This window comes from Hyla sarda, chromosome 4 (assembly GCF_029499605.1).
Source record: "Hyla sarda isolate aHylSar1 chromosome 4, aHylSar1.hap1, whole genome shotgun sequence".
In the NCBI taxonomy this organism is placed as follows: domain Eukaryota; kingdom Metazoa; phylum Chordata; class Amphibia; order Anura; family Hylidae; genus Hyla; species Hyla sarda.
Window position 1 is genome coordinate 283,981,372 of NC_079192.1, and position 144,179 is coordinate 284,125,550.

Consider the following 144,179-nt stretch of genomic DNA (forward strand, 5'->3'; position numbering starts at 1 on the left):
TTTTTGCGTGCACGCCATTGAACGTGCGATTTAATTAACTATATATTTTTATAGTTTGGACATTTTCACACGCGGTGATACCACATATGTTTATTTTTATTTACACAGTTTTTTTTTTATGGCAAAAGGGGGGTGACTGAGCTGCTGGGAAGTGTTTACTTTTGTTTTCAGACACGGCGGTCAACTTTGATCGCCGCGTCTGAAGCGTTAACAGCGCACGGCACAATGATCGATTCCGTACGCTGTTAGCCCAGGGTCCTGGCTTTGATTAGCAGCCGGGACCGACGCAGCAGAAACGGTCCGGGCACACGGCAACAGTGATGGAGGGCGACATCCAGGGCAGCGGTGAGCGGCGGGGACAGGTGAGTACTGTATAACCTCCTATACCAGTGGTCTTCAACCTGCGGACCTCCAGATGTTGCAAAACTACAACTCCAAGCATGCCCAGACAGTCGTTGTTGTCCTGCCATGCTGGGAGTTGTAGTTTTGCAACAGCTGGAGGTCTGCAGGTTGGAGACCACTGTCCTTTACTTTACATTGCACGGATCCCTTATCATACGATGGTTTCGAAACGATCGTTCATTTTGAACGAATTACCATGGTATGTTGACGGACCACTGTATATTGTGCAAAGTCATTGACTACAAGTTAATAAATTAAAACAAGACGATAACTGATTATTCCAAAAATGTTATTACATTACAAAACTTACCCAACCAACCACCCAACCTGCCCACCCACCTTTAAATTACCCCAATCACCCAACCACCCACCTAATATTTACAACCTCCCCCCTCAAAAAATAAAAAAATAAAAAAATAACTAACTTTTAAAGTATTTACATTTTCAGGGCTCTACAGTGGCTGATAAAAGGGCTGGGAGTCATACTGATGTTGTTCCCTGGGAGATGGCAGAGGGGGATTGGTTGGAGGGACATATTGTTGTTGGGGATAGAAACCAGATGTAGGGGTAAAGGGGCGGGATGAAGTAGTAGTGAAATGGTGTGGGTTTGTTTGTGTACTGACATTTATGCCACGGGGAGATGGAGAGCGCTGACCAGCGGTGATTTTGACTTGTTTAATCAAGTCCTTTACTGGAGGAAGAGGATCTCCCGAGGCATAGACTGCTGATGCCACTAGGCAGAATGCCATAAAATCAGGGCGAGAGGCATTTGGTATTTCCCTACAACGTGCAGCTAGGGTGTAGGAAAAATAATCACATTCGTCGTTCCTGTCGACCCTCCGGATAAGAGACAAAGCTTTGGCCTCTACCTCCAATTGTTTGTTTGATATCCGGAGGGTACGACGGGAACGACGATGTGATGGCTGGGAGGAAGGGGGGCGTGTGTCCTGAGATGGAGTTTGAGATGTACCTGGAGCCTCTTCAACCGGAGTCCTTTCAGTGGACTCTGTGGGAGCTTCAACTGCTTGTGATTCTGCTATTGCAGACACTGGAGTTTCTTCGACATGTACATCCATAGCAGACTGTTCACCTTGGTCTGCAGGCTGATAATTCCCACTTGTCCTGTTTGAAAAAAAATTTTTTTATTTCAACGATAAAAAAATAAATAAAAAAAAATTGGAAAAAAAAAAAAAATTACTGTCGAAGTTGTCTGGTTGGCACGAGGAAGCGCAGCTGGTCCTCATATGGAGTTTTTGGCCTTTTTGAAGGCAATGCTCCATTTACTCTTGGCTTTTATTATAGGATTAAATAAAGTAATCCCTTGTGGATTTCCTGCGGGTTCTCAAGTCTTTTACTGTAAGATTAAAGTGAACAAATAAATAAAAAATAACATGCATGACATGAGCACCTCTCTGAAATAGTGTATGGACAGGACAAAAATATATGTCCTGGTGCATTAGTTAAAACCGTACAATGACATGCATTTTCATCATATGGGATTAAGGTAACAATGGGATTACAGTAACCCCGCGACATGCGATGGCCCCAACATATGAGAAAATCGACATACGATGGCCTCTCAGAGGCCATCGCATGTCAATGTCAGCATCGACATACGATGCTTTTATATGTCGGGGCCATCGCATTAACTGCTATCCGACAGCGCAAAATGCTTAAGCTGCTGTCGGATAGCAGTTTAAGCATCCCGGGCAGGTTCGCTTACCTATTCCCGCTCCGGGTCCACTTTGCCATCCTCCGGCGTCTTCTGCATCTTCTCCGGGGTCCGGGCCTCGCTTTCTGGCATCGTTATTACGTCACTACGCACGCAGTGCCGGCACAGCAGCGTAATAACGTCACCAAAAAGCGAGGCCCGGACCCTGCGGAAGAAGCCGGAGGATCGTGAAGAAGACAGCGGAGCAGCGGGACAGCATCAGGAGCCCCTGGAACAGCATCGGGAGCGGTGAGGACCTGGTACAGAGCGGCGGGGACAGGTGAGTACAGCTTCCTATACTTTACATTGCACAGATCCCTCAACATACGATGGATTCGACAAACGATGAGTCGTTTGGAACGAATTACCATTGTATGTTGAGGGACCACTGTATATCACCGTGTGAAATCACGTGTGTGTGTGTGTTTGTTATGTAGATCTTCTACATAACTACAATTGTAAAATTTTCAGGCCTAAATTCTGCAAAAAAAAAAAAGTATATATATTATATATATAACTCACATATGTCTTCTTGTAAGTGCTCTGACATTTCGATGAAATTGTCATACATGGCCTCTGCTATCGACTTCCAAATGTAAATGCACATACGGTTGCAATGGTTGGGGTCTTTTGGATCCCACAATAGTGGTCGTGACTGAACCTGTGCAAAAAAAAAAAAAAAAAGTAAAAGAAGAACGGAAAAAATAAGGATATACACTGCTCAATCTACTATTGCCACGAAGGGGTACTTGGCTCCTATGTGCCGGAAGTCCACTCCCCCGCGTCCATAAATTTAATGTTAACAAACACAGTGTGCGGGCTTCCGTAGGTCTGCCCCACGTGAGTGCATGCCCGCCACCTCAATGAAAGTATATGTGAAGGGGGCATGACGGCCTTTGACTTTTCTTGAAGGGGAGGGAGTGACATCACAAGGGGGCGGACATGAACACCAAAGTCCACACACTGCGTTCGGAACATTAAAGTTATGGACGCAGGGGAGTGGAGTACCACTTTAAAAACAATACAATGCTAAGGGATTTTTTGGCATTTTTAACAACTGGGTGAATTTTTTTTTTCACATGTGCTAAAACAAATATAATATTGCACAAGTTTGCAACCCCACAGATTTAGTAAAGTTTCCCATTATCAATCAATCAATCAATCAGATCAATGCTTTCAGGGTGCAAAGTACTAAATAACAGTGTTTCCCAAACAGGGTGCCTGCAGCTGTTGCAAAACTACAAGTACCAGCATGTCACGAAAGCCCACGGCTGTCCGGGCATGCTGGGAGCAACAGTTGTAGACACCAAACTAAGAAATCAGGTTGGTTGGTATGGGCAAATGGGTTGAACTTGGTAATATGCACATGAGCACATGGCTACTTAAAAAGTATAGGATAGGCTCTAAAAACAAAATTAAACATACCTCTATGATCAGTTCGTCCAGATCAACTTGGAATTTCTTAGAAGACTTCTTTTTGGACATTTTGGGTCTTATATATCACTTGCAGCAAACTCATAGGTGTATGCTCTAAATCATAAAATGGCCAATTTAGCACTCCCACAAACCCCCCCCTTCCTTCTTCCCCATTTCCGTGCAGAATTCCGCGCGCAAATTCCGAGCGAAACTATATTTCATTTTTTCAGACGTATTTTTTTCAGCGTGAATTCCTCTCGAATTACTACGTGTGAACGCACCCTAATGCTTCTTCACTGTCAACCTGTTTTAGTAGTTTAAATGCTGTATTTTTATCATTCATTGCCCCCTGAACGTTTTTATTCATCCATATCATTTTCTTTTATTTCTGACCCTTTTATTCCCGTAAGGTATATACATCTTATAGTGAGAATTTAAGATATCTTTAAATGTCTCCCATTTAGTGTCAGTATTCATGTTTTTGAGGACATTATCTCATTTTATATTGTTATGGGCTTCTCTGAGTTGATCGAACTTTGCCTTCCTAAAGTTCATTGTTTTTGTGGCCCCTCGAGAGATTCCCTTATGATCACTATTTCCTAGGTGTCCTTCTACTTTAGTTACTCTGTCCGGTCTGTTGGTTAATATTAAGTCTAGTCGGGCACCCCCTCTGGTCGGGCCCTGCACCATTTGGGACAGCTAATTGTCTTCAGCTATAGTCAGAAACCTGTTTCCTTTATGATATCAGGAAAGTTAAAGTCCCCCATTATTATCACCTCATTCTGATTTGCTGCCTTGTTTATTTGTCTCAATAATTGCTCTTCTGGCTCTTCGATTATGTTTGTTGGCTTATAGCAAACCCCTATCAGAATTTTTTTTTATCTCCATATATTTCTACCCATAGTGATTCCACATTATGGTTTCCTTCCCATATATCCTCCCGCAGTGCGGCCTTCAGACTGGACTTTACATAAAGACAAACTCCTCCCCCTTTCCGTTTTGTCTGATCCTCCCTGAGTAGACTATAACCCTGTATGTTGACTGCCCAGTCACAGCTATCGTCCAACCAAGTCTCTGTTATACCAATTGTGTCATAATCCTCCTCAGACATTTTCAACTCCAGTTCGTCAGTTTTATTGGACAGACTTGATGTCTATCCCTATTAACTATTCTAACCCCTCCCTCCGCTCCACCCCCAGGTACAGTAATAAGTCCCCCCTCTCTATCTACACTATCTTCCCCCTCTATGTTGCATGTTCCCTCCCCCCCAATCCCTAGTTTAAACACTCCTCCACCCTTCTAGCCATCTTCTAGCAATGTTCTTTTATTTTCTGATGTCTTCATTTTAATAACTCTAGTTTGGTATACGCCTTACAGTCCAAAAATATTGTATATTTATTTACTATTTAGCACAAAAAGCGTTGCATCTATTTTTACCCACAACTTCAATCTTCAGCATTTTAGTTCCCACAGTACATTTCTCACTTAATTGGAAATAGTTCCTATTGATCATTTCATTTCCAGGAATCAATGAAATAGATCCCTTTCACATGACTGGAAACAGTTGACAGCGTACAATCCCTGCAACTTATCAGCCAATGTAAACCACAAAGGACCATGTGTTGAAGGTCAGACAATGGTTATTCACGATATAGTTCCTAGTATATGAAGGACGCAGAGTCCATGACATCTTGAAACTTAAGAAAAAGTAAGAAGTTGACTAATGCCTTTTTGAGGTATATAGACAGATATGTAGAGTCTAGCAGTATGAAAATCCCAAAGGAATTTTAAGCCAGGCACCAATTAAACCAGACTGACGCTGCTTAGGGATTTAGATAAGAGTATTAAATATGTGAACTCACATGCATTCAATGCATTAGTAGACAATGCCAGAGGGGCCTACTGTACATGTTTCAGGGCCTTTTGAAGAAAAAAGGTTAATAGTCGAGTACATTTAAATACTTAAAAGATGATTTATATCTTTTTTTTGTAGTGTTAGAACATGAATAATCTGCTCTTAAATACAAGTTTCTATACTGACGTATTAAAGCTTCTTTAGTGTAACATAAAAGCCTGATATATTAATACTTACAAATACACTATTTTAGAAATCATCACACATATTATACTTTATCACACATCATTACATGTGAAAAGAAAACTGAAGGATCAGCAGCCTACATGTGTTCATCCAAGTGAATCTAAACAAACCTAAAACCGCAAAAGGAGGAGAGAGCACACCATACAGCTAAACATGCAAATATACGATACCGCTTGTAATCACTGGCAGCGTCCGGACCCGATGTATTGTATATGCAGCACCTGTGGGGTGCACACACTAGATAAAGTATCAAACAATACAATAAGGAAAGGTAGACTGCTGCAAGCCCGAGGTCCGGGATCACTACGGCATGGACGGAGACGGTAAGGGGCACTCAGAGGCTACGACGGCAGTTTCGGACGTAGGAACGTCCTTCTTCCGGCCTCAAGAAGAAGGACGTTCCTACATCCGAAACTGCCGGCTTGCCTCTGAGCGCCCCTTACCGTCTCCGTCCATGCCGTAGTGATCCCGGACCTCGGGCTTGCAGCAGTCTACCCGCGGTGAGTGCACGCTACCTTTTCTTATTGTACTAAATAATAGACTTGTGCACTAGAAAAATTTTCGTTTAATTTCGTTTCGTTTTGGAAAAAATTTTCGGTTCGGCAATATTTTCGGTTTAGATTTTTCGGATACATTCGGTATTCGGGTATTCGTGTTGTTTTTTTTTCGGATACATTCGGTATTCGGGTACATTCGGTAAATCTTTTTAGTCTTTTTTTGGACTTTAGCGATCCTAATAAATAGTGGAGATACCTTTTTTATTAAAATTTCGCAGGGTATCATAAAAAAATCATAATAAAAAAGATACAGTGGTGATGGAAAAAATTGTATCTAACGAAATGTATCTTTTTTATTATGAAATGTTTATTCATTTTTAAACAGGGATCAATTTATGTGAGCGGGTAAAGCACAAAAAATGGAGCCGACAATAATAAAAATGTAGTGTGTGCGTGTTTTTCACTTTTTTTAAAAACATTTTTTAGGTAGTACTACTACTCCCAGCATGGAACACACTCTTCCATGATGGGAGTAGTAGTTACCTGTACTAATTGACAGATCGCAGGGGTCCCTTGCGATCCTCTTGTATAATGTATAGATGCGGCGGCTGCTCTTCTATGGTCCCCTGCACTCACGTATATATACACATATTCATATTTCCCGCAGAGCTGTGATTGGCCAGATGGTTCCAGCCAATCACAGCTCTCTGTGAGAAATAGGAATATGTGTATATATACGGCCGTGCAGGGGTCCATAGGAGAGCGGCCGACGCATTCATACATTATACTGGAAGATCGCAGCGGGTGTCAGGAGTGATACCCGCAGTGATCTTTCCTTTACTACAAGTACTACCACTCCCAACATGGAGTACACTCTGCTCCATGCTGGGAGCTGTAGTACCTGCATTAATAGACAGATCGCAGCGGGTGTCAGAAGTTACACTCGCTGCGATCTGTCTCTATTAATGCAGGTACTACAGCTCCCAGCATGGAGCAGAGTGTACTCCATGTTGGGAGTTTTAGTACCTGCAGTAAGGGACAGATCCCAAGGATGTCACTTCTCCTGACACCGCTGCGATCCTCCTGATGTGAATGTCGGGATCAGCTGTTCTCAGGGCTACAGAGCCGGGAGAACAGCTGACGCTGAGCCGTAGGTATACATCGTATATCTACTGCCCAGCAAGAACTTACAGTGAGCCTGCAATGTGTATATACAGTATACACATTGCTGGCTCACTTAACCCCTTGCTGAGCTGTGCGCTATGCGCAAGCCCAGCAAGGGAAGAGTTAACTTACACTGCTGGACAGTGTAGGTTAACCCTTTGGGCGGTATACACTTTATACAGCTATCTATAGATAGCTGTATACAGTGTATACAGAAGACGAAGTCCAGCTTACTTCCCTCGAGTCCCGGGCTGGGTTCGTGTGGCTCCGCCCCTAGTGATGACGTCATTAGGGGCGGAGCTACAGAAGGGAACAAGGCTAGTTAATCTGAAGCTCTGTTCACATTGTACGTTTTGTATAATGTGAACAGACCCTTCTGGCAGTGTCTACCCAGACAGGGAGACTCCAGCTGTTGCTAAACTACAACTCCCAGCATGCCCAGACAGCCAAAGGCTGTCTGGGAATGCTGGGAGTTGTAGTTTTGCACCAATTGGTTGCTCCCTGTTTGGGTAGACATTGCATCATGGGTGCTCTCCCCAGCGGACAGCGCCAAAAATGTCATAACCAATTTTTTGTGTTTTTTTTCTTCTCTTTTCAGATCCGTGTATGCAGAGGATTACTGCGGATTCGATGGATTACGGCGGATTATTTATTTTTTCCTTTAATAAAATGGTTAACGAGGGCTGTGGGGGAGTGTTTTTTTTTATAAAATAATTTTTCCAATGTGTTGTGTTTTTTTTTTTTTTTTTATTGAATTTTCAGGGTTAGTAGCGGAAGCTGTCTTATTGACGGAATCCATTACTAGGCCAGGGCTTAGTGCTAGCCCCAAAAACAGCTAGCGCTAACCCCCAATTATTACCCCGGTACCCACCGCCACAGGGGTGCCGGGAAGAGCCGGTACCAACAGGCCCGGAGCGTCAAAAATGGCGCTCCTGGACCTAGGCGGTAACAGGCTGGTGTTATTTAGGCTGGGGAGGGCCAGTAACAATGGTCCTCGCCCACCCTGGTAACGTCAGGCTGTTGCTGTTTGGTTGGTATTGTGCTGAGAATGAAAATACGGGGAACCCTATGCGTTTTTTTTTTATTTAAATAAAAAAATTTAAAAAAAAAACGCATAGGGTTCCCCGTATTTTCATTCTCAGCACAATACCAACCAAACAGCAACAGCCTGACGTTACCAGGGTGGGCGAGGACCATTGTTACTGGCCCTCCCCAGCCTAAATAACGCCAGCCTGTTACCGCCTAGGCCCAGGAGCGCCATTTTGACGCTCCGGGCCTGTTGGTACCGGCTCTTCCCGGCACCCCTGTGGCGGTGGGTACCGGGGTAATAATTGGGGGTTAGCGCTAGCTGTTTTGGGGGCTAGCACTAAGCCCTGGCCTAGTAATGGATTCCGTCAATAAGACAGCTTCCACTACTAACCCTGAAAATTCAATAAAAAAAAAAAAAACACAACACATTGGAAAAATTTTTTTATTTAAAAAAACACTCCCCCACAGCCCTCGTTAACCATTTTATTAAAGGAAAAAATAAATAATCCGCCGTAATCCATCGAATCCGCAGTAATCCTCTGCATACACGGATCTGAAACGAGAAGAAAAAAACACAAAAAATTGGTTATGACATTTTTGGCGCAGTCCGCTGGGGAGAGCACCCATGATGCAATGTCTACCCAAACAGGGAGCCACCAATTGGTGCAAAACTACAACTCCCAGCATGCCCAGACAGCCTTTGGCTGTCTGGGCATGCTGGAAATTGTAGTTTAGCAACAGCTGGAGTCTCCCTGTCTGGGTAGACACTGCCAGAAGGGTCTGTTCACATTATACAAAACGTACAATGTGAACAGAGCTTCAGATTAACTAGCCTTGTTCCCTTCTGTAGCTCCGCCCCTAATGACGTCATCACTAGGGGGGCGGAGCTACATGAACCCGGCCCGAGACTCAGGGAAGTAAGCTGGACTTCATCTTCTGTATACACTGTATACAGCTATCTATAGATAGCTGTATATTGTGTATACCGCCCAAAGGGTTAACTTACACTGTCCAGCAGTGTAAGTTAACTCTTCCCTTGCTGGGCTTGCGCATAGCGCACAGCTCAGCAAGGGGTTAAGTGAGCCAGCAATGTGTATACTGTATATACACATTGCAGGCTCACTGTAAGTTCTTGCTGGGCAGTAGATATACGATGTATACCTAAGGCTCAGCGTCAGCTGTTCTCCTGGCTCTGTAGCCCTGAGAACAGCTGATCCCGACATTCACATAAGGACGATCGCAGCGGTGTCAGGAGGAGTGACATCCCTGGGATCTGTCCCTTACTGCAGGTACTAATACTCCCAACATGGAGCACACTCTGCTCCATGCTGGGAGCTGTAGTACCTGCATTAATAGACATATGGCAGCGAGTGTAACTTCTGACACCCGCTGCGATCTGTCTATTAATACAGGTACTACAGTTCCCAGCATGGAGCAGAGTGTACTCCATGTTGGGAGTGGTAGTACTTGTAGTAAAGGAAAGATCACTGCGGGTATCACTCCTGACGCCCGCTGCGATCCTCCAGTATAATGTATGAATGCGGCGGCCGCTCTCCTATGGACCCCTGCACGGCCGTATATATACACATATTCCTATTTCTCAAAGAGAGCTGTGATTGGCTGGAACCATCTGGCCAATCACAGCTCTGCGGGAAATATGAATATGTGTATATATACGTGAGTGCAGGGGACCAGAGAAGAGCGGCCGCCGCATCTGTACATTATACAAGAGGATCGCAAAGGACCCCTGCGATCTGTCAATTAGTACAGGTAACTACTACTCCCATCATGGAAGAGTGTGTTCCATGCTGGAAGTAGTAGTACTACCTAAAAAATGTTTTAAAAAAAAAAGTGAAAAACACGCACACACTACATTTTTACTATTGTCGGCTCCATTTTTAGTGCTTTACCCGCTCATATAAATTGATCCCTGTTTAAAAATGAATAAACATTTCATAATAAAAATCATACATTTCATTAGATACAATTTTTTCCATCACCACTGTATCTTTTTTATTATGATTTTTTATGATACCCTACGAAATTTTAATAAAAAAGGTATCTCCATAACTTTTTAGGATCGCTAAAGTCCAAAAAAAGAATAAAAAGATTTACCGAATGTACCCGAATACCGAATGTATCCGAAAAATATAACTATCTGTATCCTTTTCATTAACTTTGTTATCAGAATTAATTCTTCACGCCGTTTACGGATAACGAATGCATTCGTTATTTACAGGTCGGGAACTAACGAATGTATTCGTTACTTTGCTATTCGTATTGTGGCTATATATATATATATATATATGTGGCTATATATATATATATACTGTATATATGGTAAGATTTTCTAGTATTTTTTTTGCATTTTCCATTGATTTTGTTTGCTTTCTATACTGGAAAAAAAAAATCATGAACTCTTGCAGTTTTTACTGTGGCCACTAAGCTTCACAACAGGCTAACACTTCATGTTCTGTAGAAATCATTTTAACATACAGGTTACTATGAAAGGTAAAGTTGGCCATACAGCTGAGAGCTATTCCTTCTAATCTCCCCTGTACATGCACATTCAGCTCAGACAAGCATGCATGTCCTATGAATGAAGAGAGGGGGAAAAGCGGAAGGTGGACAGTTCTGATGGTGGCTTTACTTTTAGATTAATTTACCAAGAATCTTGTGTGAATAGTATCCAATGTTGTGCAATCCCATTAAAGTTAAAGATCCCAAGCTTCAGTATGTTTGTGATATGGTAAATTGATGATGGTTTTTGGGAACTCATAAAGCTAAATCACAGTGGTGCAGGCTGCATCATTTATTTGGCACATCTTTTTATGTTGACTAGTTTTTTCTTTCTTCATACCATCTCTTTGTTAGGTTACTTTTACACCAAAGTTATGGTACACACAATCAATATGGTGCATTTTGTGACTCCACATAGCCACACCCCCTGTTATAGACATCCTCTAAACCTACATTTGGTGCATTTTAAAGGCGTTATCCAGGAAAAAAAACGTTATATATATATCAACTTGCTCAAGAAAGTTAAACAGATTTGTAAATTACTTCTATTAAAAAATCTTAATCCTTTCAGTACTTATGAGCTGCTGAAGTTGAGTGGTTCTTTTCTGTCTAAGTGCTCTCTGATGACATCTGTCTCAGGAACTGTCCAGAGTAGACGGAAATCCTCATAGCAAACCTCTTCTACTCTGTGCAGTTCCCGAGACAAGCAGGGATGACAGCAGAGAGCACTATTGCCAGACAGAAAAGAACAACTCAACTTCAGCAGGTTTTAATTATTGGAAGGATTAAGATTTTTTAATAGAAGTAAATTACAAATCTGTTTAACTTTCTGGAGCCACTTGATATATATATATATATATATATATATATATATATATATATATATATATAAACGTTTTTTCCTGGAATTTCCCTTTAAGTTAAAATTCTGGCACCCTTTGCTTCACTTCACTTCACTGTTGTACACTGTGAATAAGCTATGAAACTGTATAAATGGCTGGGTATTTATGGCTGGGTAAACATAGAGTATGTCTGGCACCCGAGTCAGTGTATTAGTAATTGTACTATTTTATAATGTTTCACATTGTTTGCACTGTATGCATGTGTATGCATTATACCAGGCAGTTCTGAAAGCTCTAAGAGTTAATGCATGCACACCCAAACCTCCCAGAAAGGAGGGAGCAACTTTCTCTATTTCCACTTCTCTACTGAGAAGAAGGGGACATTCAGTGTAGGGTGGAGTAAGGTGCAGAGAGTAGTGCAGTGCGCCTTCCCCTCTTGAAATGTTCTTAACTTGCTGCGTTTCAATGGCGACCTCCTCTGCATGTCTTCTGTGGTGCTAATGGTGACACATTGCAGCATTCGCAACCTGATGACTACTAATCTATCAGGAGGCTGGTAGGCCAGGACAGTTTGGTTTCCTGAACCACTACACATTTAAACAGGCATTCTGCTGAGCACAGGCACCTGTGAGTGGTTTTCTCTTGGACCTTACATGAGTTTTTACTGTATTGGACTATTGGCTCTCTGACCTCCTGCCTGATATTGACCTCATTTTTAACTACTGACATTTCCTCATGGTTTGACTTGCTTGTAAATAGACTTTTCATAGTTACTAATGTCCTGATGTTACCATCTGGATCGGATCCTGACTCAAGTACTGACTAATCTTTAAGTCTGACTCTGTCCATTACATGCCTATCTGGTTCTGATCCTTTAGGCTAGGCCTCTGCAATTGGATTGTCTATGTAGGTAGGGGTGGATTGTCTATGTAGGTAGGGACAGTGGTATAGGTGAAGTTTGGGGCTGCACTGCTTGCCCCCCAAATCCCCCTACCCCACCAACACCACATTACACTCTTCAACTGAAAAGTTCTAAGTGAGCAAAAATAATCATCTCTTGCTAAGTATCTAGCCAAGTACTAGTCTTAACCTAGTCCTAATTTGAAAGAAGTAAAGGAGAGAAGGTAGGAGAATTACAGCCTTCAGGGATAAGCTAAGCAAGTGTTCCATAGTCACATACTAGGATTGAAGTTAGCTTACAACCAGGCCAAGTGCAGAGTGTTTCAAGTCACAAACCTATAAGATCTGCAGTAATGGTGAGATAAGGGAATGTGTTTTCCCACCTGTGAGCTCTTTGTGATGAAGTTCTTATTATAGAATTGGCAAGTCAAGCAGCCTGCCTAAAAGAGAGAGCATTAAGAACAGTGACAAGGGCTAGAGTTCAAAAGGAGCAGCTACAGATACTCTAGAAAGACACCCCAAAATTGGGTAATCATAGGCCTTCATCTTGGATGATTTTGCAACACTTCAGTACACTGAACTGTGTACTGTTTTAAGTTACAGCTGCGTCTGTCTTTCTTTATTGCACGTGGCCAACTGCCAGGACAAAAACACATTGAGTGCTTCAGGGGAAATGCAAATATAATTACCTCCAGTGCAATACACCCTTCAGCTGTGCTATCACCTGTGCCAGTGTGGGACCTCCTGTAAAAACCCTCTGCCCACTGTCACCTTAACCTGTTGAGGACACAGGACGTACCTGTATGCCCTTACCTCCTTGTACTTGGCACACCAGGATGTACATGTACATCCTGAGTCCAGTTCCGGCTATGCACTCGCTTCATAGACTGCAGGTTTTGCGGGTAATGGAGGATATCAGCGATTATGCTGATACCCACCATTTCCCTTCAGATACCTGTAATGTCCATTTAATAGTTTTTGTATTTTTCGATTTAGGTGTGTATTCACACACTAGTATGTTCAGAGCAGTTTTTTATTCTCCCAGGATAGGGAATAGTTAATGCTCCAAACGAATGAGAACTCGGGTGGGGTTATTTAACCAGAGTTCTCCTGCATTCTGGTGCTGGTTATTGTGCAATACACTTCCAAGTCTGCTTTAGCATGCACCATGTGTTTATCCTGTGATATCTCTTAGTTTTAGCCATGGTTTAACCTGTTAAGGACCCAGGATGTACCGGTACGTCCTGAGTCAGCTCCTGTTCTATAACGTGGGGCCAAGCCATTGCCTCCTCATCATAGCGGGTTGGGCCCGGCCTCTAACAACGGCCGGGACCCGTGGCTAATAGCGTGCAGCACTGATCGCGGTGCCGCGCGCTATTAACCCTTTAGACGCGGCGTTCAAAGTTGAACACCGCATCTAAAGTGAAAGTAAAACCATGCTGGTTAGCTCAGGGAGCTGTTTGGGATCGCCGAACAGCTTACATGACAGCCGGAGGATCCCTACCTGCCTCCATGCGGTCTGATCGCAGAAGCCTGAGATCCAGGCATGAGCAGTCAAGCGGCAGAATCACCGATCAGTGGTTTCCTATGGGAGCTATAACATTGCAAAAGAAAGTGGGAAAAAAGTGAATAAAGATCATTTAACACCCTCCCTAATAAAAGTTTGAATCACCCCCCTTTTCCAACAAAAAAAAAAAAAACAGTGTAAATAAAAATAAACATGTGGTATCACCACACGCGGAAATGTCCGAATTATAAAAATATATCGTTAATTAAATCGCATGATCAATGACGTACGCGGAAAAAAATTACAAAGTCCAAAACAGTGCATTTTTGGTCACTTTTTATATCATGAAAAAATGAATAAAAAGCTATCAAGAAGTCCGATCAATACAAATACAAATCAATACAATGGTACCGATAAAAACTTCAGATCACGGCGCATAAAATAAGCCCTCATACCGCCCCATACGCGGAAAAATAAAAAAGTTATAGAGGGTCAGAAAAATGACAATTTTAAATGTTTAAATTTTCCTGCATGTAGTTATGATTTTTCCAGAAGTACGACAATATTAAACCTACATAAGTAGGGTATAAATTTAATCGTATGGACCTACAGAAGAAAGAGAAGGTGTCATTTTTACCGAAAAATGTACTGTGTAGAAACGGAAGCCCCCAAAAGTTACAAAATGGTGTTTTTTTTTTCAATTTAGTCTCACAATGATTTTTTTGGGGGGTAAAAGGACTGACGTCATTACAAAGTAGAAATGGTGGCGCAAAAAATAAGCCATCATATGGATTTTTACATGCAAAATTGAAAGAGTTATGCTTTTTTAAAGGTAAGGAGGAAAAAACGAAAATGCAAAAATGGAAAAACCTTGGGTTCTTAAGGGGTTAAATAGGCTTATTGTAGATTTTAGTCTGTGTTATTTGTCAGTTTTTAAAATGCATGTCTGTTCTGCTTAGTCTGTGTTCACTGTGAGAATCCTGTCCTGTTCCTCTACATAGTGGAGTTTGGTTTTGAATTTATCCTGTCTTGTATCTTGAAATATAACCTGTTTTGAATCTTGAGAAATATCCTGTCTAGTATCCTGACCAGTGTTCCTAGAGTTTGGTATCCTTTTTATGAAGTTCATGTTTGCTATCTTTGTAAAGTGTGAACAGTGTCCTATGATACCTGATCAGTTTAGAGTTTTAGCTTTCAGTTCTTCCGTCCATCCCCTGCAGCTCTTGGATTTTTATGTATTCTTGTTGCATACCTAGTCTTGTTCATTTTATCATGTCTGCCGTTTATCTTATATCCGGTTTATGAACTGTTTGTTAATTCACTATATTCTGTCCTGTTAGTATTTGTAACAATTGTCTCTATAAGATAAAAAAGGCAGAGCTTCCCATGGGACAGTATATCTAGTAAGGCAGGAGATTCACAGACAGGTTTTGAGTGTAGGTGCTCACCTGGGTTAGTTGTGAAGAATTCACAACTACTAGAAGCGTATAGGTGAATAGGGGTGCTGCTCTTCCGGTGTCAGCGTGGATCGGGCTCCAGCCGATGGATATGGTAGAAGGGAAAACAGGAAAAAGCCGGGTATAAAGCGCAAACCACTCCAGACGTCTCTTCAAAGGTAATATAACTTTATTACAGCCACATACAACGCGTTTCGAGGCGCATGCCTCTTCTTCAGGTACAGGCTTATCTGTATGTCAGTGCCTCTGTGTGCTTTTTATAACTAAAATTGGCGCCAAAAATCTGGGCTTTTTTGGCCCCACCCTCTGGGCGGAGCCCAACTTGCAGGTAATGGCCAGGTGTTTGGCCCACATTATTTAAAACACAAAAAATAATACACTATAAAACACATTAAAGAATAACACATTAAAGAATAACTGAAAGTTGTAAAAGGAACACTGGAGGAGGATCAGTCGATGCCACCCATGCAAAAACAATTCATTATACAGTGCATCAAGTTCATACTACACCACAATTATTTTACATTTGAAGGAAAAATCTATAAACAAACCCGTGGGACAGCCATGGGTACGCGTTTCGCGCCGGCTTTCGTAAATCTATTTATGGGTGCATTTGAACAAGCATTCATATATGAAGATCACCCTTGGTCCAGGAACATAGTACTTTATAAACGATATATTGATGACTTGCTATTTATTTGGAACGGGTCCAAGGAAGATTTCACCAAATTTACAAAACAACTCAACGATAATCACTACAACATTACTCTCAGTGGGAAATGCGACAGTCAAATGGAGTACTTGGATCTCCTGCTATCAAGTAACAACAACCAAATTATAACAAAAACCTACTTTAAACAAGTGGATAGCAACAGTCTCCTATCGTATAAGAGCTGCCATTACAGAAAATGAAAGACGAGCCTGCCATACGGACAGTTCCATCGAATACGGAGAAATTGTACAAGGAATGAAGATTACAAACTTCAAAGCAAGACTATATCTGAGAGATTAATTGAAAAAGGGTACCCCAAAAAAATCATAAAAGCAGCTTACCAGAGGGCCCTAACCGAACATAAAAGAACTCCTGTGGAAGCAAAAGAAGCACCTATAGGAGAGCACGCAGAAAACATCGTCAAAGCCATGAAGGTGAAATCTCAACAACAACATGAGTACAAACATAACTTTATCACCACGTATTCCACTAATCATAACATCATTAGAAAAATTCTGGAGAAAAACTGGGATATCCTCTTTAAGGACCCTATCCTCAACCAACACATTCCAAATAAACCTCAGCTAACTTTCAGAAGGGCAGCCACCCTTAAAAGTAAATTAGCTCCAAGTAGACTAAAAACCAAAATCCAGACCAAACTAATCACGGAAACAAAGGTAGGCACGTTTAAATGCGGTGGAAACTCTTGCAAATGCTGTCATAGCATTAAACAAGGGGAAAAAACGTTTCAGAGCAACAACACAGGCGAGACCTTCCAGATTAAAAATCGGATTGATTGCTCAACCACCTATGTGGTTTACCTGTTAGAATGCGAATGCCACCTGCAATACGTGGGGCGTACGATACAACATTTGAGGTCTAGGATTAATAAACATAGATCTAATGTGAAAAAAGGATACCTACTTCATAGTATTTCACGCTATGCACATGAGGTGCATGATAACAACTTTGGAGCATATAAATTAACAGCAATAGAGTCTATACCAGCAAATCTCCACAATCGATTTGAAAGACTCCAGAGAAGAGAATCCTTTTGGATTTATAAATTGAATACTTTAACACCTATGGGTCTCAATGAATGTATGGATTTGATTTATTGACAAAGCACCATCCAGTGGTGTGGGATTTGACTGATGGAGTCCTCGGTCCAATAATTTGGATTTGTATCCTATGGCCTGGACCGAATGTATATAATACATCATTGAATTTTTAGTTTTTTTTTTTTTGGAGTAAAACATCTTGATACCATAGATTTATTTTTAATATTATTCAAGTGTCATATCAATATCTGCCATTAATCAGTTCTAACAACCTCTATCAGCTCAAACAACTTCATCTTTCTCCCGCAGCGCAACCAGTTGCAAAAAATAAAAAAAAAATAAATAAAAATAATAATATATAATCCTGGCCGGTACACATAAATACCCATTTACCAGCATATGTGCTATACTGAGTCACCACACTCACACTATTCCAATAGTGACAGCATGCACAATAGGAAACCTTAAGATCCATAATCTTTTGGATATCGAGATACCCACCTGAATGGAATATCAGTTTAACTTTATGTAAATGTCACCTTAATTCCATACAACTTGCCTTCAGCATACTGCTTTTAATTAATTTGCAATTTTATGATTATCATAATAGTGGCATCGCAGCATAGCACGAAGTGCGCGTGCGTGATGTCCACTTTCCCTTCACTAGAGCGGAGTGAACACGCCGACGCAGTAGCGCCGTGAGTACTGTAGGGAGTACGCATGCGCGATACTCTCTCCGCCGGGATAAAGAGAACGAGTCGGCGCAGAAGTTCGGCTTGCCCGGAACACAGAGCGCCTGCGCCGTATTTGCCTCTATGGTTCGCTATGAAGCATATTGTCCTGAATGACATCCATACCGAACCAGTAACCTTTTATTGTTATATGTTATTCTTTAATGTGTTTTATAGTGTATTATTTATTGTGTTTTAAATAATGTGGGCCAAACACCTGGCCGTTACCTGCAAGTTGGGCTCCGCCCAGAGGGCAGGGCCAAAAAAGCCCAGATTTTTGGCGCCAATTTTAGTTATAAAAAGCAAACAGAGGCACTGACATACAGATAAGCCTGTTACCTGAAGAAGAGGCATGCGCCTCGAAACGCGTTGTATGTGGCTGTAATAAAGTTATATTACCTTTGAAGAGACGTCTGGAGTGGTTTGCGCTTTATACCCGGCTTTTTCCTGTTTTCCCTTCTACCTGTTAGTATTTGTATCCTGTCTGGTTTATCTATGCTGGTTTTTGTATTCCTGTTCTGTTCTGGCCTTTGATCGACTGTGAATGCCAATGCATTATTTGTTTTTACACCAATTCACCGCTTAGGCAAATTGGAAGGGAGAGTGTTTTTAGGGTCAGTTTAGGGCTTACTCTCCTTGTTCACCCAGTTGGTCCTGACAATACCATCATCAATACTAATCACAGCTTCTGAAGTATGCAGGGTGTACAGACATTCATCAGACCAACTGCGGTACAATTGTGGAGGTCTGATGAGTAAAGATGGCCACCGGAGCACCTCACATCTGCTCCCGGCAATCTGCTGCAATCTTCTCTGGTCTGCACTCCTTTTGTTCACCCGTTCCTGTTCTACTCTTTTACGCCTTTGGGCAATATGTATTACTTTGTACCATATAAAGCAGCTCTCATTCTCTATTATGGCTACTCCAGCAGCAACTACAAGTCGCATATTCACCATTCACATGTATTATCTCCAGCAATCCAGTGAGTATGACAGTCCCTTTTCTACTATCATCCTTGTTTTTGTAGTTATCATTTCATGTACTCAGTCTTTTGCTACCATTCCTTTTTCATGCACACAGATATAGATTTCCCTGAGCGTTGCCTCACAAGAAGAATTATACCATACTGTTTCCATGTACTCCTTGCCATGAGAACCATTGTTCATTTTTTGATATCTCAATTATCACATGATCATGGATATTTTCCATTTGACCTCTTTTATTTGCTCATATCATGCATGTAATGTAAGGCAAAAGTCCAACCAGCTCTCCCACCCGGACAGCCAGAGCACGGATCCTGGTGCTGGACAACACCGATGTGCATAGAGAAGAAGGATAGGGATCCAGCTCTTGATGCATATAAAAAAATGGTTTATTCAGCAGACATGGCAACATATGTTGCCTTTTTTTTGTTTTTTTCTTACCTTTCAGATAATCTGAAGAAGGTCTTAATAGATTGAAACGTTATGCCAGAGAGGTGATGACATGGGCAGTACCAGGGGAACGGAGTCTAAGGAGTTACTGGTTTTCACCAGAGCCCGCCGCAAAGCGGGATGGACTTGCTGCGGCAAGTAACCCCCAGGTCGTTCCACCCAGTAGCGACTCAACCTCTCTGGCTGCTGAGATAAGGCAAGGTACAAGAGGATCAGGCAAAGGCGTAGTCAGACATAGCAAATGGTCAGGGCAGGCGGCTCAGGTTCACAGGCGGAAGTCAGTAGCAACGGGAACGGCAACAGGCAAGGTAACACAGGAACAAGGAATGCTTTCTCTCAGGCACAAAGGCAACAAAGATCTGGCAGGAGGCTGTTGGAGGAGACGGTAGTTATAGGCAGTGCACAGGTGAGGCCTAATTAAGTCCAAACAGCACTCTCTCTCACAAAGCTTAACCCTTAATGAACCACTTTGGACCAGGCACCAATCACCTGTGCACTGGTCCTTTAGATCTAAGAGTCCCGGTGCACGCGTGCCCTAGAGAGTGGGGATGCACATGCTGTGACGCCGGAACGCTGCCTGGGGACACACGCTGTGAGCGCTCCAAGGCCAGCAGGGTGCACGGAGCACTCAGCGTAACAGTACCCCCCCTTTGGTCTCCTCCTCTTTTTGGTACCCAAGAACTTGAGGATGAGGCCGCAGTCTAGGATGTTCTCTTCCGGCTCCCAAGATCTCTCTCCAGGACCGCAGCCCTCCCAGTCGACCAGAAAGAATTTTCTTCCTTTAACCACTTTGGATGCAAAAATCTCCTTGATGGAGAACACATCTGAAGTTCCAGACATGGGAGTGGGAGAAATGTCCTTGGGGGAAAAACGGTTGTAGATTACTGGTTTCACAAGGGAGACATGAAAAGAATTAGGTATTCTGAGGGAGGAAGGGAGATGGAGCTGATAGACCACGGGATCTGATAGATCTTGGAGTCTCTGGAACTGGCAGCGGCTGAAGCAGGCCTGCCTGTCTCTGTCGGGGTGTCTTGTCCCGGGCGCACACAGCACAGGCCTGGACGAAATCCTTAACTTCCCTCTCCAAAGATGGCCACCAGTACCTTCTGGAGATCAGTTGTAGGGTTTTCCGAAGACCTGGATGGCCTGCCACCAGTGAAGAATGTCCCCACTTGAGTACCCTAAGACGAAGATGAGGTGGCACGAAGGTCTTGCCCGGAGGAAGAAGACGTAAATCCGCAGGGGCAGAAACAATCGCTCAGGAGGAATGATATGCTGAGATTACACTTCTTCTCCGGTGACATCTGTGGTGCGAGAGAGAGCGTCAGCCCGGATGTTTTTGGCAGCCGGTCTGAAATGAATAAGAAAATTAAACCGGGCGAAAAATAGAGACCAGCGTGCTTGGCGGGGATTAAGTCTTTGAGCAGACTGAAGATAGGACAGATTCTTGTGGTCCGTAAATATGTTCACAGGTTGAACAGACCCCTCTAGGAGATGTCTCCATTCTTCCAGCGCCATCTTGATGGCAAGAAGTCCTCTGTCTCTGATTGAGTAGTTTCTCTCAGCAGACGAGAAGGTTTTGAATAAAAACCCACAGGTGACGGATCTCCCCTTTAAGGACTTCTGGGTTAGTATGGCTCCGGCTCCAACAGAGGAGACATCCACTTCTAAGAAGAAGGGCTTCGAGGAATCCGGTCTGGTCAGGACAGGTGCAGAAGCAAAAGCGGACTTCAGGGTGCGGAAAGCCTCTTCGGCCTGAGGAGTCCAAGACTTAGGATTAGCCCCTTTCTTAGTCAGGGCCACAATTGGAGCCACCAGGGTGGAGTAATGTGGAATAAATTGCCGGTAATAATTGGCAAAACCCAGGAACCTCTGTATGGCCCATAGACCTCTCCAGAACTGCTGAGAGTTTAGAAGGGTCCATCTGTAGGCCTTGTGCGGAGATGAGGCAGGCTAGATCGTTCAAAGAGACATTTCTCAAACTTGGCATAAAGGTGATTTCTTCTCAGACGAGACAGAACCAGATGAACATGAGTACGGTGTTGCTCAGGGTTAGGAGAATAAATGAGGATATCGTCCAGATACACCACCACACAAGTGTAGAGAAGGTCTCTGAAAATGTCATTAACAAATTCTTGAAAGACGGCCGGGGCATTACACAGGCCAAAAGGCATGACTAAATACTCAAAGTGACCATCCCGTGTGTTAAAGGCAGTCTTCCACTGGTCTCCCTCTCGAATTCGGACCAAATTATAGGCACCTCTCAGATCCAATTTGGTGAAGATCTTGGCACCTCAAAGTCGATTGAAGAGCTCTGAAATGAGTGGAAGGGGATATCGGTTCTTCATGGTGATTTTGTTTAGACCACGATAGTCGATGCAGGGTCGCAGAGAGCCGTCTTTCTTGGAGACAAAGAAGAAACCTGCGCCAGCAGGCGAGGAAGACTTCCTGATGAACCCCCTCTGTAGGTTCTCCTGAATATACTCTGACATGGCTTGAGTCTCAGGTGGAGAGAGAGGGTAAATTCTTCCTCAAGGTGGAGTGGTGCCTGGCATGAGGTCTATAGGACAATCATAAGGCCTATGCGGGGGCAAAGTCTCTGCTTGCTTTTTACAGAAGACATCTGCAAAGTCCAAATATGGTTCCGGAAGGCCTGGAGGAGGTGGAGTATAAGATGCACGTTTAGCAGAAACTGGCAGGAGACATTTGCCAAAACAAGATGACCCCCAACTTCCGATCTCCCTGGAGGACCAATCCAGGACAGGACTGTGACGCTTGAGTCAGGGCAGACCTAGCAGAATCTCCGAAGTACAGTGAGGAAGAACAAGAAACTCCAATTTCTCAGAATGAAGTACTCCAACTGACATCTGGAAGGGTTCAGTACGGTAGAGAACGGTAACATCCAGTCTCTCACCATTGACAGTGGTAATGTAGTAGGACTTGACAAGACAGACCACTGGAATATTAAACTTGCTTATAAGTGAGGCGTCAATGAAGTTGCCGGCGGAGCCGGAATCCAGAAAGGCAATAGCAACGAAGGATGTCTTGGCTGGGACACAGATTCGTGCAGACACTGTAAGGTGTGGAGAGGTAGCGTTCACAGCTAGCAACGCCTCTCCAACGTTAACTAGGTGCGCGTTTGCCGGATGAGGCGGACGGAGAGGACAGTCTTTTAAGAAATGTTGTGTACTGGCACAGTACAGACACAGACACAGTCTCTGCAGCGGTTCCTTTCTTGAGGGGTCAGGCGTGACTGATCCACATGCATGGCTTCCTTGGCAGGAGGCCCAGTAGAGGGTTGCAGTGGACAGAGGAAGACAGGAGCCGAACGAGGTTAGCGTCTCATAGAAACATTTCCTTTCTCCTGACGGAGTTTCTCTCGTCTCTCGGCGAAACGCATATCAATCCTGGTGGCCAAGTGTATGAGGTCACTCAGGGTAGAAGGCATTTCCCGTGCGGCAAGAACATCTTTTATGTCACTGGACAGACCTTTCTTGAATGTGGTACAGAGCGCTTCATTATTCCAGGACAGTTCTGAGACCAGAGTGTGAAAACGGATGGCGTACTCGCCCACAGAAGAATTTCACTGATTCAGGGTCAACAAGACAGTCTCTGCTGTGGCTGGTTCCTCAAAAACACTCCGGAATTCTTGGCAGAAGGACTGGGCAGTAGCAGTGGCTGGATCATTGCGGTCCCAAAGCGGTGTGGCCCAAGCCAGGGCCTTCCCGGTAAGCAGACTGACTATAAAAGCCACCTTGGCACGTTCAGTAGGAAATTGGTCGGCCATCATCTCCAAGTGAAGAGAACACTGTGACAGGAACCCACAAGACTGCTTGGAGTCTCCATCAAATTTGTCCAGCATGGACAGGCGGTATCTGGAGCTGGAAACGGCAGCAGGCTGAGTGGGTGGCATAGGATCAGGCAGTGGAGATGGTGACTGCTGGGCTGGAAGTTGCTGCGTCATGGTGGACAACTGGTTCAGCAGTTGACCTTGCTGAGTGATCTGCTGAGATTGCTGGGCCACAATGGTGGTAAGGTCAGCGACACTTGGCAATGGCACCTCAGCGGGATCCATGGCCGGATCTTAATGTCAGGATCTGGGCTGGTAGCTGGTAGCGGAGGCTAGTGGTGCATCTGCTGTGCCAGAGAGGTGATGACGTGGGCCTTACCAGGGGAACGGAGTATAAGGAGTTACTGGTTTTCACCAGAGCCCGCCGCAAAGCGGGATGGACTTGCTGCGGCAAGTAACCCCCAGGTCGTTCCACCCAGTAGCGACTCAACCTCTCTGGCTGCTGAGAAAAGGCAAGGTACAAGAGGATCAGGCAAAGGCGTACTCAGACGTAGCAAATGGTCAGGGCAGGCGGCTCAGGTCACCTTTTCTTAATTTTTTAAAAAATAAAATGTGACAAAAAAGCAGTCATTTTGGACTTTCTTTTTATTTTTGGGTTTACGCCGTTCACTGTATGGGATCACTAACATTATATTTTGACAGTTCTGATATTTATGCACGTGGGGATACCAAATATGTGCTTAAATTTTTTCACCTTTTTTTCACCTTTTTTTAAAAACTTTTTTATTTTATTTTTTATGTCCCCATAGGGACTATATATAGCAATCATTTGATTGCTAATACTATTCAGTGCTATACATAGGGCATAACAGTGATCAGTGTTATTGGTGATCTTCTGCTCTGGTCTGCTCAATCTCAGACTAGAGCAGAAGAATCCTGGAGACGGCCGGAGGCAGGTGAGGGGACCTCTGGCCGCCATGCTGGATGATCGGATCCCCGCGGCAGCACTGCAGGTGATCCGATCATCCATTTTAAGTGCTGCACTGCCTCAGATGCTGTGATCTGTATTGATCACGGCATCTGAGGGGTTAATGGCGGACATCAGCGCAATCACTGATGTCCGCCATTACTGACAGGTCCCTGGCTGCTGATAGCAGGCGGGACCTGCCACGTATGATGTGAGCACCGGAACTGTGCTCATGTCACGTATAGGATGTAAATGTATGTCCTAGTGCGTTAAGTACCAGGGCATCAGGACGTACATTTACGTCTTATGCTGTTAAGCGGAAAAGGACGCAAGGGGGTTTGAATTACCCCCCATTTCCCATTTTTTTATGTAAATAAAAATAAACATAAACATATTTTGTAACGGTGCATGTGTAAATGTCAGAGTTATCAAAATATAAGGTAAGTTAAACTGCATGGCGTACACATAAAAAAAACTACCAAAGTCCAAAACTGTGCATTTTGGTAACTTCATATAAAATTTTGAAAAATTATAAAAAGCTATAAAAAGTCCCATCAAACCAAAAATGGTACCTATAAAAAATACAGACCATGGCGTAAAAAAGTTGGTGTCCTTGTAATCATATGGACCTACTGAATAAAGATAAGGAGTAATTTTTACTGAAAAGTGCACTGCGTAGAAAGTGATGTCATTACAAAGTATGATATGGGTCAGTAGGTGCAAAATTTTAAGTGTTATGATTTTTCGAAGGGGAGGAGGAAAAAACAAATGTGCAAAAAGAAAATTGGCCTGGTCCTTAAGGCCAAAATGAGCTGAATCCTTAAAGAATTAAGGCCAAATGGGCTGTGTTTTTAAAGATGTTATACAACATTAGGTGACTTTACTAATTACCTGTCAGCCAGTAATGGACATGCTTACCAAGGACATGTGCTTGTGTTGATGGTAAATTCCCATGTCCTGTATCCCCCCATCACGCTACTGGCTTATTTGTGTGAACTGGCTACTTCCAGTTTTTGTGGTCTCCCTCAGACTACGGTTTCCAGGATCCTTAGTTTCTAGGTGGGAGGTTACTTATCTACCTCCCACACATCAGCAACCCCATCGTTTGCAGCACAGCCAGATTCCCTTTCATGCGTGCTGCGCTTGAAACTGTAATTCAGCTCTGTGGAGAACGATCTCTCTCCCACCAAGCTCCACCCATTTAAGCACAGACACACTCCCTTTCAACACTTGACTAGTGATGTAATGTCTCGAGCCACACTGCAACCTGGAAAAGGCTTGAGACAACACTTTTCAATGCTTTTCAAAAATGAACATTTGGGGCAAATATTACATAAGAATTGCGAGGTACAGGTACAGGACAGGTACAGACAAGTACGCTTTTGCTCCCTGGTACTTAAGGACAAAGGGCATACCTGTACCGGGGTGACTGCTGATATCGATCAGCAGGCACCCCGCGCAAATGCCCAGGGGGGTCATCAGACACCCCATGTCGGTGATCGGCGCAAATCGCAAGTGAATTCACACTTGCGATTTGCGGTTATTCCGGGTCATACGGGTCTATGGTGACCCGGTGACCAGGAAAATAAGGGGGATCGCGGTTGTCCCAGACACCTACGATTCCCCTGAAGGGATAGGAGTGAGGTGGCAGGGGTGCCACCCCTTCTATCCCTGCTATTGGGCGTCTAGAAGTGATGACCAATAGCAGATCGGGGGTAGGGGGGTTAGCTTTTGTTTTCCCCGTTCTGCCCACCCACAATAGGCGGGGCAGAACGGGGAAACCGAAGGGCTTTTTCACCTTTTACCCCTTATGAAAAGGAAAAGTTGGGGTCTACACCAGCCTGTTAGTGTAAAAAAAAAATATTTTTACACTAACATGCTGGTGTTGCCCTTTACTTTTTATTTTTACAAGAGGTAAAAGGAAAAAAGACCCCCAAAATTTGTAACACAATTTCTCCTGAATACAGAAATACCGCATATGTGGGCGTAAAATGCTCTGCGGGCACATAACAAGGCTCAGGAGTGAGAGTGCACTATGTACATTTGAGGCCTGAATTGGTGATTTGCACAGGGGTGGCTGATTTTACAGCGGTTCTGACATAAACGCAAAAAAATTAATATCCACATGTGACCCCATTTTGGAAGGGAACATAGGAAAAAAGCCCCCAAAAATGTATAACCCCATTTCTTCTGAGTATATAAATACCCCATATGTGGATGTAAAGTGCTCTGCGGGCAAACTACAATGCTCAGAAGAGAAGGAGTGCCATTGGGATTTTGAAGAGAAAATGTATCCAGAATTGAAGGCCACCTGTGTTTACAAAGCCCCCATAGTGCCAGAACAATGGACCCCTCCCACATGTGACTACACCCCTCACGTAATGTAATAAGGGGTACAGTGAGCATTTACGCCACACAGGTGTCAGACAGATTTTTCGAACAGTGGTCCGTGAAAATGAAAACTACACCCCTTATTAAATTATGTGAGGGGTGTAGATTCCAAAATGGGGTCACATGTGGGGGGGTCCACTGTTCTGGCACCAAGGGGGGCTTTGTAAACGCACTTGGCCCCTGACTTCCATTCCAAACAAATTCCTTTCCAAAAGCTCAATGGCGCTCCTCCTCTTCTGAGCATTGTAGTGCGCCAGCAGAGCACTTGACGTCCACACACGGGGTTACAAATTATGTGGGTCATTTTCTCGTTTTACCCCTTGTAAAAATGTAAAATTTGGAGAAAACCCAGCATTTTAGTGAAAAAATTGTTTTTTTCATTTACACATCCAACTTTAACAAAAAGTCATGAAATACCTGTGAGGTGTTAAGGCTAACTGTACCCCTTGTTATGTTCCTTGAAGGGTGTAGTTTCCTAAATAGTACGTCATGTGTTTTTTTTGTTGTTCTAGCACCATAGGGGCTTCCTAAATGCGACATGTTCCCCAAAAACCATTTCAGCAAAATTTGCTTTCAAAAAGCCAAATGTGACTCCTTCTCTTCTGAGCATTGTAGTTCGCCCGCAGAGCATTTTATGTCATAACATGCGGTATTTCCATACTCAGGAGAGATGGGGTTACAAATTTTGGGGAGCATTTTCTCCTTTTACCCCTTGTAAAAATGTAAAATTTAGTGAAAACATTATTTTTTTTCATTTACACATCCGACTTTAACGAAAAGTCATCAAACACCTGTGGGGTGTTAAGGCTCACTGGACCCCTTGTTACGTGCCTTGAGGGGTATAGTTTCCAAAATGGTATGCCATGTCGTTTTTTTTCTGCTGTTCTGGCACCATAGGGGCTTCCTAAATGTGAAAATGCCCCCCAAAAACCATTTCAGTAAAACTCACTCTCCACAATCCCATTGTCGCTCCTTCCCTTCTGAGCCCTCTACAGGGCATGCCGAACACTTGAAATACACATATGAGGTATTTCCTTACTCAAGAGAAATTGGGTTACAAATTTTGAGAGGATTTGTCTCCTTTTACCGCTTGTAAAAATTCAAAAACTGGGTCTACAAGAACATGCGAGTGTAAAGAATGAAGATTTTGAATTTTCTTCCTTATTTTGATGTTATTCCTGTGAAACACCTAAAGGGTTTACACACTTACTGAATGTTATTTTGAATACTTTGAGGGGTGCAGTTTTTATAATGGGGTCATTTGTGGGGTATTTCTAATAGGAAGGCCCTTCAAATCCACTTCAAACCTCAACTGGCCCATGAAAAATTCCGATTTTAAATATTTTGTGAAAAATTGGAAAATTGCTGCTGAACTTTGAAGCCTTCTGGTGTCTTCCAAAAGTAAAAACATGTCAACTTTATGATGCCAACATAAAGTAGACATATTGTATATGTGAATCAATATATAATTTATTTGGAATGTCTATTTTCCTTACAAGCAGAGAGCTTCAAAGTTAGAAAAATGCAAAATTTTCAATTTTTTTCATCAAATTTTGGAATTTTTCACCAAGAAATGATGCAAGTATAGACGAAAATTTTACCACTAACATAAAGTAGAATATGTCATGAAAAAACATTCTCGGAATCAGAATGAAAGGTAAAAGCATCCAAGAGTTATTAATGCTTAAAGTGACAGTGGTCAGATGTGCAAAAAATGCTCTGGTCCTACAGTGAAAATTGGCCTTGTCTTTAAGGGGTTAAATTATGAACTACACTATCTTTACAGCCCCCATAGCACAGTCAAATGAAAAACAATCCTGAAATACCCCTTTAAGGGGATAATGATCCAGTCAGTAGTCATCTAAACTTAGCTATTGCATATAAGCCATTTTTTCCATGCTAACTCTGTATGATTTATATTATCCTGTCCCAGGCAGCCCTTTTGATGTACATGGTATGAGGGTATGACTTAGCACAAACTAGAACGCTCAGTACCATTTTGCAGTTCTCATTTTTTCTGTAAGTGAGTAGTTGATAAGTGACATTTCTTCTGTATAGATTGGGCTGGAGGTAACAAGTGGTATTTTGGCACCTTCTTTTTGATAGCTGGAGTTTTTCTGAATTTATTGAAAATTCTTCAGTCAGCTTGGTTTTTAATGACATGTATCTCTTCACAATATGAAAATGAACATGCGTTTCCCAGAATATCTAATTAAGAAGTGTTTAAATATTCAATATATTCAATGGTGACAGATGTTCCTCAAGCTGATCAAATCATCTCACAGAATTTTCAGTAAGTGAAATAAATTGGCAATTTAAAAAGACAGGAAAGAACTATAATATGGTATAATAGTAAAATAGTTTTTTTATTCTCTGAAGTGGCACTAGGTAATTTGGGGTCAGGTGGTATGTAAATACAGCTTAAACATTCTATAATAAAATATTATACAAATTTACAAAGGCATAACTGGGTTAAAGATCATTTTTTGCCTTATCCCTGTATTTAAAGGTGTATTCCAGGATTTATGTTCATTTGACTATGCTACATGGGCTGTAAAGTTAGTGTAGTTCATAATATAGTGTCTGTACCTGTGTTGAATAGATGGTCTTATGTGATCTTTGTCCCGATGTTTATTTTTAACAGCATACAAAATTAGCATTGTCTCAGGTTTTCCCAGGTTTCAGTGCAGCTCGAGACATTACATCCCTAGTTAGGTGTTGAAAGGGAATGTGTCGGTACTTCAATGGGTAAGGCGACTGCTCGGTGGGAAGAAGATAATTCTCCACAGCTTCAATGGGTGTGGTGGTTGATATGTGGGAGAGAGAAAAGTGACCTCTCACTTACAAACAAGGGATCCTGGGACTTTTAGTTAGAGGCAGGTAACTGCAACAGGAAATAGCCATTTCACAAAAAGAAAACAGCTGCATTATGCTGAACTCACAACGCTATTTAGCCCCAAGACAAGCATGGGTCCTTCCTAAGCATGTCCATTACTGTCTGGCTAAAATCACCTTATGGTGGATAACCCCTTTACACTGACAAAGGCAGAGTGACCTGTTGCTACCCTGAAATCTCACCAGCCCCCACATCTTCACCCTTGACACTTTTTTCAATAGAATTTTAGTTTCTCACCATTTTATTTTCTGTGTTTGCTGTCAGTGGCAAAAGCCATTCTTGTTTACATTTGATGACTTAAAATATGTATAGACCAGACTACAGGTGAGAGGCAGATACAGTTGAAAACAGGCTAGCCCAGTTTTTCCCTACCAGGGTGTCTCCAGTTGTTGCAAAATCATCATGCCCAGACAGCCAGAGTATAAGGTATAAGATGTCTGATCGCAGGGGGCCCGCTGCTGGTACCCCCCCGCGATCTCTGTGCAGCACCCGCATTCTATGCCAGGCTGCTGCTCCAGTCTCTGCAACCTCTGTGTTTCCGGGACTGGAGATGTGACCCCTCGATCAGACATCTTATCCCCTATCCTTTGGATAGGGGATAAGGTGTCTTTGGCCAGAATACCCCTTTAATACCAGGTTTACTTGGTATTAAATACAACACTTTTATGCACCATAAATTTGTGCTAAACCTTTAAAAATAGACTGTTATTAGCAATTGGCTAACAGGGCGCTAAATACAATTTTTGAATATGTGGTGCTAACAGCGTGCGCCACTTTTTAAACAAATGTGGTGCAGCTAAAGCAAAAAAAGTGGTGCTAAATTCTTTGAATATCCTCCCCAGTAATTTTTTAAATTTTTTTAGAAAATGTCAGTAAGGCTAAGTCCACACTGCATTAGTGCTTCTGTCAATGGTATTTGCCGAAAACAGGTTGTCGACATATAATGTTACAGAAGCCAACAGATTCCATTCATTTTGATGGCCTCAACAGAGTCACCTATTCTGCATGTATATGCTATTTTAAGCAGATTCAAAAGGTCTGCTGTGTTATCTAGTCTGCATTAAATAAATATCTAGAACAGAGTCACTAGATGACTTTGTTCAGGCCATTGAAATGAATGGCATCTACTGCCCTCTGTTACAGTATATGTCACAAAGTGTTATTGGCAGGATGCAGCAGAATACATCTGATGGAAGCACTAACGCATTAACCAACAACAGTACTGTGTGTAAACAGAGCCTCAACACATGGGGAGGGGGGTTTATCATCATTGTCTGTGGTGGACGTGTTTTACAGTCAATAGTTTTCAGCTATAAATGTGCTACCATGCGCCAAATTTATGAAATGGCGCGACACATATGATATATACAGCCAGGGGAAATTGCCTCAACAAAGCCAATTTCAAGCTGAAAGGAAAAGTGGCTGTGTTAAGTGCTACATATTGTATTGCATTGCTGATCTCAAGGAGTGGTGGTATAAGGTTTTTACAGGAATGTTAATTAAGCTTAAACAATTTGTCTTCAACATCTGTGAACAAAAATGTCCATGCTATTGGTGAATGTGACATATTCAATGGTGAAAAATTTATTATTTTCATGATAATTTCATTTTATATAAAACATTATCAAACAACATGGCTAGTTGTTTTTTATAAACATGGTCCCTGTCTGGCGGTGACTTGTGACAAAACAGAGATTTACTACTTTTACAAAAACTTGGCAGTAATAAATTCCTGACCACTGCATCTACAAACAAAAATTTAAGTGTGTTTTCGTAAAGCTTCTGATGGCAAAAAGACACAAAAAAGTGGCACTGTTTTGCATCAAATGACAGCCAAAAAAATGGAAATCATTAACAGCTGGATAGGAGAAGTCATCATGTATGTAGAAAATGGATCTGAGGAGTGAACTTAACAGCACAGTTATGCAAGGTATGTACTCCTAACATATACACTGTCAGAGGCAAGCATATACCAAAAACACTTGTAGATATAGATAAGGGAAAAAAATTAACCAAATGAGGCCAAATAAATAAAAGTTACATCAAACATTGTGTGAATTGCCAGCAAGTATTTGCAAGTATAACCAATAATTGATATGGGGCAGAACTAGAACCAGACAGAGCCAATGGACTAAAACGGGACTGCTCCTGGAAAAACACCTCTTTTTCTTTTCTTGGACAACCGCAGTCAAATATACCATTATGTATATTGTTTAACGTTCACTTTTTTTCTCATATACATCTGCTCAGCTATAAGAGCTTGCCTAAGGTTAATATCACATCAGATTTAGAACCTGTTCATTTAGTAACCAAGGATTGGCTGTTTCCGTAATTCCTATAGAAGTAAATAGAGAGACCTGTGTATGTGCATGGCAACCTCTCCCCTCACAGTGCGGTGGCCATAGGCTACTTCAACAGATAGGATTGGGTTTGAGTTTTTCTGTTCTGGAAATAAGAGGGTTCCAGACAGGACCTGCATCTATTACATCTGTTTGACATACCGTGGTGCAAAAATTATTTAGTCAGCCACCAATTGTGAAAGTTCTTCGACTTAAAAAGATGAGAGAGGCCTGTAATTTTCATCATAGGTATACCTCAACTATGAGAGACATAATGAGAAAAAAAAAATCCATAAAATCACTTTGTCTGATTCTTAAAGAATTTATTTGCAAATGATGGTGGAAAATAAGTATTTGGTTAATAACAAAAGTTCATCTCAGTACTTTGTTATATACCCTTTGTTGGCAATGACAGAGGTCAAACATTTCAAACATTTCTGTAAGTCTTCACAAGGTTTTCACACACTGTTGCTGGTATTTTGGCCAATTCCTCCATGCAGATCTCCTCTAGAGCAGTGATGTTTTGGGGCTGTCGCTGGGCAACAAAGACTTTAAACTCCCTCCAAAGGTTTTCTATGGGGTTGAGATCTGGAGACTGGCTAGGCCACTCCAGGACCTTGAAATGCTTCTTATTAAGCCATTCCTTCATTGCCCGGGCAGTGTGTTTGTGATCATTGTCACGCTGAAAGACCCAGCCAAAACCCAGTTTCATCTTCTATGCTCTTGCAGATGGAAGGAGGTTTTCACTCAAAATCTCACGATACATGGCCCCATTCAGTCTTTCCTTTACACGGCAGAAAAACTGTCCCAAAGCATGATGTTTCCACCCCATGCTTCACAGTAGGTATGGTGTTCATTGGATGCAACTTGGCATTCTTTCTCCTCCAAACACGACAAGTTGAGTTTTTACCAAAAAGTTCTACTTTGGTTTCCTCTGACCATATGGCATTCTCCCAATACTCTTCTGGATCATACAAATGCTCTCTAGTAAACTTCAGATGGGCCCAGACATGAACTGGCTTAAGCAGGGAGAAAGTCTGGCACTGCATGATTCGAGTCCTCTGTGACGTAGTGTGTTACTGATGGTAGCCTTTGTTACTTTGGCCCCAGCTCTCTACAGGTCATTCACTTTGTCCCCCCGTGTGGTTCTGGGATTTTTGCTCACTGTTCTTGTAATCATTTTGACACCACGGGGTGAGATCTTGCGTGGAGCCCCAGATCAAGAGAGATTATCAGTGGTCTTGTATGTCTTTCATTTTCTAATAATTGCTCCCACAGTTCTTCACACCAAGCTGCTTGCCTTTTGCAGATTCAGTCTTCCCAGCCTGGTGAAGGTCTACAATTTTGTTTCTGGTGTCCTTTGACAGCTCTTCGGTCATGGTCATAGTGGAGTTTGGAGTGTGATTGTTTGAGGTTCTAGACAAGTGTCTTTTTTACTGGTAACAAGTTCAAACAGGTGCCATTAATACAGGTAATGAGTGGAGGACAGAGGAGACTCTTAAAGAAGAAGTGATAGGTCTGTGGGAGCCAGAAATCTTGCTTGTTTGTAGGTGACAAATACTTATTCTCCACCATAATTTGCAAATAAATTATTTAAAAATCAGACAATGTGATTTGATGTTTTTTTTTATTCTCATTATGTCTTTCATAGTTAAGGTATACATATGGTGAAAATTACAGGCCTCTCTCATCTTTTTAAGTGGGAGAACTTGCATAATAGGTGGCTGACTTTTTTGCCCCTCTGTATCTTGTGGATATACCATAAACTTCTTAGGTGGAAATATTCTTTAAATATTAGATATAGCCCTTGGCAAAAGGAAATATCCATACCTCGTCAAAAGAGTGCACAATTAACTACCGTTATTAGGCTTGTAGAGTAGGGAAGAACTTTAAGTTCTAAGCTTATAATGCAGTTGTTTGTTTCTATCCTTGTACATGTGTACTTTTATGGCATAGTGGGAATAACACTGAACACTTCTTGAAACTACATTTGTGAATGATAGCTCCTCTGTAAAAGTGAAAGAAACATGAAAAATCATGTATCCCAGGTTTAAGGACTCTTTTTCATTTCAGAGACGTGGAAGATGGTAGGCAATGGAAACTTTAAAACCACCTACGTCTTCAATTGTGTGAAGGAATTGGACTGGAAGAACATAGGAATACAAAAGCTCCTTCAAAGTTGAGGGGCACTTTCATCATCTAAAAGAAATACTTCACCATTGTAAGGTTTCCTCTGGTGGACATCAAGAACACTATTGCGGGGGCCTATATGTCAGCATGGCACATAAAGAACTGCCATATTCTGGAAATCATGCTGAGAAGAACAGTGGCAGAAGAGTCCCTATTTTATTTCTAAAGCAACCTTTTGGGAGGCCTCTAGTAATATATAGAACATTTTTTTTAGCATTCTTTTAGTTTGTTACGGTTCTCTCTCTCTTTCGTTCTCTCTCTCTTTCTCTTCTCTTTCATTTTTAGGCTATATTTACACATAAAACTGCCAGCTTATCCCAGTTATTGAGTTAAATGGAACTCAATGGAAAAACTGCTAGTAATGCACATATTGGCCCTGATTTACCATTGTAAACCCAAGTTGGGTTGTACACCAGATTCTGCGCCAGAATTTGCACCAGAATAAAAAAAAAAACAATAACCCCTGAGAAAACCCTACAAAAGGCATGGTCATCTGGGGCGTGGCCACCGAAAAGGGGCATGTCCCCGATATTTTCACAAAAACCCAGCATGTTCACTAAGGTTTCCACAGAAAAGCTGGTGGATTTGAGATGAGGAAAACCCGACAGATCAGAGCATGTGTAAAAAAAAAGCAAAATGTAGGGAATTGTGCTGTCATTGCGCCGCGCTGTGCAGTGCATAGCAACGACACATTGGACGCACACCGGAGGCCTGAAGCAGCGCGGACCCGACCCCGGCAACAGGTAATTATACAACCGGGGATGGGGGAGGCAACGGGGCAGCGGTGACGGCAATGGGTGCCGCTGCCCCTTCTCTCCCCCTGTCTGTTGGCGCCGCTTCTCTCCCCCTGGCTATCGGCGCTGGCACCGATAGTCAGGGGGAGAGAACGGGCAGCGGCACCGATAGCCAAGGGGAGAGAAGGGCCGGCAGCAGGGCTCTAGACCCCAGGACAGGCAGGGGCAGGGAAGCCGGCAGCGCTGGCGGTCTCTGCACCTGCAAAGCCGCTGCAGTTCATTGATTTAAAGCGCCCGCTTTAAATCATTGAACTGCAGCGGCTTATCGGCGTATAACACGCAGGTAGACTTTAGGCTAAAAATTTTTGCCTAAAAAGTGCGTGTTATATGCCGATAAATACGATATGTAAATTCCGGAAATTTCGACGTGTGAACATAGCCTAACTTCTTATCTTGCTGTGTGTTCTCCAGTCCTCCAATATGTATTAAAACTACAGGAACAGTTGATAGCAGAGAAGGAAATGAATGAAACAGGTTTTTTTTCAGTATCCTATTATAGACTATTTGAACAGTTTCCTGTACTATTGTTCAAGTGAATAGAAGATGCTATTTCACTTTTATTCAATTTTCACGCTTACATGATTTACGTGCATCTTGGTTTAATAATTTTACGTCAGTGGTTTATGGAACTGAATAATATATTTTTTGTTTTGTAGTTTTTCTAAACTACAAAATGATAATAAAAGAAGAAGCTACTATTGCTAAGTAAAGTCAGAGTTTGTACATTTTTGTAATTTAAAGGGTAGCTTAACATATGATTACTTCCACCAAAGGTGGTATGCTATGCCACTTGTGCTAGGTGTCCTAAAGGTGTACATTTCTGACACATGACTCACATTTCTGCTACACCATATAACATTGAGGTTATACTGGTGGACAGTATGACAATGCTAGCACCTAATTCTTGCAGCATTTGATTCCTTTGTTCACATCTGACCAAAACAACATCTGCATTTTTGCAGGTATTAGACCTTCTCTTGCATGTTTTTTTTTTATTTAATAGAAACTTGGCCTACAGTGTGTGGGACAACAAAGCTAGATTAAAAGCATCTCTAAGGACATCAATTATTGAGTAAATACATGAAGGGGATGAAAGATCAGGCTTGGTAAGGGTGCACCACCAAATACTAACACCCTCAACCATATTATCTTCAGTAAGAACCAGCCAGGAAGTGTATAGCATAACCACATGCTTCTCCTTGCATGGTGAAAACCTGTCATCTTTATTATTCAGTTGATATTATTTTATGCATGATTTTATGATTTTGTGAATATCGTGCACTTTTGTCACTTTAGCATTTTACAACATGTTATATGCAGATATTGTATTTAGTATCATTTGTATTAGCACTTCATTTAACTTTGTATTTATTCTTCATTGACTGTAATCAATTAAATTGATTATATAGTTTGTCACAATATTTACATTTAGCTTGAAAGAGAATTTGAGTGCGGCAGGTTTTCTTCATTTATATACTTGGTCCATGATCCAGTAATTTTGAAACTCTCTGCTTGTAAGGAAAATGGATATTACAAATAAATGTTATATTGATTCACAAATACAATATGTCTACTTTATGTTGGCATCTTAAAATTGACCTATTTTAACGACATTAGAAGACTTCAAAGTATAGCAGCAATTTTCAAATTTTCATGAAAATTTCAAAATCTGAATTTTTCAGAGACCAGTTAAGTTTGAACTGGATTTGAGGGGCCTTTCTATGAGAAATACCCCATAAATGAACCCATTATAGAAACTACACCCCTCAAAGTTTTCAAAATGACATTCAAAAAGTGTGTTTCACAAGAATTGCAGCAAAGTGGAGGAGAAAAATCAAAATATGCGTTTTTTTACGCTAACATGTTCTTGTAGCCGCATTTTTTTCATTTTTAAAAGTGGTAAACGGAGAAAAAGCCCCCCAAAATGTGCAGCCCAATTTCTCTCGAGTACGTAAATACCTCATATGTTGACATAAAGTGCTCTGTGGGCTCACAACATGTCTCAAGAGGGAAAGAGCAACTGTAGGATTTTTTAAAACAAATTTTGCTGTCATGGTTTTGGGGGCCATGTTGCATTTAGGAAGCCCCCATGGTGCCAGAACAGCAAAAAATAAATAAAAATAAAATAAAAAGACATGGCATACTTTTTTGGAAACTACACCCCTCAAGGAACGTAACAAGGGGTATAGTGAGCCTTAACACCCCACAGGTGTTTGACGACTTTGCGTTGAAGTTGGCTGTGAAAATGGAAAATTAGATTTTTAACACTAAAATGATGGTGTTACCCCAAATTTTTATTTTTAAAAAGGCATAATAGGATAAAATGGGCCCCAAAATTTTAAGCCCAATTTCTCCTGATTAAGAAAATGCCCCATATGTGGACGTTAAGGGCTCTGCTGATGCACTACAATGCTCAGAAGAGAAGGAGCAAAATATGGCTTTTTGAAATTGAATTTTGCTGAAATGGTTTTTGGGGGGCATGTTGTATTTAGAAAGTCCTTAGGGTGCCAGAACAGCAAAAATACCCCCACATGGCATACTATTTTGGAACCTACACCCATCAAGGAACGTAACAAGGGTTATAGTTAACTTGGACGAAGTTGGACGTGAAAATGGAAAATTTGATTTTTAACACTAAAATGATGGTGTTACCCCAAATTTTTATTTTTAAAAAGGCATAATAGGAGAAAATGGACCCCAAAATTTGAAGCCCGATTCTGATTAAGAAAACGCCCCATATATGGACGTTAAGTGCTCTGCTGGCGCACTACAATGCTTAAAAGAGAAGGAGCAAAATTTGGCTTTTTGAAAGAGAATTTTGCTGAAATGTTTTTTCGGGGGCATGTTGCATTTAGAAAGTCTCCAGAGTGCCAGAACAGCAAACAAAAAAAAAACATGGCATAGTATTTTGGAAACTACACCCCTCAAGGAACGTGACAAGGGGTACAGTGAGCCTTAACACCCCACAGGTGTTTGACGACTTTGCGTTGAAGTTGGACGTGAAATGGAAAATTACATTTATAACACAAAAATTATGGTGTTACTCCAAATTTTTCATTTTCACATGGTATAATAGGAGAAAATGGACCCCACAATTTGAAGCCCAATTTCTCCCGGTTAAGAAAACATATTCTTATCCCCCATATGTGGATGTTAAGTGCTCTGCTGGTGCATTACAGGTCTCAGAGCAGAAGGAGCGCCATTGGACTTTTGGAGAGAGAATGTGTCTGGAATTGAAGTCGGGGGCCATGTACATTTACAAACCTCCCATGATGCCAAAACAATGGACCCCCCCTACATGTGACCCCATTTTGGAATCTACACCCCTCAAAGAATGTAATAAGGGGTGCAGTGGGCATTTACACCCCACTGGCGTTTGACAGATCTTTGGAACAGTGGCTGTGCAAAAGAAAAATTACATTTTTCATTTTTACGGATGACTTCAAAATGTTCAAAAATATCTGTCAGACCCCTGTGGGGCGTAAATTCTTACTGTACCCCTTATTACATTTTGTGAGGGGTGTAGTTTCCAAAATGGGGTCACATGTGGAGGGAGTCACCTGTTCTGGCACCATGGTGGCTTTGTGCACATGGCCTTCAATTCCAGACACATTCTCTCTCCAAAAGCCCAATGGCGGTCCTTCTCTTCTGAGCATTGTTGTTCGCCCGCAGAGTACTTTACATCCACATATGGGGTACTTATATACTCAGAAAAAATGGGGTTACAAATTTTGGGATGCTTTTTTTCCTATTACTCCTTGTGAAAATGACAAATTTGGGATAACACCAGCATTTTAGTGAAGAAAATAAAATTTTTCATTTTCTTGTCCAAATTTAACGAAAATTTGTCGAACACCTGTGGGGTGTTAAGGCTCACTGTACCCCTTGTTACATTCCGTGAGGGGTGTGGTTTCCAAAATGGGGTCACATGTGGGTATTTATTTTCTTGTGTTTATGTCAGAACCGCTGTAAAATCAGCCACCCCTGTGCAAATCACTAATTTAGGCCTCAAATGTACATAGTGCGCTCTCACTCCTGAGCCTTGTTGTGCGTCCGCAGAGCATTTTACTCCCACATATGGGGTTTTTCCGTACTCAGGAGAAATTGTGTTACAAATTTTGGTGGTCAATTTTTACTTTTACCTCTTGTGAAAATAAAACGTATGGGGCAACACCAGCATATTAGTGTAAAAACATTTTTTTATTTTACACTAACCGGCTGATGTAGACCCCAACTTTTCCTTTTCATAAGGGGTAAAAGGAGAAAAAGCCCCCCAAAATTTGTAACTCAATTTCTCCCGAGTACGGAAATACCCCATATGTGGCCCTAAACTGTTTCCTTGAAATACGAAGTGCTCCGAAGTGAGAGAGCACCATGCACATTTGAGGACTAAAATAGGGATTGCATAGGGGTGGACATAGGGATATTCTACGCCAGTTATTCCCAAACAGGGTGCCTCCAGCTGTTGCTAAATTCCCAGCATGCCTGGAGAGTCAGTGGCTGTCCAGAAATGATGGGAGTTGTTGTTTTGCAACAGCTGGAGGCTCCGTTTTGGAAGCACTGCCGTATAATATGTTTTTAATTTTTATTGGGGGAGGGAACAGTGTAGTGTTTTACCCTTTATTATGTGTTAGTGTAGTGTAGTGTTTTTAGGGTACATTCTCACTGACGGGTTTACAGTGAGTTTCCCGCTAGGAGTTTGCGCCGCGGCAGAAGATTTGCCGCAGCTCAAACTTGAAGCAGGAAACTTACTGTAAACCCGCTTGTGTGAATGTACCCTGTACATTCACATGGGGCAGGCAAACCTCGAGCTGTTGCAAAACTACTTTTGCAACAGCTGGAGGCACACTGGTTGGAAAACAAGATGCTTGCTGATAGATATCAGTAGTCATCCCGGTCCGGTCCCCGACCCATGGGACTTGCCTGTATACCCTGGGGCGCAGGTCGGAAAATAGTGAAGAGAGGAAGAAAAAAAAAGGTTCTAAATTGAGTGCCTGATCCACAACACAGCTGCCACAGTTATAGGTTTATTCAGAAAGTACAGAAAAGGACATTGCCTTTCTTCGTTCACATGCGCCTTCTTTAGATCGAATAAAAATCAATGCTTGTGTTCTGATATAGCTCCACATACTGGTGTGGTGATGAAGTGATTTATAAATATGTTGCAGATCACAAATATTCTATCACATGGAAAGAAGTAATCTGAAAAGACTATGGCAGGCATATTCAAAGATTGATGTATTTTTCTGCAAATGTTTTCATTTATGTTAATTATTAATTTACCTGGGATTCTCAAAGCCCCCTTTTTTTGAATATATGGTTTAAAAATTTTTGATTTGTTGTGCCAAATAGTGACAATTCTGCGCCAATTTTGCCAAGCTATGTGCCAAAAACCTGGGGAAAAAAAGGTAATGTCATTATAAAGTACAATTGTTGACGTAATTAAAAAAATATATATATTTATATGGGTGTGTAGGTGACAAAATAAAAGCTTTAGGACTTTGAGAAGGAGTTATGCAAAAAAAAATAATAATGTACAATTAATAAAAATAAAATAAAAAGGTCCTTAAGGGCAAAATGATATGAGTAATTAAGGGGTTAAACTGCTTTTAATAGTTATATATAGCTATATATTGTTTGTCAAGGCTTTTAACATAACATTTTTACACAATATTTTTTCAAGTAAATTGTCTACACAGCCTTTGAAAATATATAGTAAATTCTCAAATTACGTTGACAAGCTCACTTTAGCAGTTTTGATGTGAACCGTGCAAACCTTGCTGAAAATCAACGTACACAGTTCTGAATATATATAGTGGTCCCTCAAGTTACAATATTAATTGGTTCCAGGATGACCATTGTATGTTGAAACCATTGTATGTTGAGACCAGAACTCTATGGAAACCTGGTAATTGGTTCTAAAGCCACCAAAATGTCATCCAAAAATAGGAAAATGTGAGGGTTAAATAGAAATAAAGTAGACAACTAATACAGATAAAGCAAATCCTTACATATAAAAGTAAGAAAGATCTGCTGGGAGCTGTAAATCACTGTCTATTTCAGTGTTTCCCAACCGGGGGGGCCTCCAGATTCTGCAAAACTACAACTCCCAGCATGCCCGGACAGCCTCCGGCTTTCCGGGCATGCTGGGAGTTGTAGTTTTGCAACAGCTGGAGGCACCCTCTTTGGGAAACACTGGTCTATGTAGAGGACAGGAGCTTCTTCATGGTCCTGAACAGAACACGCAATGTCCTAAAAAAAGGAAAATGTAGCCGCCCTCACCTGATGTCCAAAGGAGCAGCTAACCCTGGCACAGGTAAAGAGTACAGCATATGTAGTACCTCCCTGTACTGTAGGGGGCGCTACCAGACACCAGTCAGTGCATGCACTTCAGTAATACAGGTAAAGGGTACAGAACATGTAATACCTCCCTGTACTGTAGGGGGCGCTACCAGACACAAGTCAGTGCATGCACTTTAGGAATACAGTGGTTTTACCAGCAAAATATCCATTCTGATTGGTCGGTTCTTCCGGCCATTGACACGTTTCGCAGATTCCATAGCATTGTATTTTGAGTCCAGAAAAGACCATTGTATGTTGAAACTATTGTATGTTGAGGCCATTGTAAGTTGAGGGATCACTGTATCAGGAAATTTTTGCGCGAAAATTGATTTAAAAAAAAAAAAATGTTACGTTTTTTTTCAAACTTTCCACATTTGATTTGATGCATATAATTTGTTTCTGTTCAGACAACTGCTGATGTCATTGTTGTACTGTATATTAAAAAGAGAATGTTCTGAGTCATACTGAACTGCACCATAACATACACAATACACAACAGGAGACACCAAAACCGAAGCGCTTAACTCTTATTTATGGAATGGTGATATTACCTACTATGGGATAATTACATATTGGGCATTACTTAGGATTTGGAGAAATATTATATGTTCTTAGCTGGGGCCCCCAGAGATAATTTAGGGTAAGTTGAGATGACTCTCATGCTCTGTGTAAGGACCACTCCCTGGGACCAGGATGATGCATGCAGCCTGCTGTAGCTTGTACGAGGTGGATTTCTTTCAGACACTCATAGTCTCCTCCCACTCATTCCTCCTCTTAACCCAGCTCTGATGGAACATGTGCAGATCCGTCATCATCACACAGTGTACACACAGCAGGCGTGCTCTCTGATCACATCACCCATCATCCTCATCTTCTTTCCTTAGGGAGGTAAGGTGCATCAATTTCATTTCATTATTTTCTTGATGTTTAGTGGAAACGTTTAGATGACTGTATTTTATACAACGGAGGGATGCTGCTGCTAGCTGATCCTTACAAAGCCCCGGAGGCCTGTCTGATGCTGATGAGATTTTATTTCTAGACAGACCCTAGCACACTATATAGAGCCGGCACCACTATATAGAGCCGGTGGTGTATTACGCAGATTTTATAGGACAGAATTGAGCACATTGAGATCGTGTCTAGTAAATGATGTATCGAAGAATTTATTGTATTTAAGGTTTATTGTATTGGCTTTATGGGAAGAAAAAAAACCTTTACAATGTAAATGAATCATATGGTACCGATATCATCATCCTCGGGCGCTCGTGAAGGTCGAATAGCAGAATTGTGGTTAAATCTTGATGTCATTACCCCTTTTGATGGCCTTACTAAATCTCATTAGGACGATGCACGTCCTAATCGTATAAGCTGACAGGGCGGATGAAGGGATGAAGGTGGTGCGGCTGCTCTCGTACTGTCTCTAGTAGACATCTCTCTCATCCACAGGGACATAATAGCCATTAGTAAATATTATTGCTTTGTGTTTATGATAAGTAAGAATGTTTTGAACGTTGTGAACTCAGCACGCTGTCCATGCTCAGTGGTAGTGCATTGCCTTTCAAGGGCAGCCTCCATTGCCCCCCTTCCTCCATGTAAACTACGGTAGAGTAAACCCTGCCCTGCTGCTGCCTGGTGCACTGAAGCTGTGTGGATCGTATGGCTTACAGAGTAGTGCCCGCCTCCTCCCATTACTCTTATGGCTGTTCTATTCAATGACAAGGATAGGCCCACTTTCATCTCAGTGGAACGCCCCAGTTCATTGTATCCTTGTCATCTTTAAAACATGAACTCTCTAGGAGTACTCCAGTGTGGGAACGTTTGCTTTCAAAAGAGGATTTTAGGCTGAGAACACCCATTTAGCCATCCTGACATAGTTCAATATCTAACAAAATGCACTGTTTTATACATCAGAATTAATTTAATAAGCAAAGTTGCATAGGTCTCTTACATTTAGATGACTGAATCCGTGCTAGCAATCCCTATAGGCAAGTATAGTAGATACAAAGGCCGACATTTATCATTGTCTTTAGACAGTTTTTTTGTGTCTAGAAAAGGCGCGGAATAGGCGCAAGCAGGGTTTATTTGCGCCTTTTTTGCACCTTTTGGTTTACACATTTCTGCTGATTTTGGCAATAGGCATGATATGGAAGGGTTTTATGAACTGCGCCTTTTTGTGAAAAGGTGCAAAAAAAGGTGCAAAGCCACTGAAAAGTCTCTAAAACTACACCAGCCCAGACTTAGCTTAGCTTTTTGGTGTATGTGAAGAGAGAAATTTTAGAAAATGTGACCTGCACAAAATGTATCAAATGCTCTGTGACCCTTTAATAAATGTGGTGCTCCTACACATTACCAGTACACAAAAAAAGAAGGTGTAGAAAAATGCTTCACTTACACCTACAATGATAAATGCTTCACTTACGCCTACAATGATAAATGCCGGCCAAAGTGCGTGTGAACTCCTAACGGAGTACAGAATTGCATCTTAAGGTTATTTAGCTCCATTTCAAATATGTGCAAATCTACTTTAAAACCATAGCAACCAGGCAAACATTCGCTTTCATTGTATAACTTTCACCGGAAAGATGATTGGTTACTAGGGTTTTATAGAGGATTTGCACCTTCAACCGACATTACTGAATATGTTTTACTGAATAAAAAATGTTTCCCACATTTTATTTAGGTTGCTCTAGGTCAGGGGTCTCCAAACTGTTGACCTCCAGATGTTGCAAAGCTACAACTCCCAGCATGCCCGGACAGCCGTTGGCTGTCCGGGCATGCTGGGAGTTGTAGTTTTGCAACATCTGGAAGTCTATACATTGGAGACCACTGATCTAGATGCTATAGAAGACTAGCAAACTCGTTTTCGCTGCAGACAACAATCTATTCGCTTGATGATGCAATGGAGACATTCTATTGCAACAAACCTTTGCTATAATTAGAGGTCTTACTTTCAGTCCAGGCAAATCAAAGGACAAATACCAAGGGGATATAAAGGGGACTGTGTTTTAACAATAAAATTAGATTTAATAAGTTTAGGTCCTTCATTTCACATTGTGTTTCAGAGCTAAGATATGGGGCATCATTGCTCTATGAAAGTGCTGACTTTACATTATTACAAGTGCACATGGAGTTGTCTGAGGATGACTTTAGTGTACACACTGCATCCAGTGCATATATATATATATATATATATATATATATACATACACAGTATCTCCCATAAGTAAGAACAGCCCTCAGATTTTTGTCAATATTTTATCATTTTCATGTGACATCACTGAAGAAATGACCCTCTGCTACAATGTATAGTAAAGAGTGCACAGCCTGTATAACATGATTTAAAGAGGTTATCCGCCATAAGGTGATTTTAGTACGTACCTGGCAGACAGTAATGGACATGTTTAGGAAGGATCTGTGCTGGTCTTGGGGCTAAATGGCTATGTTGTGACATTACCATAACACTGTGGATAGCTTTTGTGAACTGGTATTTCCTCTTTCAGTTTTCTTTTTTTACTACAAATCCCATAATTCTATTTTCCTCCCTCCCTCACATCAGCCACCCCACCCATTGAAACTTAAATGAGCTGCATCCATTCAAAAGACTGTGGTTTTCAATTAGGGTGTCTACAGCTGTTGCATTAGTTGCAGATTGATCTCTCTCCCACCAAGCGATCCTTCCACCCATTGAAGCGGACAGGCTCTCTGTCATCAGCTGACTAGTGAGTCAGGTCTCAGCCGCATTGCAAGCTGGGAAAAATCTGAGACAACAGTCATTTTGTATGCTGGTAAAAAATAAATATTGGGGTGAAAATCACAGAAGAATTGTGAGAAAACTGTCACACACAGGTACAAACACTATATTATGAACTACACTAACTTTACAGCCCCTGTAGCATAGTCAAATAAAAATAAAAAAAATCCTGGAATACCCCTTTAATGTTGTGCCATTAATGTCTAATCCTTAGCAACAAAAGTGAGTACACCACTAAGTGGAAATGTCCAAATTGATCCCAAAGTGTCAATATCTTGTGTGGCCATCAACATTTTCTAGCACAGCCATAAGCCTCTTGGGCATGGAGTTTACCATAGGTTCACACGTTGTCACTGGAGTCCTCTCCCACTCCTCCATGATGACATCACGTTGCTGGTGGATGTTAGAGACCTTGCACTCCCCCACCTTCCATTTGAGCATACTCCACAGATGCTTAATAGGATTTAGGTCTGGAGACATCCTTGGTCAGTCCATCACCTTTACCCTCAGCCTCTTTAGCAAGGCAGTGGTCATCTTGTGTTTGGGGTCATTATCATGTTGGAATACTGCCCTGCTGCCCAGTCTATGAACGGAAGGGAACATGATCTGCTTCAGTATGTCACAGTACTTGTTGGCTCCAGACCATGACAATCTTTCCACCAATCTGTAGGACAGTAGGCAAGACACACTTGTCTTTCTATTCCTCACCTGGTTTCCACCACACACGTTTGACACCATCTGAACCAAATAATGAATTTATCTTGGTCTTATCAGACCACAGGACATGGTTCCAGTAATTGAGGTCCTTAATCTGCTTGTCTTCAGCAAACTGTTTGCAGGCTTTTGTGTGGTTCATCTTTAGAAGAGGTTTCCTTCTGGGAGGACAGTCATGTAGACCGATTTGATGCACTGTGCGGCATATGGTATGAGCACTGACAGGCTGACCTCTGACACCCGTTTAATCTCTGCAGTAATGCTGACAGCACATATATGTCTATTTCCCAAAGACAACCTCTTGATATGATGCTGATCATGTTCCCTCAACTTTGGTCGACTAGGGTGAGGCAGCATATACTGAGTGACCCCTGTCCTGTGAAACTGCTGTAAGGTCTTGCCTACTTTGCTGCAACTCTGTTTTAGAGTCTTGGCAATTTTCTAGGGTCATATTTATGTAGTGCAATTTTTTTTGACAGATCCTTAGAGATATCTGTCAGGTTTAAAAGTAATGTGCATCAGAAAATGACCTATTGTTTAAGTCAAGGTTTTACCATATTTTAAAAAGCAACATTTATGTGATTTTTTTTTCAAATTTCCCATGTTAATATCTATATTATGAAATAATCTCAAAAGCTTGCAGTTTTCAATTCCCCTACTACTGCTGGGTTCACAAAGCATGAAAAATACGAGAATGATTTGAAAATGGGCACAATAAAAATTACTTAATAAAATATGCTTGTATTTTTTATGCTTGTGTGAACTAAGTTTTAAGCCAAAAACTAAGCTGAGACTTCCTGTTCTGTCTGTGATGATACAGAGGACAAAAAGCGGTTTCTCAGGGTAGTAAACAAATCCAAAATGTATTCTAGCATAATTAAAATAGTGTGAAAACAAAAATAATTAAAAATTCAAATAAAATACCATGATAAAAAGTAGAAGGCTGCTTTAAATTGATCAATACAGAATTACAGTGAATTGTAAAATTGGGTGATAGAAAAGACGGTGTAACGGCTGTGGTTAGGTGGATCCATTGACCTGTGAGGAAGATGGCTTGGGCCGTACCAAGGAGCGGAGTCTAAGGTGCCGCTGGTTTGCACCAGAGCCGGATGGACTTGCTGCGGCAGGTGACACCCAGGTCTCTAACTCTGATACGACTCGTACCCACAGGCAGCCGAGGTATATCATGGCACTGGAAGGATGAGGCACAGGCGTAGTCAGGACAGGCAGGAGGTCAGGACAGGTGGCCATGAAGCAAGGTCAGGTAAGGTAGCAAGAGGTCAGAAGGCAGGCGGCACAGGAGCAAGGTCAGTAAACATAGCAAGGGATCAGATACATGGAAAGGCAAGACACAAATATACGCTTTCTCTTGGCAACCAGGGCACAAAGATCTGGCAGGGAACAATAGGAAGTGCCGGACCTAAATAGGTTTGGTTTAAGACACGCACCAATTATTGATGCACTGGCCCCTTAAATGAAGAAGAGACGGGCAGGAGGAGGAGGACAGAGCGGGGCTCACAGGCGAGCGCATCCCGCAATGCAAGGACAAGGACCAGTGGGGAGAGAAGAGGACGGAGCAGAAGGTGAGCGGCAGTCCGAGGTTCGCATGCGGGCGCGTCCCGCAATATGAACCATGGCACTGCCGGGAGTAGAGAACAGCATGAGAGAATGCTGCCAGGGCCAGATCCCTAACAGTACCCCCCCCTTGGGTCTCCCACTCTTTTTGGGTCTTAAAAAGTTCCGAAGTAGGTCACAATCCAAGATATTCTCCTCCGGTAACCAAGATTTCTCTTCTAGACCAAAACTTTCCAGTCCACCAAAAAATAATGTCTCCCTCTTACAGTTTTCAAGGCTAAGATTTCTTTGACCTCGTAGACATCAGAAAAACCAGAAACAGGAATGGAAACAACAGACTTTTACATAGACATGGAAAGAATTCGGAATGCGTTGGAAAGAAGGAAGACGAAATTTATAGGAGGCCGGATTATTCTTTTGTAAAACCTCAAATGGTCCCAGGAAACCTTGTAGCTGGGAATCTTGAAACGGATACATTTGGAGGATAGCCAGATGTTATCATCGTGAGAGAAGGATGGAAGAGGTCTTCTCTTCTTATTCGACTGAGATTTCATACGGGAGGAGGCTTGAAGCAGAGAGTGTCGAGTCTGTTGCCAGATGGACGTGAAATCCCAAACTAGTTCATCAACAGCTGGCACACCCGAGGGGACTGGAAGAGGTAGAGGAGGAAGGCCGTAGACAACAAAAAATGGAGAAGACTTCGTTGCCTCAGAGTCTCTACGGTTGTAGGAAAAATCCGCCCATGGTAAAAGATTGACCCAGTCGTCCTGTCGGGCCGAAACAAAGTGACAAAGAAATTCTCCCAGAACTTGATTTACTCTCTCCACTTGACCACTTGGATTGCGAGTGATAGGAAGATGAGAAATCCTACTTGATTTTTAGACAAGTGCATAAAGCTCGCCAGAACGGAAGGCCATGTAAACGGGAAAAATGCTGAAGGAAGTATTTGGCCAGTTGTAGAGCAGATGGTAAACTGAGCAATGGAATAAAAGGAGCCATCTTGGAAAACCGATTGACAACCATCCAGATGACCGTATTTTTATAGGATAGGGGCAGATCAGTGATAAAATCCATAGCGATTTGCAACCAAGGAGTGACCGGAATAGTAAGAGGCTGTAAGAGGCCAGCAGGTCTCTGCCGAAGAGTTTTGTCTCGAGCACAGGTGGCACAGGAACTGACAAAGTCTGTGACATGCCGTTTGAAACTGGGCCACCAATAATGCCGAGAGATTAATTGAAAAGACTTCCATACACCGGAATGGCCAGCTACCAGGGAGGAATGACCCCAACTCAGCACTCTGCGTCTCAATAGAGGTGGTACGAAGGATCTTCCAGATGGAGCTTGCTGGTGGACTGTAGATGCTACAGGAACCAAACATTCAGGTGGAATAATGTGACAAGGAGTGGAATCTTGACCAATCGCATCAGAGGACCTGGAGAGTGCATCAGCTTTAATATTCTTGTCAGCAAAATGGAAATGAATTAAGAAATTGAACCTGGAGAAGAAAAGCAACCATCTTGCCTGGTGGGGATTCAGACGTTGCGCAGACTGAAGATATAAAAGGTTCTTGTGATCCATAAAGATGCTGACTGGATATGTAGAACTCTTCAAAAGATGATGCCATTCTTCTAAGGCAAGTTTTATAGCGAGGAGTTCCCAATCGCCAATAGAGTAATTCCTCTCCGCAGGTCTTGGAGAAAAAAAACACAGGTCATATTCTTGCCCTTGGGGGTGTTCTGAGTTAAAAAGAACGGCTTTTCAGGTCAGATCTTGAGAGAACAGGGGCTGAACCGAAGGCAGATTTTAACCAAGAGAAGGCCTCCTCAGTCTCAGGAGACCAGTTCTTTGGGTTGCAGTTCTTTTTGGTGAGGGCTACAATTGGGGCAACCAAGAAAGAAAAGTGGGGAATGACGGTAGTGATTGGCAAACCTCAAAAATCGTTGAATAGCCTGTAGACCAGAAGGACGTGGCCAGTCCAAAACCGTAGAAAGCTTGGCAGGATCCATCTGTAGACCTTGTTGGGAGACAATGTATCCAAGAAATGGAAGACATGTTCTCTCAAAGAGGCATTTCTCAAGCTTGACATGACGGTGATTCTCCCGGAGATGCTGAAGGACCCGACGACGAGCCTCCAAATTGGGAGAGAAAATCAGAATATCATCCAGGTAGATGACTACACAGGTGTATAACAGATCTCGGAAGATGTCATTGACAAATTCTTGGAAGACTGCAGGAGCATTGCAGAGACAAAAAGGCATGGCAAGATACTCAAAATGTCCGTCTCTGGTGTTAAAGGCTGTCTTCCATTCATCGCCTTCATGAATACGAATAAGATTGTATGCTCCCCTCAGATCCAACTTAGAGAAGATTATGTTGCCCGTAAATTATCAAAAGGTTCATAAATCAAAGGCAAAGGGTAGCGATTTTTGATCATAATCTTGTTTAAACCCCCATAGTCAATACAGGGATGAAGAGATCCATCCTTTTTTCCTACAAAGATGAATCCAGCCCTGGCTATAGAGGTGGACTTCCGGATGAAACCCTTTTGTAGGTTTTCTTGGATATATTTAGCCGTAGCTTGCGTCTAAGGTAAAGACAGATGGTAAATTCTTCCCCGGGGAGGGGTAGTGCCAGGTTGGAGATCAATGGAGCAATCATAGGGACGATTTGGTGGAAGAGTCTGTGCCTCCTTCTCGCAGAACACATCAGAGTAATTTTGATAAGGAAGAGGTAGACCGGTCTTAATAGGAGAAGATGGGGCCTTCTTAGGCTGGGTGGACTCCAGACAGTGTCCATGACAGAAAGTTCCCCAACAAGAAACCTCTCTAGTTTTCCAGTGAAGTTGCGGAGAGTGACGCTGAAGCCAAGGAAGTCCTAGAAGAAGTTCAGAGGTACAATGAGGAAGCACAAAGAACTCTATCTTCTCCTTATGTAACACTCTCACCTGCATGATGAGAGGTTTAGTGCGAAACAGGACCGTACCATTCAGGTTCTCTCCATTGACTGAAAAAATATATCTAGGTGATACATTCACTTTGTCAACATTCAAGTTTGTCCAGTCTATTAAATAATGCTTAATAGTGTAATAAAGATCCTCAGGTTTATAACTTGTGGCAATTTGTGCTTAAATTGCTCACCATTTTCATGATCTGTAGTAAAGGTTGACAACAATTATATGCAATCTAGGCAATTCTGTGTGAGATAGTTTCTCGACTCCAGGCTGATATTTCCTACATAAAGGTGCTGCTATATACTTGCTATATTTTGTTATTTATGCCAGTTACTGTTTGAAATTATAGCAAATATAGTGGTGTCCCCTTCCCTTCTGCAGTGAATTACCTCTTGATCGAGGGCCTATAGTTTATGAAGTAAAAACAAGTACTAACAAACAAGGGGGAACAAATGTTTACGGTCTCTATCATGTGAAAGTCAGAATCCCAGGATGACAACACTTGTCCATATGATTTCATTTAGCCAGTGATTGGCTGAGTGAGCACTTCCTGTGTTGTGAAACAAAAGCAGGAAGCACTGCTCAACCGGGATCCGGCACTGTGGAATTGATGCAGGTCATCATTTGTAGCCCAGCCCCTAGAATATGAGAATGGTAAACTATAATAGTACACACTGGACAGTCCAGATCTACAAAACGTGTCTACAGCTGGAAGAACTGACCAATCATTTTACTGGAAAAACCCCTGTATGAAGTGCATGCACTGACTGTGGTAGCGCCTCCATACTGTACAGGGAATTACTACATGTTCTGTACTACTCTTTACCTGTGCAAGGGTTAGGTGCTCCTTTGGACACCAGGTTTGGGCGGCTCTATTTTACTTTTTTAGAACACTGTGTTTACTGTACAGGACCCTGAAGAAGCTCCTGTCAGTGATTTACAGCTCCAAGCAGCTCCTTCTTACTTTTATATGTAATTACTTTATCTGTAGTAGTTATCTACTTATTTTTCTTTAATCCTTACTTTTTCCTATTTTTTTTTGTATTACTTTTTGGGGCTTTAGAACCAAATACCAGTTTTCCATAGAGTTATAGTCTGAAGATACAATAGTTTCAACATACAATGGTCGTCCTGGAACCAATAATATTGTAACTTGAGGGACCACTGTATAAGTAACTGAACCAACCAATTTTATGACAAACATCAATTTCTATAAGGAACTTTCTTTAAGGCCCTCAAACTATGAAATAACACCAGGTCCTGGTAAAAATCCACCTGGGACAACATCTGCATGGTATTTGCATGTTCTCCCGGTGGTTTTTATAAGTTTTATCCAGGTTTTCTTTTCCAAAAAAAATGTGATAGGGAAATTCGATTGTGAGCCCCCACTGAGGATAGAGGCTAGTATGGGTGTGGATGATCTCTGTGCAGCGCTGTGAAATATGTTAATAAATAAAATAATAATGGCATTACATGACAGCCATGTCCATAAACTGTGAAAGCTGCATTAAAGCCTAAAGTACACAGTAGACTTTAGAGTACAGTAATATGATCATAATAATTCATGGTTTATAATGTGGAGATATTGACAAAGCCATGCATCTGTGTATAGAGAAGAACGAGTTGGACCAATCAACCAGCCAATGGTTTTCTGGGCATGATGGTAGTTTTGCAACAGCTGGAGCTCCACGGTGGAGATCACCGAGCTAGATAACAGGTCTGGGGGACGTTTTCTTCAATAAATACACATTGCTTTGTACATACATATCCTCTACAAACCTACAGTAAGTGTCTGCTGTGCTGGTTCTCTGGTATGTTTATATGTATTTATTTCGTACTATAGAAAATAATTAAGCCATTTTTGCTTTAATCCTGCAAGAATTGCTGTCACATGATGGAAACTCTGGTGCTATTTGTTTTTTGGCAGACTTCTCAGACAGTTATATTGATAGCTTTGAAGTTTCTTTGAGTATGTCATGTGAGTAAGATATTTATGATTATTCTGAATAATTTGTCTTCCCAAATTACATTTCCTTTTAAATCACCTTTGAAGCAGAAGATATGAGATTTGTTCTCCTGTCAAGGGAAACGTTGGGTTAAAAAATATCAGGTTAATTTCCCGTGAAGGACTGAGCTCCTGAATGTGGAATGAGGATAGTAGGTGAATGGAAAGATCTGTGAGAATGGTGTAAAGAGGTAACACAGTAAGACTATGTTCACACTGCAGAATTTCTGCTCGGAATTGTGCATCAAAATTCTGCATGAAGTTGTAGCCAATTCACTTCCATGGAATTCCTGCAGCGGAAATTCTGTAGCAGAAATTCTGCTGTGTGAATGGGACAGTGGAATCCCATTAAAGTGTATTGGCTATAAATGTATGCAGAATTTTCATGCACAATTCCATGCAGAATTCCGTGCAGAAATTCTGCCATGTGAACATAGCCTAAAGAGATACTTCACTAAATCACCACTTACATCACATTTCAGGGCTACATAAACCACCCTAGCCACCATTAGTACTATTGGTCATGGAATAATGCCTGAAATAATGTATTGGCAAAAATAGTTGTGGTGAGGGGTGCGATGGAGGGCAGATGTTTTAACCCTTAGGGCAGATGTTATTAACCCTTGGTATTTGTTACGCCAGGGCGGGGTTATCCTCTACACCACCCAAGGTATGGCTGCTGGTTCCTGAGACAGGCGCGGGGCAAATAATCACTCTGATGCAAGGTTACGGAACAACGGCAGCTTTACTGAGGCAGTCAGATGTTAAAGTCTTTACAGCTCAGTTTAGGCCCAAGGAGGTGACCAGTGGACTTTAGGAGACTTGTGAGCTCACTGGGACTTGTAGTGGACTTGGACTCAATTATGCAGTCCCATAATGACCCATACTATACATACTTGACTATGCTGACTAGACTTCTCCCCTGTATTTAGGCTTACCAGGATTTGACTTTCACCTGAAGGGGGTTCCACGGATAGTGGCTGCGTGGCTGCGTGACTAGGCCTTGGTCTCCCTCAGGAACATCAGACACTCTCAGGTCTTCACTTCACTGTACCTCAGACTCATCTGACTAGAACTTGCTCCTCCCTGCTATATATGGGAGCAATTTGGAGGGGTCCCATAGGTCATCAACAAGTCCCCTGGTCACTGGCACCTTCCTTGGTTACACAGGCTTAGCAACAATATTTAAAGGCACACATGCCTCAAAAGACTAACCAGCATATAACATAAGAAAATATTGTATATTTAACACTTGACAGTCCATAAAAGGGATGGGGACCCAGGGGACACTGACAGAGAATCCGCCACACAGGACTGATAAGTGTACAGGAGGGCAATTCCTGTACTAGGCAACCACATAGCATTTCGAATATAGCCAGGTGAGAAAAGTCATTCTCAAGGGCAGTGTTTTCCAACCAGTGTGCCAAAGGCTGTCCGGGCATGCTGGGTATTGTAGTTTTGCAACAGCTGGAGGCACACTGGTTTGAAAACACTGTACTAGGGCGTGTTGTACTCATCAATAGTTCAACATATGTTGGAGACTACAAAACATAGTACAACTCTCCTTCAACTCATACATGTTGTTAGGCTAGGTTCACATACTGTATTGTCATCAGTTGTATGGCATCCGGCGTCCATTGTTTCTGAATGGCAGCAAGCTGGGTTCCCCTGTCCAGTGCTGTCCAGGGCATGTCCAACCATCCGGCGTCAAAATTGAGATGCTGGATGATTGTGAACTGTCCCATTCCAACGAATGGGATCAGTTCTAACATCAGTTTCCCTCCGGTGCACGCCAGAGGGAAACTATGCCAGACGCCTGATATATGTGAACCCAGCCTTACAGTTACTGATGATTCAACAAGTATATAACAATGCACAATATGCCACAAAATGCTACAAGTATATAACAATGCACAATATGCCACATACATAGTTCAGCTTGATCTTTATATACCTCTTCTTACTCTGGTTTAATCATTAGGCTATGTTTACACGGCTTAATGTCAATGTGGAATTCCCCAAAATTCCATGCTGCACTGTGCACATGGCAGAGTTTCACATGGCCGAAAATGTGCAAAATGTCCACCCGGAAAACACATGTGAATGATCCGACAGGTGCTAGGACCGCTTGGAAATGCACCGCCTGTCTATTCTTTCTGCGGATTCTGTTGAGAAATGCATTGCCGTCTGTGAGACAGCACATTTACAAGCGGTCCTAGCGCCTGCCAGATCATTTAAATGTTTAGAGGGGGAGATTAATAAAAACCTGGGAAGAGGAAGAGTGGTGCAGTTGCCCATGGAAACCAATCAGATCGCTTCTTTTGTTTTTAAAGTGACCTATAAAAAATGAAATAAGCAATCTGATTAGTTACCATGGGCAACTGCACCACTCTTCCTCTTCACAGGTTTTGATAAATCTCCCCCAAAATATTTTCCGGGCGGACATTTCGCACATTTTCGGCTGCGTAAACCCGATCTTAGGCTGTGTTCACATGTCCAGGTTTTTAACTGCGTTTAACTATTACAAAGCCAGGCAAATCTCAGTCTTTTCTTTATATATCCTCCCTTTATGATGTGTTTCTGAGTCCCACAGCCTGACACTTTTAAGAGGTGAAGGGGGGAATTATTTCTGAATTGATATGTCCCTAATAAAAAAAAACATTAAATGCTATATTGCTATATCCACCTTCCTAGTCATTTCTTTAATCGTCCCCATGCATTTAAAAATTAAAAAGAGAATCAACTTTGCAAATGTATTTTAAAAATTGATACCGTTTAGACTATGCGCTGTGTATAGCCTGATCCTGCACTTATACTGTCTTCCATTTGCTGCCTATGTTATGCTAAAGTATGTTCAGTAGGTTAAACAAAATAGCTTCATTTTAATTACATTTTTTGGAGAATATAATTTTTAGATGGTGTAGATGGAATTTCACAATATTTCCCAACCCAGGATCCTTGTAGATTCTTAAAAGTATGAATCCCTTTATCACTGTGTTAGCTATATGAATACAAAATTTTTTGTTTTTGATTATATGCTCCAATGGGAATTCTGGGAAACATTATCACTTCATTCCCACAGCACAGGTGTCTCTGCAGGAGAGCCAGCAGCCTGCTCTCTACTGATGAGGGGCAAGAACCTGGAAACACCTGTCTACCAATGGGCCACTTTTCCTTCTAGTGAAGTTTTTTGGCTTTGCTTATTAAATGGGCACTCCGCCCCTAGACATGTTATCCCCTATCCAATCGATGTCTGATCGCTGGGGGTCATCGCTGGGACCCCGATCTCCGATGCGGCACCCTAGTCACCTGGTGAATGGAGCGAAGTCTGCTTCGTGATGGATGACAGCCATTACGCCCCCTCCATTCATGTCTATAGGCGGAGTCATGATGGCTATGTACTAGCCATCATGCCCCTCCCATATACATGGATGGAGGGGTGTGGCCTGACATCACGAACAAGAAAGCACAAAGCCTCCATGTTCAGAACATCGCTGCGCTGGCCCTGAGATCACAGGGGGTCCTAGCAGTCGAACTGCCTGTGATCAGATATCCACCTATCCTTTATATTTCTCAGCCAAGTGTCAAGGATATGGAGCCAAGCTTATCAAGTGCCACAGACTTGCACTCCTTTTCACCACCACCTAGCCCTTCCTTGTCTGATGCCAGGAGTCCCATAAAATACATGTAGACTTTTAGGACATTTCCTTAACGTAGTCACTTTTTGACTACATTAATATAACTAGGGCCCCTGCCAGTACACAAATATACTTGCCAGACAAGTATTGTCCCATTTCAACAGGTTGCTGATGTGTATGTGGAATGTGTTAAACAATTGTACTGTGTACCCATCATTAAATGGATCCAATCTCTACAAACTCTAAATAATAAGGTCAGCTATAATCTGGGAAATTTCTGTATGGTAACCTTCATACTGTGAGAAGAATTCTGCATATTCTGGTACTAGCAATGTTCTTTGGTAAAGGGGGCACATTGAATAAAGCCATTATGCCTCACATAATGAGTTGTGAATGTAAAATAATCCCTCCTAACTAATATTAGAGTCATTTTAATCCCATGGCTTTTCCCCAGCACTTAATAAATTTTCTGTACTGTACATTTTACGGATTTCTTTAGAAAACAAAACAATGAAGCAGGTGTTATAGTAACCAGATTGCCTTCATATGTTCAAACATTATATTCTAAGGGTGTTTCCAGGAATTAAAAATGTATGCACACTATTTATTTTATAGATACCACTATGGATCTTTAAAGAAGGTTGCCTCCTGAAACATCTGAAATATAAACTATCACTAAAAGGTTTTTTCACAGCCTTTTTTGACAAGAACAAACACTTAAGGACAGTCATCTTTCAGCCATCTTAATCTACTATTGAAACTGTATCATAAATTCAGATGCCTAAGAACAGTAAGGTAGCTAAAAGAGAGCTGGATGACGATGTTGTGGACTCGGTTAAGGACCTGCTGTCCAATGAAGACTCATGTGAGGACAGCTTTAAGAAGAGTGAGCTGATGGTCCAGGATGAGTTGGACAAAGACAGAGATATCGAGGATGGATCTGATATTGATGATGAACGACCAGCCTGGAATAGCAAGCTACAGTATATTCTCGCACAAGTTGGCTTTTCTGTTGGTTTGGGAAATGTATGGAGATTCCCATACTTATGCCAGAAAAATGGAGGAGGTAAGAAATAAATACTGTATCTATATTGTTCACATTAGATATGTTTGAATAGCACAACTTATCGCTGGTTGTTGACGATTAAAAAGAACAGAATACAACATAAAACACAGTAAAACACTGCTTTGCCAATTATATTCTCCAAATGACAAGAATAATCAGTTTTTAGATAAAAGTGCACCTACCTGTTCCTTTGAGTTCCCAACTTTGTTCAATAGTAAATCATGCTTGCTATGACTCTTAGTTCCAACTTTTTGTATAGCTAGTTATTTTCTTTAAAAAAAAAATAAAAAAAAAATAGAGAACTAATCTTCCAGAAGGCGAGACACAATTTAGTATTAGTTAGTTGTTCTGTAGGCATTTCAGCCTGTTACTTTTAAGATCTACAATAAGTGTATGCATAATACACATTAAATAGTTATATGATTAGTCCCATATCATAGAAGGCTGAGATATGGGTGGGGAAAACTTATATGGTAGGAAAATGTTTTTTAGGGCTGACGGTGTTAAGTGCTTTGTGTAGATTTCTATGTTGTCCAGAGCCATAATACACTGCCTTTAAAAGTGATGTGCAAGCAACATATTTTTAGGTAAGTTTTTCATGTACCGACAGTGAAGTGAGTCAATAAAAAATGTAATCTGTAACATATTTGTAAATCCCTTTATTTACCAAAAATGACTCCTCCCAGAAAAACAGCTTGGCCAGTAGGTATTTTACTCAGGGGTCAAGATTTTCACTCAAGGGCTGGTCCTGCTAATGGAAATGGTGTTTCTCCTGTGGAAAAAGTGCAGAAACTCAGTTCCCACGTGTTCCTGCAGGACTTAAAGGGGTACTCCGGTGAATTATTTATTTTTTTTATCAACTGGTGCCAGAAAGTTAAACAGATTTGTAAATTACTTCTATTAAAAAATCTTAATCCTTCCTGTACTTAGCTGCTGAATACTACAGTGGAAATTATTTTCCGTTTGAAACACAGAGCTGTCTGCTGACATCATGAGCACAGTGCTCTCTGCTGACGTCTCTATCCATTTTAGGAACTGTCCAGAGTAGGAGAAAACATATGCTGCTCTGGACAGTTCCTAAAATGGACAGAAATGTCAGCAGAGAGCACTGTGCTCATGATGTCAGCAGACAGCTCTGTGTTTCAAAAAGAAAAGAATTTCCGCTGTAGTATTCAGCAGCTAATAAGTACTGGAAGGATTAAGATTTTTTAATAGAAGTAATTTACAAATCTGTTTAACTTTCTGGCACTAGTTGATTTAAAAAAAAAAGTTTTTCACTGGAGCACTGGTCTTACTTCTCTGCAATCAGCTGTTGTTGGCTGAACCCAGGAAGTTAGGGTAGGGCTTATACTGTGCTATGGGCAGGAGACAGCTTGGCACGTGTACCTGCAAGTTGTGAACCTGTCTGCCTCCTCAAAAAGTATGAAAGTCCTTCCTGAAAGGAAAGGTAAATCAAGGCTTTCCTCTCATCTCAGCTATAGTAGCAGAAATCCAGTGCTTAGTGTAATTCTTTTCTTCCTGTACTGCGGCTGCTGTTTTTTTCTTAAATGTATGCTCACATAGCACCTTGCAAAGCCAAGTCTCCCTCCACGTGCCATCTATAGTAGTGTACTGTAAAATATTCCTGTATTACAGTGCCAGCCTGCTTAGTCAAGTGTACTTTTGTCAGCACTATGTCATGGCATAGAGAGGTAAATGCTGTGTTGCTTGCCAGTCAACTAAGGGAGAAAGTAACTGTGTGTGCTGTCTGGTCCCACCCTCTAAAATTGGGAGGGGCGCTCTGAAGCTCAATACCGGCAGCACTCTGAAGAGTTAATCTAACAAAACAAAGCAGGTTTTTAAAAGAATCTTTTGAGGTGACAAGTACACTTTAAAGCAGAGACAAAATGTCACCTAAAATGTTTTTTTTTATTTTCTTTCTAGGTGCATATCTGGTGCCATATTTTATACTGCTACTTGTTATTGGAATTCCACTTTTCTTCCTGGAGCTTTCTGTGGGGCAAAGGATACGTAGAGGAAGCATAGGGGTCTGGAACTACGTTAGCCCTAAAATGGGTGGGATTGGATTTTCAAGCTGTCTTGTAAGTATTTATGTTTGTGTTACCTTTACAACTTTTAACAGAAGTGTGAAATAATGGTATAAGAAAAATCATAGGATTGAGTCAGAAGGTTTGTAGCAAGGGGAGACAAAAGGGGCATATGCTTTGGGTGCTGGAGAAGACAAGCTACTCTGCCTTCACCATGATATTTAGGTACATGCTTTGTTTAACAAATGAAATTACTGCCCTGGAGGAAGAAAAGTCTATTTATGAATTGGAGAAGGTGGCATATACCCCACACAGTTACTTCTAAGTCTGTGCCACAGACTCTTTAGTCAGCTGATTGGTAGGGGTACCATGAGTTGAAAGATGATCTTATATTAACCCCTTAAGGACGCAGGACGTAAATGTACGTCCTGGTGAGGTGGTACTTAACGCACCAGGACGTACATTTACGTCCTAAGCATAACCGCGGGCATCGGAGCGATGCCCGTGTCATGCGCGGCTGATCCCGGCTGCTGATCGCAGCCAGGGACCCGCCGGCAATGGCCGACGCCCGCGATCTCGCGGGCGTCCGCCATTAACCCCTCAGGTGTCGGGATCAATACAGATCCCGGCATCTGCGGCAGTTCGCGATTAAAATGAACGATCGGATCGCCCGCAGCGCTGCTGCGGGGATCCGATCATTCATAACGCCGCACGGAGGTCCCCTCTCCTTCCTCCGTGCGGCTCCCGGCGTCTCCTGCTCTGGTCTGTGATCGAGCAGACCAGAGCAGGAGATGACCGATAATACTGATCTGTTCTATGCCCTATACATAGAACAGATCAGTATTAGCAATCATGGTATTGCTATGAATAGTCCCCTATGGGGACTATTCAAGTGTAAAAAAAAATGTAAAAAAATGTAAAAGTAAAAGTAAAAAAAAAGTGAAAAATCCCCTCCCCCAATAAAAAAGTAAAACGTCCGTTTTTTCCTATTTTACCCCCAAAAAGCGTAAAAAAACATTTTTTATAGACATATTTGGTATCGCCGCGTGTGTAAATGTCCGAACTATTAAAATAAAATGTTAATGATCCCGTACGGTGAACGGCGTGAACGAAAAAAAATTTAAAAAGTACAAAATTCCTACTTTTTTAATACATTTTATTAAAAAAAAATTATAAAAAATGTATTAAAAGTTTTTTATATGCAAATGTGGTATCAAAAAAAAGTACAGATCATGGCGCAAAAAATGAGCCCCCATACCGCCGCTTATACGGAAAAATAAAAAAGTTATAGGTCATCAAAATAAAGGGATTGTTACGCCTAGCGCTCCGGGTCCCCGCTCTTCCCCGGAGCGCTTACGGCGTCTCTCTCTCCACAGCGCCCCGGTCGGTCCTGCTGACCGGGAGCGCTGCACTGTCATGGCCGTCGGGGATGCGATTCGCACAGCGGGACGCGCCCGCTCGCGAATCGCATCCCAGGTCACTTACCCGTTCCCGTCCCCTGCTGTGATGTGCTGGCGCGCGGCTCCGCTCTCTAGGGCGCGCGCGCGCCAGCTCCCTGAGACTTAAAGGGCCAGTGCACCAATGATTGGTGCCTGGCCCAATTAGCTTAATTGGCTTCCACCTGCTCCCAGACTATATCTGATCTCTGCCCCTGCACTCCCCTGCCGGATCTTGTTGCCTTAGAGCCTAGTGAAAGCGTTACTGTGTTTGTCCATACTGTGTACTTGACCTCCTGCTATTACCTTATTGACTACGATCCTTGCTGCCTGCCCCGACCTTCTGCTACGTCCGACCTTGCTTCTGTCTACTCCCTTGTACCGTGCCTATCTTCAGCAGTCAGAGAGGTTGAGCCGTTGCTAGTGGATACGACCTGGTCACTACCGCCGCAGCAAGACCATCCCGCTTTGCGGCGGGCTCTGGTGAACACCAGTAGTGACTTAGAACCGGTCCACTAGCACGGTCCACGCCAATCCCTCTCTGGCACAGAGGATCCACCTCCTGCCAGCCGGCATCGTGACAGTAGATCCGGCCATGGATCCCGCTGAGGTTCCCCTGCCTTCTATCTCTGATCTCACCACGGTGGTCACCCATCTATCCCGACAGATCGCCCATCTAACCCACCAGCTGTCGGAAGTGTCCACCATGGTGCAGCAACTTCAGTCGCAACTTCTGCCTCTGCTACAGCAGCAACCATCTCCTCCGCCAGCTCCTGCACCCCTTCCGCAGCGAGTGGCCACTCCTAGCCTCCGCTTGTCCCTGCCGGACAAATTTGATGGGGACTCTAAGTTTTGCCGTGGCTTTCTTTCGCAATGTTCCCTGCACTTGGAGATGATGTCGGACCAGTTTCCTACTGAAAGGTCTAAGGTGGCTTTCGTAGTCAGCCTTCTGTCTGGAAAAGCCCTGTCATGGGCCACACCGCTCTGGGACCGCGATGACCCCGTCACTGCCTCTGTACACTCCTTCTTCTCGGAAATTCGAAGTGTCTTTGAGGAACCTGCCCGAGCCTCTTCTGCTGAAACTGCCCTGCTGAACCTGGTCCAGGGTAATTCTTCCGTTGGCGAGTACGCCATACAATTCCGTACTCTTGCTTCTGAACTATCCTGGAATAATGAGGCCCTCTGCGCGACCTTTAAAAAAGGCCTATCCAGCAACATTAAAGATGTTCTGGCCGCACGAGAAATTCCTGCTAACCTGCATGAACTCATTCATCTAGCCACTCGCATTGACATGCGTTTTTCTGAGAGACATTAAGAGCTCCGCCAGGAAAAAGACTTAGATCTCTGGGCACCTCTCACACAGTCTCCGTTGCAATCTACGCCTAGGCCTCCCGCCGAGGAGGCCATGCAAGTGGATCGGTCTCGCCTGACCCAGGAGGAGAGGAATCGCCGTAGAGAAGAAAATCTTTGTCTGTACTGTGCCAGTACCGAACATTTCTTGGTGGATTGCCCTATCCGTCCTCCACGTCTGGGAAACGCACGCTCGCACCCAGCTCTCGTGGGTGTGGCGTCTCTTGATTCAAAGTCGGCTTCTCCACGTCTCACGGTGCCCGTGCGGATTTCTCCTTCAGCCAACTCCTCCCTCTCAGCCGTGGCCTGCCTGGACTCTGGTGCCTCTGGGAATTTTATTCGGGAGTCCTTGGTGAATAAATTCCGCATCCCGGTGACCCGTCTCGTCAAGCCACTCTACATTTCCGCGGTCAACGGAGTCAGGTTGGATTGCACCGTGCGTTACCGCACGGAGCCCCTCCTAATGTGCATCGGACCTCATCACGAAAAAATTGAGTTTTTGGTCCTCTCCAATTGCACTTCCGAAATTCTCCTTGGACTACCCTGGCTTCAACACCATTCCCCAACCCTGGATTGGTCCACAGGGGAGATCAAGAGCTGGGGTACCTCTTGTTTCAAGGACTGCCTTAAACCGGTTCCCAGTACTCCCTGCCGTGACCCTGTGGTTCCCCCTGTATCCGGTCTCCCTAAGGTCTTTATGGACTCTGCCTGCCATAAGAAGTGCCTCTCCCCCCCTCCCAGTCCAGTCAGGCAAGCCTCGGTGCCTCCTCATGGCCCCCGTCCTGGTGTCACACTGCCCCGTGCCAGGCCTCGCCCTCTGCCCTCCCTCCCCATTCCCACTCCTGCTGTACTGCCTGCCGTTGAGGAATCCCTCCATTCTTTCCCGGTGTCCTCATCCCAGGGGAGGCAGTTACCTGACAAAGAGAAGGGGAGACCTAAGGGGGGGGGTACTGTTACGCCTAGCGCTCCGGGTCCCCGCTCCTCCCCGGAGCGCTTACGGCGTCTCTCTCTCCGCAGCGCCCCGGTCGGTCCCGCTGACCGGGAGCGCTGCACTGTCATGGCCGTCGGGGATGCGATTCGCACAGCGGGACGCGCCCGCTCGCGAATCGCATCCCAGGTCACTTACCCGATCCCGTCCCCTGCTGTCATGTGCTGGCGCGCGGCTCCGCTCTCTAGGGCGCGCGCGCGCCAGCTCCCTGAGACTTAAAGGGCCAGTGTACCAATGATTGGTGCCTGGCCCAATTAGCTTAATTGGCTTCCACCTGCTCCCAGACTATATCTGATCTCTGCCCCCTGCACTCCCCTGCCGGATCTTGTTGCCTTAGAGCCTAGTGAAAGCGTTACTGTGTTTGTCCATACTGTGTACTTGACCTCCTGCTATTACCTTATTGACTACGATCCTTGCTGCCTGCCCCGACCTTCTGCTACGTCCGACCTTGCTTCTGTCTACTCCCTTGTACCGTGCCTATCTTCAGCAGTCAGAGAGGTTGAGCCGTTGCTAGTGGATACGACCTGGTCACTACCGCCGCAGCAAGACCATCCCGCTTTGCGGCGGGCTCTGGTGAACACCAGTAGTGACTTAGAACCGGTCCACTAGCACGGTCCACGCCAATCCCTCTCTGGCACAGAGGATCCACCTCCTGCCAGCCGGCATCGTGACAGGGATTATAAACGTACTAATTTGGTTAAAAAGTTTGTGATTTTTTTTAAGCGCAACAATAATATAAAAGTACGTAATAATGGGTATCATTTTAATCGTATTGACCCTCAGAATAAAGAACACATGTCATTTTTACCAGAAATTGTACGGCAAACAAAACCTTCCAAAATTAGCAAAATTGCGTTTTTCGTTTTAATTTCCCCCCAAAAAATAGTGTTTTTTGGTTGCGCCATACATTTTATGATATAATGAGTGATGTCATTACAAAGGACAACTGGTCGCGCAAAAAACAAGCCCTCATACTAGTCTGTGGATGAAAATATAAAAGAGTTATGATTTTTAGAAGGCGAGGAGGAAAAAATGAAAACGTAAAAATTAAATTGTCTGAGTCCTTAAGGCCAAAATGGGCTGAGTCCTTAAGGGGTTAATGGCCTATTCTAAGTTTAGGGCATCAATATTTTGATCTTGTAAAACCTCTTTTTTCCTCCGTTTAGAATCTTCTGGTATGTGAAATAGGAATGTCGGTAGAATGTAGTGAGGGTCAAAAAAGCTAATACTCTGAACAAAAGGGTCCAATGCTCAGTAAGCAGTGAGATCAAAGGTGATGACTTCTGAGCTCTGCATCTGAAAAGGCTGTGTATCCATTAGCTTAAATAGAGTGTTAAACCAATAAGGGCCTAAGGGGTCTATCATTTTCAGGTTCCAGGATGCCTTTGTTCCCAGCGTCAGTGACTATGACATTAAAGCATTACAGTCATTTAAATAAAGTTTTGACATGTCACATATATTTCCAGGGATCATGAGGGCCCCAGTGATTGGACCCCTACGGTGTCCATTTTTGGACATTGTCAGTCTTCAGCCGCAACTCCATTCCCCAATCAGGCGAAACACTGTCCCACCTCCTCCCTCACACCAATCTCTGTCAGTCATCAGCCACAACTCCTTCCTCCCTCCTCCATCATCCAAAACTCCCTCATCCCTCAGACAATTCTCCCTCAGACGAAACTTCCTTCCTTATAGCAGAGCCAACCCTGCACAGCATAGAAACTGTGAAATTGCACATGTACTACAGACACTACATGTTCTACAGAGTCTATACAGCAGGGCCGACACTGAATAACATGTATAGCAGAAACCGTATAGCAGAGCCAACACTGAATAACATGTATAGCGCAACCGGTATAGTACAGCTGACTCTGAATAACATGTAGAACACAACCGGTATAGCAGAGCTGACATTGAATAACATGTATAGCAGAAACCGTATAGCAGAGCCAACACTGAATAACATGTATAGCATAACCGGTATAGCAGAGCTGACACTGAATAACATGTATTGCACAACCCGTATAGCAGAGCCCGTGTAGCAGAGCCAACTGCACAACATGTACTACAGAGCCTGTATAGCAGAGCCAAGACTGAACAGCATGTATAGCTGAGACTGTATAGCAGAGCCAAGACTGAACAGCATGTATTGCTGAGCCTGTATAGCAGAGCCAACACTGCACTGCATGTATAACAGACCATGTACAGCAGAGCTTTGTAGTACATGCTGTACAGTGTCAGCTCTGCTATACCGGCTCAGCTATACATGCTGTTCAGTGTTGGCTCTGTAATAAAGGCTCTGCAGCACATGTTGTGCAGTTGCACAGTTTCAGCTCTGCTATATGGCAGGAAGTTTCGTCTGAGGTCTGAGGGAGAATCGTTTGAGGGAGTTTTGGATGAAGGAGTATACCACGGTTTTAGGTCTGGTCACAAAACCGGATACGGGGCAGAAATGAGCCAACCGGAGTCACTGTTTGACTCCGGTCAGCTCATTAAAGTAAATGGATTTCAGCGCCGGTCCTGCTGGGGTATGGGAGCGCCCGGTTTTCCCCTCCCCATCCGGATCCGGCAACCGTAGGCTGCAATCGTGCTGTGAATGCAGCCTAATATGGTCTAGTCTGTATCCACTTTGCAGCAGAGCTGAGGGAAAGCTGACACAGAGAATGAGCCTGCAAGGGGATAACCAGGGGAAATGCCACGTACTAGCACTATAATGCTCAGAAATAGTTCTACTCTATCTTATAAAAAAAAGTTTCATTATCATACTATTTTCCACATATATAGTCATACTAGATAATAGAGTACATTTTCTGCTCCCAGTGTTTCTGTTTAGCTCCTTGCTTACTTCCTTGTCTGAGTTTACATGGCATGCTGATATGAATGCAGTAGAGATTATTTTGTAGCTTTATCAAATGTTTTTGGTGAGATTAACACAAGGAAATGTGCAGTATATTTTATTCCAGTTCCTTAAAGAGTTTGTAGGGTTTCCCCACTCAAGCTAAGCTGGCCAAATGGAAAAATTGCTTTCAGACAGTCAAATAATTATTCCCTGTAGTGAATATGGAGGAATTAAGAAAACTGCTTTGTTTTTCCACGGAGGTAGGTGCATGAACCCCTTTTATAAATTATTTTAGAATTTTCAGAATTTCAGCAATGATCTTAATAAACTGTGGTCAAATATAAGTAACACTCACAGTTGTACAGTTATGGTCTTCTATTTAACATACTGAGTAAACATTCACAATGCAGGGAGGAAAACTGAGTACATCCGTGCATTTAAAGGATTATGTTAAAGTGAATAAAATGTTTTCACATCAACTGGTGCCCGAAATGTATAATTCTATTTAACCCCTTAAGGACCGGGTTTTTTTCCGTTTTTGCACTTTCTTTTTTTGCTCCTTGCCTTTAAAAAATTATAACTCTTTCAATTTTGCACCTAAAAATCCATATGATGGCTTATTTTTTGCGCCACAAATTCTACTTTGTAATGACGTCAGTCATTTTGCCCAAAAATCTATGGTGAAACGGAAAAAAAATCATTGTGAGACAAAATTGAAAAAAACCCCCGCTGTTTTGTAACTTTTGGGGGCTTCCTTTTCTACGTAGTACATTTTTTGCGCCATGATATGAAGTTTTTAATGGTACCATTTTTGCATTAATAGGACTTATTGATCGCTTTTTATTCTTTTTTTCATGATATAAAAAGTGACCAAAAATGCACTATTTTGGACTTTGGAATTTTTTTGCACGTACGCCATTGACAGTGCGGTTTAATTAATGATATATTTTTATAATTCGGACATTTCCGCACACGGCGATACCATATATGTTTATTTTTATTTTTATTTACACTGGTTTTTTTTTTATGGGAAAAGGGGGGTGATTCAAACTTTTAATAGGGGAGGGGTTAAATGATCTTTATTCACTTTTTTTTCCCACTTTTTTTTTGCAGTGTTATAGCTCCCATAGGGACCTATAACACTGCACACACTGATCTTTTACATTGATCACTGGTTTCTCATAAGAAACCAGTGATCGATGATTCTGCCGCTTGACTGCTCATGTCTGGATCTCAGGCACTGAGCAGTCATTCGGCGATCGGACAGTGAGGAGGCAGGTAGGGACCCTCCGGCTGTCCTGTAAGCTGTTTGGGATGCCGCAATTTCGCTGCGGCTATCCCGAACAGCCCACTGAGCTAACCGGCACTTTTTACTTTAACTTTTAGCCGCGTGGCTCCGCTTTGAGCGCGTGGCTAAAGGGTTAATAGCGCGCGGCACCGCGATCAGTGCCACACGCTATTAGCGACGGGTCCCGGCTTCACTATGATGCTGGGCCCGCCGTGATATGATGCGGGGTCACCGTGGGATCCCGGGTTATATCACTGGAGCGGGACCAAGGACGTACTCATACGTCCTTTGTCCTTAAGGGGTTAAATATCTTAAGCTGCTTTATACTACAGAAAAAGTTGTGTCATTCTTTCCAGTCTGACCACAGTGCTCTCTGCTGCCACCTTTGTCAGTGTCAGGAACTTTCTGGAACAGGAGAGGTTTGCTATGGGGATTTTCTCCTGCTCTGCACAGTTCCTAACAGACTAAAAAGAATCAGCTCCAGTTGATTTGAAAACATTTTTTTTCCCTTCCAGAGTAGTAATCATTTCTAAATCCCCATTAAGCATCAACCACCTGCACTAAACTATTGTTTTCAGAAAAATTACTGCTTTAGTGTTTTAGATGTGTCAGTGAGACTTCCTCTGTAGCACGATTTTAATGGGTACCTCTCATCAAATAAACTTTTGATATATTTTAGATTAATGAATGTTGAATAACTTTCCAATAGCATGTTAATGAAAAATATGGTTCTTTCTATTGTATTTTTCCCGATCAGTCCTGTCAGCAAGCATTTCTGACTCATGCTGGAGTCCTAAACACTCAGAGCTGCCAGCCTGCTTTGTTCACAGCCAAACAGGCTGTGAACAAAGCAGGCTGGCAGCTCTGAGTGTTCTCCTTTGTGAACAAAGCAGACTGGCAGCTCGTAGTGTTTAGGACTCCAGCATGAGTCTGAAATGCTTGCTGCCAGGACTGGTAGGGAGACCCCTAGTGGTCATTTCTTCAAAGTGGAAAATTTAATAGAAAGAAGCACATTTTTTAATAACATGCAATTGTAAAGTTATTCTGCATACATTAATCTATAATATATCAAAAGTTTTTTTGATGAGAGGTACCCTTTAATCATAAGTGTGTAAACATTTATTGACAAATACCTTAGATTACTGCAAAGACTCAACATCTGCAGTGTTAACCCTTCAAGACTTCTGCAACTCGCCCCGGCCTCACTGAATATTGGCTTTTGGTCCAAATCCTGACTGGTAACCCATTCCTGTCTAATCAGTGATTGGAGTTTATGGAGTTTCTGTGGTATTTTTTGTCCTGCTGCTTTTTGAGGACAGATGGTGCTTCATCATGCTGGTAAAAGCATTGTTCATCACCAAACTGCTGCTCGATCTTGGGAGAAGTTTCTCTTCTAGGATGTTTGGCTACCATTCTACATTTATGGCAGTGACAATTGTGAATAGGCCCACTCCCTTGGATGAAAAGCATCCGCACAGATGAATGGTTTACGGATGCTGCTGGCACAGGACACATGGTGGTGCTCACCTTTTCTTTTCTGGACAATCAATCTTCAAGTCTGAAGGGGTCTTCATCAGAGAAAATAACTTTACCCCAGTCCTTTGCAGTCCAATCCCTGTACTTCATACAGAATGTCAGTATGTCTTTGATGTAGCTTCTTTGCTGGCCTTCTTGACACCAGACCAGCCTCCAAAAGTCTTCCCCTTATTGTGCGTACAGATGCTCCGACAACAGCCTGCTGCCATTTCTGCTGCCATTTCCAAGCAAGCTCTGCACTACTGTGGAACCGACCCCATAGATGATTCTCTTTAGGTGATGATCTTGGCACTTGCTGGTATGGATGTTAACATCGTCCAAGAGTAACTTCTCTCAACAATTCAGAAGCAGTTTGGTAATGAACAATGCTTTTTTCCAGCATAATGAAGCACCATGCCACAAGACAAAATTGACAACTAAGTGGCTTAGTGAAAAAACATTACACTTATGGTTCTATAGCAGAAAAACTCCCTAGATTGCAATCCAACAATGTGGTCAATCCTCAAAAAGTGGGTGGACAAACAAAACCATGGAAATTGTGATAAACTCAAAGCACTAATCCAGGCAAGAATGGGTCACTATCAGTCAGAAAGTGGCCCTAAAGCTTCAGTTGTCTTGAAACAGTAGGGTCAAAACTGTAAATATTGAATATTTGCATAAACTTGATGAATTTGTCAATATAATGACAATGACTGTAGACAATTTGAGAGTATGTCAGTTTTTTAACAGTGACTTAGGCTATTTGAAAATCGATTGCATCTTTTAACGTCTAGTCAAGACTAGACCATTTTTAAGTTGGCTTTCTTTAAAGAAAAATCTGTGCACCAAATTTGGTGCTTTTTTTTAGCACAGCATCTCATTCAAGTCACGCCCCTTCATTGAATCCATATTCACTCTCAGTTAAGCCATACCCATTTGTTAAGTGTGGCACAAATTTTTTCTTCTAATTTGGTATAAAAATCTGCCTAATAGCATATGGGTCAAATTTCTGCCACACTAACTTTTTATTATTCATCCCCTATTGTTCTCTTAATTATCTCAAGGTTTTCTTTCCCTAAACATAATGCTTTTTGCTGTGTTTTACAGTTTGACCAATCGACCAATCAGATCGATTCTTTCATTTTTGAAAAGGCCTCTGAGAACTTAAAGAAGCGAGCTGATTGGTTGGTATGGGCAATTCAGCAACTTTTCCTCTGGACAGGTTTTGATAACCCTCCCCCATAGTGTTTTGTATTTGTGATAATAAGGTCAAATTTAAACATTGTCTTATATATTCAGAGAACATTTTTCCAGAAGCTGGCTTCAGTTTTCTGGGGCTGCAGTGTCTTCCTTCGTCACGTCAGTCTATGAACACTATTCTTGTTTAGTGTTTTTCTTGTAGTAGACACAGTTTGTAAAGCTTTCTGTTTCTGGTACCCATGTGATCTTTCTCACTTTTTTTTATTTTTATTGGAGTATTTTAATCCAGACATCCACTTCTTAGGAGGGAGGCAACAGTCCTGAATGCTCTCAATTTGTATTCAGTCAGTAGACAATTTGTGTAACCTTGGATTCATGTACACCCAGGTCTTTTACAATATATTTTAGCCTTTTCCAGCTTCTAGCATCTCTGTATAATATCTACCAAGATATTTGCATCAAGACATTATTTACAGAAACCACTTTTACTTGACAGAAACATATTTTTAAGTAACCACACTTTGCTTGCTTTTATTTAATGGGCAAAACACCCATGCGTAACATTCTTGCCAATTAGCTCTTGGAGAAGTTCGTATACTTTTTCCTTCCCATTGTGGATGTTTACTCAATGTTCTGAAGAAAAGACACAATTAATTACATTATTTGTGTGTTAGGTTGGATTCACACTGGATTTTGTGTTTACATTTAACTGGTTTCTATTTTGAACGTATATGTTGCAATCAGTTAGTATCAGTTCTCCCTTTATGTTTTTTAAAAGTATAAGATATATACATGAAACGTAAGCACAAATGCAGTGTATGCTCAGCCTTACTACTTAGGTTACAGTTGTGCTTATCTATAAGTAGACTACATTTTATTAATTATAGAGAAATTTAGGTAATTCCAAAAGGTTGACTAGGGTTCATAACTTTTTTTGGCCTTAGGGCTTTATTGGCAGGTGGTACTTTATTTACAGAAACAGCATTAAAATCGTGACATAATGGTGCAGGTTTACTAAAACTGTCATTCTTAGACAATGTAAAATGACACAAGTCAGACTAAGGCTATGTTCTCATACCATTTTTGAGCGTTATATTCAGCCATTCTGCTGGTTACACACAGTTTTTCTAAACTGCTTTTTGCTTTCATGCCAAAAATGTAAGATGCTTTCTTCCACAAACAGTGGCATACCTGTCCACAAGTGGTTTTGTATTAGTGTGCAAAGCTACACTATCATGGAAAACCCATGGACAGATAGGGTACAATTTTTCTAAGGGTGCATTCACACCACGTTTTTGCAATACAGTTCCCAACACGGAACCGTATTGAAAACCGTATGCACTGACTCTTCATTGAAAACCGTATGCCAAAAGATGCATCAGGTTGTGTCCGTTTTGCATCCTGTACATTTTTGTCAGTTTTTTTTTCCCGAACCTAAAACCGTAGTCTACCACGGTTTTTGGTCTGGGTGAAAAACTGTATTAAACCGTATACGTTTTTTTTAAACATACGAGTCAATGGGAACCGTACAGAACTGTGTGTGCATACGGTTCCGTCCGGTTTTCCCCATACCTTTTTTGACTTTGCACGTTTTTTTTTTTCTTGGAATTTCAATCAAACAAGTGAAACTTTATTCAAAATGGAGTGAAAAGTTAAAAAACGTATAATTTTTTTTCTTAAAAAGCGGATGCAACCGGACATCATTTTTCAAACCGTATAAGGGTTGAAATTTGTGCACACATTTTGATACAGTTTAGTCAGGTTTTGAGGAATCCGTTTTTCATCAAAAACCTCATACGGGAACTGTATTGCAAAAACGTGGTGTGAATGCAGCCTAAAAGAAAGCAGCTATGTTTTTTTTGTTTACCCCTCTTTAATGTTATGTAAAATTTTCTTTGTTCATAAAACTTTACTACTACAGTACTACGTGTGACAACCTTGTGCTGTAGGCTGCACAGAACAGCTGTACATGTCACGTGTTGTGTATATATGCGAAAATAAACATAAGGCTACACTTGAAAAGGCCACTTTTTCCCAGGTATACATTCCCACTTTTCAGTCCCATAAAATAACAATATACAGTATGTTCAATTGCATGTAGTCACTAGTAGACTACTTCAAACTGAATTGGCCTGGTGGCTGTATGCTGTGGTATATGGTATACTTGTATGCCTGCATCTGCTTTAGTGCTCTTTCAAATGGACACTGTTTTTTTTCCTTAAACTTTTGACATGTAATAGAGACAATGTCAAAAGTTTTGATTGGTCGGGGACCTTGTTGAGACCACGACTGATTCCTATAACTAACTGGGAGAAGTGAGAGCAAAGCAAGACTAACTTACAATGTAAGTCTATGGGATTGTCTCAATCAGCTGCACTTTTCTCCCCGCTCCTTCTAACAATAGGTCAGGGTCTGAACACTTAGATACCGACTGATCCAAATGTTTAACATGTCTCTTAAAGATGCATTTCATTATAATAAATTAGAAAAAAAATATCTTGCTTCTTCCTCACTCTCTTGTTTTATTTTCCAGGTCTGCTTGTTTGTGGCTCTGTACTACAATGTCATCATTGGATGGAGTTTGTTTTATTTTTCACAATCGTTCCAGCATCCTCTGCCTTGGGACCAATGTCCTTTGGTGAAAAATGGTTCTTATACCTGTAAGCTATTGCTATTTCCCCTATTTACTTAAAATGTATAAAATAGAGAATTAAACTAGCGCAAACATTTTATAAATCTATAGTACCGTTCAAATTGTTACACAGAGTATATTACACAGTCCATTACACTTACAGTTATTGTCTGTTTACAAAGTAAAGTCCACTGCTGGACATCATTTTGGGGGAGATTTATCAAAATCTGTCCAGAGGAAAAGTGGCTCAATTGCCCATAGCAACCAATCAGCTCCCTTCTTTCATTTTTAACAAGGCCTCTGCAAAATGAAAGAAGCGATCTGATTGGTTGCTATGGGCAACTGGGCAACTTTTCCTCTGGACAGGTTTTGATAAATCTCCCCCTTTATATTTAGATCTATAATTCGGTGTTGATAATGCGTAGAAGAAAGGGCACCATTTTACTATAAGGCTGGGTTCACACAGTATTTTGGTCTGTATTTTAGCTAAAACCAGGAGTGAAACCAAGACAGAGAAAAAACTATAATAAAAAAAATATTTACACCTTACTTTTTACACCTAATATTTACACCTTAAAGTTCCACTCCTGGTTTTGTAAAAAAAAAAAAAAAATAACCAAAATTGTGAGGACCCGGCCTTAGGGTGCGTTCACACGCTTTGTTTTTGTGGGTTTTCCGCTGCGTATTTGAAAGGGGCAGTCTCTTCTCGACTGTCCATAGCAGATTTTCCGCGGCGGAATTTACACTGCGGAAAATCCGCCGCAGTCCCTACTGACTTCAATGGGGTTGCGACGGATTTTCCGCAGCGTAAATTCCTACGTGGAAAATCTGCTGCGGATAGCTGAGAAGAGCCCGCACCCTTTCAAATACGCAGCGGAAAACCCGCAAAAACAAAGAGCGTGTGAACGCACCCTTATAGTTCTTCAAAGCTATCAACATGCAGTCATGACGTACTCTAGTTGCTAACATTGTATCAGACAAATGGAACTCCAACCTCTATAATAGTATATTGCAAAATTATACATTTGTTAATGCATTGAATAATGTTTAAAAAGCAGCAACCATTTTGCCACATGCAGACTTATTGTGTGTTGCACATCTAGAAGGGAATGTACCATCTGTTCTATAGTTTTATTTGTCTTGTAGATATTGAACCCGAATGTGAGAAAAGTTCTGCCACTACATATTACTGGTATAGAGAAGCTTTGAATATTTCCAACTCAATCGCAGAAGGTGGAGGGCTTAACTGGAAGATGACTCTTTGCTTACTAGCTGCATGGATTATGGTGTGCCTTGCTATGATCAAAGGCATTCAGTCTTCAGGCAAGGTGAGTATATATGAGCATTCCATCAACATCCTACACGTATTGACAAAAGGTTTATTAGTCCATAAAAAGGGGATGTGAAATCATTCTAATTCTATGGTAGTGTGATTGTATTCAGATTTACTATATGTTGTTCCAATAAAATGTATGTAGCAATTTATGCATTATGCAATTATTTTTAATACACATAAAATATACACATTATAAGGCAAATTATGTAATGTTTAGGCATGTTTCTATCTCAGTAGCAGGGAATGTAGAGCGCATATTTCATGTAGGCGAAGGGTAATGCAAATTTCCTAAAGCCCATTGTTGCAAATAGTAAGATTCACAAATTGCTGATACTTAGGACTTATCGTCCTTTCATGTCATGTGGGGCCCCAGCAGTAAGGCCTGAATGAGATCCTAGGTCTTTGTCATAAATGCCACTCCATGCATTGTCTATGGAGCTGCCAAAAATAGCTGAGTACTCTGCTTGCCTACCTATCATAACTCCCAAAGAAAATGAATGGAGCCATTGGACATATGCATCACTCCCTGCTCCATTCATAACAAAGACTTGGGATACTTTTCTGAAAAACGAGGGGACAGGGAGGATCCCTGCAGTCTGACTCTCCAGTCCGTTTTAAGACCACTTTCACAGGGCAGCATTTGGCATCAGTATTTGTAAGTCAAAACCAGGAGTGGGTCCAGCACAAGAAGAAAGGTGTAACTCTTTAAATGGGGCACTGTTAAGAAAAGCCTGGGATAGATTTGTGACATGGACTAATATACTTTCTATTTGTTCTTCCCAGGTCATGTATTTCAGTTCTCTTTTTCCATATGTGGTTCTTACATGTTTCCTTGTGCGGGCTTTGCTGTTAAATGGCTCTATTGATGGCATCCGACACATGTTCACTCCAAAGGTAAAACTTTATTAACGAATAAATGTTAGACCATGATCTTTTAAAGATTAAATATACCGTATTTATCGGGGTATACCACGCACCGGCCTATAACACGCACCCTCATTTTACCAAGGATATTTGGGTAAAAAAAGTTTTTTACCCAAATATCCATGGTAAAATGAGGGTGCGTGTGTGCGCGTGTATACCCCGATATACCCCCAGGAAAGGCAGGGAGAGAGAGGCCGTTGCTGCCAGCTTCTCTCTCCCTGCCTTTCCTGGGGTCTAGAGCCCTGCTGCCGGCCCTTCTCTCCCGCTGGCTATCGGCGCCGCTGCCCGTTCTGTCCGCCTCACTATCGGTGCCGGCGCCCCATTGCCAGCGCTGATAGCCGGGGGAGAGAAGCGGCGCCGACAGCCAGGGGGAGAGAAGGGGCAGCGGCACCCATTGCCGGCGCCGCTGCCCCGTTGCCTCCCCCCATCCCCGTTGGCATAATTACCTGGGTCGGGTCTGCGCTGCTGCAGGCCTCCGGCGTGCGTCCCCTGCGTCGTTGCTATGCGCTGCACGGCGCGGCGCATGACGTCAGTGCGCGGCGCCGTGCATAGCAACGACGCAGGGGACGCATGCCGGAGGCCTGCAGCAGCGCGGACCCGACCCAGGTAATTATGCCACCGGGGATGGGGGAGGCAACGGGGCAGCGGCGCCGGCAATGGGTGCCGCTGCCCCTTCTCTCCCCCTGGATGTCGGCGCCGCTTCTCTCCCCCTGGCTATCGGCGCCGGCAGTGGGGCGCCGGCACCGATAGTCAGGGGGACAGAACGGGCAGCGGTGCCGATAGCTAGGGGGGAGAGAAAGGCCTTCAGCAGGGCTCTAGACCCCAGGAAAGGCAGGGGGAGAGAAGCGGGCAGCGACGACCTCTCTCCCCCTGCCTTTCCTGGGGGTGTATCGGCGTATAACACGCACATAGACTTTAGGCTAAAAATTTTAGCCTAAAAAGTGCGTGTTATACGCCGATAAATACGGTATATAAAGCATTCAGAAGGTTTTCAAACCATTTTGCTTTTTTCACATTTTGTTATTATGCTGTCTTGTGCTATAAATAAATAAAAAATTCAAGTTTTCACAATCATTTTGCACTCAATATTCCATATTGAAAATGTTGGAAATGTTAACAAATTTATTAAAAAGGAAAAAATAAAATTATGCATCAACATAATTATTCAGTTCCTTTGCTATAACACTTAAAATTAGCTCTGGGGCTTCCCATTTCTCTTCCTCATCTCTGAGATGTTTCTACACCTTGTCTCCTCTGGTAAATTCAGGTGATTGGACATGATAGGGAAGGACATTGCCTGTCTATTTAAGGACTTACACCTGATAATGTATATCAGAGAAAAAACAAGCATGAGGGGGGAAAGAACTGCATGTGGAGCTCAGAGACAAAATTATGTACAGCCACAAATCTGGGGAAATATTCAAAAAACTTCTGCACTGAAAGTTCCCAAAAGCACAGTGGCCTTCACAATTCTTAAATGGAAGACATTTCAAACAACCAGGATTCTTCCTAAAGCTGTCTGGTCACTCTGGCTGAGCTTCAAAGATCCTGTGTGCAGATGGGAAAAATTTCCAGAAGTTCAATCATTACTACAGCACATCAATCTGGGCTTAAGTGGCCAGAAAAAGGCCTCTACTCAGTAAACACCTGAAAACCTGAAGTTTGCAAAAAGCACTTAAAGGACTCTCACACCATGAGAAACAAGATTCCCTATTTAATGAAACCAAGATTTAAATTTTTGTCCTCAATTTTAGGCAGATGTCTGGAGGAAACCAGGCACTGCTCATTGTCACCGGCCCAATACCATCCCTATTGTAAAGCATAGTGGTGGTAGCATCAAACTATGGGGGTGTTTTTAGCGACTGGGACAGGGAGACTCATTAGGGTTAAAGGAATATAACTACTATATGGCTTCCCTGCCTATGTATATCTTAAAGGCATCAGTTGTGACATTAGGCATGGTCTGTTTTTAAATGAAAAAAACAGAGCCTGAAGCTCGGGCATATGTGAACCCAAGCTGCTTCTCAGAGAAAGATAAGACAAATCTGCCAGGAGGTAGAGATACATAGTGATTGGTTTACACATCAGCTCAGATTATGGGCAGAGGGAATAAACATTCAAAGGCAACTCATAAAGACTGTAGATAGAGAGGAAAGCAGATACAAGGCAGCTTGCAAGGAAGAATTACATAGGCTCTGTATAAGTGTATAGAGATAGCAAAGTTTACATGTCAAGTTTTGTCAGCTACACAGGAGTGGGCATAGATTATATGGATGCTGTATGTATAGCACATACCAGCATTTTCTTTTCCAAAATTCTTTTGTCAGGGTTTACATTTTCAGTTTTATTTATTATGAAGCTTTCAGCTAATTTATATTCCTTAGTTGGAGACACAATAATGTGTTGTAGGATGAATTGTTCTTAAGTTAGGGTAAACACAGGACATGAGTTGGTGGCTGTGTGCGAAGGCTTTTTGACCTTCACTAACAAAACAGAGATTGTGATGCTAAATACACATTATAAATACAGTCAATTCTGGATAAAATGTTATTCTGGTTTATTTCAAATCACACAAAAAGCTGCTAAGGCTGTAAAATAACAATATTTACCATATTATTCACCTTGTCTAGTCCATCATTGGTGCTCTATAAACCCCTAGAGATAAGATAACATTAGGGAAGGAACCAAGGAAAAAGCATTTATTTCTGCTGCAGTGCCCCCACAGGGAAAAGTAAGCATTCCATGTTATCATTTGAACCAGTAGATTGTCAATGTAATGCCCGGTGTAATCCTTAGAGAAAATTATCTATTTATGGTCGCTCTTTGCTCCAGCATATTGATAGAGGTCCTGAATGTAGGAATCTCTCTTTTGTTTTAGTTTTTTAACATTAAAGGTATACTCTTGCTAAGTGGTACTTTGTATATGTATACAGGCTCTCCCGATGCCCTTGGTATTGCTGCTATGGTCTCTGATGTGATCCTCTTTCTGGTGTGGGGGTAGATGTATCACAGTGCAGCTCAGGGAATTACTGACTGCAGCAGTGTCCTGCCTGAGCTAGTTATTGGTAAAGCATCATAGTGATACATTGAACCCTAGAACCAAGAATAAGACCAGGGCTGGGGCTCAATACATCACACTGCCGCTCAGCCAATCACTGCCGGGACACTGCTGCGGCTAGTGATTGGCTGAGCTGCACCAGGAAAAGGATTTCAGCAATACCAGAAGCAGTGGGGGAGTATTAGAGGTAAGTAACACCTTAAGATTTTAATTTTACTTTATTTATTTATTTTTGAAGCAGACAGTTTAGACATACAAAAACCTATAGGTTGGGTTTACACATAGTATTTGGTCAGTATTGCAGATAATAAACTTTAATGGAAATATTTGGACCTTTTTCTGTCTCTTGGACCTGGTTTTGACTAAAAATACTAACTGAAATTCTGATTCAAATACTGATCAAAGTAGTATATGTGAACCCAACCTAGGGTTAGGTTCACGCATAGTATTGTTGTCTGTATCTTGATCATTTTTTTTTTAGTATTTTTCTAATTAAAACCAGGAATGGGTCCACAAAATACTGCTTATAATACTATGTGTAATCCCAGCATTAAGGCGTTAAAAATGCAATACAACACCCCCAGTGGAATATATTATGGCTTTTATCAATTGCTTTAATATTATGCCCTTGCAATGTCTCACTTGCTTTACAATATTTTCTTATGTTTACATATTGGGGGAGATTTATCAAAACCCGTGCAAAGGAAAAGTTGCCCAGTTGTCCGTAGCAACCAATCAGATTGCTTCTTTCATTTTTCAGAGGCCTTGTTAAAAATGAAAGAAGCGATGTGACTGGTTGTTATGGGCAACTGGGCAACTTTTCCTCTGGACAGGTTTTGATAAATCTCCCCCTTTCCATTCATTTAATTGATTTTACAATCTTACTCACCATCTTATCTCTGAAGATAAAGAAATGTATCACATTGTTATGATCGGTCATGATGCATACCGGATGGTATCAATTTATGTAACTTAACAGGAGCTTTTCTTTTTATAATGGTGGTAGTAGTGACCGTTTTTGAAAACTGCATACAGTGCCATCTAGTGTCATGTATCATAATAACGTCTAGAGAAAGAAATGTGTAAATATTATGCGTTTTATGTAACTTAATTATTTTCCAATGAAATATTCTTCCTTAGCACTTTTCTCAATCCATTTGCTATCACCAGGTTAAAATATGTCAAATAAGGCAATGTTAAATAACTTGGGAACATTTTGTAGCAGTCTCAAGCGCACAGCTACTGCAATCTTTCTTAGTAACCTATTTTCTCATTTCAGCTTGAAATAATGCTAGAGGCCAAGGTCTGGAGAGAAGCAGCCACACAAGTGTTCTTTGCTCTGGGTTTAGGATTTGGAGGAGTTATTGCTTTTTCAAGCTACAACAAGCGAGACAACAATTGCCACTTTGATGCCGTGTTGGTGTCGTTTATCAACTTCTTTACATCAGTTTTGGCAACACTGGTCGTATTTGCTGTATTAGGATTCAAAGCAAACATTATGAATGAGAGCTGCATTTCTGAGTAAGATTTAAAGTTTTATGTATTGAGCTTTAAATGTAACATCAACCTCTGAAATATTGCTCTTTATTACCTTGGTTATTGTAGGAATGCAGGGAAGATTGTGAGACTTTTGCAAGCGGGCAATCTCAGCCACAGTGTTATTCCCCATCATGTCAATTTCTCCAGTATCACAGCACAGGATTACCTGTTGGTGTATGATATTATTAAGAAGGTTAAAGAAGAAGAATTTGACGGTCTCGGGCTGGCACCTTGCCAGATTGAAGATGAACTTAACAAGGTAAATCTTTAGCCAAGTACTTATTATTGGTATTTTTATTTTAGTCTTTTTTTTCCTAGTTTTAACCTGTTACCGATCCCCTGAATTTAGATTTTTGGCTTAAGTTTTCTTCCTCCTTGCCTTAACATTTTTATTCTTCCACTGTGTTGTATCAGGGCTTATTTTTTGAGGTACACATTGTCCTTTTTATAGGAACCATTTATTTTACCATAGATAAATAATGAAGCCCCCACCTAAAAATATTTATTGGGCAAAATTGAAAGAAAAAAATAAATAATTTTGTTCACCATGGGATCTAACTGACATGCTAACTGTATTATTTCGGTCATTACAATTCTAACAATATTAAATTTGAATAATTGTTGTTTTCTTTTACTATAAAAAAAAGTTATATAGAAAAACTTACACATCTAAAAAATGTTATGCATTGTCAGGTTCTGACTCCTATTACATTTTTTTCTGGGATGTGATGTGGCCAAAAATCATGCAATTTTGACATTTGGAATCTTATTTTGGCATTTGGAATTGTTTGCGTTGACGCCATTGACATGCTTACTCAGAAATGTCTTAATTTAATAGTTTAAGCAGTTTTTAATGCAATAATACCAAGTACACAAAGTAATCACAGACAGAATGAGGGCACCTGTCTCTTTTTCAAGCTGCAGTGGTTCTGGCAGCATGAAGATGATGAGAGGTTCCCTTTAATCAGTGTTCTTAAAGGGTTACTCCCGTGGAAAACTTTTTTTTTTAAATCAACTGGTGCCAGAAAATTAAATAGGTTTGTAAATTATGAGTATACAGATATGTGTAGCTCAACCACAAAAAATTAGCGAGGTTAACTAAAAGCTCTCCCCCACAGAGAGATATAAAAAAGTAATAAGAATAGGATATTAGTCCTCAGCTCAATATCAAAAAGATTAAATGGTGGATGTCTGGTATCAATAATAGAGGAAAAAATGGATATATAAAAATTAGTATTTATTATGCATTAAATAGTGCGTTCCCGCAGGGCCCTACGGTGGCGCACAAGTGGTTAAAAGATACAGTAAGATGTAAAAATGCAGTAAGTTGTTACACTACAGAGCGAACATATATGGTACTGATAACACTCTCAATAACAATGTATCTATTGTGGCTGCCAGCCGTATAATGATACACTGGATGATACTGTTGCATACAGTGTTACACTTATCAGGATAATAGTATATCTGGTGTGCACAAAAATAGATGACAGTCCTATAGATGGTAAAGTTGTGTCCTGTAAAATAAATCCTAAAATTGTCCTGAAAAAATGTCCTGTAATATAATCATATGCTGTAACAAATATGGCATACAGATCAGTTTGTATGATGGATATTGAAGCTAGATCGCTGTTGCCGATTTTTCCACTCCAAAATCAAGTGGTCTGCAAATGAAATATGATAGCTGACAAAGGGGCACTACTAATATGCTTTGAACCCCGAAACGCGTTTGGTGACTGTGATTGAGCCTTGCATATCTGTCCAGTTCACGCTACAGCTTTGGTTATACAAGCACTTATCGGATAGTTCCTCTCTGGAGAGACTTTATCCATTTATCATCCATCATCCACCTACTACATAATCCTGCATCAAAATCTATCTGTTAAACCGGTACAGAACCCTCCGCCATTGGAATAATACTTCTATCTGCACGTACTATTGACATCCAACGTCATTCAGTACTAACCAGCCTCCCGCACAAGGTCAGCTGACCTGCCATCAGCTGACCTGTTACGTCAGACACCAAGGGACAACTCGCCGGTGAGAGCGGCTGCATACCTTGCGATCATCACGCCGCCCCGGCTAGAGCGCACCTGACGCCAAGGGACAGCTCGCCGGTGAGAGCTTCACATCCTGCGACCATCACACCACCCCGGCTAGAGCGCATCTGACCATCGTCCATCTGTCCACCAGCGGTGCGGTGAGTGGCACAATTGTGCCAGCTATCATATTTCATTTGCAGACCACTTGATTGTGGAGTGGAAAAACCGGCAACAGCGATCTAGCTTCAATATCCATCATACAAACTGATCTGTATGCCATATTTGTTACAGCATATGATTATATTACAGAACATTTTTTCAGGACAATTTTAGGATTTATTTTACAGGACACAACTTTACCATCTATAGGACTGTCATCTTCACCATTTACAGGAAATTCCAGTACTTTTTAGGGGCTATATACTACAGAAGAAATACTTTTCTTTTTGGATTTCTCTTATCTCACGATCACAGTGCTCTCTGCTGACCTCTGCTGTCCATTTTTGGAACTGTCCAGAGCAGGAGATAATCCCCATAGCAAACATATGCTGCTCTGGACAGTTCCTAAAATGGACAGCAGAGGTCAGCAGAGAGCACTGTGATCGGGACATCAGAGAAATCCAAAAAGAAAAGCATTTCCTCTGTAGTATACAGCCCATAAAATGTATTAGAAGGATTAAGATTTTTTAATAGAAGTAATTTACAAATCTGTTTAACTTTCTGGCACCAGTTGATTAAAAAAAAAAAAAGTTTTCCACGGGAGTACCCCTTTAAGTCTGAAATAAAACTTGAATGTTTGTATGCAGATCTAGTAGGAGTCATTAAGACAGATGATTCCTGCTGATTCTGGCTACAAGATGCTGGTTCTGCAGAACCAGATGGTGCAACATTATGCTAATATGTGCCATCTGGCATTAGGAACATTGCATGCAATGTGATTTAAAGTAAAACATTACATTGCAATTCTTTACTTTATTGCATGGAAATACTTTAAAAGCAAGAAGCCTACTGGAATTGGATGGTGTTTGTAGAGTTATTTAAAACTTAAAATTATAGTTAATCTGCCAAATTAACTAAAGACATCAGGACTCACAAAGTACACCCTTGCACTGCCTTGTCATCTGTCTAATGGAAAAGATGTTTTCACTGTATCATATTAGAGTTTTCAATACTGACAGCACCATCTACAAGGTTTACTCTATGACACTTTTCCCCTGATAAGAGTTTTTATACAGCCAAATGATTGGGTTTCCTCTTTAATTCTGCTATTGCTCATGCATAATGTGGCATGGCTTTAAATGCCTGTAAGGGGACAAACCCAGTTTGCAGCCACAGGGTAAGTTGCAGGTTATGGCATAAACTTAGAAGCCTTTGGGGCACCAAATGATGTGCTCGTGGAAAGAGCTGATTGCTGAAATGCTGATGGATTGGATGCTGGGAGTTGTGATACAGGCTTGTATGAAGTTGTACAAAAAGATCACCTGTTGGGAGAAGATTGAAGCTCTGAGGGAGAAGCAAATCAGTTGCTTTTTCTATATGGGGCCTGGTTGTTGCAAAGGTAGACAAGTGAGCTAATAAACTAGGGCTAGGAAGGTCTGACCATGAAAGTAGACATGTAGTGTTATGTGTGGATTCTCAATCAAGGCGTGGTTAGCTCTGGAGAGTATTCTCGGTTTGTGACGGTAAATTAGGCCTATATGAGGTACTCAAGGGGTGGTGGCGAGTGGTGGTCCACTGAAACCCAGTGGAGTTATATTGGGTCCTGGTTAGAGACAGATGATGCCTTTGTTCTTGTCGGTTATTAGACAGCAGCAGTGAAAACTGGCCATATCCAAAGAGTGTATAGTGGCCTAAATAGTTAGGCCTGAAGTTTGGCCCAGATAGTGGGGCCTCAGTTGTGGCCTGGTGGGAACAGTACTGAGTGTAGTGGGCTAAGTTTGAAATATCAAAGTAACACATGTCAACAAGAGGCTCTTGTTAAATGACAGGCGCCTGAAACAGAGCATTGTTATTCTCCTGTAAATCTTTTGTTTAAATTACCAACCTCAAGCAGTAGTGCAGTGTTACAACTATGAAAGGAGTACTCCAGGATAAGAAAATGTATCCCCTAACCTAAGGATAGGGGATAAGTTTAAGATCGCGGGGGGTCCGTCTGCTGGGACCCCTTGTGATCTCAATATGGAGCCCTGGCAGTCATCGGCAAGGGGGCGTGTCTGACCACCGCAGAACGCGGCAGCCGACATGCCCCCTCAATACATCTCTATGGGAGAACCGCATGCGGCAGTCTCCACCTCTGCCATAAAAATGTATTGAGGGGGAGTGTCTGCTGCCACATCATGTGGTGGTCGAAATGCGCTATTTCAGCAAAGAGCCGAGGGCCCCATACGGGAGATTGTGGAGGGCCCCAGTGGATGGACCCCCTGCGATCTGAATCTATCTCCTATCCTTAGGATAGGGGATAAGTTTTCATTTCCCGGTGTACTCCTTTAAAGGAAATGTGTCATCAGTGTCACCTGCATTAACCTGTTAGTACCGTTCCGTGCAGTTGTTCTCCGATAATCTTCCCTTGTGTCTTCAGCTTCAGACCCCGCTTGGAGCATGGGCGGAGCTTAGGGACGCCACCATTGCTATTTTCTGCTTGGTCCAACTGCTAGAGAACAGCAGTGGTGATGTCACTAAGCTCCGCCCATGCTCCATGCTGGGCCTGGAGCTGAAGATGCCGGAGAAGATTACCGGAGAACGACTGCACGGAACGGGACAAGGTAAGTACCGTTCTCATCAGTGTCACCTATACTACCTGTCTGTAACAACAAGTTAGTGCAGGTGACACTGATGACAGATTTCCTTTAACCCCTAAAGGACTCAGCCCATTTGGGCCTTAATTTTACTTTTACATTTTCGTTTTTTCCTCCTTGTTTTCTGAAAATCAAAACTCTCTTATATTTTCATCCACAGACTAGTATGAGGGCTTGTTTTTTGTGTGACCAGTTGTCATTTGAAATGACTCATTTTACCATAAAATGTATGGCACAACCAAAAAATACTATTTGTGTGGGGAAATTGGTAAAAAAAAAACGGAATTTTGCACATTTTGGAAGGTTTCATTTTCATGCTGTACACTTTACGGTAAAATAGACCTGTTTTCTTTATTCTGTGGGTCAATACAATTAAAATGATATCCATGATTACAGACTTTTCTACTATTATACAGCTTTAAAAAAAATTGCAAACTTTTTAACCAAATGAGTGCGCTTAAAATCCCTCTATTTTGCTGACCCATAACTTTTTTATTTTTCCATATAAGTGGCGGTATGAGGGCTAATTTTTTGCGCCGTCATCTGTACTTTTTTTATATCACAATTTGGAATAAAATGTTATAAAAAAGCAGCAATTTTTTTTTTTTTTTTTTACGTTCCCGCCGTTCACCGTACAGGATAGTTAACATTATATTTTAACAGTTCGGATATTTACGCACGTGGTGATACCAGATATGTTGATAACAAAAACATTTTTTACACTTTTTGTGGGTAAAATGGGGAAAAACTGACAATTTATATTTTTATTAGGGGAGGGGATTTTTCACATTTTTTTTTACTTTTATTTTTAATTTTTTTTACTTTTACATTTACACTTTAATAGTTCCCATAGGGGACTATTTATAGCAATCATTCAATTGCTAATACTGTTCAGTGCTATGCATAGGACATAAAAATAACAGAACAACAGGATGCGCTCGGTGGTGTGATATCTTAGGATACAATGGTAACGCAACATGTGAATATGCGCTTACCAGAATTAGTTGTACTCTTTCCAAGTACAACCATGGATAAAGGTGTAATATAGGGAGGTCCCTTCGCTAATAAAAGTAAGAATCAACCCCCTTTTCCCATTTTGAAAGAAAGACTGTGTAAATAAAAATAAACATATGTGGTATCGCCACGTGTGAAAATGTCCAAACTATAAAAATATATTGTTAATTAAACTACACGGTCAATGGCGTACATGCAAAAAAACTTCAGATCACGGTGCAAAAAATGAGCCCTCATACTGGCTCGTACGAGGAAAAATAAAAAGTTATAAGGGTCAGAATATGACAATTTTAAACGTATTATTTTCAGGCATGAAGTTAATATTTTCTAGAGGTAAGTCAAAATTAAAAAGTATAAGAGTCTAAATGTATAATACAAATTTACTTACCTTAGCTCCAGTCCAGAAGGAATGTCAGGTCTGAAATAGGTAGAATAAGGCATCTAAAAATAAACAAAAGTACTAGCAGCAACTTGCATCATCACATTTAGAACACAATAAATCCTTACGAATGCTAATCCCTCTTGGTACATTCAACAGTATTTTACTACTACTACTGTAATAGTAATGATGTTTCCTTTGTTTTGCAGTCTGTCCAGGGCACTGGTTTGGCTTTTATTGCTTTTACGGAAGCCATGACACATTTTCCTGCATCCCCCTTTTGGTCTGTAATGTTTTTCCTCATGTTGGTAAACCTGGGCCTTGGCAGCATGTTTGGAACCATAGAAGGAATCACCACTCCCTTAGTTGATACATTTAAAATAAGAAAGGAACCACTTACTGGTAAGTCCAAGTATCTCAACAGATTTTTCATTCTTTAATGATCCCCCCTTCAGTATTTTCTTGGAACAATGGAAACAACTGGAAATGTTGGCACAACTGCTGTTGCTTGTGTACTGACCAAAAGATGGATAGTGATGTTATATATCAGAATCCACATAATAGAGATAGGTAAAGATGCAGAAATTCTAAGTGCACAGCTAGCATTCTAAACCAATCCCTGGTGTGTGGGGTCCTGGGCTCTGCCACATAAGAAGACATAAAAATGTAGATAACCCCTTTAATCCTTGTTTACACATGTCAGACGATTTGGTATATTTGCCATCAAGCCTATAGGCGCTGGATCAAAAAACACTGCATGATTGTTTTTGTTTTTTTTTAGATCTGGCAAATCCGCACCGGATGGCAAATATGCCAAATGGTCATAGGTGCAGTGCCATATCCCATTTTAGTCTATAGGGCAACAGATAGGATGTCAAATTCAAATGTTCTTGCTTATGGCATCTGTCCATAAGGGACGGTGCTGAATCGTCAGATAAATGTTAACCCAGCCTCAGTAGGTTGAAAAGACAGTTTCAGGCTACATTGACACATCTTTTTTTCAGTTCTACCAGTTAATCCAAAAGACAAAGAAAAAAAAATGCTTAATTATTTACTGGACCTTAATGAAAAACACACTCAGCAATAGATGTTTGGGTAAAAAGATGGGACCAAAAATTTTGCGTGAACATAGCCTTTCATTCATACTACATTTTCTGTGTACAGTATTTAATTCCAAGTATATTTTGTCTTTCAATCTTTAGTTGGATGTTGCCTGCTTGCGTTCTGCATTGGCTTACTGTTTGTGCAGAGATCAGGAAATTATTTTGTGACTATGTTTGATGACTACTCTGCAACATTACCCCTTCTTGTTGTGGTCATTTTAGAAAATATCACCATCTCCTGGATATATGGAATTGACAAGTAAGTAACAGTTTGTAATAATGATTCTCGGGGAAAACACCTGCATAATATTCCCATTAACATTGCATAGGACAGTTTCCTTTTCATATGTCATTGACGGGAAAAACTTTGTATGTATTCACCATAGACTTAGATAATGTGGGTTGCATTATCGAGCTGAACAAAAAAATTTCAAAAAACTGAAATATGTAAGAGTTTCTAGGGGGATGAATAAATATAAAACTAGAATAATTAAGAAAAAAAAAGCTTCTGTGTATTCAAGAAGTTTTCCTACAAACTACACTCATCGGTGGGACCCCTTACCAGACACGAGAATGGTGGTGCCACATCCCCTCTGGTTGAATGGTATGGCAGTTGGATATATGCACTGCTTCTATATTGGCCAGACAAAGATAGACAGTACAGCTCTTGGCTATCTTCACCAGCCCATTCATCTTGTGGGGTATGGGACCCCCAAAGCGGTGGTCTTGTTACATTCTATTTTATGTCAAAACCCTGTTTTTTTTTATGTTTTTCTGATGAATACTTTGCTTGTTGTCAGACATGTTCAGTCACTTTGTCTCAGACCATATAGAACTTCTTTTACATGGGCAGTGGAGTAATACTTGCTATTCTGTAGGCCAATCAAAACTTGGTGCCATAGAAGTAACTTTTATCACCAGTAGTGATATACAAGTAAACTTTCTGAGATGGAATCAAAAGTACACAATTTTTTAGTTATTAAATTTGAATTCTTTTTTCCATTATCTAACAAAATAAATCAAACCCTTTATAGTGTTATTTTTTTCCCTTTAAAACATGTGTTTATTTAAAACATCCAGATATGTATAGATGTATAACCAGTCCCGATTTGAACCTATTTGTATTATTTCATTTTATAATTAATATGGAAATTACATTTTTTTTTCTTTTTAGATTCATGGATGACTTAAAAGATATGCTTGGATTCACACCTTACAAATACTACTATTATATGTGGAAATATGTCTCTCCTATACTGTTAACTATTTTGCTCATAGCAAGTATTGTCCAAATGGGCTTCACTCCACCTGGTTATTATGCATGGATTGCTGAAAGGGTAAGTGATGGGAATCATTGTCTTGGAGCAATTTAAGAAATTAAATCTGAGCTGTTATTGGTTCTTTCAATCCAAGACAAAAATCAGACACATTAGTTTTTCATACAGCTTGCTAAATTTAAATGAGTGTTCTATAAAAAAAATTTGCATCATACACTTGCAAACTGCATCCTCCATTCATTGCATGAGTTAAAGAGTACCTGTGATCAAATCATATTTTCTTAACTAAGTCAGATTACATTCCCTAACTACTCTTAAAACCCCTCCTGCCCTTAATCCCCCCCCCCCAAAAGCTCTGTATCGTACCTTTCCCCTTGCTCACATTGTGTCAGCTCCTGACAGGAGAAAGAGGGTGTTCCCCAGCAACGACACTGAAGAATGCGAGAACTGTGCCTCTGGAGACCAAACTAAATTTTCAATCAAAGTTAAAAATAGAAAGGTTGAGAATTTTAACAGCAAGTAAATAGCAAAGTGTCTTTAAATTACATAATAAGATTTATATTTAAACTTTAGTTTGGTGACAGGTTCTCTTTAAAATAGAAGACTTGACTTACTGCAGTTCTTTACTTCCGTCTTGCTGATGTCAGCTGTGGGAACAGGTCTGTAGAGAGAAACAGAATGAGAGAGACAGTGAAAGTAAGTCCTGTGATTACAGGAGCCTCAGCACTGAATCATACAGTGTGTAGAAGTGTATTAACAGGAGACAGGGTAAGGGAAAAGGATGGAAGGTTTGTAGGCTTGTATCATCACCAGGCTGCAGCACCTCAGTATCTTTATTATATTAGACAAATGATAACAATGTTCTGTTAAAAAATTAGGAAGAAAGAAAAATCTGCAGCACAAACAGCTTCACAATATTACTGTACTTTGAAGGTACACTTGTACAAGTATTAAATTTGGGCAGATAGGTATCCTCATATATTCTTTGGCATTATAGCCCTTTATAAGATCTCCTCACTTGTTCCCCAGCATATAATGCCTACACCAAACATTAGCATTTAATGCATCTTATATAAGTAAAACATTTAAATTTTTATAACTTTTCTATTTGTAAATGGGTCTAGATGACTATTTACATTTTAAGACAATAAACTACATTGCCATTGCTTATTATTATTATTATATATATATATATATAATCTTTTTCTCCTTTTAGGCTGTTGAAGAGCGTCTAAGTTATCCAACCTGGGGACTCTGTGTATGTGTGCTGCTCATAGTACTCGCTTTACTGCCTGTTCCATTGGTCTTTGTTGTCCGATTCTTTAATCTCATTGATGATAGCACTGGGAGCCTGGCTTCAGTCTCTTATAAAAGAGGGCGTATTATAAAGGAAATATCCAGTCCTGAAGAAGACAATGCTAGTTTGATCCATGAGAAGTTACAAAGTGAAATGCCATCTCCAAATATTGGAAATAGCATCTACAGGAAGCAAAGTGGATCTCCAACTCCTAAAGTAGATACTGCCCCCAATGGACGTTATGGCATTGGGTACCTAATGGCAGATATGCCAGACATGCCTGAATCAGACTTATAAATCAAATGGCAAAATGCAACTTTTTCCTTCATGGCACTGTATTCTAGCTCTTCTAAAGTGAAGAGGTTGGCTTTAATGCTTGTGAAGCACTGATAGCTATATAATGTTCTCAGGACTGAGAACACATAGTTTGAGAAAGAGAAGGGTATTGTGGGTTGTTACCAAAAGGCATGGCACTATTGTGTTCTGGATATGGCTTTAGCCCTTAGCACTTTCTAGGACCTTAAGTACTGTATGTGTCTTACCTCTCTGTGCCTAATATGTCTAAACATCAAATGGTGAATCAATTACACCTGTCTTTACATACATAGAAACATCATAAATCGTAACATTGTATCACAACAATCAACAATAAGGGCAATGAAGAAAAAAGTGTCGGAAATTGTTCTACACGGAAATAAGTTGTGGGTTCCTGATCTCCCTTTAAGCCATACGAGTGGTTGGTTTGTGGGCTGCAGTATTATCACGTATTATGGATATTTCTCAGTATTTTATTAGCACGGAACCTATTCTGCTGTCTTGGTCAGTTGAAGCTCAGGGCTATTAAGCAACTGATCTATTTTAATGTTGTTTAACATGAAAGGTCCATTTTATGTGATTTTATTTTAGTTCATGTCTTCAGTATTATTTTCAGAATATCCGGGTCACTCAGTGGTTATGATGTATCACAATGTTTTTCTTCTCAATTTTGAAAGTTTTTTTTTCAGTCACTAAATTTGGCATTTGCCATAGAAGCATATGGCACTGGAATGCCAAAAAGAACAGTCTACACTTCATCATGAATGTATTCTACAAGGAGTATGTAAACAAAACAAAGCTACTTGTGCCAATTTTTTTACAAGGTAAATTTGTACAGCTGGGGTTCCTTATTTTAAGACTTCGCCCACTACTAATTCTGCAAGAAGTGAACTGTAGCACCTCAATGGCTGTAATAAGCATTACATTGAGAGTAGACATCTCTATTTTTACATGCAGTGCAAAGCATTTTATATTTTTATGTAAACTTCAGTTCCTCATGACAGTGCCATGCAATATTTAATTCAGTTTGCACAATGACAAAGATTGTACAACTATTAGGTGCGTAATGTTCTTTTTAGGATGCAGAATGTTTCATTGACCCAGTAAGACACTTCTAATTTTGGAGTTTAAAGGAATGTTGATCTGTTTGAATGGTATGGGAGCACATAAACACGCACATTAGCTGTCTGGTATATGGCACTTACTCTTAGATCAAACCTGTTTGAATGCTGGAGATGCAGTCACTGTTGAGAATGTGTTGCAGAAGTTCATGCAAAGTTATTTAGCTAAAAATACATAACCTGACCTCCCTTTTATTTGGTGGACCCACATTTTAGAACTATTATTGGAGCACAATGCATTACAGGATTTACTAACAGGAGAGTACTGGAGGTTGAGTGTGGTTGTCCTGTCATTGCACTAAAGATCTGAAATGATATAAACACTGCTTCAGTAGCATTCACCCGTCAGGCTTATCAGCTCATGTTGACCTCAAATACTATAAACGCCTATATGAATAACTCAATATGTATTGATTGTCATAGTGAGTACATTAAACTATAGTATACTCACCTCTATACAGGTATAGTCTGCTTTATTGTCTTTTATGTTGCAAGCGTCTTTGTTCTAACTAGCACTAAATAACATCCTAGTAATGTCATAACTACAGCACTTGTGTCTATCGATTATGCCTTCCATTCTCCATTAAGGATGAGGATTAAACAAAAAATGCAAACAATAAATAGTAAGGCTGGGTTGATCTTGGGATACCAAATTTATATCTTTTTATGAAATGTCATTGATTTTGCACCATAAAAAAAAAGTGTTTTTTTTTTTTACCACATGCTGAGAGTCATAACGTGGAGGTATGGGAGGGTATGCTTTTTTACTGGACCAAGCTATAGTTTTCTTTGGCACCATTTTGGGTACCTATGGCATTTTAATTGCTGTTTCTTGTGTTTTTTGGGGTGCAGGAGGAAAACAAGAACACCAATTCTAAAAATGTTTTTAATTTCTTTCATGTTATAATGTTCACAGTACAGGATGCATAGCAGAACAATAACAAGAAATAAAAAAAACTGTTATAGTTAGTGTAGTGATGGATGTAGTGATACATAAATCTGTCATTTTTTTAAATATTTTTTACATAATAAACCAGGAAAGTAGGATTATGTATTTTTTCTTTAATATTTTTAATAAGATTTATTAAGATAACAGGAATGCTAAGATGGCAAATTTATGGCACTTATAAACTCCAGCAACTATGGCGTTAAACAACTGGAATCTGAGTTATCTCTTATCCAAGCCATTGCAGTGGGTGCCTGGCTGTATTAGGATCCTGAACGTCACAACATTGTGAAAGTACTGCGGCTGACTCCATATAGCTGGCACCAGCCCCAGGAGTTAAAGAGGATGATGTTGCTAGGTGTTGTGTCATTTTTAAAATTGTCCTTAAGGGAGGTTGGAAGCTTTAAGTAATATGTAAAGTTAAAAGAATCTGTCATGTTGGAAATGCTGTCCTATATGCAGGCATCGTATTATAGAGCAGGAGGAGCTGAACAGATTGATATACAGGTTTGTAGGAAAAGATTTAGTATTCAGTATAAGTCTCTTCCCTTTTGGGCTTAGAAGTCCGGCACACGGTCTCACTCAATGATTGACAGCCTTCCCTTCATGAATGTACATATAGAGAAAGCTGTCAATCACAGAGTAGGACCACCTACCGGACTCCTAAGACCTGTGGTAGCAGAGATACATAAATAATGTACAAATTACACAGAATCTTTTCCTACAAACCTATATAGCAGCCGTACAGCTCATCCGGCTCAGTGACATGCTGCCTGCAGATAGGTCAATGTGACAGGTTAACTTTGGCGGTTATGGCATTTACTACCTCTAAAATACTTAACAATGTGAACAGGGCTTGCTGCATAAAAACACTATAAAGCCAAACAAATCTGTACTGTTTCCTGGTAAAGGGTATGTAAAACTACCCCCCCTCCCCCCATAAATGACTAATGCATATACATACATCTGCACTTGATTGTATTGTAATATAAAAACAATAGGGTTCTCTTATGTTATTAGCCCTGTTAGGTCAGATTTGAATAAAGTAGTGTGCTTATTATTATTTTCTTATGTACTAGCTGTATAGATACTATATAAACTATAGCACTTAATGACTGTGGGATGTAATCTGTCCCCTTCTTTGCTGTGGATGTGTGACATAAAACTGTATATTCTGAGTAAAGAACTTGACGATATGATCTTATAGTAAGCTACAGTGAGAATTAAAGGTTTTTACATGTCGTGTTCCTAACAGAGCCTTTAATTGCTATTTATTCTGGTAACATCATGTCCAATATGTCGTATATTTATACAATCTGCTTGTACTGTAAATATGTATATTACTATACACTGACTCAGAACTACGTTTCATGTTTTAAGCTGAAGCCAATCTTCTCTTTTATGGAAAGAGGACATATTTTGGAGTTCTTGTGGAAACACATAGAGAGTGACATGCAAAAATAAAATACACACAATATTTTTTGTACTTTTTTTTTCTTCTAACTTAAAATATTAAACTAGTGACTCTGGTATTCATCTTCAGCCATACATTTAATACTTTTTTCTGTTATTCGCATGTACCTTTATGCCAGGTCTGTTACACCATTTCTAATTTGTACTATAATGTATGTGTTATTAAAACATTAACAATTTAAGTGTGATGTGTGCAGTGATTATTATTGTTATTATGATATGTGTGTAACATCATAAGATCGGCATTGATAAATGCCTCCTTCACACACACTTTTAAAAATAAAACAATTAGTTTTATTTAGTGCGTTATGCATTTTTGTGATATTTTCGTAAATCCTTTTTTAGGTTCCTTTTTAGTGGCATTCTTCCATTATAAATAATTATATCATATCCAAAACAGCCTACTTACTATAGAGGAAAACGTGGGGAAAAGCTTAAAATTTAACTTTTAATATCTGCCCATTAAAAGTACAAATAAACACAAAAATATATAAGTGTGCTTAAAAAAACAAAAAACAACCAACCAACCAACTAACCAAAGAGATGCAAGTTGCTATCTCTGGTTATGCCGGATAGATCAAGGAGTCATTCACCGTTATGGGTGACTATCCTGTATGCTCAAATATGTATTAGACCATCGGACCAAAAATATCCAATATAGATACAATGCGAGACAAGTCGCTATCTCTAACTATGTCATATAATTAGGTAGTCATTATTCTCTATAGTAATAGAACAATGCATGTAGGTTACATATACTCTTTCTCAGGCAATAAAAAAAAACCCTAAACAAAACAAAACAAAAAAACAAACAAAAAACACCAACAACATAATGGTGCTCTCCCAAATTGGCTTAAAAAAATAACACCTACGAATCATATTTCGTCACAGCCACTACAAGAATACAGAAGAAAAACACCTCAAATAAGCATTGCACATTGTACAAAAGCATTGCTACAGCATTTGATATTTCCCTACTGACTTACAGCTAACATCCAGCCACAGACTTCTAAAAAAAAAAAAAACCCTGGTAAAAACACCTGGAAAAACTTCACAAAAAATACATGATATTTTCTGGAGAACAATTTTTGTGTAACAGGAATATAAAACTGATTCTAATAACAATGACATAGTGTTATGTTTTGCAGAACTAAAACATTGTCATACCACAACATGAATGTATCTCACTGAAGAAAATCAGGTTGCACAATTGCTGCCTCTCAGCCCATCTGATCGGGTGTGAACTGAGGCATAAAAGAGCATAGACAGGAGGGAGTCCTCTGCTCGCATCATTGGGAATCTCTGTGGCATGATTTGTGCTAATACAAACTACGGACAGAGGTAACCAAGGGTACATTGTTGGGTACCAGGGTTATTTGCCCATTGTCTCTGTTAATACAGCATGATTAGGTACATCCTAACACTGCCTACATACCTTGTAAGAGATACCTTGAAAACCACATTCAACATTGAGTCATGGCAGGGAGTCATTTTAAGACATTTTAAATGTGATAAAGCAGGAAAGAAGGAAACAAGAAATCATGAAATTTGGTAAATGTGTGCTGCTAATTATTTAGAATAATGTATAAGTTGGTGGTGCACGTAGCAAATTAGTCCAAAATATAAGTAATGTAGAGCCCGGCACTCACCAAATATGCTTGAAGAAGTTGAAGGTTTATTTACATCACAAGGTAAGACATCAGAGGAAGGCTTAATGCCGAAAAGCATCTTGTCTTTAACCTTGTGATGTAAGAGCTTCTCTATCCACACCAACAACCCCCCACCCCCACCCCAGTTAAACTTTTATTCACTCTGAAAAACAGCTCAATTTTGTCCTGTTTTTATAAGCTGGACTAGCAGCTCATTGAGAGATCTTTCTGCATGCTGTCCACACAAGTCTATGGAGAAGGAAGGGGTGAGGAGGGAGATGGGAGGTGGACTGAGTTCAGACAGCAGAGTCTGAGCGATACACACAGGGATACTGCAAACAAGGCTACACAAGAGCTAACTGTAAGTATATGATCACTACAAGGTTTAACAAACTGGTTACACTGCTCACTAGTGTATGGAATCATAGAAACTTAGGATCCCTTCTTTAGTATGGCAGCCTATGCTGAAAAGTTATTTAAAATGACAGGTAAACTTTAAAGTAACAAATAAAGATCATTAGTTAAAATTCCCTTTGGGAACTCTTTAAAAAAAAAGCTATAAGATAAATAAATAAGTACATAAAATTAGAAGAAGAAAAAAAAATCTGAATATGGATTTATTTTCTTGATTTTGTCAGGGGATATAGGGGGTGTTTTGCCCATAACATACACACTTGTTATATCTAGTTCTACAGCGCCATCTCTTTCATTCCGGTATAGGTGCATCCATATATTTTAAAACTGTAACTGGGTTTTGTAAAGACCAGTCTGACCCACAGAAAATCAATGTGCCTAAAGCCGACCTTCTGTTAAATATATGATGACATTGTCATCTATTATATTCCTTCTGGAAGCTCCCAAACTCCTCCCCTTCCAGCTCTATCTGTATACTGCTGTTATGGGATAGTAGTTATACACCCCCCCCCGTGTTTTTCTCTTGGATTTTCCAAAATTGCAGCAGAAATTGTGCTATCTTACTGCAATTGTGCAATTCCCGGTAAAAAAAAAAAAAAAGGAAATTCGAAAGAAAAGTTTTGTAAACTGCAGTAAAAATTTCACTTGAGAACGTAACATACAGACTTCAAATGTTCAAAAAACAGCTCGATTGTTACTGTAGGTAAAATTACTTTCGCATTATGGCATTGTTTCTCTAAAAAACGTAATTCGAATAAGAAAAAACATCAAAACTCCACATAATGTGAGCTGACCTCAATTCCCTTATGAGTCTAATCTGTTAACCTGGGGGATCTGCAGTATCAGCAGCCTAATAATTTGACTAGGTACAGTGAACTCCACCCCCTTTCCACAAAGCCAGAGGATTTATGGGAAATGTAGGTAGCATTAGGAAAGAATTTCAGAGATAAAATGTTATCATAATGACTGCAAACTCTTGCCTGCCACATCAGCTAAAACAGGTAAGCAGAAGGCATACACAGAAACCTCTACACTAACCCCTTAAGGACCTAGGGAGTACCTGTACGCCCGTGGGAATTCCGGTCCCCGCCACTTGTCTGGCAGGGACCAGACCGGGATGCCTGCTGAAATCATCTGATTGGCCGGAAAATAGGGGCCATCGGAGTTGTCAGAGACAGCCCCAAGCATCCTAAAGGATAGGAGTGAGGTGGCAGGGGTGCCACCTCCTCCTATCCCCTGCGATTGGACGGTAATTTCTGATTTGCAGGGCAGGGGCAGGGGATGAAAGTTCAGATCCCCTGCTCTGCCTGCCCCTGGCAGTCCGGTCAGAGTGGAGGAAGATGGCGGCAACAGCTGCGGACGCCATTGATGCGGGGGGACCAGTGGAGGAAAGGGGGTGGCAGGCAAGTGGAGGCATCGGCATTAGAGGCAGCAGTGAAGATCGCTGTAAAGTGATCTTCACTGCTTCTTCTAGGAGTTTCATAACTACAACTCCCAGGCTCAGGAGTGAGAGCACCATGTACATTTGAGGTGATTTGCACAGGGGTGGCTGATCGTTACATAAGCACAAAAAAAAAAAACACCCACATGTGACCCCATTTTGAAACTACACCCCTCACAGAACGTAACAAGGGGTATAGTGAGCCTTAACACCCCACAGGTGTTTAAAGAATTTTCGTTAAAGTTGGACATAAAAATGAAAATGTTTTATTTTTTCACTAAAATGCTGGTTTTATCCCAAATTTTTCATTTTCACAAGGGGTAATAGGATGCCAATATGTGGATGTCAAGTGCTCTGCAGGCAAACTACAGGGCTCAGAAGAGAAGGAACACCATTGAGCTTTTGGAGAAGATCTGCCTGGAATTGAAGGCCATGTGTGTTTACAAAGCCCCCATGGTGCCAGAACAGTATACCCCCCATGTACCCCATTTTGGAAACTAAACCCCTCGTTGAATGTAATAAGGGGTGCAGTGAGCATTTACACCCCACAGGTGTCTGACAGATTTTTGTAACAGTGGTCCGCGAAAATGAAAAATTTAATTTTTCATTTGCACCACCCACTGTTCCAAAGATCTGTCAGACACCTGTGGGGTGTAAATGCTCGCTGCACCCCTTATTACATTTCGTAAAGGGTGTAGTTTCCGAAATGGGGCCACATGTGGGGGGGTCCTCTCTTCTAGCACCATGGGGGCTTTGTTACATATGGGCTGGTCCATTGTTCTGGTAGCAGGGGGGCTTTGTAAACACACATGGTCCCCGACTTCCATTTCAAACAAATTCTCTCCCCAAAAGCTTAATGGCGCTCCTTCTCTTTTGAGCATTGTAGTTCGCCCGCAGAGCCCTTTACATCCACATATGGAGTATTTCCATACTCAAAAGAAATGGAGTTAAAAATTTTGGGAGGCTTTTTCTCCTATTACCCCTTGTGAAAATGAAAAATTTGGGGGAACACCAGCGTTTTGGTGAAAAAAATCAAATTTTTCATTTTCACATTCAACTTTAGCGGAAATTTGTCAAACACCTGTGGGGTGTTAAGGCTCACTGTACTCCTTGTAATGTGGTTCGAGGGGTGTAGTTTCTAAAATAGTATGCCATGTGTTTCTTTTTTTTTTTTTTTGCTGCTGTTATGGCATGAGCTGTAGTACCCGGAAGTCACGGCTCAACCTGGATGTTATACTGACACTCTGGAGGATTTATAGAATTACAAGCACCTGCTCTATGATGTTCCCAGGGATTACTACATGCTAGCAGTAATACATATATGTGGTTTCTCTTTTAGGTTCCCTCGTTAAGGACTACTGGGACCGGTTACATATTTTTCTTGTGCAGGTTCTGTCTGTTTGCAACAAAGGTGTATAGAAATATACTTTTTCTTCTAGGTTACTGCACCAGGAGTCTTTGTATAATCTATGTGTATATGTTAAGTTAGTGCACAATTCAGTGTGACCATTACATAGCCTTAAGTCCACGTGTCAATATATGATATATGATTTGTGTGATTACATAGAGGGCAGATATATGTAAATCTTGCCTCCAGTTTTACCCATAGGGAACATCACACAAATCATCATAATAAAGTCTCTGTACACATCAGTTTGATTATTACAGTGATTTACTACCAGGTGTAGGTGTATCACACTATCAGTATTAATTATTTTTATGTACTGCTTGTATATTATACTCTAAGTGAAAACAAGTAGCACTACCTACATGCGCCATCCTGAGGATGTCGGCATTTATTGGCTGAAAGAAACGCGTTGAGGGCGATGTTGAAATTTAAAAATGGTTTATTTGATCCCTTGTAAATCTTGAACTAAATTCTAGTCGTTCAGGTGTCCAATGAAGTGAGCAGAGAGGCTGTTCCGTGACAGACAAATATACTTTGGCTTACAATATTATCAATATTTTTAATGGTAAAAGGGACTCACGATATTTGGTGAATTTCTAGCCGTACTATTAAAAGCTAGTTTTTAGGCACTATCCCAATTTTCTGTTCTTTTGATTTAAGTGCTGGATAGATTACACCCAGTGTGGCAGAAGGGACCAGAATTTAACCCATAACCCCTTTATTACAATTGAAGAGAGTAAATAGATTTTTTCATGTAATCTTTATTTAATTTAATTTGAATTTATTTACATTTTTTGAGTACCCCTTCTGGGGAGCATCCAGCTGGTGGTTCGCTGCGAGGCGAGCTACCGCCTATTCCAGTCTGTGCCACTCACCACCCCCAGACCCCCGTCCTCCCACTGTCTAACTCTTTTGTGATCTCTCCAACCTGTTTAATTGGATTCTTGTGGTAATTCCACAGCTACGATATGACGTCAACAAACATAGGGCATCAGTCTTGAAAAGATTACATTGATTTTTGGAAATTGAAATTTAAGATTACACTCCACAGTTTTAATGTCCCGGGCCCCGGCGTGTGGTTACAAAGGACCAAATCTAACAAGGAGTCACATGTCACATGGCGGCACAATGACAGAGCCTGGAGGTGGCATCAGTATGAGGAGACCATATAGTGGCTGAATGACTGCCTGGAGTTTGTGGCAGCATGAGGAGACCATACAGTAGCTGAATGGCACAGCCTGGAATTGATGGCAGCATGAGTACAACATATAGTGGCTGAATGGCACAGCCTGGATTTTGTGGCTACATGAGGAGACCATATAGTGTCTAAATGACACAGCCTGGAGGTGGTGAAGCATGAGGAGACCATATAGTGGCCGAATGGCACAGCCTGGAGTTGGCGTCAGCATGAGTAGAATATATAGTGGCTGAATGGCACAGCCTGGAGTTGCTGAATAGTGATAAGCGGCATTGGCCATATTCGAATTCCCGATATTTTGCAAATAGATAGACGAATATTTGTCCTATATGCGCAAATTTTGTGTATTCATTATATTCGCATATGTGAATATTCGCATATTCATGTATTCGAGGAAGAAAACAGTGATGGGGGTGGTCAACTTTACTATTGGTTGCTAAGGATGTTGTTGATAACCTCTGACAAGTGCATTTGCATCATTCTAATTGGCCCACAAGTGAAAAGAAGGAATATGCGAATATTCACATATGCGAATATGCGCATATGCGGAAAAAAGTGAATATACGTAATTTTGAATATATAGCGAATATATTCGCAGTATTCGCAAATTTGCAATATTCGCGATAAAAATTTGAAATGCAAATATTCGCAGCCTTCACTATTGGTGAAGCATGAGGAGACCATTTAGTGGCTGAATGGCACAGCCTGGAGGTGGTAAAGCATGAGGAGACCATATAGTAGCTGAATGGCACAGCCTGGAGGGGGCTGAGGCATGAGGAGACCATATAGTGGCTGAATGGCAAAGCCTGGAAGTGGTGAAGCACGAGGAGACCATATAATGGCTGAATTGCACAGCCTGGAGGTTGGTGAAGCATGAGGAGACCATATAGTGTCTGCATGGCACAACCTGAAGGTGGCTGAAGCATGGAGACCATATAGTGGCTGAATGGGACAGCCTGGAGGTGGCAGTAGCACAAGGAGAACATATGGTGGCAGCAGCAGCATCAGGAGTCCTGAACGTGACCCGGTGACAGAGTGGTGCGGTGGGTGGCAATACCAGTATCCGATGATGAAGGTGGGGGAAAAAAGGAGAACTTGGCATGAGATGTGTGGCATCAGGTGGGCGGAAATGGATTAGAATAGTGGCTGAGGCAGGTAGGCAAAAAAAAACTGTCTTTTTTGTCAAAGAATTGGTGTGCACAAGTAAGTATTGAGGATATGCATTATGTAAAACTTAACTTTTCTTAGGATAAAATATATAGACCCAATTTTTTTTTATCTAACAAAAGGAAAGGTGTGCAAAAACACCATGTGCCACCAATACCACCAAGTATTTATGCGATAGAAAGACCTCTAAAAGGTGAAAGGGAACAACGTTTGATCCATTGTAACAGGTGTGGGTAAAAACGTTACCTGTAAGGCCCTACTCTTGCACTATTAATTCCCTTCTTGGCAAGTGTTACTCATCCTAAAAAGGGTAGCCCCACACTGGAACCTCTCCCTATTTCCACCTTAAAACACTGTCATTTCTCATGTTTTTTTGTTGTTTTTTAGTTGGAGGTTCCTCTGTGGGGCTGCCAAGAGTAACACTTGCCAAGAAGGGAATTAATAGTGCCAGAGTAGGGCCTACAGGTAAAGTTTGAACCCACACCTGTTACAATGGACCATACGTTGTTCCCTTTCACCTTTTAGAGGTCTTTCTATCGCATAAATACTTGGTGGTATTGGTGGCACATGGTGTTTTTGCACACCTTTCCTTTTGTTAGATTTAAAAAATAATTGTAATAATTTGGGTCTATATATTTTATCCTAAGAAAAGTTAAATTTTACGTAATGCATATCCTCAATACTTACTTGTGCGCACCAATTCTTTGACAAAAAAAGACCGTTTTTTTCTGCCTACCTACTATTCTGATCCTTACACCCACCTGATTCCACAAATCTCATGCCAAGTTCTCCTTTTTCCCCCCACGTTCATCAATGGTATTGCCACGCACCGCACCACTCTGTCACCGGGTGACTTTCAGGACTCTTGATGCTGCTGCTGCCACCTCCAGGCTGTCTCATTCTGCCACCATATGTTCTCCTCGTGCTGCTGCCACCTCCAGGCTGATTTAGAGTGCGCCTACCACTTAACCAACAGTGCCCAAACTAACTAAAAGGGCCCAGTGATCCCACTATTACCCCTAGGTCTGAACTAGACCCACTACACAATTCCGCTGATCCGGTAATAAGATCCCCACTTTACTTAAGAAAATTCAACTCACCGGCAAGTCCGAGACCAGAGCGAATATCGTGAACAAATGAACTTGTACTCACAGAGCTATGACTGGATTTATTATTCCAATCGCACAGACAAAAAGTAATTGTATCATTGATATGTGCCCAAGTACAAATTTACTAACCATATAATAATATTACCTCTCTCTTCACTATTATAATTATTATGCAAATTAAATGTACTCCTGACCTTTTGACCCGGCAGTAATCTAACTGTGAAGGTGGATCTATGTATACTTAAACCACTGTAAACGTGCAGCTGTAATACTCTATGCCTCACGAAGAACCCGGCATGGGTTCGAAACCTTTGTGTTGCACCCTTCTATATGTTGCCAATAAAAGCCAAATTGTTTTTAAGAAATATTTTTGGCATATTGGTCTTCTTTGGGACTTGGCGCCATCTTACACGTTCCAAACTTTTATCTTGCTTTCACAGTATCTAGGCTCTTGAAAGTTTAACAGGTACAAAATAGTACACTACTTAGATGTAGGTATGTGGTATGCACTTATGAGGGCAGAAAAATGTGCTACAGTACGCTTAAAAATACATATTTTTGCACAACACCAGCAGTACACAACAGTGCTGCAGCACACAAAAGCTGTGTACTAAACCCAAAATTGCACTCTGTCAAAGACTATTAGGAATGGACTGCTGGGTATGTATTAATCCGTCTACAGACTAGTATAACCAGCAGATGATTTGTTGTAGAACAAAGACACAGAATTGCGCAGAAAATGTATTCCTGCCTCCTCTGCTAAGATTTATGAAGTTGAGACAGCTATCTGCTCCTCTCTGTAATGCAATGCTGAAGAAAGTGACTGGGAGGTTAATGGCTGCAGTAAAAATCCTCTTCAGTGGACAAAAAGCACTGCTTTCTGTCCACCAGACCGTTAATACGACTAGGAGGTGAAACACTGCTGGAAAAAGGTAACACACACACACACAGCGCTGTCCTATCTCTCTGCAGTGTAATGAATGAAGTGACGAGCCTGAATATGGCTGCCAATTCTATAGGCCTGTGACATCACAGGGGTGACTAGCTGCTGATAGGCTGAATCCTGCATGTGATTCAGGGTCATTCCGCCTACCCGCCTTCCCAGCGTTCCTTGCCCCATGTCCTCACATGTAGATCCACCATTTTAGATGCCTTGGAGCCTGGACCGCACTAAATGGAGTTTAATGAAGCAATTCGCTAAAGGAATGGCGGCAATATTCACATTCGTTGCAAATCAAATGCCCATAGCAATGGAACACATGGGTAGGATTTTCTCCCCCCCCCCCCACCCCCCCAGTATAAATGCACATCCGCATTTGGGATTGAGCACTCCCTGCCATTTTAGACCACATCTTTGTAGTCATTTATACTTTGAAATGTTATACTAATGTGCCTTTATTATCATCAGTTTTGAGGGTTAGCTAATGTCATTGTTACATCCACCACAGTAGTGCAATTATGTTTGTAGTTTTTTCTGTTTTTGCAATAATAAAGTAGACATATTGTATATGTGAATTAATATATAATTTATTTGGAATATTTATTTACCTTATAAGCAGAGAGTTTCAAAGTAAAAAAAATACATTTTCAATTTTTTATGACATTTTGGAATTTTTCACCAAGAAATTATGCAAATATCAACAAAAATTTACCACTAACATAAATTAGAATATGTCACGAAAAAAAAAAAACATCTCGGAATCAGAATGAAAAGTAAAAGCATCCCAGAGTTATTAATGCTCAGATTTGCAAAGCATTCTCAGGTCCTGAAGGTGAAAATGGGCTGGGTCCTTAAGGGGTTAAAGGGGTTATCCAGAAATAGAAAAACAGAACTAATTTCTTTCAAAAACAGCTCCACGTGTGTGTGGTATTACAACTTGGCTCCATACAATTCAATGGAACGGAGCGGCAGAACAACACCCAACCTGAAGACAGACAGGGGGCGGTTTTGGAAAGAAATAAGCTCTGTTTTTGTATTCCTGGATAACCCTTTTAAACTCGTATAATAGTCTATGCTGCACTGATATAAAAGCAAAAAACTGTTATCCCATGCACCATAAAATTGGATTATATAATTTATGATAAAAAGGTGGATTTACTCCCCCCCCCCCCTACATTTATTCTGTAATAATGCATGTGTATTACAAAATGACACTCAAATAAAAAAAATGTAAACCTGAAAATAAAAAAGCATAACTGCCGGAATGTGAAGAGAGAAAAGAGGGGTTAGAAGAAAAGAAATAGAAATGACAGTACACTTCAGAAAATGTGTCTTGGAAATGGAATGCTGTACTTTTTAATGCACTGATTTTTCACTAGATGGCGGTGTAATCCATCATTTCCCTTTTTTTTTTCTCCCTTAAGAACTCCATCTGGTAACCAAGAATTAGTTTATCTAAATGTTGAACAGAACTTCAGGGTTTGTTGTTGCAAGCAGAATATTTCTCAAAAGAACCATGCAAAGCATCAAAAATAGTATTAAAATAATACTTTGTGATTGTAATCAACAAATAGGTGTCTTCATTGTTACATCCAGGGGATACAAAGTCATGAACCTGTATATCCACCACTGGAACACCATGCTTATTTATTCCCAGAAATTAAACAACAAACGATCCTAGTCAGTGACTAAAAGCAGAAATCTTAAAATCCACAAGGAAACAAAGAAACTAATTACAAAGTATACTAGTAATTGTACAACTTTTCAATAAAAAATGTATAATCTTTTTTGGATAAAAAATTGTAGTCATGACTAGTGTTGCTCGCGAATATTCGCAATGCGAATTTTATTCGCGAATATCGCATATTTGCGAATTCGCGAATATTCACGAATATTCGCGAATATAGCAATATATATTCGATATTACGAATATTCATTTTTTTAATTTTTTTTTTGTAATTTTTTTTTCACAGTACACATACAGTGATCAACCCTCTCTGCTTCCAGCTTGGGTGGTGTAAAGAAGGCTCTAATACTACTGTGTGAGACTGACGTGCGAATTTTTGCATATGCGAAAATGTGCATATGCTAATTTTCGCATTCGCGAACTTTCGCTTATGCTAATTTTGATATATGCTAATTTTTGCATATGCTAATTTTCACATACGCAAATTTCCACATATGCAAAAATAAAACGCTAATATTACGAATATGCGAATTTAGTGAATATATGACGAATATTCATCCATATATTCGCGAAATTTCGCGAATTCGAATATGGCCTATGCCGCCCAACACTAGTCATGACATGCAGTACCGTACAGTACAGTATCATACTAAAAAATGACAGTGCTTCTATATAGTAGAAGGCAGGGGATATGAAATCTGGAATCCTACTGAAGATGGTTGGCGTTCCAATCATTTGTGTTTTACCATACCCCTCCCCCCGCCCCTCTACCTCACCATTACATAAGTGTTTACAGCTAGGAGCTAGTTGTAACTTGAAGTCTATGTTATGATACTGCAGTGTCCCACTGTGTGTTATTTGTGATGTCTTGTGGTTGTTGAATGTTGCACCCCTAAGTTCTCCACTTTCTTGCACTGTCCATACACTACCCTATAGCTTTACATGTACTGTCCATACACTACCCTATAGCTTTACATGTACTGTCCATACACTACCCTATAGCTTTACATGTACTGTCCATACACTACCCTATAGCTTTTTCAACCCAGCCTTAGGGCCTGAAGGAGGAAATCTATCCCAAATCAATTAAAGAGTACCTGTCACCAAATAAACTTTTCTAAACTAATTCAGGCTATGTTCCCTAACTACCTCTAACACCCCTCCCACCCTTAGAAAAAATTCACAGCTTTAAAAAGCTGTGTATCATATCTTTTCACATAGTGAAATCTTCCAGCAGAAGAATGTGTGCGTTTCCCAGCAGGCATGATGACACTGAAGCCTGCTGGGGACCACTTCTCCCTCACATCGTTGCAGTGCTGTGATGAATAGAAGACCTCAGGCTCTGAGCAGCAGCTTTCAGTCTGTTCTTCTTTCAGTGAGGCTCTTTGCAGCTTAGTCTGTGCAGCTGTCAATCAAGCTCAGTGCAGTGAAACACTTCCTGAGTTTGGTCTCCTGCCATTACAAGGGGGAGACCAAAATCTGAGATTTTGACCAGATGGAATGTGTTCTGGCCAAGAAGAAAGACCCCTGGTGGATAGTATACGGCAGAAAAACTAACATAAAACGTTTTTTTTTTTTTTTTAATGGAAGCCAATTACAAAAGTTATTTATTTGGCATAAGGAATCAAATATTAAAAATCAAGTTTAATGACTGTGCCCATTAAATGGAGGTAAGACTTAGGTAGCAAATGTAAGGAGCTGTCTGGAGGTGCATGTCTCTTCTTTTTCTAGACTAGGCCACAGGAGCCCCCTGAGTACACACACAGCAAAGTATTAGGTAAAGACCCAGAGTTCTTTACGCACAACCAAAAGGGGTACACTTCAAGCCACATAACTGAGAAAGCTACACTTTAGGCCATGGAGAGCGTTACAGTCATCAGCCAGTGAGCATAAGCATCACATAATTGCCTTCTTGGACCCATTGGGCTTCAGGCCGGGCTTAGTCACCTGCAAAACTGAGAATTTTGCACCTCAAGTTGCTTGCATTCTGCAGATTTCGGCATTGCGGAGTGCTAGTACTACAAGTAAAAGAAACCCTATATTAATTTATAGGTCCATACTTCTAGAAGCCAATACAGCACAAAAAGGATTATCTACTGTTTATCATGGTAGTGCTCAAGCCCACAACCCCCTCTCTGTATGTGAACTGTCTAAGTGTGGAGTTAGGAGTTTTTATGCTTTTTGTAAAAGTCTACAAATATATATATATATATCTGTACATATAATCTGCCACTAGGGTTTTTTTTTTAAACTTTATTATTGGGTTTATTTAAGGTAAAATAGTATAAGATTATTGTCTTCTTGAATTTAGATCAGATGTATTGCAATTATTCTATCCCCTGTCCCCATTTCCCTTACATATTTCCATAAGACAATTATTATTCCGAGTACAGGACGTTCAAAGGAACAATCTGTTGTTAACCTGTAAATCGAGCGCCTTGACAGCATTTTACATTAAACATGATGCATAAATTGCTATCCTAGTACATCCTGTTGGCTATTTTCCATCAATATTTCAATATGACTTCTGGCTTATTTCAATATTTAAAATAGTTCAATTATCTCACATGGCTTTTAATTCATTTCCTGTATCATATTTCATGACTTTCCATTTTTCTGTTGGGAATGGGAATGTGTTTAAGAATATAAATCTATATTTTTTGTGAACAAGTATTTCCTCTGTGACTTGATACTTATCTGTTTGATTATTCCTGACCAGAATTATGTAGACTTAGCTATGGCAAAATGACTATGGCTCTTTGCTTTTACCCATCATGAGATGTGACTTGTGTGACACCTTGACAATGAGACCTTTTTGTAAACCATCTGTTGGGACTAAACCAGCTAATATTAATTTGCACTGACAATGGGCTGGATTGCTTTATAATAACTGACAGATTTCAACTGTTGTCTTGGCTTTCCATGCCCTTTTGCAGCTCTCCTTCTTCTTGTGTTTAATGCTTTTTCCCTGAGTCATTTCACATGATTTCACATAACTTAAAGGGATTATCCAGGAATAGACAAACAGAGTTATTTTTTTTTCAAAAACAGCTCCATGTCTGTCCCCCATCTAATGAAAATTTTATGTCAATGTCAATATTTGGGAATATATTTAGTGAGAAAAATGGTGATATGTTCAATACATCTCGAAACTCCATTACACAATGTTATAATAAGGATTGTGCAGTGCTGACACCAGGCTTTTGTATAGGAAATACTATTATTTTCCTTATTATCACCATTGCCTATAATTTCCACCTGTTGTCTGTTCCATTTGCACAACAGCATGTGAAATTGATTGTCAATCAGTGTTGCTTCTTGAGTGGACAGTGTGATTTCACAGAAGTGTGATTGACTTGGAGTTACATTGTGTTGTTCCAAGGGGTACTTTTTTTTTATTAAATCAACTGGTACCAGAAAGTTAAACAGATTTCTAAATGACTTCTATTAACAAATCTTAATCCTTACAGTACTTATTAGCTGCTGAGTACTACAGAGGAAATTCTTTTCTTTTTGGAACACAGTACTCTCTGCTGACATCACGAGCACAGTGCTCTCTGCTGACATCTCTGTCCATTTTAGGAACTGTCCAGAACAGCATATGTTTGCTATAGGGATTTTCTCCTACTATGGACAGTTCTTAAAATGGACAGAGATGTCAGCAGAGAGCACTGTGCTCATGATTCAGCAGAGAGCTCTGTGTTCCAAAAATAAAAGAATTTCCTCTGTAGTATTCAGCAGCTAATAAGTACTGGAAGGATTAAGATTTTTTAATAGAAGTATTTTACAAATCTATTTTACTGGCAGCAGTTGAAAAAAAAAAGTTTTCCACCAGAGTACCCCTTTAAGTGTTCCCTTAATTTTTTTTGAGCAGTGTATATATGAATTACTTGGGTTGTTACCAACATCTAAGGAAAATTTTATGTCAATAATACTATTATTAATACTATTATTTTCCCTACTCACCATGCAGAGGTTGCCTCCCGCTGCGTGAGATGCAGGAGAGGTGATTTTTTTTTAAACAACTGGTGCCAAAAAGTTAAACAGATTTGTAAATTTCTTCTATTTAAAAATCTTAATCCTTACAGTACTTATCAGCTGCTGTATACTACAGAGGAAGTTGTGTAGTTATTTTCTGTCTAACCACATTGCTCTCTGCTGACACCTCTTTCCATGTCGGGAACTATCTGGAGTAGGAGGAAATCCCCATAGCATACCTCTCCTGCTCTAGAAAGTTCCTGACATGAACAGAGGTGTCAGCAGAGAGCACTGTGATCAGACTGAAAAGAACAACTCAACTTCCTCTATAGTATACAGCAGCTACTGAGTACTGGAAGGATTAACATTTTTTAACAGAAGTAATTTACAAATCTGTTTAACTGTCTAGAGCCAGTTGATTTGAAATTAAAAAAAAAGTGTTTTCCACTGGAGTACCACTTTAACCCCTTGCCACATATGGACGTTTATAAATGTCCATAAGCGGCTCCCGAGGTATGATGCGCGCTCAGCAGGTGAGTGCGCATCATACCCAGTGGGTCCCGGTTGCTATAAGCAACCGGGACCCACGGCTTATGCCGGACATCACCAGTCGGGCTGATATCCTGCATTATCTCTTTAGATGCGGTGATCAAAGTTGATCGCCGCGTCTAAAGTGAAAGTAAAAGCTGATCGGGACCATTGCGGTAAAATCGCGATGTCCCGATCAGTTAGAACTAAAGAGGAGGGTGCATTACCTGCCTCCTGCGCATCCAATCGGCGATTGATTGCTCCAAGCCTTAAATCAAGGCTTGAGCAATCAACCGCCAATAACACTGATAAAAAATAAAAAAATATATTGTTAATTAAACTGCACGGTCAATGGCATATGCGCAAAAAAATTCCAAAGTCCAAAAATAGCGTATTTTTGGTCACTTTTTATACCATAAAAAAATAAAGAAAGGTCCAAAACAAAAATGGTACCAATAAAAATGTCAGATCATGGCGCAAAAAATGATCCCTCATACCGCCCCGTACATGGAAAAATAAAAAAGTTACAGAAGAGGACAATTTGAAACGTATACATTTTCCTGCATGTAGTTATGATTTTTTTCAGAACTAATTCAAAATCAAATCTATATAAGTAGAGTATAATGTTAATCGTATGGACCTACAGAATAAAGATAAGGTATCATTTACCAAAAAATGTACTGCGTAGAAACGGAAGCCCCCCAAGGTTACAAAACAGCATTTTTTCTTCCATTTTGTCGCACAATAATTTTTTCTGCTTCACCATAGATTTGTGAGTAAAATGACTGATTTCATTACAAAGTAGAATTAGTAGTGCAAAAATTAAGCCATCATATGTATTTTTAGGTGCTAAATTAAAAGGGTTATGATTTTTAAAAGGTAAAGAGGAAAAAACAAAGGATAGGGGATAAGATGTCAGATCGCCGCGGTCCTGCTGCTGGGGACCCCCGGGATTGCCGTTGCGGCACCCCGCTGTCATTACTGCACAGAGCGAGTTCGCTCTGTGTGTAATGACGGGCAATACAGGGGACGGAGCAGCGTGACATCATGGCTCCGCCCCTCATTACATCACGGCCCGCCCCCTTAATACAAGTCTATGGCAGGGGCGTGACGACCGCCACGCCCCTCCCATAGACTCGTATTGAGGGGGATGGGCCGTGACATCACGAGGGGCGGAGCAGTGATGTAACAATGCTCCGGCCCCTGTACTGCCTGTCATTACGTGCAGAGCGAACTCGCTCTGTGCAGTAATAACAGCGGGGTGCCGCAGCGGCAATCCCGGGGGTCCCAAGCAGCGGGACCACAGCGATCTGACATCTTATCCCCTATCCTTTGGATAGGGGATAAGATGTCTAGGGGCGGACTTTAACAGGAACAAAATAGTACACCACTGAGAAGTGCTCTCTCAAAATTGCACTTTCTCTCTCAATCTCACTCCCTTCCCTATCAGTGCTTCTAGGCAGGAGTTGGGCTTGAGGTGAATCGTTGCTGTTCTGTGCAACACACTGCTCTCTGTCCCTCTGTGTAATAGAACACTGTAGTGACTGGGAGGTGAATCGCTCCTGTAAAATCGCTTTTGTGCAACACACACTGTTCTCTGTCCCTCTCTCTGTGCAACAGAATGCTGATGTGACTGGGAGATGAATCGTGCTGGAAAAACGTTTTTCTGTGCAACACATAGTGCCGTCTGTCCCTCTCTATCTCTCTGCATTAAAAGCTGAAATGACTGGCAGCAAGATGGCTGCCGATTATATAGGGTTATGACATCACAGGAGTGGCTGGCTGCTGATAGGCTGCATGCTGCATGTGATTCAGGGTCATCCCGCCTACTCTTGTTCCCACCTTCCCAGGATTCCTTGCCCCATGTCCTCACATGTGGATCCGCCATTTTAGATGCCCTGGAGCCTGGACTGCACTATATGGAGTTTAATGAACCGATTTGCGAGATCAAATCGCGGGGATATTCACATTTGTTGCAAATCGAATTTTTCCTGAAATTCGTAACGAATTCGGAGTCTTCAGATTCGATTCGCTCATCCCTAGTTTTTATGGTAGAATTAGGGTACATTAACACTTGCATGTTTTTTTGCTGAAGATCTGCTTAGCAGATTTTGCATCCCATTGAAGTCAATAAACAGCAAAATCTGCAGCAGCAAATCTACAGCAGAACTGCAGCAAAAATATGCTCGTGTGAACAAACTCTTAGTAGTATAGTATTAATATAGTATAGTATTTTTTTATTTTTATAAAATACGATTATGTGATTATCAAAAAGTAACTTGGTGCTATGTTTTCTTTACAAAGCACATTCCGGAATCAAATAAAGAGTACCTAATAATAAATCCTTGGAATCATCAAGTAAATAGCCTAAAGTGCTGCTCAGAACACACAAATGGCAACAGCTGGTTGTCTCTGAAAATATGTATTTCTGGCAAATGTCAAAGTTATCCACAGAGTACACAATGTGCACGCTATTAATTCCTGGATGAAATCAGTCAGTTGCCTTAGCATTGTGTTTTATGCGTATGTGCACAGATAATTCGCTATGACATGTTCACAGAGCAGGAGGCACTTAAATACCTCACCAAGTACAGGAGTTGTGCTCTGAATATCACACAAGCCATTACGGGGAATATGTTTTGGCTTGTTTTATTTATGTGGCTGTAATGTAATACTGATTGTTGGTATACTTTTCCAGTTCACATTGTGTTTTTCACTTAAAATAATCCCCTATTAACCTGTTTTTCAGTATCGCTGTGTTTCAAATGATGAAATGTTAGTAAGTGGAAATCAATTCAGTTTTATAGTACTATTCTGTTCCTGCAGAAGAGAGATGCCAGCGTGGAATATGCAGAAAGTCTGACTTATTTTTTAAATCAGAGACACAGGTCAGGGAAAAACATGACGCTTTTCAGGCGTATACCGCCCTTCGTCATATGACTAAGGGCGGTATACGCCTGAAACGTGTCATGTTTTTCCCTGACCTGTGTCTCTGATTTTATTAATAAACTGGACTTTCTGCATATTCCACGCTGGCATCTCTCTTCTCCTTGTGACTTGGTGTTGCCGTGCACCTGCCGTGTTGTGGATGGGATGTGATCAATTCATCTCTTCACTATTCTGTTCCTGCAGATCGAACATTGTAAGCAGATGGTTTTTCAGTATAGATTGTGTATAGATTCTGTTTCTAATGGCAATAAATGGTATTGTGAGATCACAACCTTCACCAATATGCTATTGTTACACGTATCTTCGGTAAGTCAAAATTTCATATGACCAGATTTAAAGTGTACCTGTCATACTACAAAATAATTATAATATATGTTACTCACTATGTCATGCAGATGCCTTACATGTCTTTTTGTGTGTCCTACTTCGATATTTGGCTCACAATCCCTTTGTGCTGCTGCTTACTCATTTTAATATCCATTGCTCAGGAATGGGCGTGTCCTAGGCAAGCACTGAGCCCCCTCCCACTCACCATGCATTCACTTCCTCCCGGAGTCTGCTGTGCCGTTCTTGGTCTCTTCATCCAATCACTGCAGGCTTCTCTGTACCCCTTCCTCTCTTTTTGCAGACAGGAGTCTGATAGGACAGAAGTGAGCACAGAGGAGTGTAGTCCTGCCCTCACTTACTGGACTTTGTCTGTGCTTCAGCTAGGAAAAAGATGATGCTGCAGCCATACAGGATTATGTTATGGATGTATGGGGACTCCCAGTGGTCTTCTTTTTATAAGCCATTTATAAAATGGAGATAACATTTTTTAAGAAGTATTATAGAAAGGTTAATGTTTGCAAAGATGTAAACATATGAAAAGTTTTTGATTCTGACAGTGCCCACATAACCTTTAACAAGTTAGGTACCTTTATAGAAATGAATTCATGGGTTTTACAGACAGCTGTTTTTTTTTTTATTCCACAGGGTGCTGTAAAAAACATAAAGATGGCATACTCACTTGCTCTGATCCCCTGCTATTGCCATTGTGATGGGGACTGGTCCCCACTGCTGTCCTCTTCTTCCTGGTTTATTTAGGATTGGCTGAGCAGCCATTTCCTGCTTAAATAAAGTTAAACTATTGCAAGGAATGTGACAGGTCCTCCTTAAACCTTAATATCTTACAATAATTTGACACAATCTTTAAGAAGAACGGTATATTGTTTCATGAGTTTTATGTATAAAAATCTCTCTCTATGAGGTGGAACTAACTTATAAAATGACCTGACATGGATCTCTCGTGTCATGTTAATATTCTAAAACCTGACAGGTAAAGTGAAGCTGAATTTGTTATTTTATTAACTCCACAGTGTTTCGATCAGGGGATGTTAGCTAATGCTTTGAGTTTATATCCATTTCTCTATCAACCATCAGTAACACACAATAAATTCAACAAAAGTCAACTCTGCTACATTTTTATATAGGGGTTATAGGGGTAGATTTATCAAAACCTGTGCAGAGGATTCCCATTAAAGGGGTACTCCACTGGCCAGCATTCAGAAGAACACTGTTCAGAACACTGTCTTCATGCTGCCGGGGACGGCCAAGCCCCTTGTGACATCACAGGCCCCCCCATGCATGTCTATGGGAGGGGGCGTGATGGCATAGACTTGCATTGAGGGGCGTGGCCAGTGGAGTATCCATTTAAGTCAAAGAGAGAATCTTTCCTTTGTGCCTTCTTTATGATGGCAACATAACATCTAGCTTATTTATATTCCCAGCCCATCATTATTCTATTTACAACTTGATAAGAAATAATACATGAAATAAATAAAATGTAGCTGTTATTTTTTTTCTTTATAACTACAATCTTTCTGTCAGAATCTGTGCCACCCTTTAGCTGAGCTGTCTATCAGCTACTGTAACATAAAGCAATAATGTTGGCTCCACATAGATGGCACTAATGTTACAAAAATAAGTTCATATCTGTGATTTCACATTTATTATGACCATACAAAGCAGTAAGCATTAATTTTTGGTTACAAAGTCCTTACAGGTAACTTTATGTATTAAACAAACTGTGAGGGGATGGAGATCATTTGGTTTACAGGTAGATCAGTATAGGCAGGACAAATTTGATTTGCGATGAATCCGAATATCGCCGCCATTCAATGAAAAAAAATCGCTTCATTCAACTCCATTTAGTGCGGTCCAGGGCATCTAAAAAGGCAGATCCACATGTGAGGACATGGGGCAAGGAACTCTGGGAAGGCAGGCAGGCGGGATGTCCCTGAATCACATGCAGCCTGCAGCCTATCAGCAGCCAGCCAGCCCTGTGATGTCACAGCCCTATATAATTGCCAGCCTCAACATTTTATGTCAGAGAGAGTGTTTTATGAGGAGACCATATGACCATATGATAGAGCAGTGTGTGTGTTGCACATAAAAACTGTTTCACAGCAGTGATTCACCACAAGCCCAAATCACTGCAGAAATGCACTGACAGGAAAGGGAGAGAGAGTGAAAGTACACTTTTGGGTGTACTACACAGCGACTCTGTACTGCTGCAGTGGGGTGTACTGCAACTCTAAAGCTAATAGGGGCCAGTTAGGCTGAGCACTAAAAGTCATTGTCCCCTGCTATTAGCGCATAATAATACTGTACTGGGCTGTACTACACAGCGACTCTGTACTGCTGCAGTGGAGTGTACAACAACTCTAAAGCTTATAGGGGCCAGTTAGGCTGAGCACTAAAAGCCATTGTCACCTGCTATTAGTGCATAATGATACCGTACTGGGCTGTACTACACAGCATCTCAGTACTGCTGCAGTGGGGTGTACAACAACTCTAAATCTAATAGGGGCCAGTTAGGCTAAGCACAAAAAACCATTGTCACCTCCTATTAGTGCATAATCATACTGTACTGGGCTGTACTACACAACGACTCTGTGCTGCAGCACTAGTGTGTACTACAATTCTTAAGCTAACAGGGGCCAGTTAGGGTGAGCACGGAAAGCCATAGTCACCTGATTTCAGTGCCTAATAAAGGATATATTTCAGATCGGATTGTCATCTCATAAATGTAACCTGTGCGTACATAGGTGGGGTATGTTTTTTTCCCCTGTCAGACTAATATGGGCCTACTTAGTGTGAAAGGCCGGCCGAAGCTACACACTTGTTTCTGTAGTCTAATACAGTTTTAAGCATAGTATGCTGCCGCCACCTCCACGCTGTGTCATTCAGACACTTTATGGTCTCCTCATGCTTCTGCCAACTTCACGCTGTGTCATTCAGCCACTATATGGTCTCCTAATGCTGCCGTCACCTCCACGCTGTGTAACTCAGCCACTATATGTTCTCATGCTGCCAACACCTCCACGCTGTGCCATTCAGCCACTATATGGTCTCCTCATGCTGCCGACACCTCCACGCTGTGTCATTCAAACACTATATGGTCTCCTCATGCTGCCGCCATCTTAAGGCTGGGTCATTCAGCCACTATATGGTCTCCTCATGCTTCTTTTTCTTTTCAATTTCCCCACACAAATAGTATTTTTTTGGTTGCGCCACACATTTCATGGTAAAATGAGTGATGCCATTACAAAAATCAACTGGTCACGTAAAAAACAAGCCCTCATACTCATCTGTGGATGAAAATATAAAAGAGGTATGATTTTTAGAAGGCGAGGAGGAAAAAAAATTTGCTGAGTCCTTAAGGCCAAAATGGGCTGAGTCCTTAAGGGGTTAAAGATGTTTTCGTTTTATAATTGATGAAAAGCAACTTGTAAAATGTAAAATAAAATGTAATAGAATTTACATAAATAATTTCGATACATAAAAGCCAGATAAGAAGTACTGAATGGAAGGTAACTCTCATGGCATGAAGGACATTTCCAAAACAATCTGCAAGTCCTACTGAATAACAGTATTTTTTCACTAACACACCACACTCCCTATGCGTGTTACGACAAGGTAAAATGTTCTACACCCCTATTGAGGCTCTCTGTAGCCCAGATATAGCCGTTTTTAATAGCGATTAGCCGCAAATAAGTTCAGACCGAACCAAATTTTTTGGGGAAAGTTGGCGAATTGGCCGAATCAAATTTTCCAAAAATTTGCTCATCTCTATTGGCAACCAATAATACATTTACAGCTTCCAATGTCTGCTTTTTTTTTCTTGCTGTCATCTATAGTGTCTGGCAAACATAGTCTAGGATTTGTTTTTGTATTGCAAATGTCCCAGCATATGACAAACACAGTGCAAACATGACCTCTGAGGTCCCAGCCAACATTGCCCTTCTCTTGCTGGTGTCTGCCCTTAACTAGAGTGCTGCATGGAAGACCTATTTCATCCTGCTGCTGGCGACCACTTGTCACGAGCTGCAGCCACCCTCCAACTTAGCAGCAGCATGAGGAGACCACATGGCGGCACAATGACCGAGCCTAGAGGTGGCAGCAGCAGCATGAGGGCCAAGCCAACTGAGGGCTGAGTCTGAGGAACCCACTCACTGTTAACTGGGAAAGTCGGATGTCACATGGGATGAAGTGGATGACTGAGTGAACCAATCAATCACGGCTGCTGGGTTGCTGGTCAAGACACGACTGCTAGCTTAGACCTCTCTCTGCGACTCCTGCTGCCACACGACCCTACTCTGCTGCAACCTCTGCTTGCGACTGATGAATTTTGGCCTCTGTCACTTCTCTGCCTGACATACGCTTAGTGCGTTTATGTTACACTTTTGAGAGAAGGACAATGCGCTCCACAATGCTTAAAACTGTATTTGACTACAGAAACAAGTGTTTAGGTTTGTCTGGCCTTTCACAGTAACTAGGCCCACACTAGTTTAACAGGAAAATATATAAAGGTAGGTGTACCCACAGTTTACACTTATGAGAGGTGGACAATATGCTCCACTACAAACTGTATGAGGCTACAAAAACAAGTGTGTAGATTTGGCTGGCCTTTCACAGTAACTAGGCCCAAATTAGTTTTACAGGGAAAAAGAAAACATACACCACCTATGTATGCACAGGTTATACTTATGAGAGGTGGACAATACGCTCCGCTTAAAACTGTATTAGGCTACAAAAACAAGGGTTTAGCTTTGGCTGGCCTTTCACAGTAACTAGGCCCAAATTAGTTTTACAGGAAGAAGAAAAAATGTACAACATTTATGTCCGCACATGTCCGCCATGCAACCTGTATCCCGCCTACCCACCTTCCCAGGATTCCTTGCCCCATGTCCTCACATGTGGATCCACTATTTTAGATGTCCTGGAGCCTGGACCGCACTAAATGGAGTTTAATGAAGCGATTTGTGCAATCGAATCACGGCAATATTCTGATTAGTTCCAAAGCAAATTTTTCTGAAATTCGTAATGAATTCGAATTCGTCAGAATTGATTCGCTCATCTCTACTGTTTGCGAGATATTGCAAGATAATCTCTACTGTTTGCGTCAGGATGTCGATTGATAAAACTAATGGGAGCACTTATGCAGTGTAAACCTAGCCTAATAACTATCCAATGGTTTCTGCAGCTCTTAGCAAATACAGCTGACTGATTTCTTTTACATTTCTGTTGCAGAGTACAGGGTAATAACATTACTGGGGTTGCCCTGAGCAGCAAACAGTGACTGGATAGTATAGGATGCAGAAAGGTGCAAAAAACGGAGTACAGTCATCGTGGAGTAGGATGTTGAACACTGGCTAAATAGATATTGCAAGATAATGGCTAAATAGCATAGGCTGTAGGGCAGTGCTGCACTGCACATGTATGGCAACTGTGTGAGTTTCAACTGATCTACCTGTGTATGATGTTAAATGTAGAGTCCATGGTACTGTTGGAACTTCGCAGAGACTTACTAGTTTTACGATTAGATGTAAACAAGAAATGGAGGAAGGGATTAAAGTGCTGATGGTAACATACTATTGTAGTGACCCAGTGAGTTATATTCTGGGACTAGTAGTGATCCTAATATTTCAATAGTGCTGTAAGTTGTGTGGCAATCTCTCTCACTCTCTTCCGGTATGGATCAGTACAGACCTAAGCTCACCCTAATCATTGTCCCTACATATTTAGATGATGAACCCTAAGGCACACAGGTTTTTTTCTGAGCGTTTTTGAGCCAAAGTCAGAAGGAGATCCAGTAGGAAGGAAAACTATAAGTCTTTCCCTTATATGTCCTATTCCTTTTGAATAGACTTCTGGCTTTGGCTCAAACACTGCAGTGGCATTTTCCCAAAAATGCCGGAAAAAAACCTGCATGGAAACCTAGCCTAAAAGGGGTTAACCACAATCACAGGCATCCAATGGCATCAGATGCCTGTTTAAATCTCCCACGGCTGGCAGGAATCTGAAAGAACACCTGAGAGGCGTTGCTGAACCTGGGACAGGTACTTATGTGACATAAGGGGTATTAGAGTAGTGCCAGATTTCTATTAAGTAAGCATAATACAGGGTGGGTGTCACGATGCCAGCTGGCAGGAGGTGGATCCTCTGTGCCAGAGAGGGATTGGCGTGGACCGTGCTAGTGGACCGGTTCTAAGTTACTACTGGTATTCACCAGAGCCCGCCGCAAAGCGGGATGGTCTTGCAGCGGCGGTAGTAACCAGGTCGTATCCACTAGCAACGGCTCAACCTCTCTGACTGCTGAAGATAGGCGCGGTACAAGGGAGTAGACAAGAGCAAGGTCGGACGTAGCAGAAGGTCGGGGCAGGCAGCAAGGATCGTAGTCAGGGGCAACGGCAGGAGGTCTGGAACACAGGCTAGGAACACACAAGGAAACGCTTTCACTGGCACGATGGCAACAAGATCCGGCGAGGGAGTGCAGGGGAAGTGAGGTATACATAGGGAGTGCACAGGTGAACACACTAATTAGAACAACTGCGCCAATCAGTGGCGCAGTGGCCCTTTAAATCGCAGAGACCCGGCGCGCGCGCGCCCTAGGGAGCGGGGCCGCGCGCGCCGGGACAGGACCGACGGAGAGCGAGTCAGGTACGGGAGCCGGGGTGCGCATCGCGAGCGGGCGCCACCCGCATCGCGAATCGCATCCCGGCTGGAGGCGGTATCGCAGCGCACCCGGTCAGTGGAACTGACCGGGGCGCTGCAGTAGCGAGGATGTTGCGAGTGCTCCGGGGAGGAGCGGGGACCCGGAGCGCTCGGCGTAACAGTACCCCCCCCCCTTGGGTCTCCCCCTCTTCTTGGAGCCTGAGAACCTGAGGACCAGACTTTTGTCTAGGATATTGTCCTCAGGTTCCCAGGATCTCTCTTCAGGACCACAGCCCTCCCAATCAACCAAAAAAAAAGTTTTCCCTCTGACCGTCTTGGAGGCCAGTATCTCCTTCACGGAGAAGATGTCAGAAGAACCGGAAACAGGAGTGGGAGAAACAAGTTTGGGAGAGAAACGGTTGATGATGAGTGGTTTAAGACGAGAGACATGAAAGGCATTAGGAATACGAAGAGAAGGAGGAAGAAGAAGTTTGTAAGAGACAGGATTAATTTGGCACAAGATTTTGAAAGGACCAAGATAGCGTGGTCCCAGTTTGTAGCTGGGGACACGGAAGCGGACATATTTAGCGGCGAGCCATACCTTGTCTCCGGGAGAAAAAATGGGGGGAGCTCTTCTTTTCTTATCGGCAAACTTTTTCATGCGAGATGAAGCCTGTAAAAGAGAATTTTGGGTCTCTTTCCATATGGTGGAAAGATCACGAGTTACTTCATCCACAGCGGGCAAACCAGAGGGCAAGGGAGTAGGGAGGGGGGGAGAGGGTGACGGCCGTACACCACGAAAAATGGGGATTTGGAAGAAGATTCAGAGACTCTGAAGTTGTACGAGAATTCGGCCCATGGTAGAAGATCTGCCCAGTCATCCTGGCGGGAGGAAACAAAATGCCGTAAATAGTCACCCAGGACCTGGTTAATTCTTTCTACTTGCCCATTGGATTGAGGATGATAAGCAGAAGAGAAGTTTAATTTAATCTTGAGTTGTTTACAGAGAGCCCTCCAGAATTTTGACACGAATTGGACGCCTCTATCCGAGACGATCTGCGTGGGCAAACCGTGAAGACGAAAAATGTGTACAAAAAATTGTTTTGCCAACTGAGGCGCTGAAGGAAGACCAGGAAGAGGAATAAAATGTGCCATCTTGGAAAATCGATCAACGACCACCCAAACAACAGTGTTGCCACGGGATGGGGGTAAGTCTGTAATAAAGTCCATACCAATCAGAGACCAAGGCTGTTCGGGGACAGGCAGAGGATGAAGGAGACCAGCAGGCTTCTGGCGAGGAGTCTTATCCCGGGCACAGACAGTACAGGCCCGCACAAAATCAACAACATCCGTCTCCAGAGTCGGCCAACAATAGAAACGAGAGATGAGTTGCAAGGACTTTTTGATGCCCGCATGGCCAGCGAGGTGGGAGGAGTGACCCCATTTGAGAATCCCGAGGCGTTGGCGTGGAGAAACGAAGGTCTTCCCTGGAGGAGTTTGCCTGATGGAGGCTGGAGAAGTGGAGATCAGACAGTCAGGAGGAATGATGTGTTGCGGAGAGAGCTCTACTTCCGAGGCATCCGAGGAACGAGAGAGAGCATCGGCCCTAATGTTCTTGTCGGCAGGGCGAAAATGAATTTCAAAGTTAAAACGGGCAAAGAACAGAGACCACCTGGCCTGGCGAGGATTCAGCCGTTGGGCAGACTGGAGATAGGAGAGATTCTTGTGATCGGTGTAAATGATAACTGGAAATTTTGATCCCTCCAGCAGATGCCTCCATTCCTTAAGTGCCAATTTCATGGCCAGTAGTTCTCGATCCCCGATGGAGTAGTTCCTCTCCGCCGGAGAGAAGGTCCTAGAAAAAAAACCACAAGTAACAGCATGCCCGGAAGAATTTTTTTGTAGAAGGACCGCTCCAGCTCCCACTGAGGAGGCATCAACCTCCAATAGGAAGGGTTTAGATGGGTCAGGTCTGGAGAGCACGGGAGCAGAAGAAAAGGCAGACTTGAGCCGTTTAAATGCGTCTTCCGCTTGAGGAGACCAGGACTTAGGATTGGCATTCTTCTTGGTTAAAGCCACGATAGGAGCCACAATAGTGGAAAAATGTGGAATAAATTGTCTGTAATAATTGGCGAACCCCAAAAAACGTTGGATAGCACGGAGTCCGGAGGGGCGTGGCCAATCTAAGACGGCAGAGAGTTTATCTGGGTCCATTTGCAGTCCCTGGCCAGAGACCAAGTATCCTAGGAAAGGAAGAGATTGACATTCAAACAGACATTTCTCCATTTTGGCATAAAGTTGATTGTCTCGAAGTCTCTGAAGAACCATGCGGACATGCTGGCGGTGTTCTTCTAAGTTGGCAGAAAAAATCAGAATATCGTCCAGATACACAACAACACAGGAATATAAGAGATCACGAAAAATTTCATTAACAAAGTCTTAGAAGACGGCAGGAGCGTTGCACAGGCCAAAGGGCATGACCAGATACTCAAAGTGTCCATCTCTAGTGTTAAATGCAGTTTTCCATTCGTCCCCCTCCCTGATGCGGATGAGATTATAAGCACCTCTTAAGTCCAGTTTGGTAAAGATGTGGGCACCTTGAAGGCGATCAAAGAGTTCTGAGATAAGAGGTAGGGGGTAGCGGTTCTTTACCGTGATTTTATTAAGTCCGCGGTAATCAATGCAAGGACGTAGGGAGCCATCTTTTTTGGACACAAAGAAAAATCCAGCTCCGGCAGGAGAGGAGGATTTGCGGATAAACCCCTTTTTTAAATTTTCCTGGATGTATTCAGACATAGCAAGAGTCTCTGGGGCGGACAGAGGATAAATTCTGCCCCGGGGTGGAGTAGTGCCCGGGAGGAGGTCAATAGGACAGTCATAAGGCCTGTGAGGAGGTAAAGTCTCAGCTTGTTTTTTGCAAAATACGTCAGCATAGTCCATATAAGCCTTAGGGAGACCGGTTACAGGGGGAACCACAGGGTCACGGCAGGAAGTACTGGGAACCGGTTTAAGACAGTCCTTGAAACAAGAAGTACCCCAGCTCTTGATCTCTCCTGTGGACCAATCAAGGGTTGGGGAATGGCGTTGAAGCCATGGTAGTCCAAGGAGAATTTCGGAAGTGCAATTGGAGAGGACCAAAAACTCAATTTTTTCGTGATGAGGTCCGATGCACATTAGGAGGGGCTCCGTGCGGTAACGTACGGTACAGTCCAATCTTTCATTGTTAACACAATTGATGTAGAGGAGTCTGGCGAGACTGGTCACCGGGATGTTGAACCTGTTGATGAGAGAGGCCAAAATAAAATTTCCTGCAGATCCGGAATCCAAGAAGGCCATAGTAGAGAAGGAGAAGGTAGAGGCAGATATCCGCACAGGCACAGTAAGGCGTGGAGAAGCAGAGTTGACATCAAGAACTGTCTCACCTTTGTGCGGAGTCAGCGTACGTCTTTCCAGGCGGGGAGGACGGATAGGACAATCCTTCAGGAAGTGTTCGGTACCGGCACAGTACAGGCAAAGATTCTCCATGCGGCGTCGTGTCCTCTCTAGAGGTGTCAAGCGAGACCGGTCAACTTGCATAGCCTCCACGGCGGGAGGCACAGGAACGGATTGCAGAGGACCAGAGGAGAGAGGAGCCGGGGAGAAAAAACGCCTCGTGCGAACAAAGTCCATATCCTGGCGGAGCTCCTGACGCCTTTCGGAAAAACGCATGTCAATGCGAGTGGCTAGATGAATGAGTTCATGCAGGTTAGCAGGAATTTCTCGTGCGGCCAGAACATCTTTAATGTAGCTGGATAGGCCTTTTTTAAAGGTCGCGCAGAGGGCCTCATTATTCCAGGATAATTCGGAAGCAAGAGGACGGAATTGTATGGCGTACTCGCCAACGGAAGAATTACCCTGGACCAGGTTCAGCAGGGCAGTCTCAGCAGAAGAGGCTCGGGCAGGTTCCTCAAAGACACTTCGAATTTCCGAGAAGAAGGAGTGTACAGAGGCAGTGACGGGGTCATTGCGGTCCCAGAGCGGTGTGGCCCATGACAGAGCTTTCCCAGACAGAAGGCTGACTACGAAAGCCACCTTAGACCTTTCAGTAGGAAACTGGTCCGACATCATCTCCAAGTGCAGGGAACATTGTGAAAGAAAGCCACGGCAAAACTTAGAGTCCCCATCAAATTTATCCGGCAAGGATAGTCGTAGGCCGGAAGCGGCCACTCGCTGCGGAGGAGGTGCAGGAGCTGGCGGAGGAGATGATTGCTGAAGCTGTGGTAGTAGCTGCTGTAGCATCACGGTCAGTTGAGACAGCTGATGGCCTTGTTGCGCTATCTGTTGTGACTGCTGGGCGACCACCGTGGTGAGGTCGGCGACAACTGGCAGTGGAACTTCAGCGGGATCCTTGGCTGGATCTACTGTCACGATGCCGGCTGGCAGGAGGTGGATCCTCTGTGCCAGAGAGGGATTGGCGTGGACCGTGCTAGTGGACCGGTTCTAAGTTACTACTGGTATTCACCAGATCCCGCCGCAAAGCGGGATGATCTTGCAGCGGCGGTAGTAACCAGGTCGTATCCACTAGCAACGGCTCAACCTCTCTGACTGCTGAAGATAGGCGCGGTACAAGGGAGTAGACAAGAGCAAGGTCGGACGTAGCAGAAGGTCGGGGCAGGCAGCAAGGATCGTAGTCAGGGGCAACGGCAGGAGGTCTGGAACACAGGCTAGGAACACACAAGGAAACGCTTTCACTGGCACGATGGCAACAAGATCCGGCGAGGGAGTGCAGGGGAAGTGAGGTATACATAGGGAGTGCACAGGTGAATACACTAATTAGAACAACTGCGCCAATCAGTGGCGCAGTGGCCCTTTAAATCGCAGAGACCCGGCGCGCGCGCGCCCTAGGGAGCGGGGCCGCGCGCGCCGGGACAGGACCGACGGAGAGCGAGTCAGGTACGGGAGCCGGGGTGCGCATCGCGAGCGGGCGCCACCCGCATCGCGAATCGCATCCCGGCTGGAGGCGGTATCGCAGCGCACCCGGTCAGTGGAACTGACCGGGGCGCTGCAGTAGCGAGGATGTTGCGAGCGCTCCGGGGAGGAGCGGGGACCCGGAGCGCTCGGCGTAACAGTGGGCCATTTATATGGATACACTTTAATAAAATCGGAATGGTTGGTGATATTAACTTCCTGTTTGTGGCACATTAGTATATGTAAGGGGGGAAACTTTTCATGATGGGTGGTGACCATGGTGGCCATTTTGAAGTTGGCCATTTTGAATCCAACTTTTGTTTTTTCAATAGGAAGAGGGTCATGTGACACATCAAGAAAAACAATGATGTGCTTGGTTTTAACATAACTTTATTCTTTCATGAGTTATTTACAAGTTTCTGAACACTTATAAAATGTGTTCAATGTGCTGCCCATTGTGTTGGATTGTCAATGCAACCCTCTTCTCCCATTCTTCACACACTGATAGCAACACCACAGGAGAAATGCTAGCACAGGCTTTCAGTATCTGTAGTTTCAGGTGCTGCAGAATGGGCAAAACTAAAATTGGAACAGGACCCTCAGTTTAGGCAGAATATTTTGTTCAGTGATGAGGCAAACTTTTATGTGACTGGTGAAGTTAACAAACAAAACCACCGCTATTGGTCTGACACTAACCCACATTGGATAGATCCCTCCAAGACTGTTGGAACACAAAAATTGATGGTATGGTGTGGTATATGGGGTACAAAGATAGTGGGGCCATTCTTCATCAATGGAAACCTCAATGCCACTGGATATGCAAAATTGCTACATGATGATGTGTTTCCCTCTTTATGCACTGAAGCTGGCACGTTCCCTGAGTTTTTCCAGTAAGATGGTGCACCACCACATTATGGGTGTCAGGTCCGAGCATTCCTAGATGAACAGTTTCCTGGAAAGTGGATTGGTCGTCGTGGGCCAGTTGAATGGCCCCCAAGGTCTCCCGATCTGACCCCCTTAGACTTTTATCTTTGGGGTCATCTGAAGGCAATTGTCTATGCTGTGAAGATACGAGATGTGCAGCACCTGAAACTATGGATACTGGAAGCCTGTGCTAGCATTTCTCCTGCGGTGTTGCTATTAGTGTGTGAAGAGTGGGAGAAGAGGGTTGCATTGACAATACAACACAATGGGCAGCACATTGAACACATTTTATAAGTGGTCAGAAACTTGTAAATAACTCATGAAAGAATAAAGTTACGTTAAAACCAAGCACATCATTGTTTTTCTTGTGAAATTCCCAAGAAGTTTGATGTGTCACATGACCCTCTTCCTATTGAAAAAACAACAGTTGGATTCAAAATGTCCAACTTTGAAATGGCCACCATGATCACCACCCACCTTGAAAAGTCCCCCCCCTCACATATACTAATGTGCCGCAAACAGGAAGTTAATATCACCAACCATTCCCATTTAATTAAGGTGCATCCATATAAATGGCCCACCCTGTAGAATGCTTAAAAAAGAATTTTTTATATAATTTTTCACATAATTGTATATATATATATATATATATATATATATATATATATATATAATAACAAAAAATCCCATCATGTTGCATTTTTCACATTGGCCAGAGTCTCATATAAAACTAACAATTCATGTTTTTTCACTTTTCATCTCTAAGGTAACACCTCTTTTACAGCAAAGGTAATGCAGGATTATACCATTGACAATAGAGGCCACTTACGTTCTCCTCCCTTTTTCTGACAGAGTTTGCTTAGTCATTTAAGTACTTTTCTTAGTCCACATTTATAGTCTGCCATAGCAGTATATGTTTGAAACATTATGTTTCATGCAAATTTGCTTATTTCATAGCTGACGTCTGAGCATTAGGATGCATGGAAATAAAATGGGGTGGGGGACATCACATATTTTTTATTCTTCAGATCATGCTAATGATATTAATATCTATTTGCTTGTGTACAATCGCTGCAGAGCATGGACAGATGTTCTCATAAACGGAGCAGTACAGTAATATTGTATGTGGGATCATCTGAGAAATATTCCAAAAAACCCTCAGGTGATACTTTACTTTCATGAGTCAGAGGACTGGAAGATGCTGCTAAATAACTATTTAACCCTTAGGCCAGAAGAAAAGAAATCCTGTCACATGTAGATGTCTTCAGGTGGGGCACACATGGGAAATGTTTTCATCCATTTCCCCTGTGGGAAGCGTGCTTTGAAGATTTCATGGTTTTATTTAACTATACAATCCTCTGAACTGAGCCCATAGGGGGTTTGTGTCAGACTTTACAGAGAGATAATAAAATAGAACTTTCCATGTACTTTTCTCTATCAGACGTGTACATGAACTAATTGATGGTCAGACAGGTAGACAGACAGACCGACAAATAGGTGCGTGTAAGGTGCTTCTTGTTATTGCTTTCCCTTAAAGGGGTTCTCCCTTGTTTATACTGTTTTTTGTTATTATGTTTGTGTGTTATGTGCATATAAGTATGTGTTTTTTATGTGTGTTGTGATTATGTATATATGTATTTTCTTACCTTTTGTGAAGATCCGGAAGCTTGCCCCTTTTTCTTCCAGCGGCTTGCTGTGTAACCTCGGCCTCCGCCATGTTGTATTTGGTAAGTGGGATGTCGGGGTGTGTGTTCTTGCTTCTGTCCTTCCTATCTTCTGATGTCCGAGGAAAATCTTTTCTTTCTGTTTCTTCCGTGGCTCAGCGACGAGATTTTTTTAATGAAGAAAAAAAGAATATTTTTTTAATAAGTGAATGTCGACGACTATTTCTACTTTTTTGCATTAGAAAATATTGTTCTTTACCCTAATTGTATAACAATAGAGGCAATAGAGTAAAGTTCATCTGTTCAACAATGCAGCCTGCTGCCCATTCTTTAAAGGGTACTCCATAATCACCTCCAAAAGATAAATAGAGTCAGGAACGTACCCTTCCTCACTCCCGTGGCACTTCTGGGTTTTACCGTCTTCTGGCAGCACCGTCTGGAGCATCCCTCGGTTCCACTGGTCACCAACCCTGCCAAGAGAGGGGCTGCTTGTTAGAATAGGAGGTGGGGCAGTCCACCCAATTAAAGACTATGAACACCGGCCAATCAGGCTTGGTGCTAGCATCCTGACTCTTTATTTAAACAGGTATCTGCCGGAAACAAATGCCTGTGATTTTGGTTCCTATCCCTCACACACATTTTCCCCGTTTATTGTACCATTGCCTAAACCTAATTTTTTGCTAGTGACCTGACTCTGCCTTCTGATTTGGACCTGACAAATGTTTTTTCTGTGTGTACTTCCTGTACTGTCTTTGAAAATTTGTTTTTTACCTGGTCTGTCTGACCCTCTTGTGTCCTGTGCACTTAGTGAGTAATAGGACCATCAACCAGTAAGGGGCAGCTGCTTAGGGTGGATCATCCAAGTAGGTAGGGAAAGTGCTTAGGGTGAGTTCAGGGAAGCACTGTCTACTACCTACCATGATAGATAAATAGATAGATAGATAGATAGATACTGATCAATAAATACATTTAAGATAGCTGGATAGATAAAAGATAACTTGGGTTGTACATACTGGTTGTATGAAGTTGTTGTACATATGGTTATATAAAGATGTGGTTTATCATGTCTGTGGTCATTCCACACACCTTTACGTGATATAAAGAAACAGAAATGATTGATTGATGGAGGTCCTTGCGGTAAAGCCCCCACAATTCAATATTAATCTCCAATCCTGTGTAGTGGGAAACCCCTTTTAAATTTGTAGGATTATAAATTATGTAATTTGTAATTATAAAATGAATTACTGAATCCATGAATGTTTAATGTAGCTGAAATGTATATTGACCTATAGCAGGTATTTATATTCCTAGCAAATACAATAATAAACTTCCCAAAGAGTGAAACAGAGCTAGACTTCAAAATGTCTGAGCATCTGTTGTAAATATAAAGTAGAATAAATTGTTCATTTTCCTTCAGAGCATTCGTCGATCCAGATCCCTCTAATAGATGTCTGGTTTATAGATGAAATATCTGGTTCTGCTTCTGCATTTCTTACAAATGTGAAAGTAATTTCCATTAAAAACTAAGATAAGCCCATTTAAAGTTGACTTTAAAGTACTTGCCCCATATGTTAAAAGGGGACCCTGAAAGGTTTAAAACCATGGCAGCAGAATTTCTGAACCAGAAATAAGAGTACTCCATCATCAAAATCCTAAAATCCCAGAGAGCAAAAACAGATGCCAGTGATTTTATGGCTGTTTAATGAAAATTATGTCTGAAAATTCAAAATGAAATTGCAAGCATCAATATACCCTACAATTAAAATGGTTTTACTCCATATGTGCGAGTCATAAAACAATTAATGTGTTCCATTTGTGGATGTATAAAATGCATGTGATAATGGAGAAAGAATGGTCAGGAACTGTCTCTGATCTTCTTTACCTGAATCTTTTCATAGGAGAATGCTGTGTAAGCGAAATATATTAGAGAAATATCTTTAGTACATGGAATATATGATTATGAGTGCTATGATGGGGGAAATAGATAATAATGCCCCTGCCTTTTCTTAGATGCCATCCAAACTAACCTCCAAACAAAAGTCATCAGTAAGTAGGTTAAAAATGTTTATCCGTGGATATTTCCCTTAATATGTCATTACACAGATGTGTCCAAAATTGTTGGTACCCTTCCGTACAAAACCCACAATGTTCCATGAAATAATTTGAAACTGACAAAAATAATAATCATTTTATTGTGGTTCAACAGAATCACAAAATAACACAGAAAAAGAAAATAATGAAACTGTTCTGGACAAAAATGATGGTTCCCTGAACTGAAAATTTTGTTGCACAACCTTTTGAGGCAGTCAGTACAATCCAATGATTTCTATAACTTTCAATGTGATGTCTGCACTTGTCTATAGGTATCTTGGCCCACCCCTCATAAGATACTGCTATAGCTGTCTCAGGTGTGAAGGGGTCTTCTCCAGAATGTATGTTTCACCGGCTTCCACAGATGTTCAATAGGATTCAGGTCAAAATAGTCCAGTATTTTTGCTCTTAGCCATCTAAGTGCCATCTACTGTATCTTACCTTCTTTATCCATTATACTATCATAGATGACCTGCACTAGGTGCCCACCTTTTTTGCATTTTGTTTCTATTTAGCCATTCTTAGGTGTTTTAGCTGCATTTTTTTGGGTCAATATCCTGTTGTAGGACCCATGACCTGCGACTGAGACCAAACTTCCTTACCCTGGACAGCACATTTCACTCCAGAATGCCTTGATAGTCTTGAGATTTTATTGTACCCTGTAAAGATTAATGACAGCCTATGCTAGCTGCATGCAAAGCTGTCACTCCATTCTTCCCCTCCTCCATTCTTCACAGTAGGTACAGTGTTATTTTCTTTGTAAGCTTCATTTTTGCATCTGCGAACATCAAGCTGATGTGACTTGCCACAAAGTTCTAGTTTTACCTTCATCTATTAAAAGGACATTTTCCTAGAATCTTTGTGACTTGTCAATATACATTTTAGCAAATTCCTGTCTTGCTATTTATGATTTGCTTTCAACATTGGTATCCATCTTGTCCAAATTGACAAATTGTGCAATCTGACACTTATGTACCTTAACCCCTTAAAGATAAAGATAACAACAACGAACATAACCCCCGTTCCATTCTAAGAAAGTCAAAGAAACATAAAAAACGCAACAATAAAAACAAGAATAATGCCGCAAGACGTGTCAGTTTTTCTGATGTAGACACGTCCCAGGATGATTTTCACCATGGACTATCAAGTGCATCTTCCGTGGACTCTATTTCCATGACTCAAAGAGATCCTGAGTCAATGGGAGCAAAACCCAAGGTTCACCCAAACGGGGCGCGAGACGAGCGGGGCGCAAACATAAGAGGAGAAGAAAGATACCCCTTGCGCTCACTCATAACACGCAGGACATTCCCGTGCTAAACCTATCAGCTTGCATATTAACAGAAAGTCAAATATCCCTTCTCAGTAAGGGTTTGAATTTTGTTCCAACCCATAGATTTAATTTGTTTAAAACTATATTAGATGTGAATAAATTCGCAAGAGAACTGACGTTGCGGAGACACTTTTTTTCCAACAGCATAGAGGAGAACCTAAATGATGATGAGAGCAATCATGTTGCAGACATAAATATATGTGCAAATTTCACAGATCAAAAAAATTTACTTAGTCTTAGGTTGTTGGAGGGAGAGTCTCTTAGCACGTCAGATAAAATTGAAGGACACAGGTTTCATACCACCAACCCTGATTTCTATCCTGTGGCTTCCCGTTCTGAAGCCCTGGATAGATATCAGGAGTTGGTGGAAAGAGATTTGGTAGATTTATACGGATCTAGCATCGAGAAAAATGGTATGGGCAATCTAAACAAGGCAGAAAAGATAGCGCTTAAACAACTCACTGATAATGATTATATAGTTGTACGCAATGCTGATAAGGGGGGCAATATCATAGTTCTCGATGCTGATCTCTATGCTAAATTGAACCTTGAAATGTTGGAAAATGTGAGCATCTATAGAAAATTAAAGGAAAATCCGACACAATGGATAAAATGTAAATTAAAAAAGATACTGAAAGAGGGGGTGGAGATGGGTGTCTTGACTGAGAAATTGGAAAAATTCCTATATGTAGAAAATCCGACAGTCCCTGTGTTTCACTCATTGCCCAAGGTCCACAAGGGACTCTTCCCCCCACCTTTAAGACCTATTGTGGCGGGTATAGGGTCCCTTGTGGAAAGGTTGGGTGAGTGGGTGGATTTTCACCTCCAATCTTTAACAAAAATTACCCCAACGTATATAAAAGATACGGGGCACACAATCATGATGCTAGAAAATATGCAATGGGACAAAAGTTACACTTGGGTGACTTGTGATGTAGTCGCTCTGTACCCTTCCATACCATGGGATAAAGGATTGGATGCACTCAATTTTTGTTTAGATCAATTTAGTACATACTCCCCTGTCCTGAAGGAATTTCTCGTATTGGCAGTAGATTTTTTATTAAGTCACAATTTTTTTATGTTTGATGAGAAGTTTTTCCTTCAGGCCAGGGGAGCACCGATGGGGGCTAAGTACTCGCCATCGTTGGCAAATTTGTATATGATATTTTGGGAAATCAATTATATTTTTACAGAAAATAATCCCTTCCATGAGTGCATTCAGTGGGTGGGGCGTTATATAGACGACCTACTCATGGTATGGAAGGGCACAGACAGTCAGTTCGAACAATTTGTTCACTATATCAACAACAATGATCTAAACTTACAGTTCACTGTACAAATGAATAAAGAAAAAATAAATTTTCTAGATGTTACTTTATATGTGGATAACGATAGGGTCATGTTCAGACCGTACCGCAAAGATACTGCGACTAATTCTGTATTAATGGCTACATCATGTCACCCAAAACATGTGGTAAGGAACATCCCATATGGAGAACTGTGCCGTACCAAAAGAAATTGCACGTCCAATACCATTTTTCTAGATGAAATGAAACAACTTAATCAAAGAATGAGTGAGAGGGGCTATACAAAAAATAATCTAGACATTGCTAATAAACGAGCACATGATAGAGATAGGAACACTCTGGTAGTAAGTAAAAACAAAGATAAGAATGAGAACAAAAAAAACTCTGTAAAAAAGAAAAAACCCTCGTTCGTAACTGCATATAGTGCACAGTTTTCTACTATCAAACAAATTGTAACTAAGTATTTACCGGTTCTTGAAGTAGATACAGTTATGAGAGAAGTCATCACTGATGGCATCAATGTAATCCCTAGAAGAGGCCAAACATTGGGGTCAGTGCTTTCACCCAGCTTATTTAGCAGTAAATCCAAGTCTGAACAGGGCAATAAAAATTGGTTGAAGTATAAAGGAAATGTGGGCTGTGGACACGGCAGATGTTTAACATGTAATTACATGGAAAAAACAGACCATTTTACGTCTTATACTACGAATATATCATATCCAATATTAAGCTACATTAATTGCAGTACGGAATATGTAGTATATCTTGCAGCCTGCACACAATGCAGACTGCAATATGTAGGATCTACCAGTAATCAATTAAAAGTCCGTGTCCGCAGACATATTTCAGATACCAAAGGCATGAAAGTAGGTGTATCTGCCCTAACTAAACATTTTAGTGAATCCCATGGAGGTAATACTGACACCCTAACTGTCAAAGGCATAGAGAGGGTTAAAAAACATCCAAGAGGGGGAGATCTTAGAAAACATTTGCTAAACAGGGAAACTTTCTGGATGTTTTGTCTTAAAACGATACATCCAGATGGATTGAATCGAAGATTAGATTTAATCACTGTTTATTAAAATTTAAATTATTAAAAAATTATTACTTATTGGGTTTATAGTTTAAATATAATTTATTTACCCCCTCTTTTGATGAATGAACATATAACTCTTCATTGGTAGGGATTTATATTAAAAAACAGCTCTCTAGCATAATAACATATTGATAACAACAATAATAATATGGGGACAAAGACCTCAATATATGTATATGTATCTCGCCTTTTTACATATCTTCTCGGTGGGTCTTCTACTTAAAAATATATAGTGGTGGACCATAAGGTGAATAAAACCCGGAATAAGTACCAGAGAAAATCCGGACCACATTTTCCAACATATCTGATTACTATCAGTCACGTGACTGCTCACAAATACTATTTTAATGTGTTTTTAATGTTAAGTCTTTATTCTATGACTAAGCGCATCTAAGCGCGAAACGCGTCAGAAAGACCACTTGTACCTGTTTGTCCTGTGCAACTTCAATAAAAGAAGATTTTTATTCGCATACCTAGTGCTGGACATTCGTTTGTGTTGGATTTGCTGTGGAAGCCGGGGCGGTGCCGGCGGGTCCGAGACACAGGTGTGCGAATTGCAGGAGTGAGCTGTATCTTGCTTGGATACTTAACCCCTTAAGGACGCAAGGTTTTTCCGTTTTTGCATTTTCATTTTTTCCTCATCACCTTCTAAAAATCATAACACTTTCAATTTTGCACATAAAATTCCATATGATGGCTTATTTTTTGCGTCACCAATTCTACTTTGCAGTGACATTAGTCATTTTACAAAAAAATCCACAACGAAATGGAAAAAAAATTCATTGTGCGACAACATTGAAGAAAAAATGTCATTTTGTAAATTGTGGGGGCTTGTAAACACCTTATCTTTATTCTGTAGGTCCATACGGTTAAAATAATATCCTACTTATATAGGTTGGATATTGTCGTACTTTGGGAAAAAAAAATCATAACTACATTCAGGAAAATGTGTATGTTAAAAATTCTCATTTTCTAACACCTGACCACCGTGTTCTGATGTTTTTATCGGTACCATTTTTGTATTGATCGGACTTTTTGAACCCTTTTTATAAAAAATTTTATGATATAAATATGGATTTTTTTTGCGCGTACGCTATTGACCGTGAGGTTTAATTAATAATATATATTTTTATAGTTCGGTCATTTTTGCACGCGGCGATGCCTCATATGTTTATTTTTATTTACACTGTTTTTTTTTAATGGGAAAAGGGGGGTGATTCAAGCTTCTATTAGGAAAGGGGTTAAATGACCTTTGTTAACTTTTTTTCCACTTTTTTTTTACAGTGTTATAGCTCCCATAGGGGGCTATAACATTGCACACACTGATCTCTTATACTGATCCCTGCAAAGCCATAGCTTTTACACCTAAAAATGTACAAATAAATTGACAACTTGGTGTTTACTATAACTGGTAAATTTATTAATAACATTCTAAAAGAGAAATTTACAACCCAGAGTCATGTGAAAAGAGGATTCAAACTTGTATATTTCATAGGGAATGCATATATTTACATTAATCTTTTGAGGCATTGTCCAGTCAAAGGAACAACCTGTGTATGGTGTCAAATAGTATAATAAAGCCAGAAACGCCATCAGGGGAGTACAGCTACTACCCCTTTAAGGGGCCCAGACCCAGCAACCAACAAATAGCAAAGGTTGCTGGAAAGCATCCTCTAGTTGCAGAGTCTAGTGTTTGTACAGCAGCTAGGGCTGCTGGCCCCACCTCCATCTGAGTCCTGAATTGGCTCGACCCATGATTGGGTCTTAAACTTTTCCTGCAGCAGCTGCTTCTCTTACTTATAGCAGCCATCTCCCTTGGGTCATCTCAGCCCCTGTGAGGCAGTGTGACAACTGCCAAGCAAGAAATGTGAAGTGAAGGAGATAGGTCTATAGGGTATGGGGAAGGTAGGGAAGGATAGGTGTAGTAGTCTATAACTGAGCATTAGAGTGAGGTAGGATATTGTAGTAGTTTATGGCAGACTATCAAAGTGGGCTAGGATAGGTGTAGTAGTCTATGGCAGACTATCAGAGTGTGGTAGGATGGGTGTAGTAGTCTAAGCTTTTTTGGGGCTAGATGGGACCTATACCTACAGGGGTGGCTACTAATATATACAAGGGACCTGCTAATATATACAGGGGGCTGTAAATATATAGGGGCCTGCTAATTTATACATGGGGCTGTTCGTGTATACAGGGACGCAAATATATACAGGGTAGACATGTGCAATTCGTTTCGGAACGAATACTAAACTTAACGAATTTTCCCGTTTTCGGGTGTTCGTTACAGTTCGAATGCACGAAAAAAAAATCTAATATTTCCGAAAAAGAATACGAATATACAGTTAACGAATGCATTCGTTAAATAACGAATAATGCATGTTAACGATTAACGAATGCATTTGTTATCAGTAAACCGAATGTAAGGAATGAATTAGATTTTTTTCATTGGGTTTACCTGAGGAAAACTTGCCTTCCTACACAGAGAAAACTGCAAAAAAAGGTGAAAACAACAAGAATCCTAAGGTAACACCTGCTATTTATTACAAAGGAGGATCAGCAAGTGAAACTAATGTGCATTTCGTTTAGTAACGAATGCAAAAGTTAACGAATTTTACAGATATAACGAAAGATCCGGATTAACGAATGCATTCGATGTTATTAATTTGTGGTGCTAAGACAAATTAGAATTAAGAAATTAGTGCTGGCTCTAAGCTGTGTACGGGGCCCAAATATTTCTCCTGGCAGCCCAACATAAAGCAACTCACTATATCATTAGCCATACCGCACATATCCTCCATTATCAGCTTGAACCTCAGCTGGATGACAGCTGTGCTGGAAACAGTAGGAAAGGCCTAGGAATGTTGTGTCCTACTTTCTCTAGGCAATCCTGACTTTAGCTATGAGGTGTCCCGATACCGCATCCTATGTGGTCCCTTTATGTGTATGGGTCCCCATAGCCAGAGTCCCTAGGACGTAGGGGTCCATGTTGTATAGTTTACGCCTTGTCACCTCTATTCCATCTAGTAAACCAGTAACTTATGCAAGGTTTATGTAAATATAGTTATATAAATGGAAATGAATAGTTAATTACCTGCGCGTGGCGTGCCAGGACCTGCGGGTCACGTGACTAGGTGAACTCTATGGTATTTCTGCTTGAGGACCTGTGGAGGTCCCTATGACGTATGCAATCCCATCATTCTGTGTACGAGTGAATAACAGGTGTTCGGACCAATCAGATTCACCCCGCCCCTGCCCATATAAGGGAGCGGCGGCCATTATTCTCTCTCTTGTTCCTGCGCAGTCAAGCAGTAAGCATCTCTTTTGTTCCTGGGCTGTCAACCGAGAAGGACCTGCGCAGTCAATCTGGCAGTGAGTTAGGCCTGAGCCTTGCGGCGACGGCTGATCAATGCTAAATCGAGAGTGTATCAATCCCAAGACACTCTGCAGCATCACCAGACTTAATCTAACCCCTAAATCTGGACGGATCTGCAATATCTACCCTAAATTCAGAGACTTTCTAAATACCTCAAGGTCCGCAACAACTGTCAGTCACTAAGCAATATAAGGACTGTTATATTAGACTGTTACTGTGCCTTGGATGTACCGTAAGCACTTAAGTAAAGTTGTTCAAGTTCAAGTTAAATCTCCTTGTGGACCTTCAGTCATTTCATGCACCTATTGTTACTGGGAAGGGCGGCGATAGGTCGGAGAATTACCTCAGCATACTAGCCCTCAGCCTGGCGTCACGAACTATAGGGTTAACATTAACCCCTCATATACCGATACAACATCCCCACTACTATGCACCCCCCAAGGGCTACCACAGCTACACCTAGGCTCACCTTTTTTGCAGTCCTGTCATAAGGTGACAGAAGCTGTGGAGCATACGTGCTCTTTCTTCTTTTGCTTAGCCAGAACTAACTAACTAGAGGCAAAGTTCCATTCCTCTATTCTGGGAATCAGAGGGGAGTTGAATGATTATTAGACAGAACTGAACTTGTTACATAGTTACATAGTTAGTACAATTGAAAAAGACACGCCCATCAAGTTCAGCCAATGGCCATGTACTTCTTCTATGCAAAAGCAATACATGCTATTTTTTGCAAAGATTAACCCCTTACACTTAGTGCTTGAATGGTTTAAAGGGGTATTCCGGCCAAATAAATCTTATCCCCTATCCAAAGGACAGGGGGATAAGGTATGTGATCACGAGGCCCCGCCGCTGGGACCCCACACGATCTGTGTGCATCACACCATGCCCCCTCCTTTCATGTCTATGGCGTGGCATCACGTCTCCAGGTTGTCATGCCCCTCCAATAGACATGAATGGAGGGGACATGGCATGACGTCATGTCTCCAGTCCCGGAAACAAAAAGGTTTCCGAGACTGGAGACACAGCCCCGTGTTCAGACATCTTATCCTCTATCCTTTGGATAGGGGATAAGATGTATTTAGCCAGAATACCCCTTTAACATAACAACAAAGCAATATACATTTACAAGGCAACCCATAAGACTATAACCACCTAAGTTAAATTCCGTGTAGCAACTAGGACAGCTGCACTGGGCAATCACAAGGGGGCACTTTCAGGAGATGACATTAGAGATTTATGGAGGATACACCTTGTTGACAGTCTTGTATGTCATTGTTCATCATTTTATCTGAATGTGCTGTGCAATGGGTATGCAGTAAATTGCTACCAAGGTATTGCCACCCACTAACAAAGAAGATGGGACCAATCAGGATTGCCCCCCCCCCCCCCCCCACCTGTCTTCAAGGGCTTTATTGGAGTCATATGACCAGTCTGTATGACATATATGCTCTTATATTTAGTACTATAAAGTTATATTAGTGATCACGGCAATCGGTTTTCTTAGAAATTTACATGACTTGCACATAACAATTTATACATATTTATACATATCATTTATATCAGTGTATGGAGATCCTGCACTATTCTTCTTTTAAAAGAAAAGAAAAGCATCAATGACCAATGGTGACTACTAACTCTTCAACTGAAGGATCCTGCAAAACAATGTCATATACATGGAATTGTTGAAAATGTCAATTGGGATATACTTTATACCTCCAATGGAGCAGTGCACAATAAATTATAATGTATGCCATATTTCAACTCTATGTTCTAGTTGGAGCTGGCATGTAAATTGTAAATAAAAGCCAGAGGTTGAAAGCTCCTGTAGTCTACCTATTTTAAGTCTAAAGGGAAGAGAGAAATTTTTAATACCACTTCTGATACGTTTGTTCACAGAACACTAAAATAATGTTGTATAATGAGTAAAGGCCTTTACTGGACCTAGTGATTAGGCTACTCCAGGTGCCATCCAGCATGGCAGGGCTGCTGGGTCTTAGGTGACTAATGCCACCACAAACAGCTGTTATCCCACATATATCACAGTTTCCACTTCCATATAAACCCAATTGTGGCCATAGCCACCCTGATCACCTGGCACTATTCATATTCTCCATTTTTTAACAAAAAGAATTATTCATTTAGTATGAACCATTACATAAAAAACTAAACTCCTAACGTGTGCAGTATATACAATGTTTATATCTATGACATTTTTTATCAACAATACCAACGAATGTCCCATTGAAATACTCAATTCTATTGTTGGCTAGACTAATTCAATATAAAGATCCTCACAGCTTTGCAATGTGATTTCTCGCTTTATTGAGTCACTAAACAGAACTTGAGAAATATTTTATTTGGTTTGCAGTTTATTGATAAAAGAACAATGGTCAGCGCTGAATGCTGTAACCTTGGCTTTCCTTCTATGGTAAATGTACAAATGCTGCAATTTGGATGACTGTACATGACAATATATGATGACTAATTCACAATCCACTCTGAGATTTATATCTTTTTTATTCATAGAAGAGACAGTGTAGACAATGGATTTCTTTTTTATACACATAGCAAAACAGATTTAATTTATTTACTTAAACCGACTTGTGTTAAAGGGGTTATCCAGGATAAAACAGGATAAAACAGGATAAAAAAAACAGAGCTAATTTATTTAAAAAAAATGCTCCCTGTCAGTCTCCAGGTTGGATGTGGTCCTGCAGCTCAAATCCATTGAAGTGAATGGAGCCAAGTTATAATACCACACCTAACCCGGAGACAGACAGGGAGTGTTTTTTGAAAGAAATTAGCTCTGTTTTTTGATTCCTGGTTAACGCCTTTAACCTTTTTTTCTTTTCTTTTTTTTTTAACCATGATTCTTCTTTTCAGTACTGATCATGAAATGCATGTGGCCATGCTACAGCTAAGTTCTGAGTTAATCCATACCATAATACAAAACACCCTCTTTCTCTATGGCCTATATGAAATCCTGGAGAAAACAATTGTGCCATGTTCCTTTATAGAAATAAGCAATCTTTCCAAAAGTTATGTTCCCTGGGCTCGCTAAACTTTAGAAAAATGTTCAGTTTGTGGAGAACATATGAAAACCAGGTTCACAGCCTTCAGATGCCATATTAGGGATATGCAGTATAATATCAACTAGTAGCACCTCTTCAGGAGGAGAATATATCTGTAAGATACTACAACCAGGAGACAAGTACAGAAGTAGATTGTGAGGAGATTGGCACTGGATAAAATACTATACAGGTATGCAATGATCATGTATAAGCATTAAGCGGAGAGGTGGTAAAAGTGTCCCGGTATGGATCTGTTAAGGTGCATCACGTCTAAAACAGTATTCAAATAATCGTTAAAAAGTGAAGAAAAGGAAAACGGAGCACTCACACGATCTGTATCCTTCGGGCTAGGCTCTCAGGTAAGGTCCCCTATCGGGGCTCTTCTGCAGGGAGGTGGTAGGTGGAATTGGGGGAGCTCAGATGCCGGCCACGGTCCGTATCGCGCCAATGGGCGCTTAGTCAGACCTGTACGTACGTACTTCCTGAGGAAGCGCCCATTGGCACGTTATGGATCATGGCCGGCATCTCAGCTCCCCCAATTCCACCTACCGCATTCCTGCAGAAGACCCCCGATAGGGGACCTTATCTGAGAGCCTAGCCCGAAGGATACAGATCGTGTGAGTGCTCCGTTTTATTTTTCTTCACTTTGGCATGACTTCTGTAAGATATATTGCTGTACAGAGGCACCAGTGCCCCCACAGATGCTCCATGCACACTGCTCTGCCATGTACATGAGACATTATTGGAGCAATGGTAGAAATGAAGAAGAAAATGTCATGAAATACATACAAATGTGAATATCTCCTTTAAAGGGTACTCCACTGGAAAACATTTTTTTTTATTAACTGGTGCCAGAAAGTTGAACAGATTTGTAAATTATATATAACCTATGTATATGGCTCAATAGTAAAATAAAATAAAGTAGGGAGGGATTACTGAAACAAGAAAAACTAACATATATACCTACAGATGCCAAAGGCGTAACACTTAGTAACCCCAACACCGAAATAGATAGTAGATTGTATAAAAATATGTGATTTTAGTAAAAATTACAAAAACATATAATCTAAAAAGTACATAGTAGACGGAATAAAAAATACATATACCGGTATATCAGTTTATAAAAAATTCATCTCTAGATAGAAAATTATGCATATATAATAGTTGGATGAAAAGGATGGAAGTCCAGCGCAGCTCCCGTAAAAACTCACCTTTATTGTAAATTCAGTAACAGGTACATGGACAAGGTAGAAAGGTGACGCGTTTCGGTTCGTCAGAGAACCTTAGTCATACAAGGAACACAGTACAAAATGAATCTATATATAGAGAAAATGGTTGAAACTCCTTCTCCACTTCTAGAAGGAAGGCTCACACCCACTTCTCTGTGATCTCTGTCCTCAGGTGCAATCCAGGGGAAATAACCCTCTTGATTTAACCCTGTATGGCAGGGATTTCTTAGATTCATATCCTCCATAAAAACATAAATAAAAGAACATATAACATAAATCAAAATGTGTGAATACGCTCCTCCAGATGACACATAATATACACATGTAAATAAATAAAGTATCTATGCATCCATAAAATATAACAAAAGTAGGAACAAGAGGAATAAACGCATGTTTATCACAATGCAGTCTGAACAGGAGCTAGGGAACAATTCCCATGGGTGTGGACATTCCACACCCAAACCCACATATTTATGTCAGACTGAAAAAAGCTCTGTGTGAACAAAGGGAACATACAACAATATATGAAAAAAGAAGAAAGATATAATTATATAAATATTAAACAAAGATTGTTCCCTTGGTAACACACAGACTGTGATAAAAATGCATGTCAGTACAGACATATACACATGCAAGATATGATGATAAAAATATGATAGTCAAAATACTTATAACCATGGATATCAACCATAATATAAATTAATAAAAAATATATACATATGTGGTGAGTAAAACGGAAGCTAACCACCTAAGAGAAAGAAAACCCATAATTGGGAAGGACATATATTAGCGTATAATACCTACTTGCCAGACTACTAGAGAGGAAAAAGGGGTAATATTCCCATATGATATTAGTAATGTAGTATGGTGTCCATCCTTTTATTTAGGCCATTCGGAATTCTACTTCCCAGTCTTAGGATCCAGTAGATTTCCCTGTCTAACAATTTCTTTCTGATGTCACCCCCACTTATTGGTGCACTGATTCTTTCCAGGCCCTGTACTATAAGAGAGGCAGTGCCACCTGCATGTCTCTCCGCACAGTGCTCTGGAAATCATAGAAATATGTCTTGAGTTGAAGTGCAGTATGTCGGATAAATGTTTCCTTATCCGGACCTTTAATGGGTTTGATGTGCACCCGAAATACTGCACCTCACACTCTCGGCAGGTGAACACATAAACTACATTTGGTATATTGCAGTTTATGTATTCTTTAATTTGGACAGAAATACCGTTAGAGGTAGATATGACTGTGAAAGAATTATGCATAACTCTACAACATATACATTTAGTATGTCCACATTTATAGGATCCTTTGTGTCTTAACCAGGTAGGCTTAACTGAACCAATTATGTCAGAGAACAGACTTGGTGAGGTTCTCTGTCCAATTGTCGGGGCTTTTTTAGCAATGCATCTAAACCCCTGTGTGAGTGGCATGTACTTATGTAGAATATTGCAAATTTGTTTGTATTCATGACTGTATTGTGTGGAAAAAGTGATGGGTGTAGAGGTGCTTTGCGGCATATTGATGTCACTACTTGGTCTAGGATTGATCAGTATGTTGTGATCCCTAGAAGACGCAACTTTTCTACCCCTTTCAATGCTCCACTTGTAATACCCCTGTGTCTCCAAACGATGTCCTATCTTGTCAATTTCATTTGAAAAATCTGTGTTCAGAGAACAGTTTCTGCATGCCCTAACCATCTCCCCAATAGGGAGATTCTTCACCACATGGGGTGGATGGCACGAGGATGCATGTAAGACGGAGTTTACCGCCGCACTCTATGTGTAAACGTAATAATTTTTTGCCTCTCCAAATCCCTCCGTAAGTGTAAATCCAGAAAGGAAACTGTACTGGTTTCCTGTGACACAGTGAATTTCAGATTGCACATATTGTTGTTTAAATATGCAGTAAAGTCTGGTATGGCCGCCACATCCGACCCCATATAAGCAGGAGGTCATCTATGTAGCGACCACAACAGAAAATAGATGACATATAAGGATTGGTGGGGGCGAAGAGACACATAGAAATGTTGGCGAGAGAGGGCGTTCAATAAACAAGGAGAGTGCGACACACGTTTTAAATGCAGCTTTGATTTTTCTTTATGTATATATTCAGCAAATATACAATTTTCAAAAATATTCACCCATGTGCACAAATAAATCAGTAGCGTCCAGCGGGAGACATCTTTCAGCTCATCAGGTTTTCTTAACTTTTATAACCTGTATACGGCCATCTCCTACACCAGCAGGTGAGTAAGTCCATGCAACGTTTCGAAGGAAACACCTTCTTTGTCCAGCATGATGTGAAAAACGCCCATCACCACATTAAATACGTTTACATTCTCGCGAGATATTAATTCTACAGCGGAAATACAAAAGTTACAAAACACGTATCAAAATGTATCAAAAGAAGTTAAAATCACATAAAAACAAAACAGTATAGCTAAAGTGTACGCTTAGTTATAAAAATACATTAAAGTTGCAGATCTCATTAATCCCGTCCGGTTTTAACGTGCCCAGTTTTTGTATCCAGCGCACCTCGTTCCTCAGTAATTTCATTTTTATCTGTTCTTTATTCTCACCCTCTATGTTTTCAAGTATCTGCCATCTAAGTTCATTGACATTGTGTCTATATTCTGAAAAGTGTCTGGCTACACTTGTTTCAAATTTTTCTTTATTTGCCGCACTGTCTTCGCTCTTATTCACATTATCCTATTCTTTTCTGTACGTTCTAATAGAACTCTTATGTTCATTTATTCTCTTCGCCCCCATCGATGCTCCGGTAATCTGAAGAAAAAAAATTGGTTATTGAACATAAAAAAATTATGATGTAGCAAAAAATCAACTACTAAAACAATATATTCCTGTAGATTTTGTGAGTATCTTGAGTATGTTTTGAGAAACCAGGACAGAGCTTGTAGTGCTAACTGGTGTGGTATAACTGAATATAGGGATGTGACATCTGCTGTTAGCCATGTCAGTCCCTCATGCCAGGGAACATTACTAAGTATATTCAGTACATGTCCTGTATCTTTCAAATATCCTGGCATGTGGACTATTAAAGGTTACAGGGTAGCATCAACCCATGAACACATTCTTTCGATCGGGGATGAAATTCCTGCCACTATTGGGCGCAAAGGAGGAGGAAAAACCTCCTTGTGTTCTTTGGGTAACGAATGGAACACTGGAATAATTAGAAATTCGGCTTGTTTTTTCGTCAGGATACCATTCGCCACACCAGAGTTCACAAGAAGACAAATACTCTTTTAAGCGTAGTGGAGCGTATTGTACTCCCCTCATATACGCACTAAGTATGTCAGGCAGAGAAGTGCCGGGACGTGCACAGAGGAGTGGCAGAGGCCTAAATTCATCAGGCAGAGGTCACAGCAGACTAGGGGCGAGTGGCAGCAGGAGTTTCAGCGAGAGGCCTGAGCTCCCGGTATCAGCTAGCGGTCGTGTCTCGACCAGCAACCCATCTGCCGTCATCGAATGGTTTACACGGTCATCCACTTCATCACAAGTGACATCTGAAACCCCCAGTCAACAGTCGGGGGGTTCCTCAGACATAACCCTCAGTTGGCATGGCCCGGGAGCAGTCCCTGTTCTCCCATTGCCTCTGTCTAGAGATGAGCGAACTTACAGTAAATTCGATTCGTCACAAACTTCTCGGCTCGGCAGTTGATGACTTATCCTGCGTAAATTAGTTCAGCCTTCAGGTGCTCCGGTGGGCTGGAAAAGGTGGATACATTCCTAGGAAAAAGTCTCCTAGGAGTCTCCTAGGACTGTATCCACCTTTTCCAGCCCACCGGAGCACCTGAAAGCTGAACTAATTTATGCAGTAAAAGTTATCAACTGCCGAGCCGAGAAGTTTGTGACAAATCAAATTTACTGTAAGTTCGCTCATCTCTACCTCTGTCCTATGCTGTTCCTTCCCCCACTGAAGTATCTTATGCTGTGGGTTCAGCAACACTATTTAGTGAGGATGATCTAATAGAGGATAGTCAGCAGCTACTGCCCAGCCAAGAACTTTGGATCTAGAATGAGATCCTCTTAAAGGGGTACTCCGGCGGTCAACGTGTTTTTCCGTTTGTGACTTACCGTATTTGTTTTGTTTCATTTCTATTCTTGTTGTTTAGCCTACTCTATTTCCGTTCTTTGTTGTCTTTTTATCCCCCACTTTGTTTTCCTATCTTTGCTTCTATTTCCTGTTTCTTGCTGCGCTGAAAACTACAAATCCCAGCATGCCACATGCCTTGCTGGTTTGGGGTGGCTCCTTTTTTTGTTTGTTTGTTTGTTCCGCCCTTTACCATCCTACAATTTTTTCGGGTCGGCCCCCTTATACACAGCACACTAATATAAATCAGCCTTGGTTGGGATACACTGTCATACACACACAAAAAGGACTACAGCTCCCAGCATGTGTCATTCAGGAGTCTTCAGTCTGTGGTATAACAACAGCATGCTGCCTCTGTAGTCTCCTGGGGGTTGTAGTTCACCACACCTCTATAGGGCATACACCAGTGTTTCCCAACCAGGGTACCTCCAGGTGTTGCAAAACTACAACTCCCAGCATGCCCTGACAGCCTTTGGGCATGCTAGGAGTTGTAGTTTTGCAACAGCTGGAGGCACACTGGTTGGGAAACACTGGTGTAACATGATGTGTATGCTGAATAGGCTAGAACAGTGTTTCCCAACCAGTGTGCCTCCAGCTGTTGCAAATCTACAACTCCCAGCATGCCCAAAGTCTGTCAGAGCATGCTGGGAGTTGTAGTTTTGCAAAAGCTGGAGGCACACTGGTTTGTAAACACTAGCATACACACACATAACAGGGACTACAACTCCCAGCATGTGTCATTCAGGAGTCCCCCCTCCCCCTTCACATATAGAGATCATTCCCAGTATGAAATGTATTCCCCTGCAGT

The 144,179-nt window shown here is 41.4% G+C and overlaps 1 protein-coding gene across 1 annotated transcript; it reads left to right on the top strand.

Moving 5' to 3' along the window:
• The first annotated feature begins 41,961 nt into the window (after positions 1-41,961).
• SLC6A15 (solute carrier family 6 member 15) lies at positions 41,962-92,964 on the top strand. The gene is made up of 12 exons (XM_056574414.1): positions 41,962-42,080; positions 56,441-56,891; positions 58,815-58,972; positions 72,065-72,191; positions 73,310-73,491; positions 74,283-74,393; positions 78,761-79,002; positions 79,087-79,279; positions 85,460-85,652; positions 86,453-86,612; positions 87,528-87,690; positions 88,847-92,964. The coding sequence occupies exons 2-12, from the start codon at positions 56,603-56,605 to the stop codon at positions 89,222-89,224; spliced, it is 2,196 nt and encodes a 731-aa protein (XP_056430389.1). The 5' UTR covers positions 41,962-42,080; positions 56,441-56,602; the 3' UTR covers positions 89,225-92,964.
• Positions 92,965-144,179: the final 51,215 nt, after the last annotated feature.

Bases quoted from the DNA above. Each gene is read 5' to 3' on its own strand.
- SLC6A15 (XM_056574414.1), top strand. From the start codon at position 56,603: ATGCCTAAGAACAGTAAGGTAGCTAAAAGAGAGCTGGATGACGATGTT. The intron at 58,973-72,064 runs GTAAGTATTTAT...TTTATTTTCCAG, and splicing joins TTGGATTTTCAAGCTGTCTT to GTCTGCTTGTTTGTGGCTCT. The intron at 86,613-87,527 runs GTAAGTAACAGT...TTTTCTTTTTAG, and splicing joins TGGATATATGGAATTGACAA to ATTCATGGATGACTTAAAAG.